This window comes from Vulpes vulpes, chromosome 5 (assembly GCF_048418805.1).
Source record: "Vulpes vulpes isolate BD-2025 chromosome 5, VulVul3, whole genome shotgun sequence".
Classification (NCBI taxonomy): domain Eukaryota; kingdom Metazoa; phylum Chordata; class Mammalia; order Carnivora; family Canidae; genus Vulpes; species Vulpes vulpes.
In genome coordinates this window covers 61,193,193-61,302,532 of record NC_132784.1, presented here as the reverse complement: position 1 = coordinate 61,302,532, position 109,340 = coordinate 61,193,193, and the positions used below count along the sequence as shown (strand labels likewise).

The 109,340-nt window shown below is 49.6% G+C and overlaps 2 protein-coding genes across 8 annotated transcripts; one reads left to right on the top strand and one right to left on the bottom strand.

Annotated features, from left to right (window-relative positions):
* Positions 1 to 2,830: 2,830 nt before the first annotated feature.
* VPS37C (VPS37C subunit of ESCRT-I) lies at positions 2,831 to 32,693 on the top strand. Of its 7 annotated transcripts, none has more exons than XM_025987376.2 (5): positions 2,831 to 3,289; positions 25,264 to 25,361; positions 28,711 to 28,882; positions 29,511 to 29,593; positions 30,348 to 32,693. In XM_025987376.2, the coding sequence occupies exons 2-5, from the start codon at positions 25,269 to 25,271 to the stop codon at positions 31,065 to 31,067; spliced, it is 1,068 nt and encodes a 355-aa protein (XP_025843161.1). In that variant the 5' UTR covers positions 2,831 to 3,289; positions 25,264 to 25,268; the 3' UTR covers positions 31,068 to 32,693. The 7 variants fall into 7 exon arrangements, with proteins under 7 accessions (XP_025843161.1, XP_072614293.1, XP_025843160.2 ...); XM_072758192.1 differs by having other exon boundaries at positions 3,250 to 3,289; positions 25,264 to 25,401; XM_025987375.2 differs by lacking the exon at positions 2,831 to 3,289 and adding an exon at positions 3,368 to 3,577.
* A 1,010-nt stretch (positions 32,694 to 33,703) lies between these two features.
* On the bottom strand, positions 33,704 to 56,435 carry CD5 (CD5 molecule). The gene is made up of 11 exons (XM_072758187.1): positions 55,974 to 56,435; positions 46,371 to 46,409; positions 43,716 to 44,027; positions 43,226 to 43,288; positions 42,614 to 42,958; positions 40,307 to 40,600; positions 39,531 to 39,656; positions 38,749 to 38,802; positions 37,787 to 37,906; positions 37,156 to 37,247; positions 33,704 to 36,682 (listed from the first exon to the last, which is right to left on the bottom strand). The coding sequence occupies exons 1-10, from the start codon at positions 56,065 to 56,067 to the stop codon at positions 37,159 to 37,161; spliced, it is 1,536 nt and encodes a 511-aa protein (XP_072614288.1). The 5' UTR covers positions 56,068 to 56,435; the 3' UTR covers positions 33,704 to 36,682; positions 37,156 to 37,158.
* Positions 56,436 to 109,340: the final 52,905 nt, after the last annotated feature.

Genomic DNA, 109,340 nt, shown 5'->3' with positions numbered 1-109,340 from the left:
TAATCACAATTTTGCATTGATACAAGAGTGTATGTGTGTGTGTGTGTGTGTGTGTGTGTGTGTGGTTTTTTGTGTGAATTTAATAGAATAATAGAGGAAAGAAATTTGTAAAATATAAATTAATTTACCAAACCCAACCAAATAATAATAAAGCAGTACTATATTAACCATAGCATGTTTAAATTTGGGCACACATAACAAAAAAACCTAAAGTAACCATAACAAGATAGAACTAGATTTTTTCCCCCTCCCACTTAAACCAATCTGGGGGTAGGCCATCCACAGCTTCAATGGTTTCTACTTTTTAGGTCACCTCATGGTCCGATACAGCTGCAAGAATTCCAGCCATCACATCTGAAATTGAAGCAGCAGTTGAGAAGAAGGTGGGGAAGACAAAAGGACTCACATCTCAGGTGACTCAGCTCCTTTAAAGCAGCCTTCCAAATAACTCTTCTCAATCCATCTGTTTATATCACAAAGTCACTCAGTTATTTATCTGTGTATTTATTTAGCAGGGTCTCGACAGGAGGCTTGAACTAGGACCCTGAGATCAAGACCTGAGCTGAGATCAAGAGTCAGATGCGTAACCCACTGTGCCACTTGGGCACCTCTAGTCATCCAATCATAACTAACAGCAAAGGAGGTTGGTGAATGCAGCTTTTTAAAGCTATTGGGCTTATTGCCATAAAAGAAAATAAACTCTATTTTTTAAGGAAAGCCAGAGAGTGTATGACTCTGTTGGCAGCTATCAACCCCTGCCTCAGCGGCACAGTTCCCTTCTGAGTAGTGCAGGCATGACTGCTGAGCATGGAGGGGGAGCCAGGAGGAAGGTGCCTCAGTGGCACAGTTCCCTTCTGAGTAGTGAGGCATGACTGCTGAGCATGGAGGGGAAGCCAGGAGGAATGGGCCCAAGTGAGAAGCCCAGCCAGAATAATCTGACTTTCAAGTCCAGAAAAAAAATAAGATCAAGTGTTCACTGAAGATCTGAAGGCCAAATTGGGGATTGTGTGTACCACATGGCGAAAGTTCCTTTAAAAACTGCTTATCCAGACAGTTCCTAAATACCACCCCTCCCCCCACCCCATACCTCAGCTTCTCCAATATCTTCTTTGATACACCTCAAATTCTGACCTCCCTGTCCAGCCCTCCTCATTTCTGTTCACATCACTTTTCAACTAGTCAACCATGGACCTAACAAGATCCTGTTCTGAGGAGTTAAACAAACATACACTTTGTAGTAGGAGGTAGAGAGGAAACATAATGAATATTTCGACTTTACTATTTTTTTTGTTCTTGATCATCTGAAGGACTGAGGTATCTTGGGGGAGGGAGATCTCCTGTGTCCTCTCAAATTCCAACCAGCAAGGCATCTTCCCTGGGGCTGGAGACGGTGTCCTTCTCCTTTGTATCTGCAGTCCTCAGCAGTGAATGAAATGTGGAATGAAAAAATGAGAGAAGAGTAAGGAGCAGTCTCCTCTTGCTCTCTCTCCCCCTCTCTTTTGCATGTTTCAGGGTCACTTTGAAACATGAACGACGTTGGGTATAACTGAGGCACTGAATAGGGACAGAAGTGCCAGGGATTGGACACCACCAGGACCAAAGGGGGTGGGCTAGAGCCAGGTGGGGATGAAAAGAGCCTGGAGTGGAAAATAGGAAGAAACATGGTAGGGAAAGCACCCTCTTCCGTTGCCATCTGCCTCAGATGACTGGAGTTTTCTGCCATTTCTCCCTCCCTCCGTCCTTTGCCCTAATTCTCCATCTTTGGTTATTCAGAAGGCCCAGCAGCTCCCCTCACCCACCCACCCCAACGGATGACTTGGCAATGACCTGTTTGATATGGAAAGTAGGCAGTAGTTTGTCTTTTCCCCTCAACACCTTGGCTGGAATCATTGTGTCTGTCACATTTTCAAGTTATTACTGTCATTGTTTTAGGAGTTTCTAGCATTGGCAGAAAATGATGTATAAAATAGGTTCTGCCTGTCCTTACGGAAATACCATCCAGGGGGAGAGAATGGTCAGTTACACAAAAATGTAGTAAATGCTAAGAGACGGAAAAGTGGGGGGTGTTTGAAGAACATGCATGAGGGAACTTTCCCAGTCTTGAGAGTACAAGAAGGGCTTTCCAGAAGTGGAGTCTAAGGCCCAAAGGGCATGAGTGACAGAAAACCCAAAACAAGAGTGGCTCACACAAGATGGTTTATTTCCCTCCCCTGTGAAAGTCTGGAGGTGAGCATCCAGCAGTGTCATGAAGCTCCACCGTGTCAGGGCTCAGGCTCTTTCTGTTCTGTTGTGCCTGCAGGTATGGCCACCATTCCAGGGTCAATTCACAGGTCAAGATGACCTCCCAGTGTCATGTACCTATCTCACCTGCCAACACAGTACCAGTGAGTGAAAGGATTGCTGAATGAAATTCAAGCTAATCCATCAGTAGTACTATTTTTTTTTTTTTTTTTTTTTTTTAGAGAGCAAGAACCTGGTTGTGCACACGTGCAGATGGGGGACAGGCAGAGGGAGAGGGAGAGAGAAAGAATCCTAAGCAGGCTCCGTGCCCAGCATGGAGCCAGATGCAGGGCTTGGTCTCAAAACCCTGAGATCATGACCTGAGCTGAAATCAAGAGTCAGATGTTCAACTGTCAGAGCCGCCCAGGAGCCCTCTGTTTTCTTTTTCTTTTCTTTTTTTTTTTTTTTTACTACCAAAGTAACATATGCACAAGATTAAAAATTATATAGCACAAAAGGTTTATGACACAAAGTTAAGGCCATCCGCCCTGGTCCGCCCCACCACTCGGAAACAGTTCCAATACAGTTCTCTGAAAGCTGCTATCAACATGAGCTACTCTAACATCATGTGCAAGGCGAGGTGTTTGCCAAAAGCAACCTTGGTATCCCTCAAATAAGTCAGTAGCTGGGGCTGCCTTCCTCATGATCCGATCTGTGCTCCAGGGGTGGACACTGCGTGAGGCCTGATCCTCTTGCCCAGGGGCCCGAGTCCACAGGCTACCTGGCAGCCGGGAGCTCTGCGCACAGGGGCAGTGGTGGTGCCACAGCCAATCAGATCGTTCTCTCTAGAATCGACATGGAAATTTTGAGACTATCTGCTGAGAAGAATTCTGATATCACAAGAGAGACCGAGTCAGACAGAGGACGAGCCTGCACGAGCCTGCACACCGCCGCGGGGAGCGCTCCCGCCACTCTCCGGTCACGTGACCCAGCAATCCGCGTCCTTGAGCTGCTCGCGGCTGGGTCTCTATCGCCGGCGAGGATGGCCCTGACTCGACGCCCGAAGGTGGTGGGTTCTGCGAAGCGCTCCCCCTGGGGCCCCGCTTTTACAGGGCCGCCACCATGGGCCCTGCTGGGGGGCGGGGCAGGGCTGGGCTCTCGGGCTCAGGACGGGCCGCCCGGGGAAGCCCGCGCTGGCCCGCTCCGGGTCCTTCTGGGTCGGGGGCGGAGGGTGCAGGAGGCGGCCCGTCCAGCACGGCTCACAGCACGGGCCCAGGTGCGACCCAGGGCCTGGCCAACCGCGCGGAGCTGCTGCGGGGAACCTGCCGCCAGTTCCAGCCCGCCCGGGAGGACACAGGTCCGCGGCCGCTCGCGTCCCGGGGCCCAACGGCGCGGGCGTGGGCGTGGGCGCGGGCGCAGTCGCACCGCCTAGGGCGCTCCCCGGGTGCTGGGATCTCGCTCGCCTCCTCCCGGGCTCCCTGCGGGCGGCTCTGAGCGGAGGCCCCGAGTCGGGCCGGGGACACAGGACCGCGCCCCCCGCCCGCGGGGCTACACGCGGGGCGGCCGCGCAGGCGCACTCGCCCGGGGGCAGAGTCGGCCCGAGGGGCGGCGCCCCTCCCAGAGGCGGGCGGAGGCCGGCGGGGGCGGGGCCGGGGCCGGGGCAGCGGCTCGCGGGAGGGGGCTCGCGGGAGGGGTACTCCCTCGGGTGTCTGCGGAGCGGGCGCAGCGCGCGGGGTAGACGTGCGGGGCCTCCGGCGTGCTGCGGGGGGGCGGCGCGGCCCCGCTCGGGCCCGGACGTCGGAGGGCGTCACTTCCGGCGGGAGGGGGCGGGCCGGCGGGCCCCGGAAGTGCGGGCGCGGGCGGTGGTTTAACCCGCGGCGGCGGCGGCGGCGGCGGCGGCCGGGGCAGGTGAGCGGACCCGGGAGGGGCGAGGACGGGGAAGGAGGTGGTGCTGGCAGTGGCTCCTGGCGCGCCCCCGCCTGTCCGGTGATTGGGCGCGAGGGGCGCGTGACTGCGCCGGCACCCCTGCCCCTCGCCGCGGGAGGGAGGGAGGGAGGTCGGCGCCCCCGCCCCCAGCGCCCTCCGCTCCCTTCCCGCCGCAGGTGGCACCTGCGGCCCCGCCCCCCTCCCGTCCCCCCGCCCCCCCAGCCCCTTGCCGTCGCGGTCAGAGCCACTTTGCCCGCTGCACACGCGGGAGCAGGCCTCGGAGCGGGCCTGACTTAGCAGAGGTCACGCAGGGGAGGCCAGTGCAGAGTAGGGGCACGGAGACTCCTGGCCGTGACTCGTGCCCGTGCCCTTCCCCGGGAGAGTGCAAGGGGCTCTCAGCCTGGGCTCAGTCCTGCTCTTCTGGACCCAGACCAGGAGAGCCCAGCGCCCGTCACTTAGCAGCCCCACTCCTGGACCTGCCGGGTACACAGGCCGTTGCTGTGCCTGTGCATCGACAGACTGGACACATCTCTGTCCTGTATAGGTCTGGTGCCTCTTGGGTGCAGAGGGCAGTGCGGCGTTTGTGGGTCTGTGTATCCTCCATAGGGACCCGGTTCCTCCTCATTTCTTCCCCACAGCCAATAAAGGTGCTTATTTTCCCACTTTACGGCTGGGAGAAGGAGTTACCTGAGGCTCTGTTGTGAGTTTTTGGCACAGATGAGTTTCAGTCCCCAAGGCTGTGCTTTCTCAGCACAGGGTCTGGCCTCACCCACCCTAGAAATGTATTCCTTTGGCCCAGGAAACTTCATAGACTCACTTCCCTTCACTCTAGCAGTGTCTCAGTAATCCTGTTGCTGACTCAAGGCTTTTCCACTTCTTTCATTGGCTCCTTGCCTCTTTTCCAGGAATCTTGTTTACTGCCAGTGCACCCAAGTTGCTGCCACCTGACTCAGGACTGTAGGCCCTAGAGCTGAAGGTTTCAGTGTCAGAGGGATTTGGGGAGGAAGGACTTCCTTTGCCTGTCGTGCAAAGCTACAGCCTTGCCCAGGCCTGGACCTTGGGGTTCTGGGGTGGGAGGAGGGGCCTGGTTGAACCTTGGCTGCTGAAGTGAGAGTCTTTGTTCTTGGTGGTCATGGTGCCCACAAAGGCTTTTTTCCTCGATTATCTCGGAAACTGGCTTGGTGCCTTTGTAATTGCCATTAGGTAGAAATTTCATTTTGGATTTCTTTATCTGGACAGCTTTTGCTGGCTGGTTTTTAGGTGGTAATAGCTCTGATATCTTGCTTGACTGCCATGTGCTTTTGGCACTGTTTTAGGGGCTTTGTGAACACAGTGAGTTCTGAGAATACTTCAGGGTAGGTGGTGATCCCATTTTACAGGAAAGCGAGTTGCAGAGATGTTATATAATGGTCACCCAGCCAGGAAGCACTGAGTTGGGATTTTTAACCTGTTAGTCTCATTTCAAAGCTAATGTTCTTGCTGGACTTAAGAATCATCAGTGATGCTTAGGGGAGCCTGGGTGACTCGAGCGTTTACCTCTTGGTTTCAGCTCCGGTCATGGTCTTGGGGTCCTGGAATGGAGCCCCATGTTGGGCACTGCACTCAGGGAGTCTGCTTGAGGATTCACTCTCTCCCCCTCTGCTCCTCCTCTTGCTCACTCTCTTTTTCTAAAATAAATAAATACTTTTTTTAAAAAAAAATCATCTGTGACGCTTATTAAAAATATGAAGCCAAACCTCTGGAGATTGTCTGGAGCAGCGGTCCCAGGAATCAAGATTTTTCACATATGCACTGAGAGATTCTTTTTGAAAGTCAAATTTGGGAAGCACCAGTTTAAAGAGTTTGTAGATTTTCTATACTGGAAACTGAGATTGTTTCTAAGGAATCTCTTTTGCCTTCTACATATTGCTGTGAAATCTGCTAACCTGGCATAAATCTGCCATTGAAAGGGCATTGGCCTAACTAGCCATGTGAATTATTTCCGAATACTTTGGGCCAGTACCAGTCAGCTTTATCCAGCCTGACATAATCATTGAAAATCTCGTTGTAATCCCACTGGATCTCTGTTGTTCCAAAATTCTGTTAGTTTCTGCTCAGAGTCTAGAGTTTTCTTAAGGTTCCGGTTTGTTCCTGGATAGTTGCCCTATAACTTAGAGATCTCTGTAATGGCAATGCCTTTGAGGATTTGGGTGCTTTAAAAGGCATGTATACTTAACTGGTGCTCCCTCTACTGCATTTCTCTTCCCCTTCGCTGGTTTCTGTGAGAGACTTAAGCAAAGACCAAACAGGTTCGTCATGATTTTGCTGGTACTGACAAGTGGGGCCCCTGGGGCTTAGGATGGGCTGGAGAAGAGAGAGAAGGAGAGACTCAACCATAAACACATCAAACAGAAAGCCCAGATCAGGTATGCCTAGCATCGAAGACGTTTAATGTATCTACTCTCCCCTTGGCTGGATTACAAGTAGTAGAAGATGCAAAGTCAGCATTATACTATTACTTTATTTTCTTTCTGTCCAGTAAACACTGATTTCTCACTTAATTTCTTTGTAAAGAGAGGATGTACTTTGTATGATTTGAAATGTTTTATTTTTTTATTTATTTATTTTTTTTAAAATTTTTATTTATTTATGATAGTCACAGAGAGATAGAGAGAGAGGCAGAGACACAGGCAGAGGGAGAAGCAGGCTCCATGCAGCAGGAGCCCGACGTGGGATTCGATCCCGGGTCTCCAGGATCGCGCCCTGGGCCAAAGGCAGGCGCCAAACCGCTGCGCCACCCAGGGATCCCTGATTTGAAATGTTTTAATTGACTGTTTTAATTTGAAATGTTTAATTCACTTGCTTTATGGCCCAGGATAGGGTCTTCCCTGGTCAATGCTCTGTGAACACTTGGGAAAAATATGTTTTCTGCTTTGTTGAGTGGAGTATTGGATCAATATCTGTTAAGTTGGTTGGTAGCGCTGTTCAAGTCATAACTTCTTACTGTTTTTCTGTCAGCTTGTTCTATCAGTGAAAAAGGGTCATTGCAATTTATGACTATAATGATTGATCTATCCGTTTTTCCTCGTAATTTTATCAGTTTTTGCTTCATGTATTTTGAAGCTCTGTTATTAAGTACATAAACATTTTGGATGTTGTTTGTTTGATGAATTGACCCTTTCGATCCCTGGTAATAGTCTTTGTTCTGAATCTACTTTGTCTCCTATTAATATAGCCAATCCAGCTTTTAAAAAATTACTGGATTGGTATACAATATATAATACAGAACTACAACTCAAAAAAAAAAGTGATCAGATTAAAATAGGCAAAGGACTTGAATAGATGTTTCTCTGAAGAAGATAGACAAATGACCAATAAGTATATGAAGATATTCAACATCACTAGTCATTAGGGAAATGCGAATCAAAATGACAATGAGATACCACCTCACAGCCCTTTAGATGGCTGTTAAAAAAAACCAGAAGTATGGGATCCCTGGGTGGCTCAGCCGTTTAGCGCCTGCCTTTGACCCAGGGCATGATCCTGGAGTCCTGGGATTGAGTCCCACGTTGGGCTCCCTGCATGGAGCCTGCTTCTCCCTCTGCCTGTGTCTCTGCCTCTCTCTCTCTCTCTCTCTCTGTGTGTGTGTGTGTGTGTGTGTCTCTCATGAATAAATAAATAAAATCTTAAAACAAAACAGAAGTGTTGGCAAGAGGATGTAGAGAGATTGGAACCCTCATTATTGCTGGTGGGAATGTCAGATGCACAGCTGCCGTGGAAAACAGTATGGCAATTCCTCAAACAATTAAATATACAGTTATCATATGATTCAGGCATTCCAATTATGGGTATATCCCCTAAAGAAGTATAAACAGAGACTCAACCAATATATTTGTACACTGGTGTTTATGGCAGCATTATTCACAATAGCCCAAAGGTGGAAGCAACCCAGGTGTCCATTGATATATGAATGGATAAACAATGTGGTACATATATAGAACATTGTGTATCTTTAAAAAGGAAGGAGATTTTGACTCATGCTACAACATGGCTGAAACTGGAAGAAATAATACTAAATGAAACAAGCCAGGGACAAAGGGACAAATATCACATGATTCCTCTTATATAATATTCCTAGACTAGTTAAATTGATAGAGTCAGAAAGAAGACTGGTGGTTGCCAGGGGCCGAAGAGGGAAGAATGGGGAATTAGTGTTTAATGGGTGTAGAGTTTCAGTTTGGGATGTTAAAACAATTCTGGAGGTGGATGGTGATGATGGTTGAATAACAGTGTGAATATACTTAATGCCATAAAACTGTACAATTAAAAATGGTTCAAACAGTAAATTTTATGTTATATATGTTTTACCATGATTTAAAAATGGATAGTGTTTAAAGATCAACATTTGCTTTGTGTATTTCTTGATATTCTTTTAAGTTATGTGTCTTTAAAATGAGTTCTTGTAGGAAACACATAGATAGGTTTTGCATTTTGTAAAATTGAATTTTACAGTCTCTGCCTTTTAATTGGTATGTTTAGTACATTTACATTTAATATGATTATTAATGTAGTTAGGCATAACTATTATCTTGCTGTTTGTTTTCAATTTATCCAATAATCTTTCTTCCCATTTCCTTTTTTTTTTCTCTTTTTTCTTCTGATCTCTTTGGGGTTGAGTAATTTTTTTGATTTCATTTTGTTTCCTATGCTAGTTTATTAGCTATAACTCTTTTTTTTTTTTTAGCAATTTACTAAAGATTCATAGTATGCATCTTTATTTAGCTTGTCACAGTCGATCATCAAGTGATATTATACCACTTTAAATCTAGTATAAGAACCTTACAATATGTACATTTATTTCTTCCCTCCTGGACTTTGTACTGTTGTTGTCACACATTTCGCTTCTACATATACTATAAATCCCACAATTCATTGTTAATATTGACATGTGAACAGTCAATTTATAAAGAGATAAAAAAGAAAAGATATTTTATATTTATTTACACGTTTTTCTTTTCTGGTGTTCTTCATTCCTCTGTGTAGATCCATTTTGTTTCACATTCTTTCTTACTTGAGGACTTCCTTTAATTCTTTCAGAATTTGGGGGTCTAAGAAAGTCTTTATTTTGCCTTTGTTATTGAGAAGTATTTTCCCTGGGTATAGAATTCTAGGTTGACTCTTAATTTCAACATTTTAGTAAGTGGGTCCGGTGTTTCCTGGTTTGCATGGTTGCATATGCATAATCAGTTGTCCTTCTTATTTTTTGTTCTTCCATTTCTAGTGTGCCCCTTTTCCTTCTGCTCTTTCTTTTTTCCCCTAAGATTTTATTTATTTATTCATGAGAGATACAGAGAAAGAGAGGCAGAGACATAGGCAGAGGGAGAAGCAGGTTCCTCACAGGGAGCCCCATTTAGGACTTGATCCCAAGACCCCAGGATCACACCCTAAGCCAAAGGCAGATGCTCAACCACTGAGCCATCCAGGAGGAGTCCCCCTTCTGCTTTTCTTTTATTGCTGGTTTTAGACCATGTAATAATCATTATCATGTGCCTTGGTGTAGTTTTCTTCATGTTTATTGTGCTTGGGTTAGTTGAGTGTTTTTTGGATCTGTGGGGTTATAGCTTACATCAAATTGGGAAAATTTTCAGCCCGTTAATTCTTCAGATAGTTTCTCTCTTGTCCTTTCTCTCTCTTCTTTGGGGACTCCAAATACAAGTATATTAGAATACCTGAAATTGTTCCACAGCTCTCTGATACTTCATTCATTTTCTCCCCCAGTCTTTCTGTTTTTCTCTCTGTGATTTGTTTTGGATCATTTGTACTGTTTTATCTTCAAGTTCACCTATCTTTTTTTCTGTAGTACCCAATCTATTGTTACTTCCATCTAGTATGCTTTCTATCTTGGCATTATTGTTTATATCTCTGCAAGTTTGATTTATGTCTTTTTTATACTTTTCTATATGTCTCTACTTAACATGCTCAGTTTTTCCTTTAGCTTCTTGGACATATGGAATATTGCTGTAGTGACTATTTTAATACCCTTTTAGGCTAACTCTGTTATCTGTATTTCTGAGTCTGTATCTGTTGATTGATTTTTCCTTCATTATGGATTCCATTTTCTTGGTTCTTTGTATGTCTGGTAATTTTTTATTGATGTCAGGTGCAAATTTTACCCCATTGGGAGATGAATATTTTTGTATTTCTGCAAATATTCTTCGTGTTATTTTGGGACACTGTTAAGTTACTTAGAAACAGTTTCATCCTTTAAAAGCTTGCTCTTAGTTTTCGTTACTTGAAATCAGAACAATCTTTAGACCAGGGTTAATTTCCCCACTAACAAGGCAGTACTTTCTTCAGTGCTCCAAGGATGCCATGTGGATTACTAAATTTTTTTGACTCTGGCCGAGACACAAATTATTTTTGGCTCATTTTGAGTTCCAAGGATTGTTCCCTCTAATCCTGATCCGTACTGTCAGCACTTAGCTGAAAAATGGAGGGGGACCCTTTGCAGATTTCCAGAGTTCTTTCTGTGTGTCGCTATCTCCTCTCTGGTTTTAGGCCCTGTAAAGTCTGGCTGCCTTGGCCTCCCAGGACTCCCAACTTCCTTTCCCCAACCCGAGGAGCCTGTTGGGCTCTGAGACTGTCAGGCTTTGCCTAGGCACCCTATCATTGTATCATGGCCTGGAACCTCTTTCTAGGCAGTGTGAGCTAGGGGCAGTTGTTTGTTCTCCCCTCTCAGAAATCACTTTTCTACACTGGCTGATGTCCACTCTCTGAAAACTGTTCTGCTTACTTTGTCTAGTTTTTCAGTTGGTTGAGGCAGAAGAATCTAGTTCCTATTCCTCTGTGTTGGCCCAGAGTGTATGTCCTTGTCCGGTCAGCACTCATTGAGTGCCCTATGTGTGCTAGGCATTGACCTAGTGCTGGGGTGCAGACCTGAGCGACCCCATGGGCTGTGCCCTTGGGGAGCTCACAGTCTGGCTGGAGAAACATGCTGATTCCTATATCATAAATGCTGGGTGGTACTTACAGAACACCGTGAGAGGGTAGGATGAAGTCTTTGGGAGAAAGATCTGAGATTTGAGGGACGGGCAGGCATTTTCAAGCTAGAGAAGGCATAGGAAAGGGTATTCCTGGCAGAGGGAACAGTAGGAGCAGAGGCTGGGTGGCAGGGCTGGGAACTCCTGTGGGCAGGATCTGTGTCATACTGATCTTTATATAGGTGCAGAATATTTATCAAGTGATTGGAAGCATGCTGCTTGTTCTGGGAATAGTAGATAGAACAGAGTTGGGGTGGGGTGAGCAGTCCATGAGGGAGTGGAGGGAGATCTAGCTGAAAACAAGGTTTGGGGTCAGCTGATACAGGACCTGGGATGCCAAGCCAAGGGACACCAGGTTTTGAATGTAATACCAAAGCCCTGGGGAGTTATGGAAGGTTCTAAGCAGGAATGTGGGAGCTCTGATTGACTGTGTTCTCTAGCGGTTACTGAGGTATGGGGGAGAGGGATGGAGAGGGTGGAGTCTGTAAGAACCAGGCGGGCAGCTGCTGGAGAGGCTGGCTCGGAGTAGGCCTTTTGCTGGAGGATGAAAATGAGTCCAGAGCCCCATGCAACCGCTGATTGGTGTCGCCTGTTTGATAATGGTTTTGTGTGTTTGATAATGGCCTTCATGGATCCCTGCCTGAGTCAAGAGCAGATATGAGGAGGCTCTGGACTAGTTTCTCTTTTTCTGTGGCTCCACTCTTGCCCTCAGCACACCTGCCTGCTCGGGGACCTAGAAGTTCAAAGCATTAGGTGTCACTGACAAGGGTAGGGTCTATGGGTGCTCCCCCCCGCCAGCCTTCTACCAGCCTAGGATGATGCCAACTCAGTGAAAACAATGGTCTCTAACGTCTTGGCCTTTGAACAGGCAGACCTTGAGTAACCTGATACAGACCCTGGATATTTGCTGTAACCTTAATCCTGATCCTTCCTAAAGGGATGTTGAATCTGCTAGCTCAGCTTGCCCTGCATAGGTTAGGAAGTGGCGGGGGGGGGGGGGGGGGGGGGGGGAGTTGACAGCTGCAGGCAGATCCTTTCTGAGTCATCTGAACGGTTGGAGCAAAGGAGAAACACATGGCCATTGGGTGTGGAGTAGTTTAGGATGGTCTTTTCTTTCTCCTTTTCTTTTCTTTTCTTTCTGATTTTGTGTGTTTGAGAGACAGAGCATAAGTAGTGGAAAGGGAGAAGCAGGCTGCCCATCAAGCCTGATGCGGGGCTCCATCCCAGGACCCTGGGATCATGACCTGAGTTGAAGGCAGCCGCTTAACTGAGCCACCCAGGCACCCCTGGAGGATTTTCTTTTCACTGAGCCATGGGCCATAGGACAAAGAAGCTTTGCAAAGTGTCAGGGTTGTGTTTTACTGTCAGGAGGTTTCAAGAATGGGCTACTTATTAAATAACCTGTTTCTTGGCCAGCGTATTGACTGAATTGGGACGTTACTGATCTGAGTTACATCCAGCCACTGGATTTATGTGGCACCGTTGATTGATGCTATCTCTGGAGGAATTTTCAGTTCTCTTTCCTCAGCGTCTACAGAGGGTATATGGGTCAGGTGGGAGCTCAGCCATGGGATAAAAGTCCTGATCATTTGTTGAGCCTGGCCTGCGAACTGGACATTAGACTTCCTAGGGACTGATTCATTTCATCCTTGTAAAAGGGCCTGAATTAGAGAAGAAATCAGGATACAGAGAGATGGAGTAGCCTGCCCAAGCTCCCCAGCCAGTAATGACTGAGGGCATAGGGCCCTCTGTCTTCCAGAGCCGTTAGCCACTAGGCCTTCCTTGCAGGCCTGGAGCCTTAAGGAGGGGCTGCTCCTGGTGCCCTTGGGAGATCTGGGACCCTGGGGCACTGTATGGCCAGGCCCTATTCTTTAGAAGTCTGATGGAAAATATCAGGAATATGGACCATGTACTGAGTTTGTACCCAGAGCTGGGTACTGTGTCAACCTGGGCACACACTTGACCAAGAGGCAGCATAGTGCAGTGGGGAGTACAGGCCCCAAAGCCAGGCTACCGCAGTGAAATTTAGACTCTGCCATTTCCTCATTGTGAGACTGGGATCAGGCACGAGACTTCTCTTTAACTCAGGTTTCTTGTCTGTAAAATGAGGGAAGCCAAAGGACACATAGCTGGGAGGGCTTCTTGTGAGGATCCTACCAGCTGCTGCAGACAGGGTGCCTAGGATGCCGCTCGTTACATTGTAAGTGCCCTGAACCTTATGTGTGGTGACCATCATTGTTTCTCTTTTACTGGTGACACAATGAGGCTTGGAGAGAGGAACTGAGTGTGGTGGTAAAGCCTGGTTCGACTCCTGTCCTCAAGGAGTTCCCAGCTGTAGCTCCCTGGCTTTGCTCTTGCCTTCTGTCTGCCTGGAATATGCTTTGCCCATCCTGAACATGCCTGCCTGTCCTTCAGATGTCCTCTCCTCTGGGAAGTGTTCCTTGCTCTCCCTCCCCCGAATATTAATTATTCTGTCTCTTGGGGGGTAATCTGATGATGAGGGGGCAACTCTTGACTCCCCTGGGGCTCAATATCAATGAAGCAAATGTAACTGCTATTACCGATTCAGAAGCAGGCTTGGGAGGGACCCCTTTAGGGGATGGGCTGGGTCCTTAAAGGACTGTAGGTAGCCAGGGGCCCCACCCCTGCCAGCCCTGCCCTTCGGCTCCTACTCTGGCTCCGCTCTGTAGGTGTCCTCTGCTGATGGACTGCCCCAGCCTGGCCAGCAGCCCACAGAGTGGAGAAAGCAGTTTGCTAGAGTCTAGTGCCACTCCCGAATCCTCCTCCCCTGTCCTGTGTTCAGCACAATAAAGGGGCTCACTTAGTAGCCTGCCTCTGGGGAAAGGGGAGTTCAGACGGAGTTATTCAGTGGACTTGGAGAGCATGTGGCTGTTAAATAAATAAATATTTATGTAAAGATGACAATTGCCTTCAAAAAGTCTTGTCTTGAGAGGTTGTATATTCTCCTCGTTGATCTGTTGGCATACTTGTATTTGAGGATCTCTGTTCAGATTGGTTTCCAGCCTGTTTCAGAAAGCCACACCTTTTGCCTTCCTGAAGACCTGCCCTCTCTCCTGAGCCTAGCTGGGTGCCTGGCCAGGTTGTCAGGTAGCATTTTGCAACAGTAGTAAGGTGTAAATGTGTGACTGCTCCCTACCTAGCGCCTGCTTAGTGGTTCTTCTGGCACCTCTAGATGTTGTCTCGCTTACTTCTCTAAGTCCTTACAACAGCCCACTGTGTTGGTAGTGTTAGCCCCATTTTACCCATGAGAAACGGTAAGAAAGGGGGAGTACTTTGCCCAAGGTCACAGAGCTAGTAAAAGGTCAAGCTGGGATTTAAACCCAGCAATATTTGGCTCTTAAGCCCTGACCTCTTTCTGCTTCCCATCATGGTGTCTTAACTGTTCAGTGTTGGAGGGTGGGGAGGGATTCGCCACCCCAGCCCCAGAAATTCTTTAGAAAACTGAAGAAGGCTCCCTTCTGGCACTTACATGCCTGCTTTTCAAATTGAAGGGAAGCTCAGTTCAGTGGTGCTTTGGGCCAGGTAAGGAGCGCATAGTGGTTTGATTTGTTTTTATTAACTTCTATGGGAAGTCAGGTGACTGAACAGTCTGATACTTGGGTGCCCGGCTAGAATCATTCTAGAAAAAGAAAACTAGATCAGGTCAACAAATCTGTTCTCATTAAGCAGAAGGAATAAGAAGGTTTCTAAGGCAACTGCAGGTGTTTTTGACATGAAGGGTGGGATGGGGCCAGGTCTCTCTAACTCAGGCATGCTGAACTGTGCAGGTTGCTATGGTAACTGCTGCTTATGCTGCCCTAAGTGGATGTGGGAAGCTTGCAAGAAGCCCAAAGCCTTTACAATTCTCCTTGCAGTGTGATTTGGGGCTTGAAGTAGCTGGCGAGTCAGCATGGTCTCCTAACGATGAGGAGGAGGGAGGTGATAGGAACCTCTGTTTTGTCTGCCAGGGGAAGCTGGGGAAACAGAGGCACCCTGCTCAGGCCCAGTTCCATCTTCTGAATCAGTAGCAGTCACATTTGCTTCACTCAATATCAAACCCCAGGGGAGTGAGTCAAGAGCTGCCCCTCATCATCGGATTACCCCCAAGAGGCAGAATAATTAATATTTGTTCAGTGCTGAGGAGCTTGCAAAGCCCTCTCTAGGGCCCTTTGCTCATCTGAGGCACACGACCCCTAAGGTAGGATTACTGTCATGGTACCCATTTCCAGATATGGAAACTGAGGTTAAGAGACTTGATTGAGGTCATACAGCTGAAGGGTTGTGGAGCCAAAGCGCAAATCCCAGGCATTGGTCCACATTCTGTGCTTTTCTTTGCATCCTGCCAGGGAAGAGCTGTCATTGACTGTTCAGACACATTGACTATTCAGGCAAAGGGTGCCAGGCATCACAAGCCACCTCCCAGGCTGGCACACCTTATTCTGATCTCAGCTTAGAAAAGACTGTGTTTTGCTTTCTGTCTTTACTTTAAAAAAAAAAAAAAAAAAAGAGAGAGAGAGAGAGATTTATTTATTTACGATAGAGAGAGAGAGAGAGAGAGAAGCAGAGACACAGGAGGAGGGAGAAGCAGGACCCATGCCAGGAGCCCGACGTGAGACTCAATCCCTGGACTCCAGGACCGTGCCCTGGGCCAAAGGTAGGCGCTAAACCGCTGAGTCACCCAGGGATCCCCCCCCCCCCTTTTTTTTAAGTTTATCCTTGCAAAGGATCTGATACTAGTTGAAGTTATTTATTTTTGACCTAAATAGTCCTGGCAAAGATCCACATTGAGCAGGCGCCATCCATATGTTGCCTTCTCCCTGAGTTTGAACCCTTCCCAGCATCCCCAGCATTCTCAGCCCCATCTACCCTACCCCAGGGAGTAGTGGGAAAGGGTACTGCCTCTGCTGAGCCCTCCAGTGGGTAGTAGAGTCGCCTTTGGGCCTGCTATCTTCATTCAGTTGAGTTCCCCCTTGCTCCAGGCACGTGAGATCAATTTAGTCAAGGTATCAAGGGATGGAAAGAAGTTGAGACTGAGATACAGGGCCATTGGCCTGGGAACTTCTTTTCTCATCATAGTGTATGTGCTCTGGAGGCCCAGGGGCTGCACCCCCAAGCCTGCCTCCTTGGTTCTGCTCACTGCTGCTCCAGCTTTGTCAGCCCCTATACACAGTGCTCAGTGGTGGAAGGTGAGCTCCAGGATGCCTGGGAAATGTCTGTCACTTTGCCCTCCCCGCCCCCCTTATCTGTGGAACCTGTCCTCCAGGCAGGGCAGGGCACTAGTCTCTCCTGAAGGAAGTGGTGTTGACAAAACCATACCCACCCAGTTGTTGTTGTTTTACAAGTTTTAAATTGGCTACTGAAATTTAAAAGTGGAGGGGTGTCACATGGATCTGGATTTCTAGCTTCTCTAGCAGGTCTGGACAAGCTGGGTGCCCTCCTTATGGCAGGAAGTACAGAGCTAGGCTGAGCCCCTGCTTTCCAGAGGGACACATTCCCCACCCTGTGGGTTGGCCTTTGCCACAAGTGCCTGCCTGACCCCTGTAGGTGTCCGGCTTTATGACCTCTGCTGTAGGTGAAAGCTGCAGATGAGACAAAAGAAAAAGTTTTAGTTTTTTCCCCCTTTGAGTTATTGGCTGGGAAACTGAGACTTTCTCTTCTTGCCAACAGAAAACAGATTAGCACATGTGTCGCCTTTCCCACTTTGTTCCATGTCTGATCACCTTTGAGTGGATGGCATCACCCCACAAAAGAGATGTGGGATCTCTGTACCTGTGAGTGCTGCATAGCTGCCTGCCTGCCTCAGCAGCCTCCCGCTTCCTTTCTCCCAGCCATGCGGATCTGCAGCAGCCCTTGCCAGGGCCCTGCTGTCCCCTGCCCAGGGTCCTCTGACTCTTGTTCCTGCAGGAGGCACCCCCTTCAGGGAGGACTTGTGGGCTTCTCATGCCCCAACTCTAGAGCTGCCCCCCCCCCTCCCCGGCCCTCACTCTACCAGCCCCCACCTGTGTTACATCCCCTTGGGAGCCCACTCATACCTGCACTCTCTGGAAGTGGTGGTGAAATTTTTGTTTTTTAAAATGGAACTGAGTTGAGGGGAGTTAGCATCTGTTTTTATACATTCAGGTTTTGCCTGGCACATGGTAAGAACTCAGTATTTACTTACATCCCTCCACCCTCCTTTATCTTGCCTCCTTTGATTTGGGGGTCTGGTACAGTCCCTGACATGCAGTGATTGCTCCGTAAATGTTTATTCAGCAGAGGCCTGGAGAAGTGAAGGCAGGTGTGAACAAGAGGGAGAAGCCCTGTTCGTGTACCTCCAGGTCTTGTCTGACTCGTCAGCCAGCTGACCCACCTGTTCTCTCCCTGCGTTGGCCCATTTTCCTGCACGCACTGTTATGAATGGTCAGTGTCTAGGCCAGGCGCTGGGAAGTCAGAGGTGAACAGTCTTCTTGCCTTCAAGCGGCTTGTGTCTTCTCTCCTGTCCCCTTCCACAAGCAGCAGTCTCCAGACACCACCTGAGAAGTTACCCAGCATCCTCCTGGACTCTGTGGAAGCAGAAGGGGGTTTTAGTCAGGGCCCAGGGTGCTGAGGGGCCTGGTGATTGCACTTGTCAGGCCCTCTGGGAAATGTCTCAGTAATGTCCCAGTTGTCTGCATGATGACATCCCTAGTGGTTGCGGCCACTTTGAGAAGTGCTGGTTTGGATTTTTCTGGCGTGTCAGGTGACTGGGAGGCAGAATACTGCTGGCAGTGGGTGCCCAGGCTTCGGGGACACCTGCTTTATGGGCCTTGGGCAGAATGTCCTGTGACCCCCTCCTTTTCCGAATTCTGAACCCAGAGAAGTGGGAGCTATGTTCAGTCTCACTGCGTGTCCCTGAGAATCAGAGGAGGTCTCTGTGACTTCTGAAAGAAAGGCATCAGTGACTTCCAGAGGTGGGTGATGCCACAGTGAATCTGGCAAGATGGCAGTTGCCAGCCCAGGCCAAACTGTTGTCAGAGGGCGAGGATGTGAGCCCCCTCCATCCTGGAGGCAGGAACCAAAGACAGGCCTGGGTGATCAGCATGCTTGTGTGGGATTGTAAGCTCTACATCTTGGACAACCTTATAACCAAACTCTGCTTCCTGTGATGGGTGGAGCAGGTGTGGCAAAGAGGCTGTGATGTTAAAACCCCAAGGATGGAAGGGGACTTGGGCCTTTAGTGGTTTGACCCCAACAGTTTACAGGACCTTGGGCAATACCCTATTATTTGTTTTTGGGCTTCATTTCATCTCTAAAATAGGGGTAATTAAGCCTTGCATTCGTTTTAGTTACTGGAGCAAGTATATAAATGAATGGAGGAGTTTGCAAAGGGCTTTGGTCTCAGAAGAAAGGAGCTACGTGACTGGCAGGGGTTATTGACTTATTTCACAAGTAAGGAAAGCTGAGTTCCTCAAAGGAATGTGTAGTACATTTGAGTGTGGACTCCCGAGCACATCTCCTTCTGGAAGAAGTGAGAATGTTTGCCTCTTACATGTGCCAGCCATGCCCATGAGGCAGTGTGTGGAGGCCAGGGCACAGGGGAGATGGGGAGCCTGGTGGAAGGAGCAGTTGGCCAGGATCAGTCTCTTGGGCCAGGTGTCCCCTCTTTTGTCAGCACAGGCAAGATCCATGCCACTTGGCCTCAGTGTCCCCACCCGTGAAATGGGCATGGGTGAAGTGGTGGGATGTTGAGGTAGAGGCCAGAGAAGGTGATTAGAAGCGCTATGGCCACCCTCCAGCTGTGGCTGCTTCTGCTTGCCATGTGTGGGGGCCCACTTCCCATCGTGTCCAGGGTGCTAGAACGCATAGGCCGCCCTTGAGAGTTCAACCTGAGGGGGTTGACCTGTAGAACAGAGGTGTTTCAGACCATAGTTCTTGGGGCATTTAAAAAGTGTGTGACCTGTTCTGAAGTCTGCAGTGAAAGGGGATTGACACAGGAAAGAGGTCTTTGGCAACCACAGGGCTGTGATGTTTCTTTTCTGATTATGGGACATTCATCTTTTCAGGTCAGGGAGTGGCAGAGAGAGTCATCGCAGACAGGAGCCAGAACACTCTTCCATCCTCTTGATTTTCCGATTTCAGGAAGGTGTATACCAGGCCTCTTTTGGGCCTCTGAGTGAAGTGGGGATGCCCTTAGCACCTGGGAACATACCCCTGGGGATGAGATTCCCCAGCCAGGGACTTGTGCTAGGAGAGGAAGGTCTCAGAAGGAGAGCTGTGTGCTACATTCATTGCCCGCTTTGGAGGAGAGGATTCTTCTGTCCAAAAGACAGTGATTATTCACACCACCAGTTGGATGTCATGGGGATTTACGTCTGGGATTTCAAGGCCATCAGAGCCAAGTACGGGGCTTTAGATTATAGAGGAAGACTATCATTTGGGGCAGTGGGTGGAGGGGCTGCACACTTTGGTGCACCCCAGAATTATCTGGAGAGCACACATTTCTTGATTGGCCAGTTCTCTTTAAAGGGCAAAATCTCCTTTCTTGCTAAATGTCTATAGTCACTAACTGCCAGGCTTTGATGACAAGTTAAGTGGTGGGTCCTCTTGCTATCCTTGTCCCTCATGAAAGCAGCAGCAGCTCCATGCTGGTTGTAGCAGCGTCAGGCCCCTCTTTGTGTGACCTGGGGAGGGGACAGACATCCATCGAATGCCCACGCTCACTCCTAGTTCAGGGATGGACTCACAGGCTAGATCCACAGAGGCATTGATGATAGGCTTTTGTCAGCCCCAGAGAGAAAACAGTTCAGAATGGTATAAAATACTTGAATGTTTTACCAAGATTTTGTTTGGGTGACTTTCTTCTAACCAAAATACTTCCCTTTTTGGGGAGGAGAAAAAGTGGCTGGTGAAGGTGAGCCCGTCGAAGAAGGCAGTCTTCTTGGCTGCAGGGTTGGTTCTGCAGTCAGGCCAGCTCCCAGTATTCCCAGTGCCTTCTGGGCCTTGAGCCCAGTGCAGACCCTCCCCTTTGGACTGACCCTGACTCGGCCTCTTACAGCGTGGGTCTCCTAGTCTCTAGACACCTTACAGCCGAGCAGGCGTGCTCTTTGTGTGAATCCCTCCATGGAGTTGGCTCAAGCTTAGGCTGTCTTCACAAGAGCTGTAGCCTCGATGTTCCGCTGATTGGTTCAGACACTGTGGTGGGCTGCCTCTCGGCCCTGCCTCACCTGACCCCCAGCTGTGGAGCTGCAAACCTGGAGCTTTGGTCCTGGAGTGGAAGACCCCTGTCTCATGCTTGGTCCCACCCCACCTTCATGAGGCAAGCCAGAGGCACCTGAGAGAAGTGCGTTTGGGGTCCTGGCAGAGGTCGCTCGGTAGAAACAACACAGGGGATTGAGCTCCATATTCGCATCCTGCCCCCATATGAACTGGATGACAACTCCTTTCCTCCCCAGGGTCTTTGCTTTTCCTCTGTTGGGAGGCTGCACCCACCTGAGTTCCCTCAGAGTGCCAGATGAAGGGGAAACCAGGCCAGACTAGTTTGACCCTGGGTAGCTTGGTCAAAATGCAAATTTCGTTAAGAATAAAATTAAGAGTCCTAGAGAGTTCTGGGTCTGGAGGAGGCCTCGGGACTTAGGTGATTTTGAGGTGCAGGCTGCAAAGCCCCCACTGGGGAGAGCACTGCCACCGCCCAGCTGTGTGACCTTGGGCCAGTGGCTTCCCCTCTACGAGCTGCCTTGGCGAGGTCAGGAGCCGGCAGTACTGGCTGCATAAGCTGGTCATGACCGTCCTTGTATTGGCAAGTACTTATGTGGTGCTCTTGCTCGTCTAGTTCCGGGCAGGGTCATCCTAACAGATGGAAGTACTGGGCCACAGAGAGAAGAAACAGCAGGGCAGGGAGGGATTCAAACCCAGGCAGCCTGGCTACAGAGTCCATTCTCTTAACCGTGAGGCCAGTGGTTCTCAAACTGTGTTCCCTGGACCCCTGGATGGGGGGGGGGGTCTTTGTGACCCTTTCAGGCTGCCTGTGAGGTAAGAATGATTCTCATGATCTAAGACATTGTTTCCTTTTTACTGCATTTCTTGCAAGAGTATAAAGTGGGGTTCTCAGAGGGTACACAGCACACGATCACATCGTCCTGGTGGCTAATGGCATGGTACTTGTGTACTCTCGTATTTTAAAAATGTCTCCCCCTGGTAACCGTGAGCATGTTTTCTGTCTTGACACCCTTCTCTTCTTAAGGTTATATAAAAATCATGTTATATAAGCAGAATGTTCTATAAATGACTTTTCACTCAGAAAAATTCCCTTAAGATCTATTCATGTTGTCGACATCCATTTGTTCCTTCTCACTGGAGAGCCACACTTATTAGTGGAGCTATATAGCACACACTGTCCGGCTTTTTGCTCTTGGGAGATCATTTAGGTAGTTTCTACTTCCTGGCTATTCCAATAAAAGCTACTATGAACATTCAGAAATAAATTAATTTTTTTTCTCACTTTTAATATCTACATATGCAAGATCCACAGAAGGGAAACCTCTTTGGGTTTCTCGCTAACATTAGGGGTGAAAGGTGTCCTGAGACCAAAATGTGTGTTGTGATCTGCCACCCGAGGCCATGCTGCCTCGCGTGGTACTTACCAAGCACGGAGTGGGATACCCGCTGAGGGAAGTGGCTGAGGGAGAGTTGCCCTGCCCAGAGCTCTCCCAGTAGGTGCCTGGCAAGCCCCATGTGTCCGGGGGAGCACACCCGCCTAGGCCTCCCCAGACACCCTGCTGACCTTGCCGGGGTGTGTGGTCAGCCAGCTACCTGTGCTGGAGCTTCCTTTGGCCCGGCGCCCTCAGGGCTCAGCCCCAACCAAGGGACCCTGGCAAACACCCTGTTGTGTGCTGGAGCGGGGCCTGGCACTGCCGGTGTGAAGGCCCAGGGAGTTCTCAGTGGGATCTGGGCCACACACTGGCCACACAGTAACTAGTCATTTCTGTGGTGTTGGAGTCTTCGCCAACATTTGTTCTAAGCCGGCACCATGTCCGCCTTACCTCGTTGAATGTTACACCAACCCATTTTGCTGATGGAGAACCTGAGGCGCAAGGAGGATCGGGTTGTCTGAGGTCCCTCTGCTGGGAAGCGACGGGGCTGGGACTCAGACTAGGTCTGTCTTTAGAACGTTGGCTCTGGAATCCTGGGTGGCTTAGTGGTTGAGCGTCTGTCTGCATTAGGCTCAGGGCATGATCTTGGGATCTGGGATTGAGTCCCACATCGGGCTCTTGGCGGGGAGCCTGCTTCTTCTGCCTGTGTCTCTGTCTCTCTCTGTGTCTCTCATGAAAAAATAAATAAATCTTTAAAAAAAACAAAAACAAAAACAAAAATGTTGGCTCCGCTCGTCTGTTCACCAGCCGGTCCTGTTCCTGGGAGAGGGTTGGGTTGGGTTGCAGGATGGTAGCAGCGTGTGCCAAATTCCACTCTGTCCTGGGGCCTGTGCAGCCTGCTGTCCTCCTGCTTTGGCTTTCAGGCCAAGGGTTTTGGAAGCAGCCAAGTAAGATGGGGACAGAAGGGGGTTTTGAATTTTTACTCTGCCAGTTACTGACCTCTCTGATTCCCCACCCATAAAGGGATAGTTGCCCTCCCTGCCCCTGCCCCCCCCCCCCCCAGGATCAGGAGAGACCACATATGCAAAAACACATGCTGCAGTGGCCAGTGGTCTCCACTGTCACACCACTAGCCAGGAGCTGTTGTCTTTCTAGAACCTGGCCTTGGACCAGCTGTATCAGCATCTCTAGGAGAGATTCTGGATTTCTGGACCCTGCCCTGGCCTGGTGACAGGACTCTAGTGTAGGCTGGGACACCTGCATTTTTTTTTTTAATAAATTTATTTTTTATTGGTGTTCAATTTGCCAACATATAGAATAACACCCAGTGCTCATCCCATCAAGTGCCCCTCTCAGTGCCCATCACCCAGTCACCCCCACCCCCTGCCCTCCTCCTCTTCCACCACCCCTAGTTCGTTTCCCAGAGTTAGGAGTCTTTATGTTCTGTCTCCCTTTCAGATATTTCCCACTCATTTTTTCTCCTTTCCCCTTTATTCCCTTTCACTATTTTTTTTATATTCCCCAAATGAATGAGACCATATAATGCTTGTCCTTCTCCGGTTGACTTACTTCACTCAGCATAGTACCCTCCAGTTCCATCCACGTCGAAGCAAATGGTGGGTATTTGTCATTTCTAATGGCTGAGGAATATTCCATTGTATACATAGACCACATCTTCTTGATCCATTCATCTTTCGATGGGCACCGAGGCTCCTTCCACAGTTTGGCTATTGTGGACATTACTGCTAGAAACATCGGGGTGCAGGTGTCCCAGTGTTTCCCTGCATCTGTATCTTTGGGGTAAATCCCCAGCAGTGCAATTGCTGGGTCGTAGGGCAGGTCTATTTTTAACTCTTTGAGGAACCTCCACACGGTTTTCCAGAGTGGCTGCACCAGTTCACATTCCCACCAACAGTGTTAGAGGGTTCCCTTTTCTCCGCATCCTCTCCAACATTTGTTGTTTACTGCCTTGTTAATTTTCCCCATTCTCACTGTGGGACACCCGCATTTATAGAGGACTTCCCCTTGGGTTCCATTGCGAACCGAAGCTTGGCATTCCTTGCCTTAGAGGCTGGGGACCACATTCAACCCTCAGGAGATCAGGAAACGGTGGTGATGACTCTCTTGGGTTAGCTTTTCCTCAGTAGGGTGACCCTATAATTTGTTGAAACTAGGGCACGCTTGAGCCCCAGAAATGGGTACCATTAACAACTGTACCAGCACGTGAGGAGTAAACCTGCACTTTCCTGGCAAATGAGAGGCTGTCACTGCTTCTTAGTTTCTCCTTTCATCTTTCCAATGACTTAGGGGAGACCATTCCCTTCTGTCACAGACAAGGAAGCTAGGACCTGGAGGTCACTTCTGGCCACACAGGTGTAGCATTGGTCCTTGATTCCAGAGCACCTCCTCAGACCACCGGCCAGTGTGGGCTCATGCAGGCTGAGCACTGGCACCCAGGAGGAAGGCAGCCTCCAGGTCTCCGCCTCTTTGGAATCTAGAACCTTCTGAAAACAAACATCATTTTTGTAATGAGAAAAACCAACATCAAGGCTGTAGGATGCACATCAGGAGTAACTGGGGAGCTCAGTTGGTTAAGCGTCTGCCTTTGGCTCAGGTCATAATCCTGGGGTCCTTGGGATTGAGCCCTGAGTCAGGCTTCCTGCTCAGTGAGGAGCCTGCTTCTCCCTCTCACCCCTGCTTATTCTCTCCCTCTCTCTCTCTCTCAAATAAATAAAATCTTTTAAAAAAAGAAAGAAAGAGAGAAAGAAAGAAAAAAGCTAACAGGATCCTGTCCGTAGAAAGGAAGAGCGGTCTGGTTGTGTCTACTTCCTTCTCTTTGTCGCCAGGGCTCACTGCCAGGGCTTGGCTGTCACCCCTCTGTTACACAGACAGTCGCTGTCCCCCTTGGCAGAGTGACAGAGAGGGAGGGCCACTAACACCAGGGCCTGTGTCAAAGAAGCTGTTCTATTTGGGTCCTTTGGTTTTCTTTGCTCTCTGAGTGTATCAGGGGCCAATTTGATGATTTTTTGTTGTTCTCCAAGGAGAACCTGCCTATCACAGTCCGTTTCTGTGGCACGCGGAGAGGACTGCCGTTGCAGAGCGTACTTGGGGCACCCCGAGGTGGTCAATGCACTAGTATAACAAGCAGCAGTGCCCTTGAGCCTGTGATGTTGAAGCTGCAGAGCTGCTGCGTGTGAAGGTTCGGGTGTATTTCTGGTTTAGACAGAGGGCATGCTGGCATCAGGGCTTATAGGCGCCTTGGGCCAAACTTAATTTCTGTCCACAGTTGCCTGGCTTCTCCTCCTGTCTTTTCCTGTGCGCTCCTTGGACAGCTTTATCTAGCACTGCCAGGAGTCGTGGTTTTGTCGCTGGTTGCCAAGGGCTTTCCTGCCACTCATGGTTTGGTGGGAGGAATGTCTCCCCAGTCTCTCTGGGGACAGTGCATGGCAGGGTGGCCGGACTGTGCTTGGCAGGTGACCCTTGCCTTCCTGCAGAGCGGAAGCATCATGGGGAAACTGCAGTTTGTCTTTCCCTTTGTTTTGTGTTCACAGGGAAGATGGAGACCCTGAAAGACAAGACCTTGGAGGAGCTGGAGGAGATGCAAAATGACCCAGAGGCCATTGACCGGCTGGCCCAGGAGGCCCCCGAGGTAGAGCAAGGCCATCCCAGGTCCCAAGGAAGGCCAGCAGGTGGAACTGAGGCCATACTTTGGGATACTGGCTTGGTGGGAGTTGGGGCCACAACTCTTCTCCCTCTTCTCTGGCCTTCACCCTGGTTGGGACCAAGCCAGAGGAGCCCCTGATATCTGAGTCCGGTTCCTTAGGGGCAGTGCTGGGGCATCCAGGGCCCCCATGTGAGTCCCCACATTGTGGTTCCAGCCTGGATCTGGAGGTGGTTTCTAAAAGGACTGGTACCATCTTGTGGCTGCCTCTCCCCAGGGGCCTTGTCTAGCCCTGCATCTCTGGGAAGAGCCATTCTTGGGCTGGGGCCTGGGCTCATCACCTGTTTGATCCCATTTCCTGTAATGACTGGTACCTAACCATCTCAGCTCATCACAGTCCCTGTGGGAATAAAACAACCATAACTTAGAAAGCTTTTACCCCTTACAAAGGCATTTCCTACCTTCCCATCTTCTGGAACCTGTGACTCCCCTGCGAGGTCAGGCGACTGCATGTGGCCCAGAGCTGGGTATTCCCGCAGTCGTGCCTTGCATGGCTGCAGCCTGGCCACTGCTCTGGAAGCTACTCCTGCTAAAGCTACCTCCCTAATGCTGGGGAGAGACACAAGTACAAGCAATGCCAAGTTCATTTGATGAGTATTTGGAATATATTTTTATTTTTGCTGATGAACAGGCATGGTGTGTCTCTGCTGGGGATTCACAATATGTGCTCAGCAACAGGGAAGCCCCCCCTTGCTGCTTCTCCCTGCTTTTTGTAAGGGGGCCGGTTCCCTTGCCCCTTCTTTGCTTGTATTCTAGCTGCCCCTACCTGCCCCTCTACCCAAATGAGCAATCTTTGCTTGGTGGTGGTGAGGGAGATGGGGTAGGGGCAGTGTGTGAGGACAAGTAGGGGGACTCAGTGTGGCACATCCTGCTGCCTTGAGCCTCACTTGGTGAGGACCAGAAGCAAAGCCTATGTTGGTTAAGCCCCAAGCCCATCTCCGTGGTCAGCTAGGCCGTGACTTGGCCAGGGTCTAGCTCACTTGACACAGTGCCAGACACTGTGCAGGTCTCCTCTCCTTCCTCCTCTGTCATGGATTTAGCACCGAGTGTTTCTTGACTTTGTCGTGAGCACGGTGCTCTAGGAATTCCAAGGCCTGCTCTCAAGTGCGTGAAACTTGGCAGAGGTGAGCTTTCATCTAAGTGTAATTAATTGACTTTCAAACTGAGCAAGCTGGTAGACTCTCTGCTGAAGCGCAGGATTGTGGAAAATATAAGCATAGACAGCCTCTGGGGTCTTCAACTCGAATTTTGTGGTGTGTGGCCAGCCTGACCAATTGATTTGAGTTCTCTGAGGGGAAAAATACTTTTGAGATTAAGGGGAAGCAAAGTAGGGCAAGCTACTTAGATTTGCAAAACCCCTTGGCCTAGGTTTCCACCATGGTCTGTAAAAATAATTTGATACATCCTCGTTGCCGCGTGGTTGTGCAGAGAGACAGGAGCTGGTTCAGTTTGGGATGTGGAAGTTGCTTGGAGAAAAAAGAACTAGCTAGTAGGGGGCCTCTCTCCACAGAGGGCAGTGAATGGGGGGTCGAGGCAGGCTGGTGAGCTCTTTTGGGCAGGGTGTGAGGACTGTCTTATTGACCTCTTCTAAACGACTGGTGGAGGGCTTCATAGATTTGGGGGAGGCCGTGGGAGAACAGGCAGAAATGTGTAGGACAGGGGCGCCTAGGTGGCTCAGTCGGTGAAGCATCTGCCTTTGGCTCAGGTCATGATCTCAGGGTCCTGGGATCAGGCCCCTCTCCCCCCTGTTCATGTTCTCTCTTGCAAATAAAATTTTAAAATCTTTAAAAAAAAGAAAAGTGTAGGACAAGGTGTAGGGCAGAATGACACAGATTAGATTTATTGGTTAAGACCCAGGGAGAAGGCATTGGACACACATGAGGGCCAGTGGGGCCCCCTGAGGAGCAGCTGAGTGGAGAGCTTCAGGCCTCCCACTGTGGAGCTGCCCAGTGGCTCAAAAGGGTGTTTGTGGCAGCAAACCAGACAGTCCAGATGTGGGGGCAGCTTGCTGTTGTGGGGAGACTGGAAAGACCATAGCGTGGCCCCATGATCCCTGGGCCCCAGCAGTTGCACTGTGGAGGGTAGGTAGGTAGGGCATCGCCCTCTCCTGTCTGGAGTATGCAGAGTCGGCTTCAGGCCTGCCCCAGGGCTCAGAGCTCAAGACCCCTGGCTGGGGATCAGCAGGAGGGTTGGCTTCCCTGGAGCCCCGTCTTCCGGGATAGCCCTGGCCTCGTAGGGGATGAGCCGGGCGGTTCCTCAAAGTGCTGACCATGGTGGCTCCCACGTGGGAGCTGCTCTCTCTGATCTGTACCTTGAGTCCTCCACTGGGTGCTGAGTGCTCTCTTCTCATGCCACACAGTGCCTTTGCTATATTGCCACTGTCTCAGGGGTGCTAGGTCTGACTGTCTACCCCCCTTGGTAAAGAGGACTCCCTGGCACAGGGATGGAGCTTCAGGTCGTAGCAGGTCTGGGAAGGGTTCCTGTGGTGGTTGCCTCACTGGTGATGGCTGGCTCACCTGGCTAAGGGGAAAGCGCCACTTGGCTTGGGGACGTGCTTTCCAGGGGGCACCTCCAGGGGCAAAGGTTGGCAGGAGGGCCTCAGGTGGCTTGTGTCGGTGGGGGTCTTCTGCTGGCTATGAGACTCCCCTCTAGTTCTTGGGGTCGGGGTTGCTCTGTTAGCTCATCTGCACAGTTTCTCCACAGGACCTACGTATGGCCTAGGAAGCAAGGACAGGCGTCTCCTGGATCAGTGTCGTAGTCTGGCCCTGCCTACCTCACCCCTCAGAGCAACTGTTCTGAGGCCTCATGCACGTCCAGCCTGTGGTCTGGCTTGGGCCACCTTAGTGTACCTCAGAGTAGGCCTCTCGCCTCAGAGTCTTGGGAATAAGTAGCCTGGGATTTTGGTCCCTTCCCTCCTAGAAAGCTGACTGCTTCCTATTAATTGGCCCACCTGCTTGCTGGAGCCCGCCTGCTCCTCACGTGGCCTCGGGCAATGCTGGCCTTCAGTGTGTTACCCACGAGAATTCTCCTCAGGGCTTAGCAATTCCCTGGGGTGCCTGGGTCAGAGTGTTTGGCCCAGGGTCCATCTGACCCTAGTTGGGGGGTATTACCCTCTTCCCACACTGTGAGCCCTGAGTCCCAGAAGCCTCTGGTGCAGCCTGCTGCAAGCTGAGTGGTGGTGGTGGTGGTGGTGGTGACAGGTTTTTTTTTTTTTTAATTTTTAAAAAATTTTTTTTAGTGGTGACAGGTCTTAACGGTCAGTATCCTGTTCTTTCAGGTCCAGGACCTACAGCTGGAACGGGAGATGGCACTGGCCACCAACCGGAGCCTGGCGGAGCGGAATCTGGAGTTCCAGGGTCCCCTGGAGATCAGCCGCTCAAACCTCTCAGACAAGTACCAGGAGCTCCGCAAGCTCGTGGAGCGGTGCCAGGAGCAGAAGGCCAAGCTGGGTAGGGGTGGTCTTGGGGTAGGCTCTGGGGGCTCCTAGGGTAACTCGGAGTCCCCGTTCAAGGTTGGACCGGGGAGACCTCCTGGAATAGTGCAGGAGAACAGGTTCCCTTTCCCTTCCCCAGGGCTGGAAAGGGCCCACAGTGAGGGTGACCATGTGCCTGGCCCTGTGCTAAGTGCTTTACATATATTTTCTCACCACAGCCTGGAAAAGTAGGTAACGGTGTTGTTTCAGAGATAAGGAAAATGAGGCTCCGAGAGCATCAGGAACATGGCCAGGCTTCTGTTGGCTAAATTTGGGATTTGAACCCAGAGAGTCTGCACCCTGGGCCGTTGCCAACAACACTGCCAGCTCAGCTTCTACACTTTACAGAGCTGGTCGGGGCTCTCTGTGTCCCGGGACCTGCCATCTGTAAAGTGGGGGTTTGCTGGTCTCTAAAGTGAAGAAGCCTGATGCTTGGACAGCAGACCCCAGGGATCTGCAGTAGACCCTGCTCGGCCCCAGGCCACACGGAACTGGGCCTCAGCGCGTGCAGAGGACATTCTGAGGGGCTTTGCCGAGAGCTCAGCCTCTTACACCAGATCTGAAAGGCACGTTTAGAATGTCGATCTTTCCGCCCTCCCTCCCAGAGAAATTTTCTTCTGCACTGCAGCCAGAGACCTTGTTAGACCTTCTGCAGATCGAAGGCATGAAGATTGAAGAGGAGTCTGAGGTAAAATGGCCATTGTCACCCCCTCTTCCGTGGGTAGTGTCAAGCTCTGGAGCAGGAGCCCTTGGGGATGAGCACGGGTGCCTGCAGAGTTGGGACGGGGGCTTTAGTAATGGCAGGGATTGACACAGTCAATCCTGGTGGCGACCCTTTTGGATGCAGGTCACAGGAACCCTGTCTCCCTGGCTGGAGCAGAAGTGGGCAGCTGGTATGGCTTGGTCAGAGGACTGCTGGCAGACCTGGGTGGAAGGGTGGCACAGTGGGGGCCCTGAGGACCGATGTCAGGCCCCCAGCCCCTCCCAGGCCACCTGGGCTCTCTGTTCCATTTCCCTCTGGCCATCTCGTCAATCCATGGCCAGATGAGCTCCCTCCAGTTCTCCGTGCTCTGGGTGGAAGAAGCTGCCAGACCCTCCCAGCCCGGGGCACTTATGCTGGCAGCCGAGTAGCTAGTGTTCATCCATTTATTCATCACATACATGCAGGAGCCACTGTGAGCCTGGCATGATGCCAGGGGTGGGGAAACTCAGTGGCCACCACAATGCCTACCCTCCGGGAGCTGCCATCCCCATGAGGAGCACAGAACAGTGCAGGTGGAATATGGCAGCGGTGATAGGGCCTTAAGAAGAAAGTCCCAGGCAGGGCAGAGAAGACAGGGAGTAGCTGCAGCTGGCTGAGGTGGGAGGCCCACACCCCAGGGAACATGGGTGGCCTTGATCCCGGACGGGCCCCTGTTGTCACCAGACCTTACATCTTCTAGGCCATGGCTGAGAAGTTCCTGGAGGGAGAGGTGCCCTTGGAGACATTTCTGGAAAACTTTTCCTCCATGAGGATGCTGTCCCATCTGCGGAGGGTGCGTGTGGAGAAGCTCCAGGATGTGATGAGGAGGCCCAGAGCTTCCCAGGAGCCAGCTGGTGATGCGCCTTCTCCACGCCCACCACCCCCACCTTGCCCGGCCCCCCCGGTGACACCCCCAGTGGCCGAAGAGCCACCCCCACCACCATCAGTAGTGCCTCCCTACCCTTTGCCCTACAGCCTGTCTCCTGGCCTACCTGTGGGCCCTACGGCCCAGGGTGCGCTCCCACCGGCCCCCTTCCCTGTGGTGTCCCAGCCTTCCTATTCCTACAGTGGGCCCTTGGGCCCTCCTTACCCATCAGCCCACCCGGGACCCCGGGGTGCTACAGGCTATTCCTGGTCCCCACAGAGGACCCCACCCCGGCCAGGCTATCCCATGGCCCCCACTGCTGCCTCTGGCCCCGGGTACCCCTTGGCAGGGACCCGGGCTCCCAGTCCAGGATATCCTCAACAGGCCCCCTACCTCTTGACAGGAGGAAAACCTCCCTACCCAACGCAGCCTCAGCTCCTGAACTTCCCAGGCCAGCCCCAGGCCTCAGGCCCCCCTCAGCCCCCTTACCCCCCAGGGCCCACCCCTCCCTATGGCTTTCCACCTCCTCAGGGTCCGACCTGGCCAGGGTACTAAACACAGTCCTGGCCCTCAGCTGTCCTCTACTTCCACCTGTACCTTTGGTCTGCCTCCCACTGAGATTCGAGGTTAAATTGGAAGCGGACTTGGGCACTCCTTGTGGACTTGTGTCAGGACACAGGGGCCTTGGGGGGACCTGGTTGGGAGTGTGTGGGCCTGGAAAGGCAACCAGGCAATGTGCTGGCCAGTCACAGATTTAGCGGCCCCCGCAGGGAAGGAAACACTTCTTTTCAGCCACTGGCTTCAGCTTTTCTGGTGCTCTCCAGGTGGGGGGTGCTCTTTGTGGGTGTCCGTGTCAGAGACCAGCTACACGTGTTTGTAGGCGTCTACTTGTGCCTGCACTCACAGACACTGGAACCAAATGCAGTTATCTCAGTGACGAGGGGGCTGGTGTCCAGCCCCTGCTCACCCCCTCCTTCCCTCCTGGGATTTAGGACGTTCAATCTGATGCTCAGGGCCGGGGATGCAACTCTGTGTCTGTCTGGTCCTTTCAGGGTTGGCCTGCCCCACGCACCATGGCTGGAGTTGGATCAGGGCCAGGGAACAGTTAGGAAAAACACTTAGTAATTTTTTTTTTTTAACACTTAGTAATTTTTAAGTCCCGTAAAGCCATAACTGAACTCTGATAGGCCAGTGTCAGATAAGTGTGTCCTCTGTTGCTGGTTTGAACGATGGCAGTGGAGCCAGAGCAGCGAGAAAGCTGGGGATTGTGAAGGTGGACCCACGACCTTCCTGGCACTGGTTGGAGAATGTGGGGGTTGCCTTGCCTGGGGAGGAGGGAGCAGCACTGGCCCAGGAGGTCGTGGTCACCCTGGACTCACTTAGGAGTGGAAGGCCATCACCTCCCCAGCCACCCTCTCTTCTCTGGGGCCCATTGACTTCTGGGGTCCCCTCCCTCCCCATCCATCCACTCCTTTAGTGCCTTGAATCTCATCGCAGCAGCACCCCCACCCACTTCATCTCCTCCCTCTGGCTCCCTAGTATTATTGCCCCAACCCCAGCACCCCTCCTCAGACAGACAGCAGGGGGTGCCCAGACAGGGACCTCCCACACGGTGCTTTCTCAGACACCATTGCTCTGTTGGACGGAGTCCGTTTCTTTGCTTCTCTCGCATCTTTGGAATGTAAAGGGCAGAAATTGTGACTCCGTGCCACATGTAGCCCCAGCACACTGGGGCTTTTAAGCGTGTTCAGTAATAAAAGACAATAGACCAAAGGGATGTGATGAATGAAGCATTAACTTGGTTGTTCCAGATGGGAACCAATCTCAAGGGCAGATTCTGGAGCTGCTATCAGCTATATGAAGTCATATGTGCCTTGAAATGTCCACTACTTGAGTTCCTAGCATCTAGTGGGCCTGGGGTGCTGGGGGCCCCCGAGGAAACTCGACCTTCTGGTGCCTGCCCCCTGGCCCCGGCCTGCATGCCATCAATGGGTATTCGCCATGAGATGCTCCATTTACATGTACGCTGTCGATTCCTTGCCAATTGTGCTTGCTTCTTGTAAGTTATTTATAAAGAGAAATCACTAATGGACTCTACTGGTTTGCGAGCTTCTGGAACTGGATGACAGATTGCTGGTATGTTTGTATAATTAGTTGCCATAATAAACTTCAGTGAGTTCAGATCGTGCTGTGGCTCCAGGGGGTTTGAGAAGTAAAGATGTGGCTGCTGGAGGGGAGGGTTGGGGGGCTGGGTTGGGTTGGGGTGGAAACCGTCAGGATCATGCTCTGCTGAAAGGCCTCTTTGATCAGGTCCACAAAGCCTCATCTATGTGGATATCCTCTCGGGCTCCTGTCCTCCCCTGCTCCTTTGGCCCTGGCTTGGCTCTTACGACCTTTCCCTTTATTCTCCTGCACTTGGGTTTTCCAAAATCTTAGGTGTTTTCACGCAGGGACCTGCATTTTCGCCTCTTCTTGGGCCAAGCTTGGGCCATGCAAGTCCACCAGCCCCCAAGAGGGGGCGTGCGGGGCCCAGCCTAGCGAGGGTGGCACCACATCTGCGCCACCTGCTGTCTGCCTGTATGAAACGCCAGGATGCCACCCGTCAGGGCCAGGTCTTCCCTTACAGTTTATAAACGGAAAGAGAGGAGGCAGCGGGCCCCTGGCTGTGAGCCCATTGGTCTTCGCCCACCACCCAGCCTACTCCCTCTCTAACCCACCCTGAGCTCGGCTGATTCTATCATGAGGTTTGGGAGGGAGTCTTCTGCTCTCCCCAGTAAGGGCAGCTTTGGGGGAGTCAGGAGGCCAGGCTTCTGATGGACTCTCAAGTCAGCCCGTCTGCCTTTCCTTCCCAGCAAAGTGACATGGGCAGGCTGCCTGTGGACAACGTGCAGTAGTGCTTTGGACTGCCAGTACTGAATACACTGAATACATGCATGATCTTGTTGGGTCCTTTCGACAGCCCTTTGATCCCCAATTTTAAGCAAGGGAGGAGACTGCAGGGGGTGGGTGGGCCAGTGACCAGGTCTCAAAGCCTGGAGGGGTGGGAGCAGGGCTGGCACCTGGCTGGCTGACCTGGCTGCAGGGGTTCCTCCACCATGCCATGTGGTGTCAGAAGTCTTCCGGTTTCCAGATGTCTTCCGGTTCCCAGTCAGGAAGAAGGTTTGGGAAATCTAAGCCCATGTTGAGAATCCTTGGGCTTTAGTCCATTTTTTATTTTATTTATTTATTTATTTTTTTACTGTCTGTTGCCTCCTCCTGAACTCTGCGCCTTGCATGTGTCCAGGTTTAAGGACAGGTGGCAGGGTGCATGAAGGGGCTGCCGAGAGGAACCACCACTTTCTATGAAATGGCTCGAAGGAGAGATGCCTCAGCTGGTCATCTGTGCATGAGCATCCTTCTGCTCCTTGCTCTCCCTTCTCCCCAGGCCCTCCGGATGCCTCTTCCCACCCCTGTATCTGCCACATTGAATCACCAGGCGCCCTCCCCCAGACCCCAGTGGGTCCCTGCCTGCAGAGCCAGCTGCCCAAGGACACACCCCAAGCACCAAGTTTAGAGCCTCAAGGTGATTCCTAGCTTATGTGAGAAGGACATTTTGCTGATTCAGCTGGGGCAAGGCCACTTGAAATGTCCCTTTGGCTATGATTCAGTACTCCCAGATCCCAGAGGCATGACGGCTTTGAAGCAAGGCTTGTCACTGGGTACTCAGAGTGAGCTTTCCCATCAGGGCCTCAGTCTCCTTTACACAAAAGGAGGAGAATGTGCTTGAATCAGTCTATCAGGCTGCACACACTCATGCTCCCCAATCCCCTGGCTGATCATGCAGGTAACAATTTAGGGAAATGGGCTGTTGTGGAGTGGGGGGGGGGGACATACAGCACTCCCCTCCCTGGTGAAGGGGCGGCCCCTATCTGCTCTGGCAGGTGGCCATAAGGCAAGAGGTTGAACCTGAGGTGGCCCAGGCCACAGCTCAGCATCCTCTGTGGTGAGGGAGGCGGCCCAGGCCTTGTGGGCTAATCCTTCCTGCTAAGGCCAGAGCCTGATGAAAGGCCAAGATGTTTCCTATTCAACTGTTAACCAAACAGGCCTTTGTGGAGTGCACCACCCAGGCCTGCCAGCACTGGGAAAAGCTTTCTAAAGAGACCCCTCAATGCAGCTCCTTTTTTTGGGGAGGGGGTTAAATTGGCCATGGTTGTGTTGAGGTCATGCCTGGTGGGCAAGCTAGGGAGTAAAGAGCTTTTATCAAGAAAGGGGCTGGTAGAGACATTGGGTGCCTCACGGCCTCTGCCCTGTAGGGGCCAAGGGCATGCCTCCCCAAGATGCGCCGCTTTGGCTCATGGACTATTTTGAGCTAAAGGCAATCAAGACTCAGGGCTCGCAAGAAACCATTGCCCCTCCTTTAACTACACAGAAGAATCTATATTGGAGGTCTTTCCAGAATAAGTGTTATTGCTAGAGATCACTTGCATCTGAGTGACCCATCTATAGGGCAGGGCAAACATCTCATTACCAAACACTCCCTCCTCCTAGTGCTCTGTGAAGTGCATTCCTTCCCCTTGCAGTCCCAGAGCCCTGCCCCTTCCTCTTAGTTCAGAATGACATGGAGATCTCTGGGCCTGTCTCTGCAGTTTCCACGTCTGCTTGGGTCCTCTGTACATACTTCTATTCAATTTGATTTTCTCCTGTTCACCTGTCTCAGGTCAACTTGATCCTTAGTCCAGCTTGAAGGACCTCTGAGGGGACAGGAGTTCGTGCTCCCCAATGGCCCTCCCTGAAAGCCACCTCTCAGTTCCCTTTTGAGCAGCCCCTCACCCCTGCCGAGTGTAGGAAGGGGACTGCGTGCCCCTGTTTCTGGATCCCTAGCATGGTTGGGGCAGATCCGAGACTCGGGTTTGGCCACTGGGCTCTCATGGGACTCTGGGTCCCAAGCAGGGGAGGACAGGAGGCCTGGTTGGAAGGTATTGGCAGAGAGCTGACCAGACTCTTCTAGCAAGCTACTGTCCTCAGATCCCCTGATTCTATGAACACCCCTACCCCATATCCTTGTAGTAACACCCCATTGCTCTTCCTGGGTTGGCTTCTGTAGCTTGGGCCATGAAGAACTGTTGCTGTCAGTGGAGACAGTGGCAGATCATGTGGAGGAAGGCCCCAGACCCAAGACGCCTTCTTAGGGAACTGGTGCCCAAGGGCTGACCTGGTGGGGACCTGGCTTGGCCTCTGCCATTACTAGATCTTCACGCTCCTGTGAGATGTCCCCACTCACTCACCCTTCCTTCCTCACTAAGGACATCCCAGCATCACACGGTAATGTGTGTGTCTAGATACAGTGACTAGTAGAGACAGTTTCCATTGGGAGAATGAATGATTTAACTTCTATGAATGTCCAGCCCTGTTCTCTGCCTCTCGGCTCGGAAGTTAACTGTGATTGGCTGAAACCACTTTGGCTTTGAACTTTAAACTGCTGTGCAAAACCAAACCCCCAAGCACCTCGGATTTGCTAGGTCCTTTCTTTGGTCCTTTCTTCACGGGCCCTGGGGTGGCATGGTGCCTTTGGGCTTGGCAGCCAGCAATCCCAGAGATTTGGTGCTCTCTGTTAGGGCTTGGAATGAGGGGCTGAGGGGCGGCCACAGAGGGGGGGTGATTGGGCCCTGTGTCAGGCAGTGGCTGCCTGCTGTGCTGAGTGGCCCTGTTTCGGGCTTGCCAGCATCCCCAGAAGGGTCCAGAAGCTGGACCCTCGACTGAGGAGCGGAGGCCCTCTAGTTTGCAGGAAGTAGAAAAAGTGTTATTTACAAAGAACATATTAAAAATACAATAGAGAACCGAGTTTCCCCTGCACTCCCCTATCCCGGCGCAGAGGGGAGCTCCTTCCTCACTGGGGTCAGAATCTCAGAACCAATTCCTCCGGGTGCTGCTCCCCACATGTCTGATTTTGAGGGTTGGGGGATTCTTGTTTCTGGGCTATACTCAACTTGGAAGGGCAGCCGAGCTATGTTGGGGGTTTTCACTGGGCCAGGTTCCGGCGGCCCACAGCTCTAGGGACTTAGGATATGTCTGAAAGCACCCTTGCCTGCGTCCATGTTCTAGCTGGGGCAGAAATTATTTCCAGGCAGTAAATACAGAGTCGTCTCAGGAGACAGGTCTGCCTCTTGATGTTTTGTGCTTGGTACCTGGTTCTGTGGGGAGAGAAGGAAACAGGTCAGAGGAGGAAACCCTGCACCTTGGAGAAGGTTCAGGGAGGTGAGGGATAGGCCCCAAACCCCCGGTTTGATAACAGGGACAGAGGCTGTCCCTCTGGGCCAGGGGCTACCTCTTCCTGCTGGCAGCTCCACAGGGGTGTGAGTCCATCAGGAAATTCTCAGGGGCTCTTTTGGGTGGCCCTCTAAGATGGAGTTTAGGAGGAGGTGTTCAGGTTGACCATCCTTCTGCTACTATTGCCAAATTAGCCCCCATTACCAATATAGTGCATGTTTGTTTGTTTGTTTGTTTATTTATTTATTTATTTATTTATTGTCTATGAGAGTTAAGATGTACAGATGCCCCCATTCTGGATGGGCAGGGCGGGCAGGAGGTGAGGAATTGAGGGGCCAGGGCTTATCTCTAGGGCTGTTCGGGGATCTCAGGGGGCGGGCCAGGGAGCCCAACTCACCTTTCACAGTCTCTGAGCCCCGTGTAAATCATAGTCACTATCGGAGGAGTTATCAGGCTGGGTGGAAACACGATTCAGGGCCCCTTCCAGAGCTGCAGAAAGAAAAGAGGCCATTTGCAGCAGGTTTACCCCACCAGGCTACACAGAGAGAGCCCCTCAGAGCCCAGTGCCCCATGGGGTCTGAGGATCACAGGGGCTTAGGAGCTGGTGGGTGGCTTGACAGTCCTGTATCTGTTTTGATAAAAATCAGCCGGTGTTCACTAATGATACTGAACTCTGGGCTCCCTGGGGGCTTAATTGTTAGTGCCAGTCAGGGAACATTCAATTCAGGCCTCCTGCAGGTCTGCAAGGGATCCAAGGGGCCTCATTTACCATCTGGCCCACAAGGCCCTGCAGAGAAACAGGCCTGTTAGGTCACAGCAGTGCTGTGGTTTAATGGCATCTCAGCATATTCTCTCTAGCTGAGTGGCTCATGGTCTCTGGGGGGACAAGCTGAGGCCGGTTAAGGCTGGATCTGTTTCATACCACTGTCAAAGGGCAGTTAGAGCCCCCACTCCCCTGGGGCATCCTGTTTCTGGGTGTGACCTGTGCTCCAGCCTGCCTTCACCCTGGAAGCCTGGCTGCTGCTTACCTGCATAAGCAGAGGCGTGGGAGTTCCTGGGAGGCTGGCTGTATTCATTCTCCACATGTGAGACAGCAGGGTTCTCGACCTGGGACCGGACGGTCGCCGTGTGGTTGCGATGGAAAGACACTGAGCAAATGCAGGAGATGGTGTCATTAGCCTTCCTGCTCTGTCTTCCTCTGCTCCTCCTCCCCAACAGGAGCCCGGAATTGAGATTTGTTTCCATTGTAGGATGGGGGGAAGGCCAAGGGCACCCACACCTCCTCACTGCATCCCTCTGCTCCTTTCTTCCCGAGCAGGTGCATTCTTGCGGGGACTCAGACTTCCTGAGCAGCTTGGGTTTGGCCAGCAATCTGGCAGGGTGGGCCTTCAGCTGTCAGTTAGTCATTCATCAGGTATTTATTAGGCAGGGATTGGAACACAGGTGATAGGCCAGATACAGTCCCTCCTCTCCTGGAGCTGAGGGGCTTTATATTGTAAAAGAGACTTCACAGCACACCTTGATTTGCAAAAGGGAAGGAAGAACATGGAGTGGGAGAAGGGCCATGGTTCTGTCCGTTAGGGTGGTCTGGCTGTGGCTAGAGGGACAGAGGATGAAGAACGAGGGTATGGGATGGGCTAGCTGTCACAAAATGTTTTAAAATTGGCCTTTTAAAATTGTTCCATGAGAAAATGAGCTTGGACAACCTTTCTTGCAAAAATGCCCAGTACTGTTCTAATAAGTCCTGAAATAAAGAACCGAGCCTCATTTTGCTTACCTCACTGATTTCTGAATCTATGTGATGGTGGAGACCTCTTTTTGGAATACCACCTGCTGACCCCTGTTGACCACAGTCCCACCTTAGATGAACTTGGTGGAGATCAGAGGCCTAAAGTAGCCGCTGGCTTCGTAGGTGGTCAGCAGAGAGCCGTTGACCCCCTGTGGACACTGGCTGGGGCTGAGGGAGGACTTTGCCTTCCGCAACACTTACTGTTCTGGTTCATTCCCGTCGGGCCAATCCACTGGCGCTGCTTCTTCTGGCGGACTGGGTGACAGACAGGAAAGGCACATGAGGCCAGAGGCTGGGCAGGGATCATGGGAGGGAAGGATGGGGAGACTTGTGTGGGGGAAGGTGGGGGAAGGGAGGCAGGAGGCAGCAGGTGCAGCTGAAGGAGAGACTGCTGGACTTTGCCCCCTGATATCCTCCGGGATCTCAGTTTTCTGACTTGCTCAGGAGGGTGACTGGGCCCATCTAGGGTGAAGGGGCGTGTTGAGGGGGCTGCTTCTCCAGGAGAAACAACCACGGGGCTTTAGAACCAGAATTAAGCCGGGGAGGGCAGTAGGGACCTGGCCAACACTGTACACCTCCCGGTCTTCTCTCGTCGGCCTCTCTAATCTCACTTCCAGTCTCTGCATAATTTTCTTCGGAGCTCTGCAGGGCAAGGACACCAGCCCCCTATATTCACAACGCACGCCATCGCCCATCAGGTAGATGAAGAAACTGAGGTTCAGGGAGGAAGCGGCTCAATCAGCAGCCGGCGCCGTCGCTAGGGGGTGGAGCCGGGCCTGGACCCAGACCCGGAGCCCGGCGCGGGGGCGGGGCGGGGGGGGGGGGCAGGTGTGCGCCAGTCAGCGCTCACCAGACTCCTGCTTCTCTCTGTTCCCACCCGCAGGAGGGGGTGAGCCGGGTAGGGAAGCCCAGATGCTCTCCTGCACACCTCCCGCCCCCCGCAGGGGCTTGAAAGTGAGGGGGCTCGGGGCGCCCGCACCTACATTTCTTCACCAGCTTCCTGTAGGCGTGAGGACCGCACACGACCAGCAGGACTGCCAGGAGCACAAGGGCCAGGACGATGCTCATCACGGTGCCTGCGCCCAGGCCTGCCGGGTTTGGGTCCTGGCCTGGGGGAGGCAGAGGTCAGGGGGATCCTGGCTGGGAAGTGGGAACTGTCCGCTCAGAGAGCGGCCCCTGGCTCCCCCGCCCCCCACCCCTTGCTCCTTGCCGTTCACCAGCATGTGCCAGAAGGCAGTTTTCTACTGGCCTCTCCACCTGTCTCTCGAACTCTCTGCTACCCCTTCATCTGTCTCCTACCTGTCATCCAGCTATCACTGGCCACTCTTGTTATCAACTATTTCACTTTCTACCCTTTGCCAGTTGCTTATAAGTGATCACCTTGCCATCATACGCTGATAGCCATCCACCCATCCGTCCATCCATTCATCCATCCATTCATCTATTTCCTCTCTTTTATGCGTTATTCAATGACCATTTCTCCCTTGCTTTTCTAGCTTCCATCCTGGAAGACTAGAAGACAGAAGGAAAGCTCCTTATCCATTATGACCAATCTCCTCTTTATGTTTCATGCTCATTGTTGTCTGAGCACAATTGCCCCCCTCCACCCCCCATTTGCCACCTCTCCAACCTTTTCTAGGACTCCAGGGCCCTCTGTCTAGGCTTGGAGCCTGTCCTTCAGAAGCACACTCACCGATGAGGTCCTAGAAGGGAAAATCCAGAACTGCCCTCTGCCCACTGTAGGCTATGGCCAACTCACATGTGACAAATACCCTTCTGCAGTAGGTTTTTCTCTCTTGAAGCTGGTGGCACTGGGACAGCTTCTCCTCAGGGCAGAAGAGCCCATGGGAGGTTTTCTCGGTGGCATCCAGCACCCGGAAGGAGTTGAGTTTGCCGCAGCGCTGCTCCTGGCACACCTCCTCCCACCGCGCCGTGCCCTTTGCCCGAGGGACGTCGCACAGGACTGCCCACTGCTTGCCCTGGCGCACCTCCACAGAGCCTTCACACAAGCCACTGCCCCCCACCAGGCGGCTTTGCACCTTGGGCTGGAAACCTGGAGAGGGGAAGAAGTGGAGGGCAGGTGACAGGTTTGGGGGAGCTCTAGCCTACCCTGGCCTGGCTACTGGGGCCCCGTGTCGCTGGCCAAGAGGCGGCCTTGGCAGAGCCCAGCTCGTGGGGAGCTGGGGTCGCCTTCCTTTCTGTTCTTCCCTCCTTCTGGCATCTTCTGGCATTTCCCGCATCCAGCTCCTTCCCTGGCATCTCCGGGCAGCTGCTGGTAGCTATCCTGAGATGTGACAGCGTGGGTGGTTTCAGGGAAGATGCCGAGAGAGTGGCAATGCTCACGGCAGCCACTGGAGGGAGTCAGTCCCCGCACAGGTGACAGTGAAAGAAGAGCTGTGAGAAACAGGCTCCACCTGGGTCCTCTAACCTTGGAGAACCATCCCTGGCGAGGCGGGAGGGCTTTTCAGAAAGGAAAAACTGAGGCCTAGTGGTAGGAAACAGCTCCTGCTCCGGGTCCTGGTACTTCAGGGGTGGGACAGAACCCAGGATTCCTGCTGCCCAGCCTCAAGGGGTGGGCTTTCATGAAAGGACTCGGTTTGACAGAGACTGAATCCATTTCTGCTTGCCAGGGTGGGGCCTGGGGTGCACAGCTGAGGCCCACCTGTGCTCAGGTTAGAGGGGGCTGTGATCTCACCCATTTGGCCAGTTTCCATAGGAACATCCATCTAAAAGGCCTTAGTAAATTTTCTAAAGAATTTCAAAGGCGAGCCCTTTTGGGTCTGATTTTGCACGTTGTAGCCTGCAGGAGGGCAGTGGCGAGTGGGTCTGAGAACCAGACTATCCACCCCGCCGTCAGGCCCAGAGAGACCCTGGGTGGGGGAGGCTGGGCCGCTCCTACATGGAGGAGGTGGTGTTTCACTAATTCATACCTGGCATCCACCGGGCTAGGGGGTGGTTGCAGGGTGCAAAGGGAGTGGGGGTGGTATGCTTGCGGGGTAGCCCAGAGGTCCAGAGCAAGGCTTCCCAGATTTTTGCACACACACCCCTAGGACCTTGCTGAAATGCGCATCTGATTCAGTAGGTCTAGCGCTGGACCACCATATCTGCATTTCTGAGCAGCTCATGTAGCTGGTGCTGCTGGTCTAGGACCACACTTTGGGTAGCCAAGGCTGGGACCACAGACTCTGGGGTGACATGGCTTGAGTAGAAATCCCAGCTAGTGCTCTGTGATATTGGGCAAGAAATGTAACCTCTCTGAGCCTCAGCTTCCTCATCTGTAAAGTGAGGATAATAATAGCGCCCACCTCCTCAGGCTGTTGTGAAAATGAATGACCCTCCTGGGAAGGTCCCTGTCACCCAGGAAATGCTCGGTAAGTCGGACTTCGTATAGTCTGGACTCCACTAGAACCCTTCTGGTGATGGGAACCCACCCCTTCCCTTACTCTGACCTGCAGTCTCTTCCTCCTCCATTTCCCCAGGGATCCTGGTTTGGGGGTCCCCGAGAGCATCCTCCTTGGTCTTCTCTCCTCAGCCACACCAGATTCACCAGTCTTTTTGTTGTCTTTGTGTAGGAGCCTCCGCAAGCAGCTCTCTGGGGACCTGCCCTGGTCTCCCTCTGCCCGCTGTGCAGGGGGTAGGGTGGGACAACCTCCCACTTGTTACCATTGCTCCAACCTCCTCTGTCTCTGGGGTTTGCAAACTCCCCTCCTTCAAGGCTGGTCCCCTCCAAGTGCTCCACCTGCTCTGATCCTTGGCACAAGTCCTAATTCCCACCTAAAGAGCCTTCTCTCCTCTGTTCCCCCAAACCCACAAGGAGACCTTGCCTCATCCTGAAAGTCCTGTTGATCTCCCACCGAGCCGCAGCCAAGCTGGCAGTGCATCTGGGCTTGTTCTGTGTTACTTTGTGTGAGTATAGCTCCCCCCCACCCCATCCTGCCCTCTGTTTCCCTCCCATTCTGCTCTGCATGGTGCCCAGGGCCCTGTGCTACCCACAGGGGTTTCCAGGAACAGGTGTTGACTGATCATCTGGGGGGCACCTCTTGGGTCCTCACTGAGTCTCACTCACCAGAACAGACAATGGCCAGAGCTTGGCTGCCCTCATAGGGCAGTACTTTTCTGAAGCACCACTCCAGGGAGGCACAGCTCCTGTTCTGGATCTTCCATCGAATTGGCAAGGGCTTGCTCTCCCCTGGATCTTGTGTCCTGGCTGTCTCAGCCTCTGGCAGAAGCTTTAGGAAAGAACCACACTGCAGGGCGGCACAGATGCGGTTCTCTAGGTCCTGGGTCCTGTCCTGGGTCCTGTCCTGTGCCTCATAGCTGATGGCACCACCCAGGCTGCCGTAGTAGAGCTCCACCACACCAGCACACCGCAGGCCCCCAGGCCTGGCCACCAGCTGCAGCCTGGGAGGAGCTGTGGAGGGAGAAAGAGGGGAGCGGGTCTGAGTACTGCCAGGCTGGCAATGGGGTCTTCCTTGCTCCAGGCTCTCTGGTTCCAACACACAGACAAATGAAAGACTGGCCAACAGCTGTGGGGGGTGGGGAGCTCCCAAATATTGCATAGGGCATACTTCCGCTAAACCTTTTCATGTTTACCTGAAGTTCAAATGCAACTGGACATCCTGTGTTTTTATTTGCTAGACCTAGCACCCTGTCCCCAGGGACCTCAGAATCCTCTTACCTGTGGGCTCTGGAGTGGTTGTGGGTGGGGGGCTCGTGGGAGGAGGTGTTGTCTTCGGTGGCTCTGCAATGAGATACTCTGGTGAGGGAGGGGCAGGAGCCCTGGGAGGGGGCTGGAGATGGGGAGGGGGGGAAGAATGCAGGTTGGGGGAGGGCTGCCCAAACCCGAGGGTTTGGAGAAAGACCTGGAACTTATGATTTAAGTGCCACTTGTCCTACACACTGTCTCTAAATCTGCAGGGTGGGCAGTACCAGCCCATTTTACTGTCGGTAAAACGAAGGTTAAGAGGAGACAGTAATGTTAGCAATTGGCGGAACCAGGTTTTTGGCCTCTTGATCCCACCAGGCAGGTGCCAACACCCCCTACCCCAGTTCCCCACCAAGGTATTTTTTTGGGGGGTTGTTATAAATCATGAATGCCCCTCTACCTGCCTGCTGCAGCCTCAGATCCCAGGCCCCAGGCAGCCTCACCGGGGCTGCTGGTTACTCACCCTGGCAGATCAGGCCCAGGTGGTTGCTCTGGCTTGCCACACTGGTGTTGCAGTTGGAAAAGGACCCCACTTGTCCATGGCAGGTGATCGGTTTCTGAGGACTGTTGAAAGCAGGAAAGTAGGCCATGGCCAAGGCCTCCCCACAGTCCAGCCTCCGGCAGAGCTTCAAGGCCAGGCTAAATTCCTCCCAGGGGTTTGGGCTCTGGCTCCAGCTCCAGCTCCGGCTGGACACTGTGTACCAACTTTTCCCGATGCAGACCTCCAGCTGGCCCTGGCACCGTGAGCTGGAGCCTTTCAGTCTCACCTGGAACTCTGGGGGTCAAAGAGGTGTGTGTGTGGGGGGAGAGTCTTCTTCTTTCCCAGTCAGGTTCCCCCTCAGCCAGGCCACCTTCTGCCCCATGGGCTGCCTTCCTGGCTCCTGTGAGCTTTGTGCTCCCTGACACTTGGGGTCCCCCAAAATCAGGCCCCAGAGGGTGGGGCTTGAGACCTCAGAGCCCAGGGGAACTCAGAGCAGCAGGCAAGGGGTGCTCAGCACCTACCGTCCAGCAGGATTGCTCCACTCATGCAGATTCTGCTTCCATAGAAATAGGGCCTGTCACCTGTTTTTATTTTTCTTTCTGACTTTTCAAATCAATTTTGTTGAGGTAGGATTTAGACACAGAAACATTACTCATGTGTACTCATTGCAAGAGCCCTTGTTCAGTGGAACTTGACAAAGGCATGCCTTTCTGGAACCACCATCCCCTGGAAAGTTCACTTATGCCCATGTGCAGTCAGTTTCCCTGAATCCAGCCTCATATGCTTCTGTTGCTAGAGAGAAGTTTTGCCTCCTCTCTAATGTTATGTACCTGGAATCATACAGCGTGTTTTTTTGTTTCTGTTGTTCTGTTTTTCTCGTCAGACTCCCTCGCCTTGGCATTTGGGGTTTCTCTGCATCATTGCATGTACCAGCTTCCTTTTTGTTGTGGAATGTCTCACTGTGTGGCTATGCCACCATTTGGTTGCTGTGAACAAAGCTGTGTGGAACATTCACAAACTGATGTTTGTCTGTGTGGGCACGTGTTCCATTTCTCTCAGGAAAATACTGAGGAGTGGAATTGTTGGATCATAGGTAGGAATAGGACTGGTATGATTTTATAAAGCTCCATGAAGTCAAAAAGAAGGATATATATTTGTATCTGCAGAGATTCCAGAAGGAGAGACAAGACAGGAATATATGTGGTTGTTACCTGGGGTGTTAGGATGCAGAAAGCACTGGGCAGATGAGAGACAGAAATGGAAATGAGATTCATCATTGTAGGTTTTTTTTATATTTTTAAAATTTTAAGCCAGGCAACTGTATTACCTATTCAAGATTTTTATTTTATTTTTTATTTATTTATTTTTTTACATGTAAAAAGCTTTGCCAAGTGATTGGGAGGTGGAGGTTTTCCCTGGTTGGAAACTTCTAGGCAGGCTACTTTTTCTTCTGGGCTTGGGGATCAGAGCCCAGGGCTAGGGCTTGGCAAGGTCACTATACTAGTTTGAGACAAAGTGGGGTTGTTGGGGCACCACTGGGTGGCTCAGTGGTTGAGCGTCTGCCTTCAGCTCAGGTTGTGATCCCGGGTCCTGGGATCGAGTCCTGCACTGGGCTCCCTGCATGGAGCCTGCCTTTCCCTCTGCCTGTGTCTCTGCCTCTTTCTATGCCTCTCATGAATACATAAATAAAATCTTTAAATTGAAAAAAAAAAAAAGGGCTTGTCCAGCACCTGACATTGGCAAAATGTTCTGCAGCTTTCCCTCCAGTGAGCAGACTCACTGAATCCTCACCAGAGAACAGATGGTCTCCCCATTTTATAGGTGGAGAAATTGGGACTCAGAGAGGACAAGTCACTTGCTAGAGCTCAGAGCTAAGATGCCACTGCAGGGTTCCAGATTCTGGACAGGGCCCTCCAAGGCCCCTGTGGCTCCTTCTGGCTGCATGCTTCATAAGACTGGCCACATTTCTCCCAAAAAACATTCAGCATGATGTGATCTCAGGAAATGTGAAAGAGTGAAGTCTGGGGTGAAATGAGTCTGGGAACTGCTGTATTAAGAAATATCAAACACATTTCTCCACTGCAGGACTTCTCAGAGACTTTCCTAGGCTGGTACACACAATCAGTCTCCAGGGAGTGATGGTGTTGTCTACCTCTTATCCAACATGTCCCATGAGCCCTGTTTGGGAAACACTAGCCTCTTAAAGTCCAACTGAGAAGGAAGGACATGCAGCATACTTTACAACCTCGTGCAGTCTCTCTCTGTAGCCTCAGCTGCAAATGCATTTGACCAGGAAGATCTGGCAGGGACTAAGTAGGAAACAGGATTTTGCAGGGGGCATTTATGGGCCATTATGTTTTCTGTTCATGGTGAGTGGGTCATAATAATAATTATCATGATAATGAGCATGCGAGTGGTGCTTTATGGCCATCCAGGGCATCTGCCAGTGCACAGGCATCTAAATGTGTATACGAGTATGTGGATGTGTGGGTCTGCATGTGTTGGGGCTCTCTCTCTCTCTCTCTCTCTCTGGGGTGGAGTTCACTCTGGCAGGTAGGTCTCCCTACAGCCTGATGGAATCACAGCCCTGTCCCCTCACCACCCTCTGCTCCAGACCTCTGTCTGTCTCTTCCTTACCTGAGTCCTCCCAGTGGGGCCCCCCAAGGCAGGAAGTGACTGTAGAAAAGAGAAAAGAGGGTCAGGAAGTGGAGCCTCCCTCCTACCCCCCATCCCGCCTCATACCCACCCACAGCCTGAGCAGTGGCCTCTTCTGCATCCCCCCAAATGTGGGGCTCAGGGGTAGGGAATGTCACACTACACATCAGAACCCCCAGGTGGGTCACGAAACCAGTTTAATGGGCTGCAACTATCAATTTTTCCCCTGTTTTAAAACTTTGCTTTTTAAATGAGCATCAGTAACATGAATTTTCCTCTAGTGCACAGATCTATGAATGTTAACACATACAGAGATCTGTGTGATCACCATCATAGTCAAGGTGACATTTCCATCACCGCCCACCTCAACATTTCCTCATGCTCTCCCTTTGCAGTGATATATAGCTTTGCAGCCACTGATTTTTTAAAATTATGTGGTAATGCAACCATCACATTTTTTTTTGCAAAATGAAATGGCTCAGAATAGAGAATGTCAGAATACACGGTTGGTTATGAGGTTTTGTGCATTTGGCTGCAGTGTAAAACTGTCGTGAGCACTGCTTTCAATCTGAAAAAGTTTGAGCCTCACAGTTGTAGAGAACCAGAGAAATGACCCAGCATGAGAACCCCAGACATCATTTGCTACTTTCTAGTTATCTCCAAGGCAGGATAAGAATGAGAGCAATTCATCTTAAATAGCTCAGCTTCCAGAGGAGAAGTCGAAGCTCAGAGATGGAGGGGCTGGCCCAAGACAGTGCAGCCAGGTGGCACAAAGGAGTCAAGACCACAGCCCCGGTTGATGGTGGGTCTGGGGACCTGGCCTCCCCTCTAGCATGGCTCCTGCCCAGGCCTGTTCAATAGCCATGGGGGCCCTTTGAGGAGTCCGGCCTCCTCCCAGCCCCGACTGACTCCAGAGTGGGAGGTAAGCTGGCTCACTGAAGGGATTGTCACAGAGCAGCCTGTGGCTGGCTCATCTGTGGCTGGCAGAGGACGCTTGGTTTGGGTGGGCCTGGGCCAGGGTGGCACGCTCGTGTGGCTTCAGAGCCCCATCCCATGTTTGCGGCTCGGCTTTGCCAGCCATGAAGTAGATGTTCTGATTTCCACCTTATGACTCCTGGGCCTGCTTCTCGATTGGGAGCCAGGACAGTCAGGGTGACTACTTTAGAGGGGAAATGACTCCATTTAAGTTGCTTTTGAGAAATTGTTGCTGTGTGTTAAAAAAAAAATGAAAATGAAAATAGGCGTGCTTTAAAAAGCTTATTTTTGCCTGAGTGTTTTGGAGCTTGTAGTAGAATTTTAAAGGAAGATGTGTCCCTGCCAGCCAGCCCGCCCCCCACAATCAAGACTCCCTGTAATAATGCTGGCACCATACTGTGATGTTCTGGCATTGGTGCTCAGGGCTGGTGGCACTGTTGTGTTGCTGGCTGGGCCTGGGGCAGGCCTGGGGAGGATGGCAGGCCCACTGGGGAGCTTTGCCAGCCTGAGATGCTTGGAGAGCCAGGTAAGAGGGCCCACTCAAGACCTTCATATCCCCCCAAGTCGCCATAGTCAACATTCATTATTAATAGCAGCTATCAGTTATTGAGCACCTACTGTGTACTCAGCACTCAGGGTGGCTCCTGATAGATTCCACTGTTAACCTTCCACACAGCTCCATGGTGTGAGTTGCATATATTCATGGTGTAGATGTTGGGAGAAGGAGAATGCCCTGTGCAGGGGGACACTGCCAGCAACTGGCAAGGCCTGGATTCAAACTGTGAGTCTGCCTTCCAAACCTGTGCTCTCTGCTGCCTGCTTGTGTCTCCAGAGTGCCAAGTTTGGGGATGCAGAGATGAACACGGCCTAGAACCTGTCCCCCTGGTTTTTGAGTCTCCAGACATTGGAGCCCCTGGAGGCAGGGACCAGACCAGACCATTCTTGTAGATCTCACATAGGATGGCCCAGGCCCTCCTCAGAGAATGTTTCTGGGAAAGACTGAACAAGCTGGAGAACCAAGTAAAATTCCCAAAATGCTCTGTTGAGGAAGGGCATCTAGGTATCCCCACACTTTGCCTCCCTCTGGGTGCCTGATGTCCTCAGTGGAGCAGCATTTCCTGGCTCATCCCTCCTTCACCATCACCATCACTGTCACCATCACCACCATCACTATCACCACCATCATCACCACTACCACTATCATCACAATCACTATTACTATCAACAACACCATCACCGGCACCACCATCACCGTGACTACCATCATTGTCACCATCGTTACCACCACTATCATCACCACCACTACCATCACCATCATCACCATCACCATTACTACCATCATTACCTCCATCAGCCTAACCATCACCACCATCATGATCAAAATTACCGTCAACAACAATACCACCATCACCATGACTATCAGCCTCACCACCATCACCATCAGCCTTACCATCCCCATCATCACCACCGGCAACACTTTAATTTTTTTTAATTTTTTATGTTTTTATAAGACAGAGCTCAGGCTCTGCCTTTTTTTTTTTTTTTTTAAGATTTTATTTATTCACTCATGAGAGACACAGAGAGATAAAGAGAGGCAGAGACACAGGCAGAGGGAGAAGCAGGCTCCACGCAGGGAGCCTGATGCGGGACTCGATCCCAGGACTCCAGGATCATGCCCTGGGCCGAAGGCAGGTTCTAAACCGCTGAGCCACCCAGGGATCCCCCTGGTAACACTTTAAGAGTTCACATTTACCCAGGCATTTGTATATGTTAACTCTCTCAAACTTCATTGCTCTATGAAGTAGGCAGTATTGGGTTTTTAAAAAATATATATTTATTTTAGAGAGACAGAGACAGAGGAGGAGAGAGTGTGTGCAAACAAGGGGATGGGCAGAGGGAGAGGGAGAGGGAGAGAGAATCCTCAAGCAGACTCCCCACCGAGCACGGAGCTTGATGCAGGGCTTGATCTCACCACCCTGAGATCATGACCTGAGCGGAAACCAAGAGTTGGATCCTTAACCGTTAGAGCCACCCAAGTGCGCCAGTAGGCACTATTATTTTGATCTCCATTTTATAGATGAAGAAGTGGAGAAAGATGAACTAACATGCTGAGCAGCAGGTTGCTGCTGGGGCTGGGACTCAAAGCCAAGCCATCTGTCACACCTCCTTTTGCCAGTTTACTGCACGTTCATGGTGTGCAGATGTGATGAACAGGAATGAACTTGGAATTTCCTTCAGTTAGTGAAACACGCTGTGGGGAGACTTTTCCATGAACTTGCTCTATGATCCTGGCAAGACACTCGCCCTCTCTGGATGTAGTTTCCTCAACTGTAAAATGAGAAAGTTAGACCCCGCGATCCCTCACCTTCCTCTTGGGCCAGCCTTCTCTGCTCTGTACTCTTTAGTTCCTGCTGTATCTCAGAGGCTGTCAAGGGCCAGGGACCAGTGGACAGTGAGACGTGTGACTGCCTCAGAGCCTTCTAGGTGCTTCGTTCTGTCTGTCCAGAGATATGTTTAGGTTGTCATTGTCCACAACATATTTTCATTCTTTGAGCTTCTCCTCACAGGGGTCTGACCAAGAGCCTCCTTCCCTGGAACCCTGCAGATAACACTTAGGTTCTCTCTGAGACCCTCCGGGGCTGCAGCTCAGTCTAGCGGGTTGCAGAATCTGCAACCAGAGGCCTAGAGACCCTAGGGGACCATGAAGCATTGTGTCCTTTGCTAACCTGCCATCCATAATCGCAGCCTAGCAGCTGGGGCCAGGAACGAGAATCCTCCAAAGGCTCCTCTTTCCCCTGCCCCCTCCCCTCGGAGACCCATGATTGGGGCTTGGAGCAGCCGAGCCAAGTTCAGGGCCGAGAAAGCCCGAGAATGTGAGAAGGCATCTTCAGTCTCCTGGCCTCTCTCTTCATCTCCCCATTTACAGAAATTTAGTCATTTTGACCCTACCTGCACCCCTGCACCGGCGGGATCTCTGTGAGAATTCTGTGCATTCCAGAAGGCACCCAGAGATTTTCACACCCTCGTCCCTACCCGCCTGGTCCTCTTGCATCCCCACCATTCCCAGTGATTCTCGCTTTGGTTCTCTGTGTGATACCACTGGCTGCATCAGGCCGTGGATGGGTTTTATTGGCTCTGCATGCTGCTTAAAATTTTTTTCAGTCAACTTTTAAAAATTAGGTTTCTTTCTGTTTTGTTTGGCTTAAAAAAAAAAATCCCAAGAGTGAAATGTTTTTGGAAAATAGGATCCTTGGGCCTCATCAGGCTACCTCCCCAAGAGCTCCATGCAGCAACCTGTGGGATCTGGTTTGCCAGCACCCCTGAGGCCCCTTACTATCACCTTGTGTGTGGAGAGCTCCAGCTTCAATCTCATGATGGTTTCTGCCGAGAGACATGAATTTTCATGCCATATGGGATGTGCAGGATTATAAATAGCATCCCATTCATTCAGGTCAGGATCGGCACCAAAAGCGCTTTCCAGAGATCTGCAGACGTTGTTTGGGTTTTGGAATTGCTGGAGAACGTTTATGGACCCGTTTTGGTGGTTCTACTTGCCGAGCAGTACTCGGCAGAGCCAGGACTTGGCCCAGGCTGGCCAGCCTCTGGCTCACTCCGACACTCCTGGGGCCCGTGAACATCTGCCTTTGCAACCACCATGTACTGGGAAGTGGAGACAAGGCAGCAGGGTCCCAGGGAGGAGCTGGGACATGTCTGATAGGAGCGGTTAGAGTGAACATTTGTGGTGCTCCTGCCTCATGCAGACCCCAGGGCAAGCTCTCGGCATGGGGGACCTGGCCCCCATCCTCCCAATAGCCCTGCTGCAAGGGGCTGCTGTCACCCTGTTTCCCAGATCAGGAAATGGATGGACTTAGTGAGGTTTGGAAGTCAGATGTTCCAGCTTTTCCATAAACAACAAGTCCTTCTAATAGTCTGCAAACATCTCATCAATTCACAGCAAACACCACAGGTCGGACTGCCTTTTGGGGGGGGCGTTTTGGATTTTTCTTCCTTTCATCCTCTGATGAGAGGCTGATTAGAAGGTCAGAAACCCCCTTTCCTGAAACGGAGCTGTATCTAACCTGAGTCTGTATCAAGGCTTTAGGGAAACAAGGATGGCAGAGGCCCCCAATTCTGTTTCTTGGTGGAATACTAGATGAGGTGATTGGTTTCTGATCAGGAGTCTTTTTGTGTGCAAAACATGCAGAGAGTCACTGAGTTTATGCCAGGAAAAGCCTGGGGACTGGCACCCACAGAAGGAACAGCAGATTCAGACCTCTAATCCTGCTCACGGGCCCTGCACTGGCCTGTTGATATGAACAGATCCCAGGCAGGACGGCTGTCACAGTCTAAACTGTCATCACTCTCTCACTGGTGGCCTGCTATGTCCAACTGAATTTGCACGTGTTTAATGCCACATATGCATCTCCACTGTGACAGTGATAAGACCTTCATTTTGTTCGGAGCTTCCTATATCCCAAAGTTGTTTCCACCCACAGCACCCTAAGGAAGTGCCCATTCTTATTCTCCTCTTCAGATCAACAAACTGAGGTTTGTTGAGGCTAAGCAACTTGCCCAAGGTCAAGTACAGTTTGCTGATGGTAGAGTCAGGACAAGAAACCCCATCTCCATGACTTGACAGGGTCCTGTGGGAATCTACCACTGGGAGAACCTGGAGCCTGCTCACCCCAGGGTACAGATAGGGGAAATTGAGGCCAAGGAAGGAAGGGCTCACTCTGGATATCTCCATGGGAATCTGTGGTGGCACAGGACCCTTTGCGCTTCTGCCAGCCACCACTGATTTTCTATCCTGTCCCTACCACATATGTCTCAATGGTGTCCCGGGGGAGAGGGGCGTTTCAGGGGCCTGTGAGAACCAGACGTGGTGATAATGATGATGATGATGATGGTAGTGTCTATGGAGGAAGTGGCCTGGGGCCATAATTCCTCATCTGCAACTTAATACCCTAAACCATAAGTCTTTTCTAGTACACTTGGCAGGAGGGTATTTGCAGCCTTTAATGAGTCTCTCTTAGTGTGTGAATTAATGTTTCATTGAATGGGAATGTGTTTGATTAGGGGGTGTTACCAAGACCTCATTGGCACATGATGAACACATATACAGTATGACCCCCAATCTGGAAAATTCTGAATTCCCAAATGCATCTGGCCCAAGGGTCAGGATAAGGGTGTATGAACCTGAAAAGGTGTTGGGACCATTCCTTTCAGGGGTACTCATCACTCTTACTCCTCTACTCTGCCCTCTGCCTGGATCATCCTGCCCAGGCCCACACAGTATGCTCACTCACTTCCTACAAGAATTTCTCCCAAATATTATCTTCTCCTTTCCTGGATAAGCACAGCCCCCACCCAACCCCACCCCACTCATGACCTCCCAGCATCCATGCCATCACCGTATGTCTCCCCATAACACCCCAACTCCCATATTGGATCCACCAGGACACGGATTTTGATGGTTCAGCTGTGTCCCCAGCACTTAGAATAGTGGCCAGTACATAGTAGGTGCTCAATAAATACTTACTGTCTGAATGAGTGAATGAATCAGATTTAACAATTGCATTGTCCTGTAAGGTGGGCACGGTGGTCATCCCATTTTATAGATGAGAAGGCTGAGATTCTGAGAAGTGTTCTTGTCATTTGTGAGTGGCTCAGCCGAAGTCAAACCCCAATCTGTGCAACTCCAAAGCCCCACAGGCCTTCACACACAAGTGCGCACACACAACACATACACACGATTACACACACAGCATGCACACATGTGCTCACACATGCACCCACACTCATCCACACACATATGCATATATGGGATAGGCGTATGCATTTTATCAATTTTCTCAGGTAGAGTTGAAATCCCTCCTTGGTCTTGAGCTGGGCAGAGTGACCAGAGGGGCCAGTACCAATCCCTGAGCCACCAGGTCCCTGTATTCCCCACTGAGGGTGGGGAGCTTGGGCCACTGGGACCTTGCTGGAATAGTGGGCCAGGCAGCCTGCTCGAAGCTCGAGCCCATGTCCCCCTGCCTCCTGTGGATGCCTAGCCCCTGTCGGGCCTGTCCTGCCTGTTGTGTGTACGCTTGCAAACCCCTATGGACCACATCCCTCTTTTGCCTGCCTGGCTGGCTCTTTCCTGCATCTGTGTCTTAGAAGAGATGTCACTTCCTCCGAGAGGCCCTCCCTGCCTACCCAGCCCCTGGACTGGGCATGCTCCTCAGGGAAGTTGGCCACTGAGTCCCACCTGCTCTTGTGTTCTTCACTGCACTTACCACAATACTTAGGAATTTGTAACTATTTCGGGTGCTTCCTCCATTAGGGTAAGGATTCCCGTCTTGTTTACTATGATCCCAGATGCTTTACAAGCATTGGGCATATAACAGATGCTCCATAAATATTTGTAGCTGGATAAATGAAGGTGTGAATGACCCGTGTAAGAGGGCTGGGGAGAGGAGATTCGATGGCCAGGCTGGCGTCTGGCAAGACTCTCTACTGGGTCCGACCTCACTTTGTTCCCTCTGGACTCTGACCTTCATGATGATGAGAGTAATAATTACTATGACCATCAGTGCTTACTGAGCACCTACTATATACTCTAAACCAGCATTCCTACTAACAGCTCTACATTCATTAATTCATTTAATCCTTACAAATCTCTGTGAGACATATACTCTCAGTGACTTTGTCCTGCCCCAGTGCTGGCTTCTGCAGTCCTGGTGGCCAGGCCTGACCCTCAGGGCTGTCTTCACACACCATTGATCCAAGCAGGTGAGCCCCAGGCAGGCTGGGGTTGAGGGCAGCAAGAGAGGGGACCAGCTGTCATACCACCCAGGCATGTCGTGGGCATCTGTGTGCCCCAAAGGTCCCCAAGTCACAATCTGGATGGCCAGCCAGGAGTCCCCAGCCCTCAGCAACCCTGCCCTTGGTGGGGACATGTCTGCAGGAGGTAGTTGTGATCTGCAGCCATTTCTCTATTTGTGGGAGTGGCTTTGGTGTGTCTGTATTTTTAAGGTACAGGGGGCCTCCATGAGAGCAGGAGTGCCGGGCTGGAGTTGGCCCTGCTGCTCACTAGCTGCTATGCCCTGGGCTTTGCTTCTTGGCTCTTCTGGAACTCAGTTTCCCTGACTATAAAATGGGGGCAGTGGGCCCACCAACCTCATGAGCTGTTGTGAAGCTTACAGAAGAAAGTAGCTTTTAAAGGTACTTTGTAAGCTGTGATCCATCGAACAGTGAGAATGTTTACTATCTACCAGTTCACACAAACACCGGAAAGCATGAGCTCCTGGGTTTCCAGATGGTTCTCAGACCCCCTGGGGAAGGTGCTGCCTTTCAGTCTCCCTGACTCTGGGCTCTGCTGGGATAGGGCAGCTGCTGGATCTGGCCAGGAAACTGGTCCCATGATGGGCTTCATTTGGGAGCCCCAGAGAACAGGACTCCATTCCCGTTCTCGGCGGGGAGCCTGGCAGCCTCCCTGCCCTGGCGGGGTCAGTGGCCACAGGTCGCAGCTCCTTGGGAGGATCCTATCTCTAGTCCCCTGCCCTGGGGACAGAAGGCACTCGGTATCTCTCGTGGGTCCATGTGAGAAGAGCTATGTGAACATGTGTGCACCTGCGCCATCATCACATGCACGGACAGAAGGTAAACCTACATTTGGAGACATGTCTGGCCCATGAAAACACACACACACAAATATTTAAATACACACGTTCACATCTGCTCACACTACACACCAGCCTCTCTAAGAGGGACTGAGGCTCCCTGAACAGGCAGGCAGGTCATAGCCCCTGGGTCCTTTCCCTGAAAATTGGGAAGCCGTAACACTTCCTTATCCCCCGGTCAGGCATCTCTCTTGCCCACAGTGCCCTCCAAGCCCTTGAGTGGTGGTCAGACCTCATCCAGTTCACCTCTGCGTTTCATAAATGGGGAGACCGCCAGCTTCTACCAACTCCCCTCCAGTGTACAGGAGGCCCCAGGCTCAGCCACCCCTGGCCTTACCCCGGCCAACTTCTCAGAGGCCCGGGTGCTCCTGCACAGCCTTGGAGTCCCGGTTCTGAAGCCCTTCATCTGGGCCCTGAGTGAGAGCAGCCCCAGGGTGCACTCCACCCTGGCTGGCCAGCCTCCTGGGGCTCCTCTGGGACAGAGCTGGAGAATGTGGACTCAGGGTGTGTCTCCGATTCATGCTCAGCTGCGTTCTCAGAGGCAGCCCTCTGTGCCTTGGCCCCATGTGCTCAGAGCATCATAGAACTGCCCAGGAGACAGTGAGCTACGTATGCCTGGGCGCATCTAGGTAAAGGCCAGACGCTCCAAGTGCCATTGCGGGTGGGGGCACGGCAGAGGAAGCTTGCACTAGAGGGGGGCTGGATGACTTGGTTTCTAGGCTGAGAGTCTGATTTAGCATGGGTCCCACCTGGAAGGGTGCAGGAAGACCTCTGTAGTACAAGAAAGAAGCAGAGCTGGGGGGGTGGTGGTAAAGGGATGGAAGGGACCAGTGGAGTGGCCCCGACCCTGATGCTCCAGAGAGGTCACATATAGGCCTGCGTCAGACTGGGGCGAGAACCAGCATCTCTTCCCTTGCATCCCAAGTCCCAGTAGCCCAGTACTCACCCAGCACCCCCAGCAGGCACAGGGCGGCCAGCGGTGGTTGCTGAAACCCCATGGACGCAGCCTCCTTCTGCCTTAGCCTTGGCAAGCTCGGCATCCCGTGGGTGAGAGGAGTCTGGTCCTGAGTCTCCCTTTCGGGGAGGAGGGGGTGGGGCGGGCAGGCAAGGGCAGGGTATGACAGGGAAGCAGGCGGTGTAGGGCCTGCGTCACCTGTGTTTGAAGTCGAACTGTCAACTTCCTCCTGGTAAAACCATCTGCCCCAGTTTGAATGGCAGCCCTGGCTTCCTGGGCCGGGGCAGTACCCCTACCACCACCTGACGCCAGGACAGGCCACAGCTGCTGGGAGGGAGAAGGCCTGGCCCCATGAGGGTGGGCCTGAGGGGTCTAGGGGGTCGGGGACAAGGCCATCAGGCAGGGGGACCTGCCGAAATGGCACCCACCGAGCTGTGCTAGGAGGTGAGAGCCGGAGGTGAGGGGTGCCACACCAGTTCTTGCCACAGGCATAGTGTTGAAAAATCAGATGAAACCCCGTGTCTCCCCTTCATGGGGGTGAATTGGGATTTTACCAACAAGCACAGACAAGGGCTCCTCTGTGAATGCTTGGCTCATGTCAGGGTGTGTGTGAGTGTGAGTGTGAGTGTGAGTGTGAGTCATTTCTGTGTTGATAATGTGATGCCCATGTCAGTATGAGTGATTTCTATGTTGGTGTGTGTGATCTCCACGTCGGCATGTGTGTATGATTTCCACGTTGGAACGTGTGATTTCCTTGTCTGTATGTGTGGTCTTGGTACAGCATTGCTCTGACAATAGCTTCAGCCTCTGACCTGTTGAGGCAAAGGCCTGGTGGCTGGGTTTCTGTGAATTAGCAGGGGGAGACCTAGCCCAGGAGAGGGCTAGGACAGCGCAGACCTAGAACCAGGCTCCTTGGGGCTTCTCGTGATCTGAGCTGCACCAGGAGGCATGAAATGATTCAGAGGCACATAGTTGGCTGTGAACAAGTGTGAAGCATGGAGTGGGTGTGAAAGCCTCCCAGCCACACCCTTCCCACCAACTTCAGCAGCTCTAGCTCCTGGGCCCTTCCTTCCCTGGCGTCCTGTCTCCCCTGGGGGAGTTTCTGGTTCTTGCATCTGCTCACTAGAGGCAAGAATTGAGGCCAGATCAAAGACTGCGGACCCCCATGACAGCTGTAATTGGGACCCGCTGACCGCCTCAAACAGGATTCTCAGGGCCTCTTCCCCTCCTCAAGAGCTGATGCTGCTTTAGCTCAGCCAGCCCTCTAGGCCCTGCGCCCTGCCCTCACATCCATCTCTCCTGTCCTGAGACTCTGGAAATCCCAGACTTTTCTCTTCCTTTTTTTTAAAGAGAGAGAGCGAGCAAACATGCATGCAAGAATGGGGTGGGGAGGAACAGAAGGAGGCAGAGGGAGCTAGAGCATCTCAAACAGGCTCCACACTCAGCACGGAACCGACACAGGGACACAGGGCTCAATCCCACAACCCTGAGATCATGACCTGAGCCGAAATCAAGAGTCAGACACTTAATCAACCACGCCCTAAAATCCCAGTCTTTTTATCCATTAATTAATTCATTCATTCAACAAAATTTCACCCGAGGCTAACCATAGGAATGCAGAGATGGGCCAATGCTCTGCTTACACACTGAGGACCCCCCTGGATAATTTTTCTCTCAAAGACTCAGTGTTTCAAAAGCGTTTATTGGTCACACTAGCCCCATATAGCAAGTGGTCCTTCACACAGGCCTGGTGACACTTGGTTTATATAACTACACCGTGAAAGGGAGACGGATTCCTCTGAATGCCTGAGTGAGCCTGGGGTGTGGCCTCTTATTTTTCCCAGCCATCATGGGAAGTGGGCAGTGTTCTATTTCACAGATGAGGGGACTGAAGCTCAGAAAGCAAAGTCCTTGGCTTCCGGAAGCCAAGACTAAGATTTGAAGCCATGTTTCTCCCTCTTCAAACCCCTGCCACTCCCCTCCCTGCCCTCATGGACCAAAAGAAAAGAAAACAAGCAGAAAATTGGGCTTCTTATGTGATCCCGGGTCTTATCACAGGCAAGGGTGGAGTTTCTTATCCTTTTGTTCTTTTTCGGAAAACAGAAGGCAGCTTAGGGCCTTGGGGCTTAGTCTCTGCCCCATCCCAGTGGAGGGAGCCTCCACCCAGGCCTTCCTCCCTCCCCCAGGCCTAGTGGGCTCCCTCCCAGGCCTTGGGCCTCATCCTGCCTTCCCTCTGGGTGACTATCCTGCCTCCAGGCTTGCTGTCCCCCACTCAGACCCCAGATCCCAGGCGGGAGCTTCCTGTTCTCATCACCACACTTTCCATGACACAAGAGGAAGTCAGCTGAGCTGGGGCCGGGTTTTCCAAGCAGCTCAGCCAGTGTGGGGCCAAAGGTTTGGGGCAGGGAGGGGGTTAGCAGCCCCCAGGGCCCGGGTGTCAGTACATCCCAGGCCTCTGCCAGAGAGACACCTGCCTGTGCTGCCCTGGGCCCACACCAGGTAACCCCGGGGGTGTGCATGCATCCTTCAGCTGGTCAATCAGGCTCTCTGGGCTCTGTGACTCTCCAGCACCCCCAGAATTTGCCCCATTGCCAGTGCAAAGGGGCCACGGTGCGGGTAGATGGGGATGGGAAGGCAGAGGAGCTGAGCACTGGGAGGCAGGTAGGAGGGACAGGAGAAGAGAAAGGGGGCCCAGAAATGTGACCAGTGCCCAGTAGGACCTCAGTGTTTATTGAATGAATGAATGAATGAATGAATGAATGAATCTATGGGATGGTTGCCAAAGACCTCAGGATGGCCTGGTGGCCGAGGAGATCTCGCCTCTGCTCTGTGAAGGGTGGGAAGAGCTCTGCAAGTTTGTAAAATGACCTGAATGCTTGAAAACCTGAACTTGGCAGCTTGGGGTGGGGGTGGGGCACCCCGAGGGGAGCAGGCTTTTCAGGAGCACCCCCTCCAAATCAGGAAGTGCACCTTTTCCCTCAGCTTTGCTCCCTGTCAATCAAATCACTGGTGGAGGGGGGATAATAGGGGGAGGAGAGGAAAGTGGGACCTGATGAGATCAGATTCTGGTTCTGGAGGGACAGCTGGGGGGTATGCAGGTATGGGGAGGGGCTCTGGCCCAGGCTGGCACCTGCAGGCAAGTCCCAGCTCTGCCCCAGATTGCCAGGTGGATGCTCAGGGCCTCAGGTGACTTGTCTGTAAAAGACGGGGCTGGATGATCCTGAGGCCAGTTCTCTGTTCTGAGACCTAAAGGGTTCGACTCTTTCTCTTGTGTGAGAAGGTATTGAGTGTCATCTACTGTATTTGTTTAACAAGAGGCACACCCAAACCCGTAGACAAGCACTTTCAGGATCAGGGTTTTTCTACTCTGCTAGTGGGCACTCTGAGTACCTCCAGTCAGTGAAGGAGGGGCCCAGGCACACCTCAGAGGGCGAATGCCAAATAATATTGGCACTTTTTTGACAATTTACTGGGTGTCCAGAGCTCTCTTATGATGACTTCTGTGTGTCCAATAATCTGGGCCCATTGGTGGGAGGTTTGGAGGAGCTGGCTGTGTTGTAGAGATGTGGACAATGAAGCTCTGGGGGATGGGGGGTCAGGCCCAGGTGGAATCAGCCTTGGCCTGCAGGAAGAGACAGGTCAACACAGGCTTCTGGAGGGGGCCTGACTCTGGCCTGGGATGGAGGGTGAGAAGGTACAGCCCAGTGTCCTCCATCCAGTCTGTACCCATATGGACCCCTTACCTGGGTGTGCATCCCAGCAGATCCCAAAACTTCAGAATGGGTTCCATGTTCTGAGTGCTTTAAGCTCTGCTGAGTGCAGGGCCATGTTGAGTTGGCCCCATGAGATGGTCTGGAAGAAAGTACTTACTGATTCTGTGTGTAGTGATGGTGATGATGGTGATGATGTTGGTGATGATAGTGATAATGGGATAATGGTGATATTGGGAATGTTGGTGATGATGGTGAGGGTGTTGGTGATGTTGGTGATGATTGTGATGATGGTGGTGATGATGTTTACCACTTACTAAGGGCCTGCACAGTGCTAGGAGCTGAGTAACCCATTATTTTGGTTCTTCCCAGTGTGAGTATGCAACCATCACTGATATGGAGGATAATTTGAGGTGGCTCATAGATGACCATTTTCATCTTAATAGTTCTATGTTTAACATAAAATAGATAATTTAAAGAAAGTAGATAATATGCATACCAGATCCATGACTTACTTATGAGGGTGATATAAAATTTCATTTTTAGGTTATTTAGCAAACATTGCTGAGTTGATTTAAAAAGAAAATATTCTTGTGATACCAGCACCTGGTGCTTGGATAGGTCAGTATGAAGGTAGGACTTAAATAGTTGACATTTAGGACCATTAGAGGCAGAAACCATTATTAGCTCTCTTTTGCAGAGGTCAGAGTGGAGAGAGTTTAACTGGTCACACAATATGCAAATGGTGGAGCTGGGTCTTGGCCCCAGATGCCAAATTTAGAAAATATTTTATTTAAATAAAGGATACACACAGAAAAGTGCACATATTGCACACGTACAGCTTCAATGATTTCACAAATTGAACGCACTCATGTAACAAGCACCCAAACAAAACCCAGCCGGCCCCCAGAAGCCCCCCTCCTGTGCGCCCTTCCAGCCACCCCTCACCACCTGCTCCTCAGGTATCCAGACTTCCATCACACAGATTGCTTTTGCCTTTTCTTGAACCGTATCTAACTGGCATCACACAGTTTGTACTTTTCTGCATCTGGCATTATTTTAGTTAACACTGTGCTCAGAAAGTTCATCCGTGTTATGGTGTGCAGCAGAAGCTGGTTCTTCTTCCTATGGTGTGCTGGTATCACAATTTATTTACCCATTCTACTGTGATGGCCATTTGGGTTTTGCAAAGCTTGAAGCTCTGCTGCCCTCCACAGATACCTGCACATCACACAGTAAACAGGACTTTCTCTAAGGAGCTAGAGACCAATGAAGGTGTGAAACACAAACCCACAATTACAGAACCGGTGCTTTCCCAAGTACAGAGTGGCCTTGAGGTTGGCCAGGGTGGTGAGTGGTTTGGACAATCTTAGTGCTTATCTGTGGCATTGCACTTTATAAGGTACTTTTTCCCAGCAGCGCTTCATAGCCCTGTCCGCAGGTAGTGGGTGCCTTGTCCCCATGCTATAAACGAGGAAAGGGAGGCCAACAGAAGTGACTCCACTGCCACGTGGGGAAAGGAAACAGCCCAGATCTGAGCTCAGATCACCTGACACTAAATCCTTGGCTATTTGTACCTCCTCCCAGCTGCCTGGTAAATCTTGGGGTGGGGGGGCCTTTCGAGGCCAGGGAGACCCCTGCGGCAGAGGCTGCCTGCCAGCTGCTTTCTGAGAAGGATCTAAAGCCAAACCAAGTCCCTGGCTTTTTGGTCTGAGAAGCTACCTTCCTTTGAGCCCCACTTTCTTTCATTTGCAAAACAGGGGGAGGGTCCCTGCCGCCTCCCTGGAGAGGGGTGTGATCACCATGACCCACAACACCTACCTGCCACCCTCACTGAGCAGAGTGGTGAACTTTCACATTCATTATTATAGTGGATCTCATAACCACCCTGGGAGGCATGCAGCACACATCACATTTACCCCATATTTCGGAGAGGTGGAGTGACTCACCTATAGTCACAGGGTCCAGTAGGGAGCCAACAGGGACCCAGGGCCCAAGGACCTACTCCCTCCTACTTGTTCTTGCCTGGACAGGGAGCCCTGCTTTTAGGACACAGCCCACACTGGGGCCTTGGGACCTGAAACAGAGGGACTTGGGGGCCCAGTGAGGTTATGGGGCTGCCTCAGGATGCACTACAAGAAGGGTCAGGCCTGGTGAGACCCTGAGGCTCCCGCATCCCACTGCCTGCAGGATGGGGCCAGGGTGGAAAGCCTGGGGTGTGAGAGTCCCCAGAGAAGCCCAAGACAGATTGGCTCTAAGGCAGGCTCCCTGGTGGGGATAGGGGTTAAACGAGCTTCTAGAACCCCCTTTTTTTAAATTACTGGAAAGCTCTGCCAGCCTAGTAACCTCTGTAAGATGAGAATAATTAAAGTATTTTCTGGATTTTCATGAGGATTAAATGAGGCAAAGCCCAGACGGGCTCCTGGCATAGAGAACACTACCTTGCTCTGACCCTGCTAATGAGGCTCAAGGCCTGTGCCCCTGTGAGGTTGGTCTGATGGATATGCAAGACTGGCTTAGGCCCTTGATGAGACTGGTACTGGGGAGGAAGGGCCAGGCTCAATGCTGGGGCAATACACCCAGGGGTAAGGCCTGGGCGAGGCATGGGAAGCAGTGTGGGGGACAGAAGGAAGCTGGAGCTGGTCCTGCCCCGACTTTTCCCCTCTGAAAGTCCCCACTTTCAGCCAGGCCTGGGCCCAAGGCTTCCCCCCCATCCCCAGGAAGCTCTCCCTGGTTCCCACTCTGCTGTGAAGTATGACCTGCCTCATCTCCCTCCGTCTCCTTTTCTCCTCTCAGCTTCCTTCTGACTTCTCCTCCCTGATAAAGGGGTTAGAAAGAAAAGCTAAAAGTCTAAAATTCTGTAATCCTAAGAGCTCATTTCTTTCCAGGCTCTGCTAAAGGCATGGCCAGTGTGGCCATAGGACGTATCGAGAAGTTTTGGGTCAAATCCAGATAGTAGTTGGTAGAGAGAATGGCATATTTAAAACATGAATGAAGATTTTTCACAAGGGCTCCACTGTCAGCTGGGGGTCCTCATGGTGCCTGGGTGCCTGAAGAGGGAACCTGCAGGCTCATGGCTGGGGTGAGTGGGGGAGGCATCAGGGAGCAGAGGGGTTTCCCCAGCACATTGGGGTCCAGAATGGTGTAGGACACAAATCTGCCACCTTTAGGGGTGGGGTCTTTCAGCCCAAGCTTTTTGGGATCCAACTACCCACTAATTTCTAGTTGTAAGTGAATCTGGAGTGGGGGGTCTTTGGGGGCCAGCTGAGAAACTCCCTTTCCCTGGCCAGGGTGTGGGGGCCCTGGGAGAGGGGATGAACCAAGATGGGTGGTCAGGCCCCAGAGGCAAGGATGAAGCTGTTTGCCTAGGCACACGGCCGAGAGCTGCTGTTTCTGCCTCCTCTGGGGGCTGTCCCAGGCTGGAGACATCTTCGAGGGTGCCCTGAGCCCAGAGTGGGCCGGGGTTCTGACCACCACGGGGCCCAGCTTTGCACTTCAAGGTTCCACGAGCTCTGTGCGTGTGGATTTTTCTGGGGTGAAAGGTCAAACTTTCAGTGTGCATCTTCATACTTCCCTCATACCCCAAGAGGTCCTAGAACCTCTGGGGCAGGATTAGCTGTGTGACATGGAAGTGTGGTTTTGTGTCTTGTTTGCTGGGTTTTGCTGCAGAGAATGTGCCTTCTCCCCACTTGGCAAACCACTGCTTGGGGATGCAGGCTCTGTGCTCTGTGTCTGCAGGGTTCTGTGTGCATCAATTGTTCCGCCAGAGATTATAGCTCAGCTCATTTGCACTTCCATTGCCTCCCTGAGTCTGGCCCTTTATTAGGAGCCTTTGGCATGCTTCTGGCTGCTAGGGCTGGGAGGTGGAATGAATCCTGCTGCACAGAGAAGGAAACCGAGGCCCCCATGGGCAAGTGGCCAGCACAGACGCACATAGCCAGTCCAGACTGGCAGCTGGGACTTCCTCTTCTGAGTCCCGGGCGGGATCTTTTTATCCCATTATTTCCCAACCTCTCTGCCTTCCCTGTTGCCATGGCAGCAAGAGACCAAGGGTCCAGGGAGTTAACTATTTACCAGTACTTTCTAGGCCTCTGCTGCTCATGGCAACCCTGCAAGCCTGGGATCTTGTCTCCATTTTATGATTACTGCCCAGCGTGGATGGCTTCTGCCCTGTTGTCTTACCCGAGAGCCCCTGTGAGTGCCACAAAACCATGCTGCTGCCTTGCATTTGTGTGCACCAGCACGGGCTTCTCACATTCTAATCTGTAGTCCACTCATTTCAAGCAAAATTGTACATTCAGTGTGTCAGCACCATGTGGCCCGAGCAGATCTGCTCCCCGCTCCTGGCCGACAATGAGGCTGCCCCCACTTTGTGGGTCGCCCTGGGGAATATGGGGAGCCCAGGGATCAGAAGCAAAAATCACACAACAGAGCCCTGTCTGGTAGAGAAGAATGGCCAAATCCCATGAGGGGAGAAGTGGTCTGTCCCTACTCCTTTGGTGGCCTTTTGGAAGTTAAAAGGTTTTGTTTGTCTGTTTTCTCTTTATTGTGTGTGGCCTGGGACCTTCGGGTTTGGGGCACTGAGACTAGCCCAGCTCTGGAAGGGCCATGGGAGCAGGGTGGGGACTGCCCCTCCCAGGTTTTCAGGGGAAGAACGCTAAGTGATAGATCTGTTATCAGCTGCATTGACTGTGACATGTACATTATTTTCCTGTTCACTCCCACTGTGAAAAAACTCACGTTTTATGGGGAGCTGAGGAGATAAACAGGGATTCCTTCCATTCCCCGTTATCTGGCATCACCACCGAGGTGTGTTTGCAGCTGTGCTGTGTTCCAGTCCCCAGCCTCAGGCCCAGCAGGGTGGGCCCCTCCAGTCCATGGTCTCTGTGCCACTGTCCTCCTAACACTCAGGCCCCAGTCCCTCAGTATGGGGGGAGGTGGTCTCTGTGTGACTCAGTTTCCTTCCCCAGTCGAGGTCAGGGAACCTGGTTTTCTTTTTAAATACCCTTGTGTGTGTGTGTGTGTGTGTGTGTGTGTGTGTGTGTGTGTGTGTGATTAGAAAAATTAAGACCTATTGAATACTCCTGTACAAAGATTAGAAGATATATAAAATACACAGAAAACAAATTTAAATCACCTCCTAGAATCCCATCACCCAGAGATGCTCAGGGTACCCCCCAGGAGCAGCCACCCCCCATCACCCCCCACCCTGCCCCAGGGTCTCATTTCTGTGCTCCTGAGCGCCCTGGCTTAAATCTGACCTCCCTAGCATAGCCGGTTAAACTTACTTATTTAAGTGTTGGCTCTTTGTTTTTGTTTTTTAAAGATTTTATTTATTTATTCACGAGAGACACAGAGAGAGAGGTGGAGACACAGGCAGAGGGAGAAGCAGGCTCCATGCAGGGAGCCCAATGAGGGACTGGATCCAGGACCCCAGGATCATGACCTAAGCCGAAGGCAGACACTCAATAACTGGGCCACCCAGGTGTCCCCGGATCTTTGTTTTTAAAGCATTTTTATAATTTGTAAAGTTTACATGCTCACTGCAGAAAATTTGGGAAGCACAGAAAGAGATTTTCTTTTCCTCATAATCCTGTAGCCCCGACGTGACCACTGTTGGTTTGGAAAAGCTCCTTCTCATCTACTTGGACGCTTTTTAGAGCATATGTAAAGCGTGTTTCCGTAGTTGCGAGCATGTGTTATTTAGAGGATTCTGGGTCCTTGTCTGTCCTGCAACAGTGTGAATAACGTTTCCCATGTTCATAAAAATAGTGCCTTGTACGCTCTGTTGTATGCTCAGACTTTGCCCAGCACTTTGCAGGCCACAGCTCGCTTAGTTTTCTCATGACCTTTCAAGGCAAGGGCCTGTTGTTAGTTTCAGAGGCAAAACTGAAGTGACCTCGTCTGAAGCTAGAGAGCTATAGCCCCCTCGGCCTGAGGTCTGTGTTCTTTTTTTTTTTTTTAAGATTTTATTCATCGACTCATGAGAGACACACACAGAGAGAGGCAGAGACACAGGCAGAGGGAGAAGCAGGCTCCATGCAGGGAGCCCGATGTGGCACTTGATCCTGGGCCCTTGGGTCCCCACACCCTGAGCCAAAGGCAGATGCTCAACCACTAAGCCACCCAGGTGCCCCCTGAGGTCGGTGTTCTTAATCACTACATTATGTTTCCTAGTCTGAATTTGTTATAATGTTTCTAGTTCCATAGAAAAGCAGCAAATAATCATCCTTAACAATTCAGAAATTTCTGAGTAGCATAAAAAATATTCAGAATCCCATTGCACTAATGTTTATTTCTGACCTTTGTCAGCATTTTGTGCCTGTATTGTCCCTGTATTTTTATAGTGGATGTTACTTACCCTCACTGGCTTGTTTTGAATGATTAAAAAAAATCTTACAAGTATTTCTGAAGTCATCAGATCCTCTCAGAAAAAGCTGATCTTTATTGATGATTGATCAGTCCATCGAGTGGGGGTAATTACTTCCCAGAGACTGGACTTTCAAATTGGGTTCTCCTGAATTTACATATAGCCCAGAGATAATTAACTTTCTGCATAAAACTGTTTCTGAATTTATATTTTTTAAGGATATATTCCCAGAAACTGAATTACTGGGCCAAGGGTTTTTATCACTCTTAATTTCTATGCCAAATTATTTTACAGATGGTTGGTAACTGTTCTTCAATTAGCAACATGTACTTTACTCCTGAATGGATGAATATAAAATGTTACTTTTGTTTAATTTGCATTCTTTTTTTTCCTAATGAAGTTGAAAATTTTTTAAATTAATTAATTTTTTTTTGAAGTTGAAAATTTTAATGTGCTCGTCAGCCACTTGTATATGTTCTTTTGTGAATTGTCTAAGTGCTTTGCAATCAAACTTTTAATGAGGCTAGAAATGGTCTGTATCTACAGTATCCAATAGAATAGCTGCTAGCCAAATGTGGCTATTGAGCACTTGAAATGTGGCTAGCTTGATTGAGAAACTGAATTTTTAATTTAATTCAAATATAGATTTAATTTAGTTTAAGGTTTTTTTGTTTTGTTTTTTAATTTTTATTTATTTATGATAGTCACACAGAGAGCAAGAGAGAGGCAGAGACACAGGCAGAGGGAGAAGCAGGCTCCATGCACCGGGAGCCCGATGTGGGATTCGATCCCGGGTCTCCAGGATCGCCCCCTGGGCCAAAGGCAGGCGCCAAACCGCTGCGCCACCCAGGGATCCCTAGTTTAAGGTTTTAATTCAAATCTAAATTAACTTAAATAACTACATATGGCTATTGGCATCGACGTTGGATAGCACAGGCCTAAGCCTTTCCCCAATTATATACTGGTGACTCAGTGGATGTTTTGTATTGATTCATATGAACTCCTTATATATTACAGCAATTAATCTTACATTACAGCTATTAATTTTCTGTTGTATTTGTTGCAGATAATTTCCCCAGATTGCTAACTTGACCTTTACTTTTCTGTTCATGTTGTTTACAGAGTATCAAAATGTTAGGTAGTCAAATCTCGTGATCTTTTCTTTTGTGGTTTCTCCCATAGCTTTAGGCTTAGAAAGTCCTCCCCCTCACAAAGTTTGATAAATTCTCTCATCAACTTTATTCGAGTCTTTCTGTGATCTTTTTTCCTTTAGCTCTTTAATCCACCCAGAATAATTTTGCTGTGTGTTATGTGGTATGGTGTGTCTTAGTCATCTTTATGCCTGGTGTAGAATGTATATTCAATACATTTTATCTCAGATGAGACGCTTTGGTGCCTAGTAGGTTAGGTTGGGTCGGGAGTAGGTAAGCAGAGTGAAATTAAATAGTGAATAAAATACCACTCCTTAAAACACTGATATGTTTTTAATTGTGAGGCTTATGAAGGTGTTAATGACCTGAGAAAATGCCTCTGATACAATGTTATTTTCAAGGAAAGATATAAAATCATACCTACAACGTAATAGCAATTATGTTTTTAAAAAATAGTGAAAATTTGGAAGAACTATTGCAAAATAGTAATAGTAATTGGTTTTTTCCCTCCTTGCTTCTTAGTATTTCTATACCAAGTACAGACTCTAGGACTTGAATGGTCAGAAATGTTAAATACGGTGCTTGGAGAAACAAAGGGCAACCACTTGCTTCCCCAGCCATGGCCCACCAAGACAAAACTGACACGCACTGCTCCAGGGTGAGTGGGCTGCGGAGGGGGACAGTCCTCCCTGGCTTTCGGTTCGGGCAAGTTGAGACTGAGCTCCTTCTTAGCATTCATAATTATGAGTGTCTCAGGCAAGTGACATAACCTGGGACTGTTTTCTCATATCTAAAATAAAAATAATAGCAATTTTGTGTGGGGGCCCTTTGACGATGCACTGTTTGGTTGTTAATTTCTGCCCTCGCCGCCCCCCGACAGGCACATTATACATATGTGCAAAGTCACACGTATCCCTGAGATATTCAAAGAACACCAACATAAACTTTCAAAAAACAACATCATCTCAGCTCTATCATTCTCCACAAGCCTGCTTGCTGCCCACATGTAACCAGAGCTGAAAGTTGGGTCTGAATCTTCATTCATTTATCTATTCTACAAAATGGGATCATAATCTACTTATTACTATAAAATCCTTCCCCCCGCCCCATGAATTGTGAGTGACTTTCCCCAGCAGGACGTGCGGATTATGTCTGCCCATCATCCACAATACGACTGTGCCCTGATTTCTCTTATCCTTTTCTTTGTCAACATTTATTGGGCCCCCTGTTACAAGGAGAGCACAGCAAATGTGTCTTGAGGCAGGTGTATTTAGTTATCTTTTAGGATGTATCTCCAGAGGTGATGTTGCTTCATGCACAAGAGCATTTACAGTTTTGAAAAACAATGCCAAAGTGGTTCTTTTAAGACAGTTGGAGAAAAAAAAGACAGTTGAAGAGGTGGACTCAGTTACGCTGAGGTAGGAACTCTCATTGTCCCCCATGTCTTCAATTTTGGGTACTGCTGATAGTTTTAACTTTTACCACTATGATAGATGTAAAATATCTTACTGTGTTTTAAAATTTATTTTCTTTAATTATCAGGGAAAGTGAAACCTTTTTCATATGTTTTGTGGACATTTATATTTCTTCATTGGTTATTTACTATTCATATTCTTTGCCTGATTTGGGGGCTCCCTCTTCCCTTTTGATTCATAGAAGCTCTTTAATATAATGGCTATAAATTCTTTGTCTATTATACAAATATTGCAAATATTTTGTCTCAGCCTGCCCTGTTGTTTGTGACAATTTACTTTTATGGTGTCTTTCACTATTCATAAGTTTTAAATTTGTAGAGAGTCAAAATTCTTTTTCTTTCTTTTTATGGTGTCTGATTTTTATGTAATGCTAGAAAGAGCTTTTCCACATTGAAATTATGAAAAATTTCCTTTATATTTCCTTTCAGGTTTTTTTTGTTGTTGTTTTATTATGCAGACATCTGCATAATAACCCCCCTGGCATGGTTTTTGAGTATGGTGTGAGATGTGACTCGGCTTAGTTATTTAAAATGGTCTTTAAAGTTTTTACATTTTAATTTTTTCTCCCAGAAGGAAAGCATTTGCTTCAACACTACTTTTTGAAAACGGCACATTTCCCCCACTTGCACTGCCACACTGTTGAATTTCTTTATAAATTTGGTTTTTAAAAAAATCTTTCCTATTTTCCATTAATTAATCTATCCCCCAAATGATGCACACAGTTTTAGTTCCTATAAATCTGTAGACTTAACTATTCCCTTGATAGGTAGAAAGACATTATTTTTCTTCTCAAACTTCTTTATTCTTGCTCGTTTTCAAATAAATTTGTCAAATTTCCTACCCTGAAAAATCCCACTAGGTTTACATCTCAATGAATGTACAGATTGATTTGAAGTAAAATTAGCATGATTACAGTATTGAACCTGCCTAGTTGAGGTTCTTGTATGAAACTAAGTAAAATTTATGTGCTGGGCCTCCATTTCCCCATTTGTAGAGAGGAGATTGGATTAGATGTGAAGTTTTCTTCAGGTTCTATAATTGAGAAAAAACAGGAATAATAGGATTATAGAGCCAAAAGCACCATGCTGGGCATGAGGACACAGAGATAGAGGGGACAAAATCCTGATCCTCCAGGGGCTTTTCATCTAAAGGGAAAAAAAAGAGTGGGGGAGATTCAGCACGTGCAGGAAATTATGGCCAGAAGCCTCAATTAATGTGTTCTAGATCCGTGGACAAAAGTCAATAAAAGAAAAATAAATAAAGAAATGGATAGAGGAAGCGGTCATTGTCCACTGGCCAACAACTACATCTTTGGCAATGTTTTGCCCATGGTACAAATGTTCATTGTCTTTAGTAAAATTTCAAGTGAAAAAAAATGAACAGTGGTGCCTGTATCTAAATTTCTGGACAACCACCCACCCTTTGGGGACCCCTTTCTGCTTTTAGTAATCAGCTAGTTTGTGAGTGTTTGTTTTTCTTTGACATAGTCAGAGTGTGTCCAGGCTTGGACACTCAGAGCTTCTTGGGGTCAGATGGAAGTTCAGAGGCCAAAATCTTGCTCATGTTGAACAGGAAAACGAGTCCCAGAAAGGGAAAGGGACCGGCTCAAGGTTACACGGGGAATTGGAGCCAGGAGAATTCGGGAAGGCTCCGTGGATGCCTTGCAGTAGATCCTCTTTCCCTTGGGCCCTGGGGCTTGATAGCACAACCCTCCTTAGTATAAAGCAGGTAACCCTGCACCCACACTCCAGGCTGGAGAGTCTTGAGAAGCTGTGGAGCCACCGGCTAGGGAAACAGGGAGGGGTGTAGAGTGGGGATTGCCCGCCACGGGCAAGTAGATCCCACATGTTACTAAATCAGCTCTCTTGGGAAGCCCTGACTTTTATCTAGAAATCTCTCCATGGGGTCTGGGATGCTGGCTTCTGGTCCTGGATGGGATCCTGACTTGGGCAAGTTTCTTTCAGGGCAGCAGAAAGAGCAGCCAGAGCGATTGGCTCTGAATCTCCCTCTGGCATCCGGGCCGCCAGAGCTGGCTGCTCTGTGTTCTGTTGCTGCCCACATGTAACCATAGTGAAAATTTGGAAGAACTATTGCAAAATAGTAATAGTAATTAGTTTTGTATTGTATTTGGATTGTAACAGTACACACATCTCCACTGTTGGTTGGGTCCACGGTTCTGTGTATGTCCATCCTGCTGGCCTGAGTGTGACCACTCTCAGGCTGTGTGTACTGAGGGAGGATGGTGGGCAGTGACCAAGTGGGTACCGGTGTGTTGATGACAGTTGGGAGTGGGGAAGGTTGTGACAGCCTCATGCCTACATTCACTGAGAAGTTGCCTTGATGCACCAAGTAGGCTATCTCCCTGCCAGCCCTAAGCTCTCTGGAATCTACCTCACTGATTCCCAGCACAGAGAAGACCACAGGGGATACTCCATCCCCATCCACTGCCGCCCCAGACAGGGGCCCACAGAAAACTTGAAAGCTCCCACCCCAAATGTCAGCAGAAGAGCCCAGAGTCTTCATCGGGTGGGTGGACATCTACAGAGAATGAGGGGTGGCCCTAATTATCCCGAACCTTCGTGGACTGGCCCTCACCCGCTAAAGGCAGGAAGCTGAGGCCCCGCTCTGTCATTGTCACCTCTCTCCTCTGGGACTGCCCCAGGTGAGGCCCCACTTCTTCCCAGAAGCTGACTCCCCCTCCTCCTCCACAGTGGGGTAGGTGAAGTCCTCTGGCCCCATTTCTGTAACTGGGCCCCATGACTCCAGGTCTGGGTTCTTACTTTTTTCTCTTTCAAAACAGTTTTTTTTTTTTTTTTCCTTCAGGACATAGATGTACTTCCAACCCCAAGAAGCTCATGAACTGAAATGTTTCTTTTCAAAGCAGTGTTGTGGCACAGCCTTGTGAATGGCTCATTCTATTCATTCATACCTTCATTGAATAAGTATACACTAAATCCCTGGCCTGTGTTGGGCATCCTGCCTACAAAGATGGGAAGAACAGATTCACTGGTTCTGGTCTGGCTTGGATGAGTACCTTTCCCTTGGTGGTGGCAGAAGAGGGCTTTGGTCAGCTTCCCCTGGGCTGCTGGGGGACAAGCCCAAGCACTCCTTGGAGTTGGATAGGATCCTACCGGAGGCTCTGGAGACCCAGTGGGGGAATTCCATGACTTGTGGCCTTGTGCTCACTCTTGCTCCAGACCACATTTCCTACAACAGGGCCAGGCACAGCGTCCCCAAAGGGCTCAGAGCGCCGCCGCGCACACCTCACCTGAGACCTGGTGGGCCTGTGGTTGGTTGCCCCTGGCTGCAGCGAGGGCCATGCTGCCCTATGGATCTGGGAGGCCTCCAGAGTTCTATTTCATACTCGCCGAGTGAGACACTGGCTCCCACCTAATGTGGGCAACTCTCCTCCCCTGGGGCTGCCACCCAGCCTGCTCTGCAGGAAGTGGTTCTTGTCTTTCTGCTTCTCCCTCTCAGTCACATGCAGAGGCCTGAGGCCGCAGGGAGGAGAGGCCAGGCCGCAGGCCAGGGGCTCTGCTTGGGTTGCTCTGCATGGTAGGTGTGATGCTGAGCCCTTGGGAAAGTCTTTGTAGTTTTTAGAGTTTTTTTGTTTTTGTTTTTTTTTCCTAAAATGGATGCACTTTTTTCTGTCTTATCTACCCAGAATATTGATAGATGTTAATTTTAAATTATTCATAGGATCCAGAAAAGAATGAAAAAAAGAGTAGGGTCACCCTAGGCTCACTAACTAGAGATCACCACCATGGTCTGTTATACATCTTTCTAGATTCTTTTCTGTGCAAATGTTCACACCTTTTTAGAAAATGGGAGTGGGCTCATACACTTTATGGCTCCTGTCATGGCTGTCTCCCCAGGTTAGGAGAGGCAGACCCAGGAAGTCATGGTTTATGGCTCCCATCTCTTGCTGCAGACACTCTGATGGTTCCCATTACTCTCTCTCTCCAATGCTGCTCAGATGGACACCCCTGCCCAGCCACCAGGTGACAGCCTCCAGTAAGTCTCTAGGTATGGTGTTAAGGGGCCACAGGCACGTATATTTAAAAGGCCAAAGTATGGCTTCCTGTGTCTGGATCGGCATCTGCTTTAGTTTGGGGGTGTCCCCCAGGCCTGCTTGAGCCCCCTGATCCTTCTGCATCCCCCTGTCCAGTGCCTGTCTACTGGTATCTGGCTGACTCAGTTTCCCTTATGGAGAGAGCCGGTTTGCCTGTGGTCTGTCCAGTACGGCCACTGTCCTCTCCTGGTGTTTCCTTTTGCTGCTCCGGAGGAAGCAGCGGGCAGAGACGGGGCAACCAAGTGAAAGCTAAGCTTGGTGTCGGGATGAGGGGTCTGCCTCCACTCTCTGATGTGTGTTGTTAGGACTCCTTCACTGGGGCTTCCTGGCCTGGGTAACAGGGATGCTGGGACATTGCTCAGCATGTCGGTGTGAGCACAGCTGACACCATGAAGGCAAAGTTCTTTGTAACTTGCAAAAGGCAGGACAGTTGTGACGGAGACAAGGAGGCCAGGGACATCTTAGAGGTTGAATGAGGGGAGTGGGTAGAGCCATGGGAACCGAGGGGGTCTGTGTCTCCTCAGAAGAGGGGATGTGGGAAGCTGCTGGAAGACCTGCTACACCTGGTACTCCACCCCCAGTGTGTCTAGTGAGGAGCTGGGAGGAAGGGAAGGCTTTGCTGCCGAAGCTGCAGGCCCAGAGGGAGGTCGCTGAGCCTGGACTCACTCATTTATCCAATAACTTTTGAGTGCCTCCTGTGTGTGAGACACTGTTCTCAGTGTTGGAGATACAGCAGTGAACACAAGAGATCAAAGGCACCCCTGCCCTCATGTTTCCAACATTCTTGTTTGGGGAGAGAGACAACCAACAAACAAATAAAACATTGTGTGTCAGATGGTGATTCATGTTGTGAAGGGGAGTTGGGAGGGTCGCAGTTTTATTTTTTAATTTTTGTAAGGTTTTTATTATTCATTTATTTGAGAGGAAGGAAGAGCACAAGGGGAGGAAGAGGGAGAAGCAGACTCCCTGCTGAGTAGGGAGCCTGATGTGGGGCTTGATCCCAGGACCTGGGACCATGACCTGAGCCAAAGGCAGAGGCTTAACCCACTGAACCACCCCGGCGCCCCAGAGGGTGACAGTTTTATGTAGGGTCGCCAGGGGTGGCCACAGCTAAGATGAGAGAGGGAGCCATGTGTATATCTAGGGGAAGAGCTTTCCAGGCAGATACCAGGCAGTGCCAAGGCCCTGGGACAGGAGTTATCTAGGGTTTGATGGCAGGAAGGCCATGTGATGGAGATCAGGCCATGTGGTGGAGTTGTAGGATGTGAGACTGGAGAGGTAATGGGACCTGGTTGCAGGATCACCTGGTACACAGTGGGGAGCATGTGCTGAAGTGAGTACAGGCAGGAGGCAGGGAGCCCAGCTGGGAGGGGAGACACGAAGATGGCCGGACCAGCCTGCTCTCCATGGGGAGTGGTGGGAGTGGTCATAGTTTGGCTACTCATTGAAGGTGGAAGTGGCAGGATTTCTGGGTGGCTTGTGCATGGGATGTGAGAGAAAGAGGAGCCAGGAATGACCTCATGGTTTTTGGCCAAGGCCCCTGCAAGGATGGAGGAGCCCTGTCCTGAGACAAGGACTCTCAGGGGTTTGCTTTAGGTTATATTACACTCGAGATGCCACTGAGCATCCAAGTGGGGTCACTGAGTGGGCAGTGGGAAGGGTAAGGTATGAGTCTGGGACCTAAGAGAGACCCATGCCGGGGACGTACTGGGGTCATCACTGTGGACATGGGAGGGCGGGGATGGGGCCAGCAATCATGAAGTCATTGCCTGGCCTTTCTCTGTCCCTCATTTGTGCCTCAGAGGAGAGAGTCTGAAGTGCCACCTGGAGCCTGCCCTGCTTTGCCTGTCAACCACTCTCCACTCACCGCTTCTCCCTTTTTCAGGCACCTGCTGTCTCTGTGTGGGTTGTGCAGGGGGGGTGCTATTTTGGCCTCCCCCCACCCCCACTGAACAGAGGAAAGAGCTTTAAAGGCCATCCAGGGCAGACCCAGCTTGCTCCAAAACTAGGTCACTCTGGAGCCCAGGGCCTCCGTGCATGTCTACCACTGATCCGAGACTTGGTGGCCCTGCTCCCAGCAGATGCCATCTGGGCTGCACATGGCTCTGGTCACCTTGCTGGAGCTTAGAAAGTAGGTTCCAAGTGTCAGTCATGGGAAGGGGCATTGCGGTCGTTGCATTTCCATGGCCAGATGGCCAGACTTTCTCTCCTAGAGGAGCAGGAGAGCTATGCTGTAAATGTGGTTGCAGAGTCCCTGGTCTCATTTTTCACAAGAAGGATCCAGACTTAGCAAAATTGTCTTTGGCTGAGCCTTTTCATCTTTTGATCTAGTAGACAGCATATATAGGGTTAGCTCTGAACAGATGAGATGGGTAAACTGTTAATGATTTTCAAAAACCTTACAATGCGGCATAACACACACACACAAACACACACACACACACACACACACACACACACCTCACACCTCACACCGCACATGTACATGTAGTGCCGCTGCCCTGCTTGGGAGAGAGTGTTCCCCTCCTTCCTGGAAGGCTGCGTGTTGCTTCTTGTCCACAGTACCTCCTCCCACCAAGAGCAAAGCCCTATGCTGGCTTCCATCACTAACAGTGAGTGTTACCCCCTCCCGAGCGTTATATAAATGGAATCAGAGTATGTCCTCTCTTGTCTGGTTTCTTTCACTCCTCATGCCTTTTTTTTTTTTTTAAGATTTTATTCATTTATTTGAGAGAGAGCGAGAGCGAAAGCGAGAGAGAGCACAAGAAGTAGAGAGAAGCAGGCTGCCCATCAAGCAGGGAGCCCAATGGGGGGGCTCCATCCCAGGATGGCCGGGATCATGACCTGAGCCAAAAGGCAGACGCTCGACCCCTGAGCCCCTCAGGCACCCCTTCGCTCGGTATTCCCTGTGAAATTCATCTGTGATTTTGAATGCAGCAGTGGTTTGTGCTTGTGTATCGCTGTGCTGTATCCCATCATATGAACGCCAATTTTATCTAGTATTAACGATTTTGCTCTAAGCAACATGAAGACCTAGATGTTGTGTGTCTTTCAGCATTGTATCCACAGAGTCCGGCCCAAGCCTGCCACAAAGTTTTTCAATAAATGAATGAATCATCCTTCTTCCCTTCAGTGGACATTGGGCAGGTCTGGACTTGAGCCACACAGTGCATGGTCATCTCATCTGTGGACAGCCTCACAGCCATGCTGGGTTACCCATCAGGAAAACCTCTGGGGGTGGGGGGACCCAGAGTCCACGGTCCTTGTCCCTCTCCTTACTCTTTGGAAGGCATGTCCTCTCATCCATCAAGGCCATCGCAGACCACCACCTTGTTATAGTCCTGGTTCTGGGGTTGCATGAGCCCTTGATGTGACCCCTTGGTCCTCACCTTAAGGACAGGACTGGGGACATCCCTACATCAAGTAGCCTGAAGCAGTGCATGCTCAAGGGGTGACATGCCCAAGCTGGTGTGAAGAGACTGGCTGCTAGAGCCTTGCTGTGAGACCGTGGCCACACCACTACCATCTCTGGGCCTTACTTCCCTCATCTGTATGGGTTGTCTGGCTTTGTCTCATTCTGGGTTTCTCGGAGCTTCTGTCCACTGTTGCCACACTTGGCTGTGAGAGCCTGCAGGGTGGGACAAGTAGGGGATGTTTCCAAACGTTCCTTCTCTGTTGGCTGTTGGGATGGGCTGCTGGAATCCAAACTGCTGTCCCAGAATCCCTCTCCAGACGGAAAGCTAGGCTTGCTGCCCATTAGACCGCTGCCCCCAGCCCCGCCCTGGCCTTTGTCTTTGATGGTAAAATGTGAGATCAGGAAGCGGCTAGGTCTTGAGTGAAGTTGTATCGAAATGAATCCATCAAGGGAAATGGGATCTTGATTTATTCTGTTCCGTGGTTGCTGTTTCCTGAGTGGAAACATAAAAGAAGACAGGGTGCTTTCATTAGAAAACAAAGTGAGATAGACGGCTGATGGAGTAACTATTTGGTGGGATGTTAAAACCAGGCTCTCAAAAAATAAAATAAAATAAGATAAAATAAGATAAAATAAGATAAAATAAGATAAAATAAAATAAAATAAAATAAAATAAAATAAAATAAAATAAAATAAAATAAAATAAAACCAGGCTCTCTGTGGGGAGGAGGGCTCCTCCATCAGGTCCCAGATCTTCTGCCTTCATGAACCTGGGTCTGCACAGTCTGAACATCTGGGTGAGCCCATATGAAGAGGCGAGATATTCTATCTACACTGGTAGCACATGCATGACATGCAGTAATGGGGGATCTAGGGTCTTGGGACATCAGAGTTGGGGACTTCGAGAAGGAAGAGGAGGAAAGATGGAGGGCTTGACCCTCTTGGCTCACCTCTTTTGAGTTGGAGCCAGCTGGGGATTCACAAACAGACAAGTACAAAGATGACAACTCTATAGCAACATGCGTCTTGAATCTGCAGGTCACTTTACAGTTTATAGAGTGCTCTCCCAGAGAGTTACAAAGAGCTCCTCCTAACCCTGGAAAGCATTATTGTCCTCATTTTAAAGGTGAGGGAACAGACGCAGAGAGATTCAGTGATGTACACAGTGCCACACAGCTAAGAATGGCCCAGACTGTCCTGGGTGGCCCCAGTGCCTGTGGCCTTCCCGGGTGGCCCCAGCGCCTATGACCTTCCTACCGCCAAGTGAAATGTCCTCATTGATCCTCTGGTTCTCAAGTTCTCTTTTCTACCTCTTACCTGACCACACCGTCAGCGCGTCTGCCTGCTGCCCAGCTGCTGACTGTCCTGGATTGAGCTTGTCAACAGCGTAGGTAAAATGGAGATAGAATCTGTCTCTCTCACTGGCAGTTCTGTGGGGCTCGGCCCCATCCCATCTCCTTGTGGGAAATGACTTTGGGTTCCTCCCCCCCGTTTACCCCCAGATTCCTGACATTGCTCCCTTGGTTATATGCTGCTTCAAGCTGAATATACAGCAGGCAGGAGAGGTTTTCAGGCTTGGGTGTGAAGTTAGCTTGTGAAACATGCTCTTGACCTGGTCTCTGCAATTGGTTCACTTGAGCCATGAGTGGAGTCACCTTATTAATGCTGCTCTGCCTTTGAGTTCACCCCTGAGAGCACTTTCCTTATTTTCCCATTTGACTCCCAAGTTATTTTGAGAGGTACGCTGTGGATCAGGCTTCCATCTGGGAATAAACTGCTTTCCAAGTGAGGCTTACATCCTGCACCCCCAGGGAAGAAAAGAGAGAAAAGATTCTCTGCAGACCCAATTCCCAGAGAAGTTCCAGAGAGGGGCAGGGCGCCTCTTATGCGCACTCCCAGTCTGGATCCTGCATGGAGTACCTGGCTCCGAATCGGCTGCCCGCCTCCCATCATATGCTCCATCCGATCTGTCTTCCCCACGGCCACCAGAGTGCTCTCTGGACAGCAGAAATCTGGTCCTGCCACCTTTGCCCTCTCTCCGCTTTAAACCCTTCATTCTAAGCAATTCAGCCCCTCCCCTGGCATGCAGGTTACACCAGGCTGGAGACACACGGGGGAGTGGGGTGGGGGAGTGCTGCAGTGAACTGGGAAGAGGAGGGTGGCGGTACCCTATCTAAGGAGAACCATCCCAACCCTGTTGCTATAGAAGACTATAGGCTCCATGTTCCCAGGTCCTGATTTTCAATACAACCTGGGAACTCTGAGTTTTTATATGAAATCCTCCCCCCACCCCCATTTTTTTAAAGTGGTCTCCCTGCCCAGCGTGAGGTCTACCCCGGGGCTTGAGCTCATGACCCTGAGATCAAGACCTGAGCCTCGATCAAAAGCGGGACACCTAACCGACTCAGCCACCCAGGCACCCCTGAAATCTAATTTTCAAATACTGGTTTATACTTTTCAAAAGGTGCCACATGGGCCACCAGCAAAGGATTTCTGTGGACCAAATACCCACATGTTGTGACCTTTGCCCTATGCTGTATGTTCACAAGATGTCAGCGACTTTCCATAAATGCCATGTTCTTTTCATTTCTGTGATTTCCCATGTCCTGATCCTTACGCTGTCATGGCAGGACAACTTGTCCTCTTGTCCTCATGCCAGCTGTGTGATTTTTGGACCAGTTACTTAGCATCTTGGTGCTCTGTTCCCTCCTCCATAAAGTGAAAACATCATGGAAGGTGTCTCAAAGACTGGGAAGATTGCATGAGATTGCATGAACGTGAAGGTGTATTGTAGATGCTGAGCCAATGTTAGCTAACGTCGTCACTGTCATTAAGGTGTCATCCTTCTCTTGGTGGTCGCCTCCTCTGAGACATCTTCATAGATGCTTTGAGATCAGACATCTCCACCCGCACCCCCCGGATTCTGTAGCACCCATGCCCTCCAGCCCAGCCCCCATCTCCCTGCTTTTACTGTTGGCCTGTCCATTTTCCCCAGACTGTGAGCTCCTTGAGTAGACAGACTTTATTTTCATATACAACTCCTGGCAAAGCTCGGCCTGGCTGGAAGAGGCCTCCCAAGAGGCTGACTGAATGGATGGTTCTGGAATGTGTGGTGGGTTAGAAGCCTGATGCTACTTGATATTTCAAGCCAGGCCAGGGATGTGTTTCTTCTGAGGCACAGCCGGTGGGCTTGTCGGCCCTACCGGGGTGTGCCCTTCATCCCTCCCAGTAGCTCCTGTCGCTGGCTGGTGGGAGCCAGGAAACAGGAAGTGAAATGGACTGACACTGACCGACTGAGTTTCACTTCAGGTGTGAATAAGGGGGCCTGAGCCTCCGGGGGCGGGGGCGGGGAGCACCGGGAGTCATGGTGTGTCATCGAGAGTTTCTTTGGATTCAGTTTCTAGTTTCAAAAGCATAAAGCACTGTTACCGTGGGTCAAGGACTTGGGGTGCCAGATGACTAGTGTCCCAAACAGGACGTTGCTGTGTCTGGTAAAGTACCTGGGAGTTTTCACTGCTGTCAGCTGTGGGGCCGCAAGTGACGTTACGATGATTCCATACACTAGTGTTTCTGAACCCCTGGGCCCTGACTCATTCTTCTGCCCCTGAGCTGGGGTTTAAAAAAACAAAAAACCAAGCAAAACAAAAAAAAAGCCCTCTGTGGTCGCAACCAAGATGTGATGATAGACTTTGAGCCCCGAGAGTCTCGCCCAGCCCACTGCGGCACGTTTTGGGGATGCTGTGAAGCTCCCCGAGCCGCCTGTCGCCTGTCGTCCTGAGGGACGCAAGCGAGGGGTACGACGTGCAGATGAGCCCAGCTCTGTTTCTCGCTGCTGCGGCAAACAGGCCGGGCCAGAAGCTGCCGGAAGCTGCCTCGGTGGGAACGAGGTGGAGCTCTGCGAGGGCCTGTCAAGTCTTTGCTGGGAATGATGGAGGTTTTTCCATCTTCTCATTTTCCATTGCTCTAGTATGTTTATGACCTGGGACTTTTTCTGTGTGGGGTCCTGGTAAATGTTGGTGATGATATTCAGGAGTCCTGGGAGGAGTCGGGTGAGGTGTGGCCTGGGTGAACCTGAAACTTGCCCCAAATTTGTGTTCTGTTCCTCATTATCAAGTACCCACAGCATGTGGGAAGGGTGTGCTCCGGAGACGTGTGGTATGGCTGAAGGGACATGGCTCTTCCCGGACTCCTGGGGGACTACTGGGTGGGACAAGTTCCCCTCCCTCTCAGAGCCCAAATGCTTTTGTGATATAGGACCAGTGGGAAGAAATTCAAGGGCCGTTGTGCAGACAGGTCCTGGGGCAGAGGGGCTGGAGTGTGTTTGCTATCATGGGGCCCCTGTGCCCCTCCCCACGCCTCAGGCTGACTGGCTTGGAAGCCAGGGGTCAGCCCCAGGGCTGCCCACCTGCCAGGATTCTTCCACAGCTTATTTTATTTGTGTGCTGTTGGGTCCTTTTCAGAGAGGACACCTCCCCTCCCCCGGCCCCAGATCATAGAAGCTACAGTCTCCACAAAGCTTGGGTCCATTCCTGATCATGTATCATGGATAATGGAGAACTGGATCTATTGATTGCCTGTGAGAATCTTGGCTTCATCTGCAGGTAGGATCCAGCTGTTGACATATTTGTTCATCCTGTTTGTTGTCATTATTAAAAGTATTTACTTAGTACCCCAGATGAGAATCAGCTCCCCAGGACCAGGCATCTATGTATCTGTGTAGATAATAAGTATGGATAGTCCTTGCTGGAAAATGAAATGTTGGACGTGACATTCCTTTGAATGAGCTCAGTTAAGTGTGAAGGGCTTGGTTCTCCTCAAGAACTCTCCTGGCTGATGGTGACTACTAACACGTACATGGCCCATGGCAAGATCCCAAGGGTAGGTTTTCAATGGGCTGTGAGGTGAGCAAGACAGGGGTCATTATCCCCTGGCAGCAGGTGCACAGATACAAAATGCCCAAGGAGCTCTTTCAGGGTCACGCTGCCACTGAGACGCACAGCCAGGATCCAAGTTCATTACTGAAACTCCAGACTCAGTGCTTTCAGTTGCTGCCGTGTTGCTTCAGCAAGAAGCTTCACATGGGAAAGACCAGGGTGGATTTGCTCTTTATAGAGAGTGACCCCAGTTTGACTCTGGCTATGTGAGTGGGTGAGAGTGGAAGTGACCGGAGGGGTTCGTGTGCTAAGTTCTGTGCCCAGTGGAGTCACCAAGGCCATTCGTGCGTGTTACTCTCCGAAGTAAACGATTTCCTCTCCCCTACCTCTTCTCCTTGATTGTCAGGTTCAAGGTCCAGCTGAAGAGGTTGGCAGTGGTGTCTGGATTGGTGCTGCACGTGACCTAATAGGTCAATGTTGGATAGCAGCTGTACCTTGTCTGCCTACAGAGCTTCTTTTGGAATATATTTCAGTGCTAGAGACCCAGATGAGGAAGGGCCCTAGAGTGTCAGGACTGGAAGGGGCTTCTAGATGCATCTAGTTGAGGGGTTGCAAACTCAGATGCCCACTGGCTCAGGGCAGGTGTCCATGCCAGGTGAGTCAGGCCAGGGACAGATAAGCCAACAGGGAGTGGCAGGGCTGTGACGCTCAAATTCAAACACTTCAACACTCTCTGCTGACCAACAAGACTTGTCAGACTGAGCAAACTTGGCCCATGTGCTATCGGCCCACCACTCGAATGTGGTCAGGCCTCCTCACTCCGCCACGGGGGAGTGGAGGTTGGGAGTGGCAGTAACTTCCCAACGTCTCTTTAGGCCACAAATAAATTCATGAGTCTCAGCATTGTCACTGTAAATTAACAACAACAAAAGCAAACAACAACAACAACAACAACAAAAACCAACTACCTTCCCCGCATGTAAGGTTTTAGAGTTTATTATGTGTGGTCACACAGATTATTTCAGTGTGTCTTCATAATATCCTCACTTTTTAAAGGAGTGAGGATACTGAGGTACAGAGCAGACACCTTCAGTTCCATGTTGGGTGACTGTTAAGTTCTACTTGCTCGGGACAATCCTGATTTTTACCGGCTGTCTCACTGTCATTATTAATAGCTCCTTTTACTACCCAAGATGCCCTGAGTGGGGGGCTAAGTCACACAGCAGCTGTAAGGCCCCTGTGGGCTCTGGCTTGGCTGTTTTCTCTGACTTTCTGGGGCAATGCAGCCAGCACTTGGCTGAGTGGCTCTGCTTCCCGTCTGGAGCTCTCCCCTCTGCTATCTCCTCAGGAGAAGGCCAGCAATGTAGGTGCTGGTATGAACCCCAGGGAGACGTGGGACAGGGCAGCTGGCAAGAAGAACGCAGGATCTGGTGTCTCTTTGATCCAGGTTCGAATCCAGACCCTGCCACTTACCTGCACAAGTTTCCATATATGTAAAACGTGGCTAGTAACAACAGCGATCTCATGGCTTGGGGGTGAGGATTGACTGCCGGGATGTAGGGAAACTGCTTAGCACACGGCTCAAAGTGACCTCGGTAGCACACGGGGCTGGGCTGTCGATGAGCGTTTGGGGCCATTCACTGCCAATACTGGCACTCCCTGGGGATGATGAGTAACAGCCTGACCTGCTTTCAGGGCCCGAAGCCCTGAGCTGACCTGCATGCTTGGGAGTGAGGGCAACTCGTTCCCTGGCCACGTGGGAGCTGGGTGCCGTGGGGGTGGGGAGGGCCCCACTGCAGATCCTTGTGACTCTGGTGGTCTCACGAAGGAGGTGGGTTTGGACTTACGTAGCCAAAGTGGCGAGTTGACCAGGATCTAATATGGGATCCGGCTTCACATGTTTCCCCAAGAACTGTTGTGGCTGTCAGGGTATAGATGGGACATGGGGGCAAGGAAGGCTCAAAGCAGGTGAGCTTGCTGGGGCCACAGAAGCCATGGGACATGTGGGTTTGAGGGTACTCTCCAAACAGTTCAGGGAAAAACACCCAGAATGTGGTCAGGCCATGAAGGAGTGGGAAATCCAGCCTACTTTAGGCTCCCTTCAGGATCCATCCCCTGGGGGAGCTTTAAAAAAATCCCTCTGCACCCATGACTGGCAGCTGAACCCCAGACCAGCTAAATCAGGATTCCTGGGCCAACCACAGACATCGGGGTTCACTTGATGAGCTCTGAGCTCAGCTCCCATTCTGCAAATTAGGGTCAAACCCATTTGTCACTGTGACCAGGACCTTAGGGCATCACTCTGCTGCTAGGTGAGGCCCACTGGTGCCCCACCTTTGTACTTACTCTTTGGAGAGCTTGTGCCCCAATGTTTGGTCACACACAGTGGTAATGGAACATTGATGAGTTGAGACAAAGCACTTTTGGGGGCTGCATGATGCTGGTCTGGGGTTTGGGGTTTGTACTGACTCGAACTTGCTGCCAATGGGGTGGTCAATGCCTGGCTTCATGTGGTCCACAGCTCTGGGTTGGCCTCAGTTTCCTCCTCTGTGCTTGGGGAATCTGTGCCTGCCAGCAGAGCGTTGCTGCAAGGAGCCAGTGCAAGGGGTTCGCTTTGACCACAGCATCTGAGCTGCGCACATCTAAAGCCTTAGCATCAGGCTGGGGCTTCTCCATTTTTCTTACCTTTGACACAGAGAATGAATAATGATCTGTTGACATCTGGATTTTTCTCTATTTGCATTTCTGTTTCCCTGTATTATATGGGGCTGGTGGTTCTCAAACTTCTTCATCCTCTACCTGAGGATGCTTTTTAAATTGCAGGTTCCCTGTTTCAGCAAGTTGGAGGTGGGGAGGGTCTGGGAATCTGAATTTTCACAAGTGTTCTCTGAGTGATTTCTACAGCCCAGTGGATATGGGGGAGGTGAGCAGAGCCCCATTCCCTCCTTCCCTTCCTTTCCTAGTTATCCTCTCTTTGCTTAGCCATCTCTTTGGGTACCTTTGGTGTAAACAGCATGTTTGACTCCTGCCCTGCTGCTTACCTCCATGAGACACAGGACGTGTCCCATCCCTCCGAACCTTGGTTCTCTTGACTGTAAAGCAGGGTGACTGCCGAGGCACAGTACACACTAGCCAGTGTTAGGTTTCCTTGTGCCTCTGGGCCACTCAACCTTGGGCTTCTTCCTGGTCCTGGACCAGCCTCTACCCTTGGCCCCCTCCCAGGGACCCCACCGTTCCCACCCCCTGAGGCGTCTTTCAGGCTGACCCTACAGGGCCAGTGCTTGGGGAACGGAAAGCATCCCTGTGATGGGCAGGCCCTGGCTCTGGGCTGGTACGTGGCTGTGAGGAGGTTTGAGATGAATGATCGAGTCTACCCAAAGCCCAAGGGATACTCTAAGGATGGGCACTTGTCTCTAGCCCTGTTCTTGGAGGCCTCCCCTGAACTAGGAAGAGACAATAATGAGATGCCAGCGACCGAGCACATGGCCATTTGCAAGGTACATACAAGGCGACTTTCAGCTTTACCTCATTTCATGTCTCTGTCAGCCCTGTGAAGCTGTTCCTATCCCCCTTCTAGAGACAAGGGAGCAGAGACCCAGCTAACGAGCGCTAGAGCTGGTTTCTGGTCTGCTGTGTGGTCACACACCCTACCCTCTAGTCTTATTAATAATAGGACTGGCATCTCTGGAGCACATTACAGGTTTCAAAACACTTTTGTTCATGGCCTCTGAATTGACTCTTCACCATCTAACACTAGCCTCCAGGTACTTTTTAAAAAACCCACTTTATCTAAGTATTATTAACACAGCATAAACTCACTTGTGTTAACTGCACAATTTAATGATCTTCAGTAAATTTACAAAGCTGGGCAGCCATCACCACAATCCAATTTTTATGATGTTACCATCACCCTCAAAAGATCCCTTGTGTCCACTTGTAGCCTCCATTCCTACCCCAGCTCCAGGCCACCACCAATCCAATCAGGCCACGAGGTTCTTGTGCTGTTACCGTGACATTTTACAGCGGAAGAAACTGAGTGCTGTGGGTTGTTACAGTCCCCATCTTACAGCTGAAATCTTGCTGGTTAACCTGCTGGGAAATGTCAGAGCTGGTCTCGAACCCCATTCCAATTCCAAATCCATTCCGTGATCCCCTAAAGCCCATCCCTTTAGCAGCAAGCCTGGACAATTCTTTGCACGTTTGATTTTCAAAATTTCTCCTCTTCCTTCTCTCCCTCCTCCTGCTCTCCCTCCTTCTCCCCCTCTTCTTCTTCTCATCTTCCTCCACTCCTCCTCCTTCTCCTCCTCTTCTCCTCCTCCTATTCCTCTTCTCCTCTCCTCCTCCTTTCCTCCTTCTGCTGCTGCTCCTCCTCCTCCTGCAGCTTTGCCACAGAGATGGGCATGGCCATGCCAGCCATTTCCTGAGGTTGCTGAGGCCTGGAAATCAATTTCAATCAAATAGTGGCTCTCTCCCTCCAGAGAGACAGAGCTCATTTCCTGTAGTGGGCCGGGGTCAGTGATGTGTAGCTGGGGCTTGACCCAGCTTCCCCAGGTAGCTGAGCTAGAAGTACACAGAATGCTGTAGCTCTTTGGTGTTCATCTGTACAGCTCTCAGGTGCCAAGAAACTAAACCCAGAAGCCAGCTGCTCTGGGGCATACAGACTGCATTTTCTGGTCTCTGTTTCCCCTTCCATGGTCTTGGGGATGTAGTGCTGGCCATGCTGGAGACTGACCGTTCACGCTGGCCCTGCACCTGGGACATCGACCTACCGAGGTCTCTGGCCCCACCAAGGCAGGATTCCTTCAGGCTCTAGGGATCAGGCTGTGCTGGGAAGATGGGGGCTGGGCAGGGGTCCCCATCTGTGGGTCCACCACTCAGCCCAGATCCTTGTGGTCATGGGGGCAAAGACTAGGCTCACTTTATCCTCCCAGGTTTGGAAGACCTGTTCCAGGGAGACAGGGCTGGATGGGAACAAGAGCCTGCCTGGAGCCACCCCAGGATGATATGGGGTGCAACGAGGGGTTCAGGTTGGCATGTGTGTGAGTACCCTGGTCAGGATTGGAAGGGTGGATGTGATGAAAGTTCCCAACCCCTGATGTCCAGGTGCTGGCTGCACTGAGCTCCTGTCTCAGAGCTGCTCTCTTGGGAGGATATTTATCTCATCGTTGGGTAGGGGATCCGGGACCGGGACCTGGCCAGAACTGGTGGGATCCTGGCTCTGTCATTTTCTGTGTGATCCTGGTCCCAGCACTTTGCCTTTCCCCGTGTCAGTGTCCACATTGGTAGAATGAGCACCAGCACCTGTCCTGCTTCCTGCTGAGTATGTTTCAAATACCGGCAGCTCGAGCCTGTGCAGTCCTGTGGCTGCTGTGCGGCCTGCTCAAGCCTCTCATTTTCTGGGGCTCCTTCCCAGGCCCCAGGAAATGGTGACCGTGGGTACTGGCAGGGCCTGTGGCAGAAAGAGGATAGTTCTGTCTAAGCCTTTGGAGTTGAAATGCTCGCTATTTCCTCTTGAGATGATTTGTTCCTTTTAGCTGGTGATTTTAAATCAAAGGCCCAAATGCTCAGAAAGCCACTATCATAAAGATTTTAAGGAGACCAAAGGGAGCCTGGGTGGCAAACAGCCTTTTTTGGGCTAGAACAAGGGGTTTCAGTAATTCTCCTACACTGCCTGTGTCTTTATGGCATCAAGATGAGCAATTAGTTGTTAAAAATAAAAGCTCCCGTGGAGTGAGGATTATGCTGCCATTAAAAACCACACAACAGCCTGTAACCGTGGGACAAGCTGCTGATGCGATGCGAAATGACATTCTCAAGCTGGGCCTGTGGATTTATGGTGTAATCACAGCTGCGTCACATACTTTAGGTTGTAATTTATAACTGTATTTTGAACTTACAGAATACTAAGCATATAACGTATACATAGAATTAGAATTTTTAAAATATCGGCTACTAATTATTCACTAAAATTGGTGTTTATACTTAGATAGCTCTCACCCACTGGGCAGTCACTCTGTGCCAGGCTCTGTAAATTGCCCCATCCTTTTTTTTAAAAAGATTTTATTGATTCATGAGAGACATACAGAAAGAGGTAGAGACACAGGCAGAGGGAGAAGCAGGCTCCATGCAGGGAGCCCGATGTGGGACTCGATCCCAGGATCCCGGGATCACGACCTGAGCCGAACGCAGAAGCCCAACCGCTGAGCCACCTGGGAGTCCCTAAATGTCCTGACTCTAAAGGATACAATCTAAGGGAGAGAGATCTGTGTGTTTCAATGTCTTGTGGACTTGCCTACTGGTTAGGAAACCGATGTGCCACCTCACGTGACTGAGGGAAGACCCAAAAAGCCACTCAAATTGAGGAGCCATTAAAAATGACTGGTTGTGGGGTGACTGGGGGGTTCAGTCGGTGAAGTATCTGACTCTCAATTTTAACTCAGGTCATGACCTCGAGGTTGTGGGATTGAGCCCCATGTCAGGGTTTGCACTCAGCTCAGAGTCTATTTTTCCCTCTCCCTCTGCTCCTCCGCGTACTTGGTCTCTCTCTCTCATAAATAAATAAATAAATAAATAAATAAATAAATAAATAAATAAATAAAATCAATCTTAAAACAAAAACAGATGGCCGACAGGGAGTTGGTAGAGCTGCCTGGGGAAGTCCTGGGATGTGACAGGATGTGACACAAGGCAGGACTGAGTGAGGCCAAGTGGGGAAACAAAATCACACAGAGCAGGACCAGAGGTGCCAGTCTCAGTGCACAGTGGCCCATGGGGGACACAGTGTGGGCTCTGGGGGGCCTCTCTCTGCCCTGGACTCTGGCCATGGCTGCCTCGTGGCAGTTGTAGAACTTGGAGGAGCCTCCATCAGTTCATTTAGAAAAGGACAACAGAGAAAATAAAACTAGACTAATGATTTTCCATCACAAGCTTGTTTCATGACCAAATGAAAAAGAATAGAAAAGTATCCTCTCCCCCACTCCGGGGGTGAAACCCGCGTGGTTGGTTGTTCAGAGAGAACAGTTCAGCTGAACACGGGGTATAATAGTGCGTGAAAGATCCAAGCGAAGTCATAGTAAGCCCAGAGCACCCACCCTGAGGGTTTGACTGAGCGCTTGCTACCTGCCAGGCGCCGGGCTGGAAGCACCCATGGAGATGGCCACGCTCTCACCCTCACTTGCTGCTGACGATGATCGATGATCGTACCTGGATCGTCCTCTGCAGTGAGAAGTGCCGTTCTGTGGGCCGCTCCGCCTTAGCTCACCTCTGATCACGGCCACCCAGGGAGATGAGGCAGCCGACGGGGAGGGAAGGAAACAGCCTGTTAGTGATGTGGGGGGTGTCCTGATTACCCACAGCTCAGGGTGAGATGTAAGGAGCCCAAGCCAGCAGAGTCATAATAGCTCAAGGTCAGAGGAATGAGTGAACAAGGACGTTGCTGGGTGCCCGTGGTGTATTTAGGAGTGTTTCCTGAGAACCTTTGTTTTGTGATGCTCCGATGGGTATTGGGGTTTCTCTTAATTTGCACCCCCTGTGGTGTAGAGCATTTACCATCTCTCTTTGCCAAGGCCAGGTCTTAAGGACAGCTTTGAAACTGGGTTACAAAGGAAAGGTTGCAACCAGCCAAGCAGGTAGCTTCCTGTGATGTCACTTCAAAGGCTGCTAGCATTGTAAGATCTGGCAGGGCTTGGGTTCCAAATAAGGGACCCCCTCCTTTCTCCCTCCCCCCACTCCCACCCTCTCCCCCAACCCCAACCCCCCCCCTCCCGCCTGGAGGTGGGGGTGGGAAGTTGGAAGTGATTCCCTGCGTAACTGTGCTGAAGCTTGTAGTCGGTGGAAAGGCATTGGAAGAATGGAGTGCGCACAGGGCCTGGAGGGTTGGGGAAAGCTTCCCGGGGGAGGAGAAGCTCACTCGGGCCTTATGCTGGTGACAGAGACTGCAAGCAGTGAAAGCTTGATGACCACAAGCCTGGGGATATTTATGCAAGACGGTGCAGAAGTGCATCTGAGATGAATTTCTTGCAGTCTCTGCAACAGCATGGGAGCTTTAGAGGGTGAAAGGTTTTTGTTGCCTTTGTTTTGTGTTTGTATTTGAGTTTTTCTCAATGCCCTAGAACGAGGTAACCTGCTAATGTAGAGAGTTCTGGATCCACCCCGTGGCCTCTCAAGGACAACTTTAATTTCCCGGCTTTGTTGCTTTACCTGGTGAGTGAGGAAAACAGGTCTGTGTTGATGGTTGAAGATGTTGGAGGAGGGGCTGGTGATGTGCTTTGTTCTGAAGTTAGAAAAATCTGTGTGATAGGAAAATAAGGATAGAATATAAGATGAATTTTGTGGGCAGGCTATCTACATGAGGCACCATGCCAAAAGTTCTATCCATCTGATAGGTGGTGAAGCTGTGTTTGTTTCTGAGGTTTCCTGGTGGCTAAAGCAGAGAGGTAAACCCAGTGGCCTGAGGACACTCTTTTCAGCCTTGAAAGACATTTTCATTGTCAGCGTGAGCAATCACCAGCAAGTTTCATGGGGCTTTTTCTTATGAAATCTCTCAATGCCTAAAGTCCTCCCCAAAGCACAATTCCATGAAAGTGATTCTTCAGGGCCAAGGCAAATTAGTGCCTGTTCAAGGGGCCTTAATTATGGTCCCAGCAAAGATTTACATGTTAGACAGAGGATGGGGCCTCTCTAAGCCTGGTTTCTAGAGGCAGAGACACTATAAAGCTGGGATTCCTTTTTTTTAAAAATATTTTATGTATTTATTAATGAGAGACACAGAGAGAGAGCAGCAGAGACATAGGCAGAGGGAGAAGCAGGATCCCCAAGGGGAGCCCGATGTGGGACTCAGTCCCAGGACTCTGGGATCACTCCCTGGGCCAAAGGCAGACACTTAACCGCTGAGCCACTTAACCGCTTGAGTCCCAAGCTGGGATTCCTTTTTATTTAAAGATTTATTTATTTATTTATTTGAGAGGGTGGAGGAGGGGCAGAGGGAGATGGAGAGAGAGAATCTCAAGCAAACTCCCTGCTGAGCATGGAGCCCAACACAGGATTTTATCTCATGATAGGTCATGACCTGGGTCAAAATCAAGAGTTGGATGTCCAACCTATTGTGCCACTCCAGCACCCCAAAAGCTGGGATTCTTGATAAGGGTTTTCCCTGAGTGCCCCAGGAACCTCCCAGGCCTCAGACATAAAGTGATACATGAGATGCGCTTAGAATAGCATCTAGTGTGTAGTAGGTGCTCAGTTAGATTGTATTGTTGTTGCCATTGGGTCAGTGCCACTGTGCCCAGTTGAAGGCCACTCTTGTGCTTGCTACACAACATCAAAAGCTCTTTGCAAAGGAGTGGCCCATTTTAGGAGCATCTGCAGTGGGGATCCCCCTTGCTAGCAGGGGGATCATTGGGACATTTGCTGCAGAGCAAACTCAGAGCTCAAAGCATCCTAAGGCATGCATTTTTGAAGCTCAAGTCCTGCAAAGAAGGGCAGGACTGGGTGGGCGGCAGGGGACCATCTTGCCACCACATCGCTTCCAGTGATGCTGCCCTTGTTGAAGATAGAGCTGCATTCCCAAGTGTTTATGGCCCAAGATGGCACTGGAAGGCATTTTCCAGCCACCCTCCAGGTCAGGAAGCAGACCTGGCAGGGATCTGGGGCTTTTCACTGTGTCATTTGCCAGAGAAGCACTATTTTTAGCTGTGCCATTTACTCTGAATTGCACCGAGCACTTTATATTCTTGAAAAATCAGCTGCCGCCCCAAGAAATCAGGGATTGCTGCAGCTGGAGGCATCTCAGAGTTCACGTGACGTCCTCCACATCCTCATCTTAGAAAGGAGGAGACCGGGGACGTGATGGGAATAGTGAACTAACCGTAGATATGACAACTAGCTGGGAGGCCCACTCCTGGTCTGGCTCACTTACTGGTAATATTAATCACTGAGTGAAATGTTGCAAGCAACCTCAGCGTGCATCAATAGGGGATTAAATAAATAATGGTACTTACACCCATGAGATGTGTGGGTAGAAATATTAGAATGCAGAACATTAAAAAATAATGAGGCAGATTGACTTTTATTGATATGGAAGGATGTCTGTGACATATTGATGAATGAAAGAAGCAGTTTGCAAAACAGCATGTGTGTGTGTGTGTAATATCTATCTATCATCTATCTATCCTCTATCTATCCATCTATCTACCCATCTATCATCTATCTGTCTCTGTTACTGTACAATAAAATGTTAGGGGTGAGTCTCTCAAGGTGGTAAGATTTTAGGTTATTTATTTTCTTCTATAAGTTGTTTTTTTTTTTTTTTAAGATTTTTAATGTATTCATTTGAGAGTGAGCCAGCCAGAGACAGCCTGAGCAGAGGGGAGGGACAGAGGGAGAGGGAGCAGCAGACTCCCCACTGAGCAGGGAGCCCAACGTGGGGCTTGATCCTAGGACCCCAGGATCATGGCCTGGGCTGAGGGGAGATGCTTAGACAACCGAGCCACCCAGGCGCCCATCTTCTATAAGTTTTGAGCAGCATTTAGCCTTTTTCTCTTTCAGTGAGTATGGATTTGTTATAATAAAAATGTATTACTGTTGAAAATCGTTAATGGCTCATTTAAAATAGGTTTTAAAAATCATCAAAGAAATACATATTCATAGTGGAAAACTATTTAAAAAAAAATCCCACCCAGCCCTACCATCATTTTTTGTCTGCTCTATGTTGTTCGCTGAGATATATAGAAAGAATCACTTCTGAAATTGTCCTAAAATTCTATCTGACCCACGTTCCACAACTGACTGACTGGTTTTCCTAGATGCTGGGCACCTATTTCTAGTTTTTTCTTATGATACAGATTCTAAAGGATATGCTTGTGCATATATGTTCATCCACACTGTGTTCTTAATGGGTCCTAAACGTGGGTCCACCGATCAGAAGCACAGGCATTGCTAGAGCCTTGGCAAGGATTTTCCAATTGCTTTAAAAAAGCTGTCTATCAATTTATGTGCCAACATGGAGACTTCTTTTAAAAAATATTTGCTAAATTAATCAGTCATCTTTGAGCTGGCTAAAAATCGGGAGCCTGATGCAGAGCTCTGGGGTGCCATGGGTGGTCACCTACAGTTAGTTGGCTTCACAACCTCCTGCATCCATTCCACTTCAATCCAACAAACATGCAAAAGGCGTGAAGGGAGGATTGGTACAAAGACATCCTGAAATATTGCACAAAAAGACCAAATATCATAACGTAGAGGTTAAAGACAATTCTCTCCAAACCCAAATGGTATTGATGTGTGTGTGGTGGGTGGGAGGGTAGATTTTAAGTAATTTTCAGGTTCACCTAAAGGATAAACTGATGAGAATTACCAGGACATTTTTGAAAAATGGGAGTGGTAAAAGAAAGCTTGCCTTTATTATTAAAATTTTAGTGTTTTATAAAAACAAAAGTAGAGGCTAATATAGGCCAGCGTTTATCTGATGGAAGGACAAAGGAAAGGCTTACTTAAACACCCAATAATTAAAAAAAAAAAAAAAAAAGGAAAATGAAAGTAGGTTTTAAAGTTCTGTAAATAAATAGGCATCATGAACAAAAATATAAATTCATTACTGATACCTAAGCACATGCAACATATAATGGGAAGGGAGACTGGTGCAGCCACTGTGGAAAACAGTATGGAGTTGCTCAGAAAATTAATAGTAGAAGTACCCTATGATCTAGCAATCCCACTTTTGGGTATATATCCGAAGAAAATGGAAGCACTCTATATTGTAAGACACTCGCACCCGGATGTTCATTGCAGGATTATTTACAATAGCCTAGATATGGAAACAATCTAGGTGTCTTCAATGGATGAATAGATGAAGAAATGGTGGTATGTATATGCAGTGGAATATTATTAAGCCATAAAAAATAATGAAATATGGCCATTTGTGACAACGTGGATGGACCTTGAGGGCATTATGCCAAGTGAAATGGCAGTTAAAGACAAATACCATATGATTTCACTTACTTATAAGTGGTATCTAAAAAAAGAGAAAGAAAAAAGAGGATGCCTGGGTGGCTCAGTTGGTTAGGTGTCTACTTTTCGGCTCAGGTCCTGATCCCAGGGTCCTGGGATCAAGCCCCGTATCATCAGGATCCCTGCTCAGCGGGGAGCTTGCTTCTCCCTCTCCCTCTGCTTCTGCCTCTCTCTCTTGCTCATGAATAAATAAATTAATTAAATCTTTAAAAAAAATTTAAAAAGAGAATTTAAAAAAACGAAGACCATCAATACAGAGAACAGATTGGCGGTTGTCAGAGGAGGTGGTGGGATGGGGTAGGGTGGGGTGAAATGGACAAAGGGAATCAAAAAAAGAAAAATAGTAGGTGGAGGCATTCTCTACAACAGTTTTATGCTTTCATAGATGAAGAAATTTTGATTAAAATAAGATTTGTCCATATATTCTCAGCCAATCAATATTTTAAAATATTGCTGCAGAGCTAATTATGTGTCAGATATTATACTAGCAAGTGGTGTGCAATGATAAAAAAAAATTGTCATACACTACATTGAAGTTAATAATAGGGGCGCCTGGGTGGCTCAGTCGATTGAGCGTCAGACTCTTGGTTTTAGCTTTGGTCATGATCTCAAGGTTGTGGGATCCAGCCCCCGTCAGGCTCCACACTCAGTGGAGAGTCTGCTTGAGATTTTCTCCTTCTCCCTCTGCCCCTCCCCCTGCTCTCTTGCTCTCTCAAAATAAATAAATATATCTTTTTAAAAAGTAATATTGCCCCAATATTTTCCTACTGTTTACAGTGTATCCTGGTGATCCAAAAGGCTATAAGTGAGAAAAATTATAGGAAGGGCCCACAGGAACTTGATTCTGGCAACTGTCAATCTATTTCAAAATTAAAAAGGTAATATAAACAAAGTATACAGCCAAAAAGCATCAGGAGCAAAAATTTAAACCATTTGATAACTCAAAGCACATATTCCCAATGTGGAGGAAAAAGGATGAATATCCCTAGGATTTATTCATTCCCTTAACATTTATTGAGTGCTGTGATGGTTGAGGCATTGTTATAAATGCTGGGTATTCACAAATATATTTAAATATTTTAATATATATTTAAATATAGAAGTATTTAACTTCTATATTTCCATGAGAAAATGATAAGACCTTAATGGAAAACTGGGTAAACATGAGAGCAATTTGCAAATGGGTAGATAGGACTGACCAATAGGCATATTTTAAAAAAGTTCACTTCTCTAATAATCATGGATATGCAAGTTAAGTCATCAATGAGGCATAACTTGTCAGTCTAAAATAGTTTCAACACTTTGGAACAGTTCAACTGAGTTTTGATCCACTGAAGAGTAGATTGGTGAAAATATTTTGGAGGTAATTTGATAATAATTTTTAAAATTATTTTATTTTGTTTTATTATTATTATTATTGTTATTGTTATTTTATATTTTTAGAGAGAGAGAGTGCTCAAGGGGGCAGGGAGGGGCAGAAGAAGAGATAGAATCATAAGCAGTCTCTGTGCTCATCTCACGACCCTGAGATCATGACTCGAGCAGAAATCAAGAGTAGATGCTTAACCGACTGAGCCACCCAGGCACCCCTAGTTTTTTTATTGTTAAAAAATATGTGAGGGGCACCTGGGTGGTTCAGTCTATTAAGTGTCTGCCTTCATCTCAGGTCATGATCTCAGTGTCCTGTGATCAAGCCCCACATTGGGCTCCCTGCTCAGTGGGGAGCCTACTTCTCCCTTTCCCTCTGCCCCACCCCCCACCCCAACTCATGGTCTCTCTTTATGTTTTAAATAAATAAAACTTTTAAAAAATAGGTGAAATTCTAGAAATTCTAGCTCTGGAACTTTATCTTAAGCAATGAATCAGAGATATAGCCAAGATTTACTGATAAAGATGATTATTATGGCATTATCACACACACATATACACACAGAGAGAGAAAGCGGCTGTCCAAAGTGCTCAACCATTTGAATAATAGCTGAATAAATTAAGGTGCATTTACACATGGACTATTAGGTAGATATTAGAAACCTTGTTTTCTAAGGAATTTTTTTAAAGATTTTATTTATTTATTCATGAGAGACACAGAGGCAGAGAGAGAGGTAGAGACACAGACAGAGAGAGAAGCAGGCTCCATGCAGGGAGCCCGATGTGAGACTCATCCCGGGTCTCCAGGATCACGCCCCGGGCTGAAGGCAGGCGCCAAACCGCTGAGCCACCCAGGAATCCCCCTTTTCTAAGGAATTTTAATGATGTATTACTAGAAAAAACATAAGCTGTAAAATCCTATGAATTTTAAAATTATGTGTGTTTAAAAGCGTACAGTGTTCCATACATATATGTAAAGTTCTGAACAGAAGTGGCAAATTTTGGCAAGACGCATGGAAGCTTGTTGACTTTGGGGAAGACCTCTTATTTCTATTTTATTTATTTATTTTTTTAAAAAAATTTTTAATTTTTGATTTTTTTATTTCTATTTTAAAACCTATATCTTATTTTTGAATTATTGCCAGGAGGAAGTAATGCTTTTGTGAATAAGAGCTATGTTAGGAAGTTAACAAAGTACAATTAGCATCATTAAACACACACAGCCATTTAGCAAAACACACAGGAAGGAATTCTAGCATCTAGTTGATGATTCGAATTTATTTTTTTTATTTTTTTATTTATGATAGTCATACAGAGAGAAAGATAGAGAGGCAGAGACATAGGCAGAGGGAGAAGCAGGCTCCATGCACCGGGAGCCCGACGTGGGATTCGATCCCAGGTCTCCAGGATCGCGCCCTGGGCCAAAGGCAGGCGCCAAACCGCTGCGCCACCCAGGGATCCCGATGATTCGAATTTTGAACCATACCTTTATTATTTTTTATATTTTCTGCATTTTCTACAAAGTAAGTATAGCTTTCATGGCCAGGAAGTAAACCACAGCCTAAAACGTCCACGTGACACCCCCACCCCCACCCCAGTCATTTTTGTACTCTCCAGGTGTTCAAAATGTCGGGAAACAATATAAGCCTATTTTTTAAAGATTTATTTATTTATTTATTCGTGAGAGACACACAGAGAGAGGCAGAGACATAAGCAGAGGGAGAAGCAGGCTCCCCATGGGGAGCCCAATGGGGGACTCGATTCCAGGATCCCGAGATCATTCCCTGAGCTAAAGCCAGACACTTAACCTCTGAGCCACCCAGGTGCCCTGGTATAAGCTTATTTTAAACCAATGTTAGTTACATTTCCAATCTATTTTCTTCAACCTCTAGATACTTTTTCACGTGAAAGACTTCTACATTTGAAGTAGTGGTTCCAGTTGTTAATCTGAAAAAAAAGTGCAATAAATAATCACTATTTCACGGTCATTTCTAGACTTTCTGGGCACTCTTGCTCTGGAGGAGGTAGAAAAACATCGAGCATGGTGTTTGGAAACTTCACGTGCTGTTTAAAAATGAGTTTAGCTGGTAGAAATATAAACATGGTACAACCACTTTGGAAAATGATTTGACGGTGTCATATACAGTTGAACATGCATCTACCATACAACACAGTTAACCCCACTTCCAGGTATTCACTGGAGAGAAATGAAAGCGTGTGTCCAGACGCAGCTTGTACATGGATGTTCATGGCGGTGATGCTCATAATAGCTCTAAACTGGAGACTTTTCATATACCCATCAACTGGTAGAGGGACAAACTGTGGTAGATCCATATATCGTCACAACAATAAAAAAAGACAATGATAACACAACACAACTGCACGATGAAACTCAGAACATGGCACAGAGGGAGGAAGGCAGAAGCAGGGGTGCATATTGCATGATTCTATGTTTGTAGAAGTCTGGAAATGACAAAGTCAGCTATAGTGACACAGAGACTGTTAGTGGTTGCCTGGGGCCAGATGAGGGGGAGTGTGATGGAGGGGATGGGCAGGAGGGAACTTTCTGGGGATAATGAAGATTGTGGTGGTGGTTACATGGATAGATACATTTGTGACAATTTGTTCAACTGTCACTTAAAATGGATGCACCTTATTGTATATATATTATACCTCTGCAAAGTTGATTTCTTAAAAAAAGATTTGATTTATTTTAGAGAAAGAGAAGGAGCATGGAGAGGCAGAGTGGGGAGGGAGGGGCTGAGAATCTCAAGTAGACTCCTCTCATCATGGAGCCCGATGCGGGGCTGGATCTCACAATCCTGAGATCAAGGCCCAAGACTAAACCAAGAGTCGGACGCTTAACCTTAAGTCTGAGCCAGTCAGGCATCTTTGTTTTGTTTTTTTTTTAAGCACCAAAAGCACCAACATGAAGCTTGAACCCCCATCCCTGAGATCAATACCTGAGCTGAGATTGAGAGTTGGATGCTTAACTGACTGAGCCACCCAGATGCCCTGGTTGATTTTTTTTTTTTTTTTGAATGAGCTCATTCTATGCAGAGCCAACTACATAATTAAGAATTATGAAGTTAGTAGCAGAGCATTAAACCATGCACAGTGCTCTTCTGATTGTAGGGCCCTGCATGGGTCCTGCACTCATGACGCTGACCCTGGTTCTGTTTCCTGACTTTTCAGATAACTTCAGATACTCTCGTGTGTGTGTGTGTGTGTGTGTGTGTGTGTGTGTGAGAGAGAGAGAGAGAGAGAGAGAGAGATACTACTTTACATAGATGTGATCTCACTACAGATGCTGTATGTAAATGTATTTTTCCCTCAAAAATATGCTGAAGTTTTCTCTCTAAACCAGTAAATCCAGCTGTACATTGTTCTCTAGAGAACATTCCACAGTGGACTGTGTGCTGTAAATGAGTAAGCAATCTACTTTTGATAGTGTTTAGGATGTTTTCTGTTTTCACCAGTACCAGCACCCACCCCCACTGTATGGGGCTTTGTGCACAGAAATTTCTAGGCCCTTTCCCAGAAGCCTGGGCCCCTCCCTGCCAGGGTACCATCTCTGATGTGCCTAAAGATTGTTTGCCTTGCCACATTCTTTTTTTCTTGAGCTTTAAATAGGGTGGGTAAGTCTCTATAATCAACTTTCTTTAGCCAGAGGCTTCTGTCACTACTCCCCCTCCAGGGAACCGTGCACCTGACTGCTTGCACCCGGAATCTGTCTGTGGCTCCAGAGGCCTGGTAGGAGGGCCACAAGGCTACATGTTGTGCCACGTGGGGCTCCTCAGGCTCAAGGAGCTGGTGGCCCTGTGTGTAGGGTCATCACTCACTATACCCTGTGTGTGCCCTCAGCCCTGCCATGCCCTAGGAAGTGTACTGAGCACCAGGATTTTCAGAATGTACCATGAGAGGATGGTCTTGTATTCTCACTGGGGAGGGATACTGCCACATTTCAAAAGAAGGGAAGTGTCAACTTACATTTTTACCATATACAGTTTGATGTTGGCTTTCCATGCCCAGAAGAGTCTCTTGGGCCTCCTGCTGCTGGCTTCAGAGCTGACCGAGGCTAACTTGTGTGCAGTGTGAGGGACTTGGAGCATCCTTCTGTCACTTGGGCACACATTTATTTGGCACATGTCATCGTGGCAGGCCACGTAGCCCCATTTACAAGCATTGGGGTTGTTTGAAATGGAAGAGGATGGTGGCCTCTGACTAGCTCTATGCCTCAGGAGAGTCACCCAGTTCTCTCAGCTTCCACTTCCCCTATACAGTTGCACCTTGGCACCAGGTGATCTTTAAGAGTCTTTAGGTTTTCTTCCAGGCAAGTGTCTTCTCCAAATGCAAGTGTCTTCTCTCTCCCCCTCCAGACAGGAGTCTCTTTTCTCAGCTTGGAAGGACAGCTGTGGCTTCTCTCTGCAGGGAGTCTGCCCTGGGCTCCCCAGAGGACCAGCAAATAACTCCTTCGCTAACAGAGAAGGTGAGCTTCCAGGGAACAAGGACATCTGATCAGGGAAGCCTGCTGTTTTATCTCGGCTGGACAGGCTGATCCCCTGTCCAGGGCCAGTGTGAGCCTTGACCACTGCTGAGAAGGGCTCTCAGGCCCCATCTGGACTCGGATCCCACCCAGAGAAGAGCACTGTAGTCCATCAGTAGTTTTGCTGCAGGAAGAGGATATGCTAACTGCTGACCTAGGGAAGAGAGTCTGAGGTCAGTTGAGCTCAACGGACACTGGCAAAGGGTGACCGAGGGTGAAGAAGGCATGAGGGTGTAGTGGCAAGGGGTAGGGGTGGGAGCAGAGTCAGGGAAATGAAAACTTATAAAAAGCAGGTAAGAGGGTTGATGAATGTCAATGTGGTTAGGTCACCCAATGTCTGCTAAGTGGCATTTATCAAAGTTAAGGTTCTACCTTGACACAGAGGGGAGAGGCCCTGTCCCTGCTGACAACTGCATTCAAAGGAATGGCTCTCAGGTCCTTGAGAAAGACACCTCTGGGGTGGTAAGAGGTGTGTGGTAATCTCAGAGGGACAGAGAAAATGTTTACAATTTTTTTAGAAAGATTTTTTTATTTATTCATGAGAGACACACAGAGAGAGGCAGAGACATAGATAGAGGGAGAAGCAGACTCCCTGTGGGGAACCCAATGTGGGACTCAATCCCAGGACCCCAGGATCATGCCCTGAGCCAAAGGCAGATGCTCAACCACTGAGCCATTCAGGTGCTTCAGAGGTTTACAATTTTAGGTTTTTAAATAAATGCTCCATGGAAAGGGAGCCGGCCTCAGGTATTTTCTGGAACAAATGGTAAATTCTTTTGGCTACCTCAAGCAAGTGTTTAAGACAGGAACTTAAGGAGGCCGGGTCACCCCAGGGATGTGGTTGTAGGCTGCTAGAAGCCATGCGAGCTTGGTCCATCCCTAGTGCAGGGGCTTGGACTGGATAGTTCATGCTGAGGGTCTCTGCAGTTCTTGGCCCAGAAGACCTGCCTTTCTTCGTCTTTGCACCAGGCTGCTGGTCTTCAGATGGGAAGGGACCCCAGGAGTCTTTGGGGGCTCTATTTCCAGCAATCTCCTCCCAGACCACGTCCTTTCATGCTCTTTCATAATTTTCCCTTTTCCCCTTACTAAAACCATGCAGACCTAACCCACCCCCTAACAAACTACTGGGACACCCACAAAGAGGACGATTTGATGTGTTGGCCATGGTGACAACCAAATGACTCCAAGAGAACAAATCAAAATTTACAAGTGGGATGACTTCTCATATTTATCTTCAACAGAATCTTGAAAATTAAAAATCTCTGATGCTAGATTACTTTGTGGGGTTTAGCATCTAAGTTGGAAACAGTTGGCAAAAAACTGAGTGGCATCACTATAAAAAAAATCCCTTCCAGTGTCTTCTGGTCAGCCTGCACATCTATAAAAATGAAAAACAACGCTACTACCTGTCTTGTTTTAGCAATAAATAACATCCATCTATGGATACATTAACTAAATGAGATGGGTGTGGGGGGTTCTAAACACTTGACTAAGAAAGAGATATGTTTCCAATACAATTTAACCTTTTGTAGCTAATAATCGTTCATCAAAATTTTAACACCCATGTTATTTTTGAGTGCTAAGAATAATGGTAATGACGATATGGTTGAGGAGGTAGAATCTTTTTCTTTTTTTAAGATTTTATTAATTTTTTCATGAGAGACACACACAGAGAGAGAGAGGCAGAGACCCAGGCAGAGGGAGAAGCAGGCTCCATGCAGGGAGCCTGATGTGGGACTCAGTCATGGGTCTCCAGGATCATGCCCTGGGCCAAAGGCGGGCACTAAACCGTTGAGCCACCCAGGGATCCCGAGGAGGTAGATTCTATCAGAGTCTCCTGACCACAGGAAATGGTAAAGTTTTAATATTTTAACTTATATATACTTTTGTTTTAAAACACGATAGGATGATTACTATGAGATGTAAAAGCAGGAAAACATATGAGGATAATTATATGGAAGGACGAGAATAAGTGTTCAACAAGGAAGAGGAATGCTGTGGAAGTCCTAACTGCTGAATCAGCTTATCATTGTGTATGACAATTGACCCTTGCCCAACATGGATTTGGACTGAACCCCTATACATGGATCTTTTCCTATCAATATACATATAGCACTGTAAATGTATTTTCCTTTCTTGTGATTTTCTTAGTAACATTTTCTTTTTTCTAGCTTACTTTATTGTAAGAATACAGTATGTAACATGTAAAATATATATTGATTGGATGTTTATGTTATTGGCAAAACTTCTGGTCAACAGTAGGCTACTAGAGGTTAAATTTGGGGGGAGTCCAAAGTCAAATGCAGATTTTTGGCTGCGAGGGGGCGGGGAGAGGGGGTTGGCACCCCTAACAATGCCCATGTTGTTCAAGGGTTAATTGTATTTTTGAAACAGGTGATGGCTGTACAGTATGGGGGAAGCTATTTTTCTTTTTTTATGATTTTATTTTTAAGTAATCTCTACACCCAATATGGGGCTTGAACCTACAATCCCAAGATCAAGAGCCACACGCTGCACTGACTGAGCCAGCCAGGCGCCCCAGGAGAGGCAGATATTTACCTCTACTGTCTTAGGTTTCTGGCTGGGCCTGACAAACTGCCATAAAATGGATTAGTCCGAAGAAGAAAAGCACCACATTTACGAAAGTGTTTACATGACCAGGAGGTCTCCTGAGGACCCAAGGCCATGGTGGAATCTGTGTGCTTTTAAAGCACATTGAACAGCGAGGGGCAATTGTGGGAAAGAAACAAAACCATAGGAGGGGCTAAAGAAAGATAAGAATTATTTTAACAAAGTCTGTTCATACAGAATTTTCTCAGTCGTAACTTCTGGTCCTTGATGATAAGAATATTGCTTTGCTTCTGGTATTCTAAGGAAGACACCTTCCATATGGGGATTTCATCTCCTGCTTTTCAGAAAAAAGAAAGAAGGTCAGAGTGTTTTTCTTGTCCTTGCTGCTTTCCCAGTGTCTTTAACCCAGAATAATCCTTATGCCAAAGTGGTGTATTTTGGGGTGGCATGCTCTGCCTCCCCCCAGTGCCCCTGCTCCTGGCTGCACTATTCACCACAGCTAGAGTGTGGAAGCAGCCCTTTGATAGATATGAATGGATAAGCAAAATGTGGCATAGACTTACAATATTATTCAGCCTCAAAGGCTGAGTACAAAGGGAGGAATTTCTGACACCTGCTATAACATGAACGGCCCCTGAGGATGTTACGCTAAGTGAAATGAACCAGTCACAAAAAAGCAAATACTGTATATTCACTCATGTGAGGTACTTAGAGTGGTTGAAATCAGAGACAGAGACCAGGGGCTGTCAGGGGATGGGGGTGGGGCAGGAAGGGGGTGTGTGCTTAATGGGGACTGGGTTTCAGTTTTACAAGAACAAACAGGCTACGGGGATGGACTTTGGGGATGGCTGCACATTACAAATGTATTATTACTCTGAACTATACACTTAAACATGGTTAAGATGGTAAAATTTTGTGTTGTAAGTATTGTACCACAATAAAAATATTTGGAAAGAGAATAGGCTGATGATGGATGTCAAAGTTCTATCCCACTAGGTTCATTTAAAAAGATGATGGTAACAGTGTTCTTCTAAAATGTTGGCATCTAAAATATGACACCGAGTATGAAATACAAATCACATCCTGCTTCATTAGACGCCTGATGCCACATTTTAGAAGACAAGCAAAGAAGGTATGAGGGCGTCTGATGTAGCTTTCTTGAAACCCTTCCCTGGACCAGGAGCAAGCCAGCTGTCATCTTTGGGACACTGTCTTTGCCCCAGCCCTCTGGGGCAGGGTTGTGGATGGCCTGCAAATTAAGAATGGTTTTTACATTTTTAAATAAAATAAGTACAAAGAAGAATATTTTGTGACAATAAAAATTGTATAAAATTCAAATTTCTGTGCCCATAGAGTTTGGTTGGAATACTGCCAACCTCATTCATTCATTTATGTCTTGTCTCTGGCTGCTTTCCTGGCATTCTGGAAGAGCTGAGTAGTTGTGACATGGGACTTATGGCCAGCAAAGTTTGGAGTATTCACTATCTGGCCCTTCGCAGAAGATGTTTGCCTATCACAGACTGAGGAAAACCTCCTTGTGGCTCTGGCTTTGCACGTCACTGTGGATAAACCATTCCACCTCTCTGGGACTCAGGCTTCTCATCTGAAAAATTGTGCTGCTTGGACAAAGTGGTGTTTGAGTTCTGTACCCTCTCTAAAAATTTGGCAAGTCTGGGAAAATAGTTCATACTCAGGTACTAATGGGTAACACCTCCCAGGAGTACTCACCTTTAAAAATGACCCCTGTGGGGAGGGTGTCTGGGTGGCTCAGCTGATTAAACATCCAACTCAGGTGAGGATCTCAGGGTCCTAGGATTGAGTCCCCCATCGAGCTCCACGCTCAGTGTAGTTTCTTTCTCCTCCCCCTGCCCCCCCGCCCCCTTTCTCTCAAATAAATAAAATCTTAAAAAATGAATAAATAAAAAAAATAAAAATGACCTGTGAGGAGACAGCTCCTTAATCCAAAGGGGTGGAGTGCTAATGGCAGGGTTCCAGGCACTGGCCCTGGGTTGGTGGCCACAGTTTTGGTGAAGGGGGCTCTTCAGCATCACTTGATCTCAGGATTTGTGAGCAAAGGTTTGAGCAAATCAAACTGTCCGGGAACAAACATCCACCAGCTTCCCTAGAGGCCACTTCTGGTTTACTCCCAGCCCACAGACTTCCTGAGGAGGCCTCAGGGAAGGTCAGGCACAGAACAGACCTGAAACAGCGCTGAGCTCAAGCAGGACTGGGTAGGTGCTTCTCATTCCCGCTGTCTCTCTGTGGAAAGCCCCCCTTTCTGTGTTGGGTGGGCAGGGAGCGCAGACCGAGAACAGGCCCTCCTGCCTCAGATCCCCCGGAGGGATCCTGTGCAATGTCCCACCCACTCTGGGGGTCTGTGCTGTGGGGTCTCAGATAGAGGGAAGCACAAAAAAGCAGAAGGAAGGGAGAGCTGGGCATTCAGGGTCTCCCTCTGACTCGCCCCAGCTTCCCCAGCCAGTACCAGCATGCTCTGCTTCCCCATGGGTCAAACATGACTCCGCAGGCTTTTGGGGAGGGACAGGCCTTGAGGAGTGGGGAGAGGGGGTGACGAACCCAGTGCCGACAGGATCCCAGCCTGGGTGACAAGCAGCCCGGTCCCATCTCAAAAGGTGTCTTCTCTGGCTCCACCCGCAGCTGACTGTAGCCAGTTGACGCTTGGGGGAGAGGGGTGTCAACATTTCCAATTTTTCAAAAGTAACCAGAAGTTTGGAATTCAATGTGAAATCTCCTGATTTCCAAATGTTGGCGGTTCGTTTAAAGAAATAATTAAAAACACCAAGCTGGCCTCAGTGAGCACTTCTGTAGGTCAAATTTGGGCTCCAGGTGCAGGATTGAGGCACTTGAGAGGGCAGAGCCTCAAGTCTGCATTTGGGAGCCAGGGTGTGCCTCTGCTCTGGCGCTGCCCGTGTGGCCAGCGGGCCTGTCACTAAGGTCCCCAGAGCATCAATTTCCTCATCTCCCAGGTGAGGTCCTCGTCCCCCACCTCACAGGCATCCTTAAAGTGTCCCTCTTTTCGTGACTTGGAAACTGGAAGTATTTCCTGATGACAAGAGAAGTGAAATTGGGGCTGGTTACCTGGTGGGTCGGAGGTGCTGCCCGCCACTCCATTTCTGGATGCTTCTGGAAGGGTGGGCGGGACTTACCGGGGTAACTGCCTCATCTTGAGGGCCCCTCCACCCACCTGAGGAAGCCTCTCAGACAGGAGATGCTTAGATCCCCTGATCGCCACCCTGGGGAGGGGGTGGCGGCTCAGATGGCTCTGATAATATTGTTGCAACTGTTTTCCGGTTTTTGTGTAGGTGTTTTCCCCTTACAGGAAGATTAGCGACGGTCTGCTGTGTCTTCCCTGCTACAGGCTCCCTGACTGTGGCTGTGACTGTGGCCATCCTCACAGCGTCCAGCCCCTGATGTGGCCTGTCAAAGCAGGTGGCAGTCCGTTGGCCTTCCACGCCACGGATCTGTTTTTGTTTGTTTGTTTGTTTGTTTTAAGATTTAATTTATTTATTCATGAGAGACACAGGGAGAGAGGCAGAGATAGGCAGAGGGAGAAGAATGCTCCCTGCAGGGAGCCCGATGCGGGACTCAGTCCCAGGACCCCGGGATCATGACCTGAGCCAAAGGCAGAGGCTCAACCACTGGATTTGAATCCCGCCCTTGGCCAGACTCATACAAAGGAGACACAGGCAGTGACAGTGGCCGGGCAGATGTCTGTCCAGATCACTCAGGCACCTCAAGTGCCTGGTGCAGAGCAAACACGCAAGAAGGAGGAGCAGGGTGCAGATGGAACAAAAGCAAAGGAGATGAGCGAGGAGGAGGATTCATTCTAAACCCCAGATATGCAAGAATTATTTCTCTCTGCTTTTGGAGTGTGTGATGATCCCCCCCTTCCTGACCAGGCCCCAAAGCCTTGTTCTCAAATTCTGTTTCATCTTTTCATCTTGCTTAATTAAGAAGTAATATACCCAGGGACTCTGGTGTTCAGAGGCAGCACTCACGGTTCACTCCGGGCTCTGTGCCTGCATGAGGGGGGTCTTCCAGCTAATGCCTCCCTACAGCATGGGGGCTCAGTGACAGCAAAAGGACGACTCTAGGGTGGGTCTGGGACCCTCAGAAAACCAGGCATGGTATGTTGGCAAATTGAACACCAATAAAAAATAAATTTATTATAAAAAAGAAAAAAAGAAAAAAGAAAACCAGGCATGTCCCATGGAGGGCGGCTTGCTGGCAGGTGGTGGGGGGATGAGGGAGCAGGCAAGGAGCAAGGCTGAACCTTTCATGGTCTGAAATTGGGGCAGAAGTAAGGGATGACAATGACAATCCTTGACAACTTCAAAAAAACTCTTTTGGGGACACAGATGTTCAGGTTGCAGCACTCTCTATTTATAGAAACACGCATCAAAGGAACCAGCAAGCCTACTTTTCGAATGGAGAGACAATTAACCAGAGGCCTTCCGATGCTGTGTAAAAGCTGTAGAATTCTGTTTCTCAAAGGGCTCGTGTGCCTGTTGCACCTGACTCAACATCTAGTCAGGCATCTCTGTCCCATCTTTTCCCAGGGACAGGGAGAAATGATGACATGGGCTGGCAAGAAGGGCCCCAGGACCAGGCAAGGGTTTTCCTGATAGCTTCTTGAGCCAGGGGGCCAGGGGCATCTCCTTTGCCTTCACTGTACTGGGTGACTAACGTTGACACTGCTTCTCACTGCAGCCGAGCCTTTTCCGTTTTCCAGGGCACAAGCAAACACCACCGGGAGGTGGGTGGCAGGCAGTAGTAGCTCCAGTTCTCATTTATCCGCTGATATGGGTGACTCCGACGCTGCTCCAAGGAGATGTTTAGAAGGATCTGGATGTGATGCGTGAAGTGCAAGGGTCTGAAAGGTGCTCACACAAAAGTCAAGGACTGCTCCCCTCTTCCTCTTCCTGTCACTCCCTCCCTCCTATTCTCCTTCCCTGCTTCTCTCCCGTGGTCGCTCTCTCCTATCCCTCCTCAAATATTTATTGACCACCAACTGTATTCCAGACTCTTCTCTGGGCACTGAAGATACAACAAATAGGCAAAAATCTCTACCTGCATGGAGCTGAGAAGGCAGTTTGTCTCTCCTTATCCTGTGGTCCTCTACTTGTGATCTGGAAGTCTTGTCACGCTGGGCAGGAGCCAAGATCTTTCATTTAATGTTCAATGAGCATTTATGGGCAGCAGGAGCAATGGGAGAGTCAGCACCACGTCCTACTCATCTTTGCATCCCCAGAGATGAGCAGAGAAAATGGCTCATCATAGACACTCATAAATATATCGGTTATGTTGCTTTTGCTTAAGGACATTTGGTTAGATCTTGGCGTGTAGGAGGTGAGGACAGAAAAAACTACAAAGCTCAGGCTCTGTCCTTGAGGAATGTCTAGCCTTCATGGAGAAAATATGAAAAGTCTAGGAAGGAAAAAGAACATATAGAATCAAGCAACCAAAGAAATGGGCAGCAGAGGAGGGAGCCAGCTTCCCACGGCTGGCAGGAGAAGGTTTGAATGACCCAATGGTACTGCCTGGAGTTGGGGGCATTCTATGAGCTCGTGTTTACCTTCACACGCGTACAGGTGGCTCTGTTGGAAGTAGGCTTGTTGACACACAGGTGAGCACACATACAAGTATTTCTTGCTCCGTCTGTGGAGAGGACATAAAAACGGACTTGCCCTATTTCTGAGGTGAGGGTTGTACACAGAGACTCCCTTCCAGAGAGTACGGAGTAAAGGCTCCTACTCAGGGGACTAATGCATCAAGAGCAGTGGCATTGCTTTGAAAGAATTACCTTCAATTTGTAGCAAGTGACACTGGTTTTCCCCTTATAACAACATATTTCTTTTAAATGTGTGCCTGCTTCTGGGCTCACTTTTAAATGTATTTAATTTAGTTAAATTAACTAATCTAATTAACTAAATTAAAAAATATTTGATTTATTCATTTCACAGAGAGAGAGTGAATACAAGCAGGGGGAGCAGCAGGCAGAGGCAGACGGAGAAGCAGGCTCCCCACTGAGCCAGGAGCCCAACGTGGGGCTTATCCCATGACCCCCGGATCATCACCTGAGCCAAAGGCAGATGCTCAGCTGACTGAGCCACCCAGGGGTCCCCATTTTTAATTTTAAAACAATCTCAGACTTAGAAAATTTGCAAGAATCATATAAAGAATCCCTGGATACCCCTCATTTCTGAATATCTTCCAGGGTTAATATTTTACTACTTGACTACCCCCTCCCTTAACAACCCATCCCCCAAACAGAGATTATTTTCTGAACCATTTAAAAGTAGGTTGTCACTTTACTCCTAAATCCTTCAATACTTTAGTGTGCATTTCCTAAAAGAGAGAATTTTTTTAAAGATTTTATTTATTTATTCACGATAGACACAGAGAGAGGCAGAGACTGCAGAACCTGATGTGGGACTCGATTCCAGGACCCGGGATCATGACCTGAACCGGAAATATATTCTAACACGTCCCACAGAATATTTGTTTTTATATAACCATAGTTCATGTATCAAAATCCGGGAGTTAATAATGATAAAATGTTCCCACCTAATCTGCAGACCTCATTCACATTTCACCATCAGCCCTGGTAATATCCTTTACAGCAAAAGGAAATCCCAGAACACACTGCATTCAGTTGCCAGATCTCCTTAGCTCCTTTAGTTTGAAATAGTGCCTGGATCTTTGTACTTCGTAATACTATCATTTTTGAAAAGCCCATGCCAGATATTTTGTAAAATGGCTAGATATTTATTTTACAATATATTTAAGTTTTAAAAAGTATGGATCCCTTTAGAGAAGAACTACAGATATACGTAGGATATATCTATCGTAGGTTCATTCCAGAGCGCCACCATAAAGTGAATATCCAAATAAAGAGAGTCAAGTGAGCTTTTTGGTTTCCTAGTGTATGGAAAAGTTATGTTTGTGCTATGCTGTAGTCCGTTAACTGTGCCACAGCATTCTATCTTTAAAGAAAAAGTGTACATACGTTAATTTAAAATATTGCCCCAAAATGCTAACCATCATCTGAGCTTTCAGTGAGTCATCAGTTTTGCTGGTGGAGGGTGTTGCCTCGATGTCAGTGGCTGCTGACTGCTCAGGATGGTGGTCCCTGAAAGTTGGGGAGGCCTTCGGGCAGCCCGGTGGCTTAGCGTTTTAGTACCGCCTTTGACCCAGGGTGTGATCCTGAAGACCTGGGGTCGAGTCCCAGGTCGGGCTCCCTGCATGGAGCCTGCTTCACCTTTTGCCTGTATCTCTGCCTCAGTCTCTCTCTCTTTCTCTCTCATGAATAAATAAATAAAATCTTAAAAAAAATAATTGGGGTGGCCCTGTCAAGTTCTTCAAATGAGACAACAATAGTTTACCGCATTGATTGACTCTCTTTCACAGAACTTTTGGGTCACCGTAGGCTTATGATTATTAGTTGCCCTGATTTCAATATTGTTGAGTCTCTGGGAATAGGAAAGCCCAAGGAGAGGGAGAGAGGCGGGAAACTGCTGATCAGTGCGGCAGTCAGAACACACACAACATGTATGAATAAGGTTCTCCGTCTTTCCTGGGCATGGGTCCTGGAGCCCCAAAACAATCTCCATGGTCACATCAGAGACCACTGCTCATAGATCCACAGCAACTATCACAATAATGAAATGCTGTGAGAATTACCAACATGTGACACAGAGATACAAAGTGAACAAATGCTGTTGGCAAAGTGCCGCCGAGAGACGTGCTTGATGCAGGGTTGCCACAAAAACTGAGATTTTT

What these genes read in the sequence shown, in the direction of transcription:
- VPS37C (XM_072758189.1), top strand. Translation starts at nt 15,759, where the DNA reads ATGCCAGGAGCCCGACGTGAGACTCAATCCCTGGACTCCAGGACCGTG. An exon ending in TGGCCCAGGAGGCCCCCGAG is followed by an intron (nt 25,362 to 28,710) that starts GTAGAGCAAGGC and finishes CTGTTCTTTCAG; the next exon opens with GTCCAGGACCTACAGCTGGA. An exon ending in AGATTGAAGAGGAGTCTGAG is followed by an intron (nt 29,594 to 30,347) that starts GTAAAATGGCCA and finishes TACATCTTCTAG; the next exon opens with GCCATGGCTGAGAAGTTCCT.
- CD5 (XM_072758187.1), bottom strand. Translation starts at nt 56,067, where the DNA reads ATGCCGAGCTTGCCAAGGCTAAGGCAGAAGGAGGCTGCGTCCATGGGG. An exon ending in GCCCCACTGGGAGGACTCAG is followed by an intron (nt 44,028 to 46,370) that starts GTAAGGAAGAGA and finishes TTTGACCCCCAG; the next exon opens with AGTTCCAGGTGAGACTGAAA. An exon ending in CCTGGGCCTGATCTGCCAGG is followed by an intron (nt 43,289 to 43,715) that starts GTGAGTAACCAG and finishes ATCTCATTGCAG; the next exon opens with AGCCACCGAAGACAACACCT.